Raw genomic sequence first — 144,179 nt, 5'->3', positions numbered from 1 at the left:
CCTCCATATGACAGGGTCATAACTCATAAGACATGGGAAATACAACTGCAAATGGACATTGTACATGAACTGCATTTTTATTTCTCATAATATGTTCACAAATACAAAATGTAACTGCAAATAGTTGGAAAATTGTCAAGGAAACATTTGCTGCAAATCCATCCAGTTAAACCTAAACTTGAGGTTGATGGTGAACCGAACTTTAACGCGAGCTAGAAATAAGTGCTTCACTGGTGTAGAGCTTCCTGCGCTGTACGACTGATCCCGGTTTACTAAAGCGTTCGTCACTCCACTTGAATAGAATTGGGGGAAACTTTGCTTCGTTACTCATCACTTTACCAGCACATCCACAGTTCTGGATGATCCCTGGAAATGATCCCTGCATATTGCTGGTTACTCACCAGCATGCATGAAGAGTGAGAGTCATCTTCATCACGTTGTGGAATGTGAGCAGTTTGTGTAGAAGCCTGATGTGCTCTGGCATTGATCAATGTTGGGTATGTTTGTCCATGCCAGGGCAGGCAATCTGCTCTCCAAACACACACACACACATGTGTATGTACACACACTTCGACACTTCATCAGTCACTTAGATTCCACAGATCAAATTCACTGCAGTTATTCCTCAGTCGTGTTCTCTCGTTCCTTCAGATCCCCACAGAGAGACACATACTTTTACACATGCCTCTACACTTAAGTATTGCGGAGCAGCCCTGCCGCATTGTGGGCTCGGTCAGATCATCGGAAATGTTTTCATTGGCATTTGCCCTGTGTCTCACTTTAGGTTCCTTTCTCATGTATTCTCGCGTATGAGTCTTGCTCAGACGATGTCGATGCAGATAAAATTTTGTCCACATGGACTGGTTTTAGACAGCCATTTTTTCCATGACATAAACATGAACTGGAGTCCAAACCACAGAGAAAACAACAATATTATTATCGATGTTAACAAGGCCTCAGTCTTCCCTTTACAGCATGTTGCTCTGTGTAAAAGGCAATTATTTTAATAAACCGCCTTGCTAATTACCAACAAACATTTCTTTTAATTATCGTGTTTTTATATATGGTAATTTTTCCACAATTTGGTGTAAAGACGAGTGCCAAACAGAGAGAAGGCTCGGACATGCTTCCTCTGAGACACGTCAAGCCAGCGCATTCTGCCTTCTTCTGCATACATGTACTAACAGATGCCCCTGACTGACTAGCGTCTCTGTGATTGACAAGGAAAAGGGGCCTAAAGTCCCTCCCATCCAGAGAGAGTAGTGAAATTTGCTCTCTTGGATCTCGGCTGTGAACGACAGTGGCAGTGTCAGGATTCGCAATTTCCAAAAAATAGAGTTTCTCTGTTGCCTGATAATGTTAATAATCTCTCTCTCTCTCACTCACTCACTCTGTCTCTCTCTCTATCCCTTTTCCCTCATAGTGCTTCACAATATAAAGGAGAATTATGCAGCAGTAATGTGAGGTCAGGAGTTCAGATAAGTTGAACCTCCAGGTGTTGGTGGTGTAGAATAACCAGGTGTGTTGTTATGAGCTGCCTGCTCCACACCCTCAATTCATCTGGATGGAGTTATTATGGCTCTGCTGTTCTCTGCAGTTTTCTGACCAACAAAACAACACAGAGTCATCGTCAAACATCTGCCTGTGTTCCTTTTCCTTTTTTCTTAGCTTTCCTTTCTCTTCTTAGCCTGTATACACCACATTAAAACACTCGACACACACATTAAAGCACTGCTCTCTCTCTCTCTCTCTCTCTCTCTCTCTCCCCTTCATTCTGTCTTTGTTAGTGTGTGTATTGAATTCAGACTCAACAATGTAGAGTTACATGCAATTTTCAAACCTGCCCTTCGTTAATCTCTCTCTCTCTCTCTCTCTCTCTCTCTCTCTCATATAATATATGTATGTGTGTATATATGTATGTATGTGTTTATGTATGTATATTTTATTTACATATGTGTATGTGTGTGTATATATGAATGTGTGTATGTATATATGTATGTATATATATACGTGTATATATATATATATATGTATATATATACATGTATATATGTATATATGTATATATATATATATATATATAATGTATATATATGAATGAAAGGGACAATGTATATACTGTAAGTGTGTGAGTGTATATATACATTTATATATAAATTATATATGCTTATACTGTATATACTTGCTAGTTTGCCAGAGGGATGAGGGTTAGTGTGCACTGGGGGTGTTTGGGCAGGATCCACAGGATTGTGCTTAATGAATAATGGAGTGGCCATTGCGAATACAGGCTACACTTATTGTTCTATCTCTCTCTCTCTCTCTCTCTCTCGCTCGCTCTGTCTCTCGCTCTCTGTCTCTTGCTCTCGCTGCCTCGCTCTCGACTGGAGAAGTCTGCCTGTACAAGCGAGATAAAACCCAAAACAAATAGCCTATATTTTTCTTCTTTTTTTAAGCCTGAGCATCTTGAGTAGGAGGCTGGACGATTTAGACATGAGGTCATAAACGCCTGCTGTTGCGTTAAAATTATTGCTGTTTTAGTGCCATTGAGATGTGTGTGGGTATGTGTATTCTCTCTCTCTCTCTCTCTCTCTCTCACTCATTGCTGGATTACCGGATACTAGCTGATGCTGATTTGCAGATTGATAATGGCTGCTGAGCTATACCTTTCTTTCCACTCATTAAGAAAGTGCTATAAAACTCTATAAAAAAGACAGTGTTTGTCTCTGGTCTGGACGATAAGATCTTAATTTAAAGACGAATGTGTCTCCACATGTCCCAGGCAGCACTGAATGTCCAGCAAACGGATAGCGTCATTGCCCAAGCCGGAAAATATGGAATCGTTCTGAGCCTCTGCCACTAGGCTAATAGATAAAGGCAGTGCTATAAGAGCATAGAAGAAAGCAGATGCCATCCATCCATCATTTTTGTCATCACATTTTAATTTTATTTATATATTTTCACAAAGTTGATTTTCGCTTTTACTTCATGGTATAAATTTGATTCCTAACGAGCAAGCTAGAGGTGGTGTTGGCAGGGAAAAACTCCCTGAGAGAATATTAGCAAGAAACCTTGATAGAAACCAGACTCCAAAGGGACCGGATTGTGTGACTGTAAATCATTTTCTTTTGATAACCGTGTATTGATATGGTCAAAGAGTGCAATTATATAACCAGGAAATTCTATCTAGTTTAAACACGAAGTCTGTTTTAAGTCTGAAGTTATCAACTGTTCACAGATGGAGACTTGAGTTTAAAACAGTGGCCATTGCTGTCCTAAAGCTATCGTAGCAAAAATGCAGCCCAACCCCATCTTCATGATTTCTAAGTGGTCCCAGAAACTGGGTCATGCTTGCAGGACATATACCTGTTCCAGTAAGAAGCGGTCCATGAGGACATGGATGCCAAGGTTGGTATGGGCCCTGACCTCAAACTTCCTGAACACCTGATGAATTGAGATGAATTTAACACAGCGACTGTGTGCCAGACCTTTTCGCCTGACCTCACTAATGTGCTTATGGCTGAATGGGCACAAATCCATATAACCATGCCTCAAATGCCTAATATAAAGAATTCCCTGAAGACTGTTATACTAAGAAAGACAGGACCAACGCTGTATTAATGCCCATAGATACGACAAGCAGATAGGAGCGTAATTGTCAGATGTCCACACAGTTTCAGTCATATAGTGTAGAATCCACTCTGGACAGAGTTAGAAAGTGTGTATTGGGTGAAGATGGACCAAGAGCCGGCAGTGAGTCACGATTCTCCGACATATTTATTTATTTCTGGAAGATATGAGGCTCCAGTGCCTTCTGTCATCATCATGAGAGGAGGATGAGCGGGAGATGGAGGAATGTGAAGGACGCAGGGAAGGACCGTGACTCATCTCAGCAGAGGAGCGAGGTGGACGGAGGTTAGTTTAATAAAAAAGCAAATATTTGCTTGTGTAGGAGTCTGAGAGGATAGATAGATGAGATGATGGTGAGTGAAGGATATTTTTGCTTGGAAAATTATATTATTGTGTCATACACCCTATTTATCTTTGGTTGTTTCATGAGTCCTGAGTATTAGAATTATACCTGGATGAAGAGCCATGTAAAAATGAAAGATTTCAAACCTCTCGCTCAAACCACTTTGGAGGTCTGAGATGCTTTTGAGCATTTCATAAAAAAAAGCTAAAGGCAAGGAACATTGCTTACAGAGTTTATATGTAATGAGCCAGCTTGCATATTATTGTTAACAATCAAGAGAATGCCAAAATCTCCCATAGATGTATGTATTCAAAGAGATTTTAACACATGGTCTAAAACGTTCTAAGGAGTAGTAGAGTTGGCTTTAGCTCCCTGAATCTAGATCGATATTGTAACCAGAGATTGAATTAATTTGATGCAGTTTGGGTTCACCGCAGTAGTTAGGAGACAAAGAGACTGAAACGATCCTCTAATATCCACAGCTGTCACTCTGACAACACTCCTGATGTTACAATCAGGTAGTTTTTATTATCTTCTTCGTCACCTTGTTATAACTGAAGCAAATATTAAGCCAGTGTTTGTTAATGAGCAGAGAACATGATGTCTTTCAGGATGATGGGAGCAGCACCAAGCAACGGGATGAACTAACAGGCATAATGAGTGTTTTGCTGGTTAAATTACATGTCATTTAGATCAAAGCAGCTCCATATGTACTGTACATTGCAGCCCCTGTTCTGCTAAAGATATACCATGATGTCATCAGATAGTCAGGCTAAACACTAAGCTGCTCACCAGCTGTTAGCAATTCAGCGTTGCGGTTACACGAGGTAGAACCGCTGTTTGTATAGCTGCATGTTCACTACACAATGTCCTGTCCACCACGATCTTACCAGGGTGAAGAGTTTTCCTTCGTCAAAGTGTGTAGCATTGTTGTATGTTAAAATACAAACCGTACACTGCTTTAATGCGAAAGCTAATTCGGATCAGCCAGCGAATAGCTACAGTATGTGATGGCTACTCTACTTATGTCTACGTTACACCGGGTATTAGGGTAATTTGATATAGAAATTTATCCTAACTTCAATTTGGCCGAAGCTTAGAACTAAGTTTCTTTTTAATCTGGCTTCTCTGAGAGCTTCTTCCAGTTTTTCCTGTAGTGAAATGGGTTTACTGTACGTTCAGAAGAAGACAGTCACTGATACATCAATGCACTTGGCATTTCTGTGGTGACTTGAGGATGAAAAAGACTACATCTGTCGCCCCACATCCCTTTTCACCAGCATCCCATCATTCCCGGCTGCCTGGCTCATCCCCCCTTACTCTAGGGCCCTTCAAAAACCTCCTGCCATCAAGAGAAAGCACAACCTACTTGTTCCTCTTTCTCCCCTTAGAGATACTCATGTTTCCTAAACCAACACAACACCAGGGGTTCCATGCGCATACACACGCCATGTCTCATAGATTATGCGCGAGTTAGAGATGCATCCCCTCCTTTAGCCATCTGTCCGTCTGCCCAGACCAACAACACTTACAGCACAAGTGATGGACATGGACCTTATTTTAGTAGCTCCTGTTTCAACCTTTGTCTATATTTTTACACCGCCTCCAGGGAGTTGCATGTTTTTGTAGTTCAGACATGACTCCATCTAAAAGAGACCCGTATTCATAAAGATTCTAAGAACGATCTCAAATTTATCTCACAATTCCGACTCAATATATCGATTCTCAAGTTTTGACGAGTAATGATGGCTTTATGCAACGTGTCATTTGTAATATTATCTAATGCAAAGCTTTAGGAAGAGCGTCATATTTTTTGGATAACAAGTCATGCATTCAACATACTATGGCATCATTCGATAATCAAGATTTTGAGAATGTTTGAGAAAATCCAAAATTTGGATTTTTGGTCAAATCTTTGAGGTAGTTAGTTTTTATTTTTTTACATATACTGACCCAAATTACTGACACAATTTTTCATTTCTTTTAGTCAAATTTTGTAACTGAAGTATGATGGGGTTTGAAACAATGACATGCTGCTTTGTTAGAAGCACACTGTAATGCTGTCTTGGGTAGGATGCAGTACATTTTGGGAAGCTGAGAGGAAATATTTCACATTTTTGACACTTAAATTTAGGTGTAAAAAAATAAGTACCAAAAGATACCTGTAAGGTTTGAGCACAAACTTTGGCCTCTTGTTTAGTTTTTTCTACCAGAGTCATAAATAGTCTTTAAATAAAACCCCCTGATTTGCTGTAGTGTGATGGACCTGAGCCGAAATGTTTTCGTACAACGCTATCCTGTGACGGGAAACTAGCTGTCACAGGATGCCGTGTACACACATACAGCTGAACATCTACCATTGACAACAACCTGTACAGACACGGGGAGTACATGAGGACAAAAAAATCACATCTCTCTCTCTCTTTTATACTTTCTCTCTTTCTGTTATAGAACAGAGAATCAAAAATGGGCAATGCTTTAAAGAAAAAACTGACCGTTTCCATCTGCTTTAAAAAGGCAAGTTCCTAGATCTGACTCCATGTTTGTTTTGGAAAGGCCACTTTTCACAAAGCTAAAGAAACAGATAGGAAAAGCCCCAGCTCCACCTGCCGAGCGTGTCCTTTCACTCCGAATGGCATTACGTTGCTGAAGAAAATTGGTATCGTATTTCTCCCAACAATTTTTTTTTTTCTTGCTGTAATTTTTTTTCCATTAAAAGGTTTGTGGAGGATTTCAATAGTTCAGTCATTTTTTTTCAGTCATTTTTTTTTTTGTGTGTGAGTGTGTGTTTGAGCGTGTGCGAGAGTTTGCGTTTCTGTGTGAGCGAGCGTGTGCCAGAGCGTGTGTGAACGAGAGTGTGTGTGTGAGCAAGAGTGTGTGGGTGTGCGTGCGAGAGTGTGTGTGCGTGTGTGCAAGAGTATGTGGGTGTGCGTGAGTGTGCGCACGCGTGAGAGTGTGTATGAACCCTTCTTGACCAGGCTTGGCTGGGTGTGTGATGTCCATCTGGCCTGCTCTGGCTGCAGTGCACTAGTTAGAGATCTCTTTCCGCTGACTCATCCACTCCCAGTCCTGCTGCTAATGTAGCTAGCACTGAAAAATGTTTATTTTTTTTTTGTTAGCATCATCAGCTTCTATCTTGGGAAAGAAAACAGATGATTCCCCCCTTCTCTCTTTCATCTCTTTCTTTCTCTCAGTGTTCTGTGAGTATTTTCTGCTGTACTGATGACTGCTGCTGTTTCTGCTGAACTGTGAGATCACAGTTTACAATATTAGATTAAAATAAAAAGTATTAGTTTAAAGAAACTCTTCACAATTGTGTTCTTTAAATCGTGTGTTTGGAGTGTGTGGGGTCATCAGTACAGCAGAAAACACTCACAGAACACTGAGAGAAAGAAAGAGATGAAAGAGAGAAGGGGGGAATCATCCGTTTTCCTTCCATTTCTCTTTTTGTCTCCCCCCTGTGTCCCTCTCTAGCCCCTCCCCCCTTTTGTCTGTATCTCTCTTCTTTTATGCATTCTTCTTTCAATCTGTCCCTCCATCCCCTCTTCATTCCCCCACTCCCATTTCACTGCATCGTTCCTCTCATCCTTTTTACCCCTCCTAGTTTTCTGCATCTCTTCTTCCATCGATCTTCCATGTCTCCATTTGTGGATGCTGCAAGGTTGCCATTGTATCATTATTAGACCCAAGAGTGGAAGGGAGCATCCGGCACACCCCCACCCAGCATCAGTCGCGCTCTCTCTCTCTCTCTCTCTCTCTCTCTCTCTCTCTCTCTCTCTCTCTCTCTCTCTCTTTCTCTTTCTCTCTCTCACTCATTCTATTTACATGTAAATTGGCAGTGCCTGATTTAGTGCCATCTGCTGTACAGGGGCTATGGGCATGGTGACCACGAGACTCCTGGGACATACACACCCCTAGATACGCACACACACACACTCACCCTGCTGTGGCCGTACTGTATCATAAAAAAGGAAAACGTGTGTGTGTGTGTGCATACTTCCTGGAGATGATTGTTAATAATTCAATAATGATAATACAATAAAAAATGGCTAGGTTCTAGCCAGTATGATAAAGTACTGCGCACTTATTCATTTATTTCTTCATTAAGCAGTAAACAGTAATTGAGCCGCTAGCCTGTGCTCACGCTGGCACCGAATGGGCAAAGTACTGTAGGTTTTTATTTTCAACATGAGTTGGCGAGCTCCAGCGACAGAAAGGAAAGCTATTGTTAGCCCCAAAGTGGGTGAAACCAGCAACACGAAAAAACTTCAAGTGAACTTTGCAAAAAAAAAAAAAAAAAAAAAAAAAAAAGAATGATTACTGCAGCATCGAGAGACTTGGTTATACTTAGCGTGCTGCTGAAGGCTCGAACTGTTGGCTTTTCTTCAAATAGAGTTGCTAAATTGGCTGTGAATAAAAAGAAACAGCAAACCATGTCTTTGCAAAATGGTAAAAATGTCTCGTTTTTAGCTGGAAGATATGATTCATGGTCATCTAGGTGGTCTTTTGTAAATATTGTACAGCTATATTGCATAAACCTGAGACTTACTTAGAAATCATGGCAGCAGTCAACTAAAGATGCTTTGCACTTTGTGATGAATCACGAGTGACACACGCTGGTGGCTGGAGATACAGAATTACAGGTTTTGCTCATGATCTTTACACTGGGTTGCTCTCTGGTAGGCCTGGGAATTTAAACTCATACCTTCTCAATTCAATTTGTGCTATTGAGCTAATAACCAATTAAAATATCTCTTAAACAAAAAGAGAAAGGATTCATCTTTGCTCTGACAAAATCAGTTTCACGATTTCGCACAAATACTTATGTGACAAATTTATTGACACCCCGGAAGAAAAGTATTTGTTGAAATGACAATATTTTATATTTTGCTCTAAGTTTCCAGAAATTCTGTTTTTGCCTTTAACTATGTCCTGTTTCTCTGTTACAATTTCTCTGTTTATTTCCAGTAAGGGCAAATCAAGCTAAATCTAGCTATCTAAATGTACAAACAAACAAAAAAAAAAAACAAAAAAAAACGCCTCAAGGTTTGGTAAGTTTGGGTTGTTTTTCAGCTCACGACACTTCTGAAATGATCAAACCGGCACCAACAACCTTTTTTTTTTTTCTTTTCCCCTCCGCATTCCGATATTTGATGTGAACATCAACCGATGCTCTCGATTTGTACGCACCGCTCTGCTGACACATGATCTGCTGATTGGATAAATGAACACATTGCAGGTGTTCCGAATAAAGTGGGAGGTTTTATAACATTAACCTGGTCTCCAATCGGCTGCTTGTATTATATTACTGCAATATAAATGTAAACTATTCCACTTCACAGTAACACGTCCACATCGGTCAGCTCCCGTTCTCCTGTCCTTTAGGCTCTTTTTCTTTTTCAACTCTCCTTCATTCCCCCTTTCTTTCATCTTTTGCTTCTCTTTTCGTTCTGTCTAGTCCACCCTAATTAACACAGACGGACAAATGTCTAAACACTGGAAAACACATACTGTACATACACACGGAACAGAAGACAGACGGTTGTAGGGAGTCGTTTCCTTCTGAATAATTACAAAGCAGTGTCTCGCTTTTTTCTGTATCACTTTGTTCATTAGACACCAGCGTTACTCCTTTGAACATGAAAAAGGGGAGTGGTTGTTGTGTCTGCAGGACATGTTTATGTCTGCCTGTGTGAGTGTGTGTGTGTGTGTGTGAGTGTGTGTGAGAGAGAGCTCTGAGGAGAAAAGGCTGCCACAAGCTGATTTAGGTTTTTTTTTTCTTTAACAGCAAAAACAGCAAAATACTTCCTCTAATTTCTAATGAAGTCACTCATTTTAAATTTGATTTCAATTTTACTTTGCTCCTCATTATCTGTCAAGCTATTAAATCCTGCATACTGCTCTAAGTGAGTTGGTGTGTGTGTGTGTGTGTGTGTGTCAGGTGACAGTGAAAAGGGGCTTCCCTTCTGAAGTCTCAGCTGCTCTCAAGGTTTCTTCCTCATTCTGCTTTTATAGATCGCCTTTCACTAAAGATGGCAGTGAAAACAGACAGCATTAAATGTCGGGAAATGCGCCGGGGTTAGAGACGAAGCATTTCAGTCGTGCAGGTTGTTTTATGTCTAGTGGCAGCGGGATGAGGAGACTGGGCTGGGTGTCAGTCATCAGTCAGTCATCAGTCAGTCATGCAGGGATGAGAACGGAGGAAGCTCCTCTGATGGAGTTGCATTCATTGTTTCTCTCACATCTGGTGTACAACAGATCTTTTATGGAGATAAAAACAGTGTCGACTATTCTGAAGCTGGGATCACTTTCTTTCTCATCACATCATTTATTCACATCACTATGGGTGTGACCCAAAATCTCAAGGCAGAATTGTTTTTGAGAGGATCTGTGTCTGTCTGTCTGTCTGTCTCTGTTTATCTACCTGTTTCCCTTTCTCTTTTTGTCTCTTTCTCTCCTCTCTCTTTTCATTCTCTTTCTTTCACAGCATCCCTCTGTTTCTCTCCATCTCAACCTCCATCACTTCCCTCTCTGTCTCGCTCTCACTCTCGTTGTGTCTCTCTTCTTTCCAGCTCCCTCTAATTCTCACACACTGTGTCTCTCAACCTTAGTCCTCCCTCTCTCCACACACACACATACACACGCACATTTGCAAGTAGTTCCAGTAACATACTGATGTTTGCTAAACTCTTGCTGATGACTCTTCGAGTAAACCAGTAGAGATCAAGGGTGTGTGTGTATGTGTGTGTTTTCCAATGTTTCATGCATTATTATACCCCTCGTACCCAATTCCATTCCATTACACATCAGATGTGGTGACCCTGTATGGCTAGTCATGACAGCCATAAAACTAACACTGACTCGACAGTGACCGCTTATCGGCTTTTAAACGGCAGCTTTACGACCTTGCGATCTCTCTGCCCTGACCCTCGTTTTCTCCTTCCTGATTTGTTTGCGCTAGCGTGTGTTGGTGTGTGTTTGTGTCTGACTCAGCCATGTGGGAAGAGAAGTCATGCAGAGTGAAAGAACCTCGTCTCAGTGTGGTCAGTTAATGACATCCTGAAACAGCTCCTGTCCTCTTTTGTGCTTAAGTCATGAATAAGAATAGTGTTGAGGAAGCGTTTATCCATCTATCCATCCATCTATCCATCCATTTATACATCCATCCATCCATCCATCCATCCTTGCCTTTCCCTGATTGTTTCGTAACAGAAAGCTGATGAAAGCGATTTCTATTCTTAATATATTCTTTATCATCTTCTAATTTTATTCTCATTTTCTTCTTATTGATTTTATTCTCATGACGCAGACAGTTGAAAAGCATCTCACTATTTGTTGTATATTATATGGTTGTGTATGTGACCAAATAAAAATTGAATTTAATTGTCCATTAGAGATTTGATATAAAGGCGTCCGGCTGCAGCTGGAAGTGACACCATTTTCTAAATATCGAGGATGGACACAGCAAAAAATATTATTCATTCATTCATTTTCTACCGCTTATCCGAACTACCTCGGGTCACGGGGAGCCTGTGCCTATCTCAGGCGTCATCGGGCATCAAGGCAGGATACACTCTGGACGGAGTGCCAACCCATCGCTGGGCACACACACACACTCTTATTCACTCACACAATCACACACTACGGACAATTTTCCAGAGATGCCAATCAACCTACCATGTATGTCTTTGGACCGGGGGAGGAAACTGGAGTACCCTGAGGAAACCCCGAGGCACGGGGAGAACATGCAAACTCCACACACCCAAGACGGAGGCGGGAATCGAACCCCCAACCCTGGAGGTGTGAGGCGAACGTGCTAACCACTAAGCCACCGTGCCCCCTCCAAAAAATAACTGTCAAAAAAATAAAAAGATCGGAGGGGGGTTTGACGTAAGAGTGAACCCTGCTCATCGTGGGGGCGGGGCTTGTGGTATATGGGCGGGGCATGCAGTGTCAGGGCGGGGCCTGCAGAATCAGGAATGAGGGGGTAGAACATGCATGGGATGATTTCAGGGTTAATTCTGCACACATCACAAAGAACATTCAGCAATTTCTTCTCTTTCCCTGTGGTCCTGTGTGTTGTTTGTTTTTGTTTGTTTTGTTGTTTTGCTCTGCTCATGAAAGCGTGAGTCTACAATGAAACACCAGATTAGATAGCGGTTTTGCTCAACGTTTTCCCAGGAGATGACTGGCTTTACAGTAGAAAAACTCCAGCACGGAGTTCACTGTGAGGCAGCTATGAGGGAGACGGAGCATCATTGAGTACATGTTTACTATATAAATGCCCTGCTTTACTATTTATCACAAGCCCATGGTGTCTGTATTCTAACCTTTCTGTGTGAGGATCTGTTTGTGAGCCTCATGAAAGTGAAGCTGTCGAAGGCTTAAGTGAAGAGCGTGAATGAACGAATTCATCAGGTAGCAAACAAGTGCTATCTGTTTATATTATGTAAGAATTTATATGATGTGATGTATGTTTTATTTTTATTATTATTAAAAAGGCCAAGGGGAGCACGGTGGCTTAGTGGTTAGCATGTTCGCCTCACACCTCCAGGGTTGGGGGTTCGATTCCCGCCTCCGCCTTGTGTGTGTGGAGTTTGCATGTTCTCCCCGTGCCTCGGGGGTTTCCTCCGGGTACTCCGGTTTCATCCCCCGGTCCAAAGACATGCATGGTAGGTTGATTGGCATCTCTGGAAAATTGTCCGTAGTGTGTGATTGCGTGAGTGAATGAGAGTGTGTGTGTGTGTGCCCTGCGATGGGTTGGCAGTCCGTCCAGGGTGTATCCTGCCTTGATGCCCAATGACGCCTGAGATAGGCACAGGCTCCCCGTGACCCGAGGTAGTTTGGATAAGCGGTAGAAGATGAATAATGAAAAATGAATAAAAAGATCAAGGCACGAGGCAGTCCACATATATGCAGTGTTGATACAATGATGTTTACAACCTAAAGTTTTATTATGTTTTGATTGACAGCTCAATATTTCAGCTACAAGATATCAATTAAATGTATAGCAGTCTGTTTTCTCCTCGGTAAAATTAGATGATCCATTCGATGATCCATGTAATTAAAAAAAAAAATATATATATATATATGTATATGTGTATATATATATATATATATATATGTGTATATATATATATTATTATTATTATTATTATTATTATTATTATTAAAAAATACTCCCTGAAAGCCTGCTCCTTTCCCCCCTGTTCCTCTGTGCTTTTATTTGTCTTCATAGTATAGGGAGAATGTTTTAGGTTTACTTTGGTTTTTATTATTGTATTATATGTATACAGGTTTTACTATGTACTAACGATAAGGATCAAAATATTGGTGCTTTCTTGCTGATTATCTGAGGATCTCTGGAAGCTCCACCCACTTTTGTCATTGCATTAGATAAAGTTTGTTGTCTGGGGAAAAAAAACACTCGGAAGGTGTGTGTGCGCATGTGTGTGCGTGTGTGTGTGTTGTCAGGATTTGTTCTGCTGTTTACGGGTATATTGCGTGCACCAAATTAATGTTAATGTTTTTTGTTCTTAGGCTTTAATTAAAGGTTCCTGTGCTTTGACCTGGCTGTAACTAGTCTCTGTTGCCTAATGAATGTTTTCCATATTTGCTCTAAGTGCCATATATTACAGCAGGTCTTACAAAGGTCATGAATGTAATGGGTCTGAGCTTGTAGCCGAGCTGCTGTTCCCTGACTCCGATAATGACTTTATTTAGAGAATTTGTTCACTCATTCATCTTGTAGGCAGTTTGTATGCTAGCTAAACGGTGCTACTGTGTTCTAGTTATAAGGGTTTTTTGTGCGTCTGTGGTTTGATATAATAAGTACACAGTGTAACTGTATTGCTGGTGGGATATTCCGGAGCGTGTGTCCATGCCGTGTGTTTTGTTTGAGGTTTAAATTCTCCAGCAGCGAAGCACCATATGCGAATCTTGGCTGTGGACGGCACATCTGAAAAAAGGCAGATGCTCATGCTGAACACATATGAGCCAGGACAGTGTTAATCATACAGTGTCCATGCACTTGTCATTTCCTGTTTTGCTGTATTCTTTTGAAGGCTTATAGGCTTTCCTGATGTATAAAGATATGCAGCATAATGTTTGAGGACTTGAAAAGCTCATTCTGTTGTCACTACAACGTAATATCGTTAGCGTTATCCAGCACAGTCCTTGCACACGAGAAACAGTAGAACATAAGATACAGTAGGAGTGCTATTTTTAGCAGACATCCGTAATGACATCACTTTGTGTGACTCAGGGAAAACCGAACAGACACAAGTGTGACTAAGAGTGACTACCTCGGTCTGCTCTCTTCAAACCGAACCCAGAGATGAGCGTGCTTGTATCAGACTAACACACTGGGTTTGCATTTAGGTTTGTCATTCTGCTGTTTTTTCCTTTGTGCATGACAGTAAATGACACAGAGGCCACACGCCTCCTTCATTGGACCTAACAGGCACAAGCTGTGATCTTGAGTCATCATCCGTCAGTGATGTGCAGATGGGAAAACTCCCTTGATGCCTTGTGATTCAAGAACAAGTCACTCTACAGCACTGTCACAGGCCATGTAGACGATTTGTTTACAGTGATGACTGACGGTTATGAGTTGGGGGTAGAAAAACCAGACTCAAAAGGGAACCCATCCTCATCTGGGTGACACTGGAGGGTGTGATTTACAAATGTACAGTCTGACAATTGTGTATTGATTAGGAGGTTGTTGTCCTCAAAGACCACATGTAGTTGGCATTTCCTCTTAGACACTAAAACAAAGAAAGGAGAAGGAGATCACAAGGCCAGAAACCAAGAGAGCAAAATGTCCATGCTTTTTGCCCACTCTCTTTACTGTCAATTAAAGTGACACTAACCAGTTGTGGGTGTTAGCCTTCACCCTTTGCATTTGGTAGGTAGTGGGTGGAAAAGTGACCAAAATGGGAAAGAAACTGGAAACTTTTTGGTTGTTTTCTACTGAGACTTTTAATAATTAATCACAGTTGATATATTTATTATTATTGGTATTATTGGTGTGTAAACAATAGCTAAAGCATAAAAAAAGTCCTGCTCCATAATTCTAGTTAATTCTGTTGTTCTTTCTACACAGTTAAGATGAACATACTACTTTTGTTGATGTTGGGGACGTCGTGGCCTAATGGTTAGAGAGTTTGACTCCTAACCCTAAGGTTGTGGGTTCGAGTCTCGGGCCGGCAATACCGCGACTGAGGTGCCCTTGAGCAAGGCACCGAATCCCCGAACGGCTCCCCGAGCGCTGCAGGATAATTGGCTGCCCACTGCTCCGGGTGTGTGTTCACTGCTGTGTGTGTGCACTTTGGATGGGTTAAATGTAGAGATCGAATTCTGAGTATGGGTCACCATATGTTACGTCACTAATATGCTTTTACATACACATAAGGACCCAGATCTTGTGGATCTGTTGAGAGAAAATCTGATCACAGCAATCCGATCAAGCAGATCGGATCATCAGCCAATCAGGACACGGCGCATTTACACTTGTCAACATTACGTGGCTTCTGCATCTGGATATCTGATCGGACCTCACTATCCCTGCAGAACATTTAAAAACGGCTCCGCAAAATCGACCTGAAGTGGTGGGATTTCTTCTAAAAACTATTTTCAGTCTTGGGGTTATATTTGCGATCTACTCCGATTCCTCGATCGTATCTCGAAATCACAGCTACATGCAGCGAATAGGGAGAGAGGAGGGGGAAATGATAATGGGTGGGGTTTTGTGTGATGTCAACCTGTAGATGCAGACACGATGAATGAATTGGGTTTACATTATACTAATGTATCGCGCGTCCTCGTCCACGTCAGAACCAGGACACGTTAGTCCGATAACATAGTCCGGTTGCATTTTAATGCCAAGTGTGAATGCAGACGCTGACCCTGAACACTTTTATTGATCCACACACTGCAGCCCTGAGCTGCAGATGCAGGGTGTGTTCTCATCACCACACACTCACCTGCTGTTCGTTAGTGAACAGAGGCCTGTGTTCGTTTTCAAGACGTGTCTCTCTTGAAGGCCGCTGACGTGCGTTAATCTCAGTCAGACACAGTTTTTATGTGTAATAGGGATGTAGCGAGAATAAGAACCTATTCTTTAGTCCGAAGCACCTGACACAGAGGCTCATGTGAAGTATGTGTGGGTGTGTGTGAGGGAGACGAGAAACAAAGCCTACAGTGACTGATACAGTGGTCAAAGGTTTTATTACTTACTTCCTGTTTCACGCTGGCACTTGTTAGAGTACCTTGTACTGTGCTGGAGTTCACACAGTGTCACCTTTTGTGTTTGTGTGTGTGTGTGTGTGTGTGTGTCCCCTCAAATAAGTACAATTGTCCATGAAAAACCTTTGTTTTTGTTGTTTTTTTTTCCTAGGTACCATTTGTGTGTATGAGCATGTGTGTGAGTGTGTTTTAAAATGACCGGAGTGATGACGGGACTCTGCTAAAAGTCTCAGCTGGGTATGAAATGTGAGTCGCTCTCTTTTGTCTCAGGGGTCTATGGGTTTGTTATCAGCGTCAGCAGCCTGATGGTGTGTTTGAGCAGTGCTGTGTGTTTCAGTGTGTGTCTTGTAGGTTGTTAGATTGTGTGTGTGTGTCTGGGGGGGCACTTTGGGGTCAGGTTTTCTCACAGAAGTGTGAGTGTTTTGCTTCTTAAATGCAGAGCCTGCATATATGCTGTCACCAGATGCTGCCAAAGTAAGTGTGTGTGTCATGTGGCGCACCCATGAGTTACCCTTATATATGAAATGATCTAACTTTTTTACAGTAATGTACAGAAGTCTAAGGCACAATAAAACAAAACATTTCTACATGGAAAATGTTAAAAAGAGATGTACATTGTAATAATCAAGAAGTCAATAGTTGGTGTGATAGAAAAAATAAAAGAAAGTAGCCTCATGCAAACTAAACCCAACAGTTTGCATTGTTTTGTCTGTAATTTGTTGCTTTTTGTCAGAAAGCAATTGTTGGTAAATATAAAATGATTCGTTGATGACTTAGTAATGCAGACATTTAGGAAAATTACTAATAAAATAACTATGACTAAAAATATATATATAGGGGAGACGAAGAAGTTTATTATTTATATTCATGTGCTATATTTGCATTGCGTCTCTAGTCATTTGGTCACTAACGGGGAAAATAATTTGCAACAAAAATTAAAATCATTCTGTATCTATTTCTAACAATTCTGAAAACTTGTTAGAAATAGATACAGAATGATTTTAATTTTTGGTTACAGAGCTACTGGATATTTATTATGAAATATATGTATTATGGCTTTTTATGCAATTTAAAGCAAAAATAGTTTTTGGACAAAAAGAAACCATCTCATTACTCAGCCATAAGCAAAAAATAAACCATAACATGCATTTATTTATTTTAAAACCATCTTTACCACATGACTGAAATGGTTAAGAATGCTTTGTTTGTTAAGCTTGTGTCAGGTGACAAAAACGAGACAATGACATCATAATACTGTACATATGAAGGTTCACATATGACAGCCCTTTAAACAGAAGCTGAGTTCAATTGTAATTTCGAATGTGTACAGCATATTCTTCAGTGGTTAAGGTGTTGGACTACAAATCGGAACGTCGTGAGTTCGAATCCCAGGGCTACCAAGCTGACACCCCTGAGCAAGCACACAAGGGCATCTATACAATAATAAAAACGTCTCCTATAATTATATAATATGTCAAAGTTTTCTGTTAGCAGGCGGTTCCTTATCAGGTCTCATGTGTCAGCGTTTTTTAAAGCACAGTAATTTTCCGTTGCAGGAGTCTTCAGGACAGAGGACTTTGTTCATTACGGTTTCTCTGTAACATGATGCGTTTTTTGCTTTATTAACAGCGAGGGAGGAAAACGAGGGTGGTGAACGAGGGATGCTAAACTGTAGTTATGGTTAAAAGCATCAGTCATTAATTAATGAATAAAAGAATTACACACAGTGCTGTGGTACAAAGACTTTAGGACATGCTGTGGAGGGAAATAATAAAGCTGTCTCTTTGTGTTGTCTCTGTTTGTGTATATGTGTCATCACTTTACTCAATTTATGTGAGTCACTGTGCCAGACAGCCACAAACCGAACCCACCTGGTCACTTGTGACATCACACGAAGGAGGGCTCAGATGCCTCAAAAACACACACTCGTGCACTCAACCACACACACACACACACACACACTTGCTCACTCACACTCCCAGGACACTCAGAGACTCAGAGGAGCTTCTTGCACTGTCTCTAATATTTTGGTCTTGAGTTGTTGCTAGAATACATACTTTTGAAGTCCAAGATGTGTTGAGGTAAGGCTTTTACTACTAAAAAAAAACATGAAAGAAGCCATTTTGTTTCATTTAAATTTTTAGTGTTATCTAAAGAAATGGGATGAAAATAGTACACAATGCCACGTGCTTCTGGGTTTCCTGGTTATCAGCAGAACTACACATTGACAGAAGTAAAAGTAGAATCCCTGTAAATACCTGTCTGTTATGTGGATGGATGGATAGAGTAGGTGGATGGCTGGATGAATGGAGAGTGGAAGGAGGGAGGTAGAAATATGAATAAGGTGAATAAATGGAGTAGGTATTATGTAGGTATGGAGTTGAATACATTGGATATGGATTAAACTGAGGAGGTGGCTGGATAGAGAGATGGACGGATAGAGTAGATTGGAGATTGATTAGACCGGCAATGGATGGATGAATAGTTAGAGAAGATGGGTGGATGAACAGAATAGATTGAGGGAAAGTCCGAGAAGGAAGGAAGGAAGATGGATTTGATAGATTTTTAAATTTGTGGAATGGTTTGGTGGATAGCCAGAGAAGGAAGGAAGACGGATTGCATGGATTTAAGGAATGAATGATGGATAGATAGTCAGAGGAGGTAGAAAGATAGATAGATGGATGGACAGGATTGATGAATGGATGGATGGATAGATGGATAGATAGATGGATAGGTAGGTAGATAGATAGTGTCTGTCTGTCTATCTATCTATCTATCTATCTATCTATCTATCTATCTATCTATCATGGAGGGTTAAAGTAGAATGATTGATAATGTATATCTCTATCAAGATGGATAGATAGGTGGATAGATGGATAGATAGAGATCTAAAATCAGCCCTATTGTATTGTACACTAGTGTGTTTGTTTGCTGTAACATAACTAACGTGTAACATGTTTCCTTGTCACATAACTAACAAACACAGATCCAAAAATAAGACAGCGGATTACATAATGTTTTGTTTGAACTCACAGGAGGGGAGTGTGTGGGAGAGGAGATGAGGGAAGGCTCTGCAGGGTGTGCGTGTGTGTGTTTTTCTCTGATGGTTCACAAGCATCACATTCATAGTCAAGACTCCATCGTTTGTTGAGTCAGGCTTGTGTGAAGTGTACATATATGGAATAAAAAAAAAGCATTGTTTACGTTTTATTGTGTTGAGGTTGCAATACATGAAAATGCACACACACTTTCTCGCACACACACGTCAGGCTGGGAGCTCACAGCTATACTGCAAGGTGTTTCTGCTAGCACACACCTTCACAGCCAGTTGCTGTTACCCGGACACTTGTATTGGATCTGTATTGTATAAATGATTAAGTATTAAATTGATCTTCTGTGAGGTGACTTGCTGTTTATTTGATGCTTGCAGGGATTCTTGAACTTGTACATGTTTACTTATTGCCAGACCTCGAACACGTGAACACATTAAGACTTCGTAAAGAATATTCTTCTTATTTACAATCAGCAATGGTTATCTAGCGAAAATGTGATGAGTCTGTAGACGTGTTTATGCAGATTCTCATGTGCTTTCAGACAGAATATTATAACAGTGTGAAGGCAGCCATCTTGTGTAACCAGAAGCTACATTTTCCCACAAGTTTTATGTGATGACAGACGGGATGCTGTAATCTAATGCTGTACAATTTAGGTGTGACAAGGATTTTTACTTGTTGGCTACACAGGCTAGCTACACAGGCTAGCTATACAGGCTGGCTACACAGGCTAGCTACACAGGCTAGCTACACAGGCTAGCTACACAGGCTAGCTACACAGGCTAGCTACACAGGCTAGCTACACACAGGCTAGCAACACAGGCTAGCAACACAGGCTAGCAACACAGGCTAGCAACACAGGCTAGCACAGATCATGGATGATGGACCATACTTGTTTAAATAAACTACCAAATGCATATATTTGTATTTATACAAAACACATTTATATATGTATGTGTATATGTATGTGTGTGTGTGTGTATATATATATATATATATATATATATATATATGTGTATATATATATATATATATATATAATGTATAAATGTGTTTTGTCTTTCATTAACTGTTCATCGATCTACAGAATAAACGAATACCTTCCTGTTCAGCATCAATCTTTTTTCTTCTTACCTTTCTTCTTAATCTTTTTTCTTCTTACCTCACTCCACTTCCTTCCTGCCTAAAATGCTTTAATTTTTGCCCTAACCCTTTATAAACCAAATTTCTATATATTTATTTCTTCTTCTTTTTTTTTCCAGAGCTAGCGGCTCCTGCACTACGTGATGTCCGATAACGGAGAAGTGGAAGACAAGCCACCAGCACCGCCCATGAGGAACACCAGCACCATGATGGGATCCGGGATCAAAGAGCCGAGCGCAATGAACCACACCTCCAAACCACTGCCGCCCAATCCCGAGGACAAGAAGCGCAAGGACCGCTCTATCCGCTCCATCCTCACTGGAGGAGGAGATAAGAGTGAGTTGCCATACATGCCGGAATGTCTCTGGTAGTTATATGGAAGACTGGCAAAGTAGCAGGAGTAATACAATTTTATATTATTTTGCGGTTTCTGGGTTGGTGGAAAATGTCTTTTCTCATTGTGGTTTCATGTAATATTAAATTCCTATTTTTATTAATAACTTAACGTATAAAGTCTTATATTCAGAGCCCTTTGGCAGCCTGAGAGTCATGGGCTAATCAGTGCAAGGTCATTAGCAGAGAATGTCTCGCATTTTAGCACGCCTGCTCTGTTAATTAGCTTCCTGCTAGCAAATAGTTAACATTACATATCCAACCTGACCTCCACACCACAGCCAGCACACAGCAGCTGGCTGGCCAGAGCGAGCGACAGAGAGAGCGAGCGAGCGAGAGAGAGAGAGAGAGATACAGGCAGACAAAACCAGACAGACAGACAAAGACCGAGTGAGTGAGAGAGAGCACGAAAGAGAGAAATACAAAAAGAAGGAAATATACAGGGTGAGACAGAGAGAAAGACTTATAGACAGAGAGACAGAAAAAGTCAGAAAGAGATAGACAAAGTGAGAGAATGAGAGATAATTAGGACAGTTGGTGGTTGAAATGAACAGAATAGCCAACAATGACTCTTCAGTCAGCCAAGACATGTTTGATTCCAGGCTTTTCCAGCTTCACGTTCACATATTACAAATTGCATTTTTTACACATCACCTAAAATACAGCATTTGGCTCGGCGAGGCAATTTTATACACAAACTCCTTTCATAAAGTAGCATTAAGGTCTGTATGAACATGCAAATCAGATCACAGCTCTTCTGAATGATGAATGTTTTGTGCTTTTTCTCTTTATTCTTATGACTTATTAAATATCCTGTCATTCATCTTTATTGCTGCCATAATGACGGGACCCCAGCTCTGTCCCTGTACTTGAGATGAGTACTACTCGCTGCTGGTCGTCTTAACGCATAGCCATCATCAACACTAAGGAAGTAACATTATAAGAAAACACACTAGTAATGAGGACATCAGAGGGACAGCTCAGGTTGGCTGTTTTGAGGACAAGGTCAGAGAGACTAGATTGAGATGGTTTGGACATGTACAGAGGAGGGAGATGGTTATATTGATAGAAGGATGTTGGAGATGGAGCTGCCAGGTAAGAGGTCAAGAGGAAAGACAAAGAGGAGATATACAGTATGGATGTGATAAATGAGGACATGAACTGGTGAGGGGATGTGGTAGCCTAGTGGTCAAGGCATTGGACTAATGGCCAGTAGGTCATGAGTTTGAATCCCAGGTCCACCAATCTGGCACTGCTGGGCCCCTAAGCAAGGCCCTTAACCTTCAATTGCTCAGTTGTATAAACATGTCTGCAGTTGCATGTCTGCTAAATTGCAGAAATGTAAATGTAACTTAATAAACTTGATTTGTGCGAGAGTAGAGGATGCCGAGGTTAGACTTAGGTGGAAACATACGATTCACTGTGGTGACCACTAACGGGAAAAGATGAAATTAGAATAAGAAAAAGAAAAACAGCTGCTTTCTTTATCGCCTGTCATCATCATCTTACAGTCTGCCTCCGAAATGGTTGATCAAACAGCAGGAGTTCCTCTCCCACACAACTCCAGCCACTGCGTTGCCGAGCATAACTGCTAACTGAGCTCACTGTCGTCAACCTGTATTAATCAGCACAACAGATGCAAACGTGTCATTTTCATCAGATGCCGTTTTCATGAAATCATTTCAAAGCTGCTGTCGTTTGCACTGCCCTTCAAAATATTCTTTTTTGTGTGTCTGTCCACAGCTAATAAAAAGAAGGAGCGTCCGGAGATATCTCTGCCGTCAGACTTTGAGCACACCATCCACGTGGGCTTTGATGCCGTCACCGGAGAGTTCACTGTAAGTGCGCACGTTATGTAGGATTTCAGGTTTAATCTCTGTTTACACTTGACTATGTGATTTATAAAAAAAAATATCTTCAGCTCTGCAAGCAAAGCTTCTCTGTTGTGCGCTCGTAGATCGAGGTCATCTAGCTCTAGCTGTCTAGCTTTCAGATCCACGTTTTCCTTTTCAGTCTGATTTATAAGTGTTAGTGACAAATTACTGTACATTTCTCAATGCTTGGGTGGCAAAATGATTCTAAAAATGACTCCGCCTGTTCTGACTCCAGATGAGTCAGCACCATCACTCGATTCACTCAAGGAGTCGAGTCCGATGAATCGTTTTCTGACTTTCACTGAAGTCATAACACATAAGCTGTAAAAAAAATTAAAATCACTGTCAGGTGAATCGAATAACGTTGATTATCTCTTCACGATGGTGTCAAGGAGTAAAAGCAGCTATATTAAGCAGCAAGCGACCAGTTAGTTCTTGGAGTTGACATGATGCTGGTGGAAAGGGTGAAAAAAAGAACTGTGTTTTCTTTTAAATGCCATATTTTCTTTAGTCGTCTTTTTGAGAGAGAGCCTTTTTTGCACAATTGATTTTCATATTAATTTGTGTGTGTGCACGCGTGTGTGTGTGTGTAGGGTATGCCAGAGCAGTGGGCTCGTCTGCTCCAGACCTCAAACATCACCAAGCTGGAGCAGAAGAAAAACCCTCAGGCCGTCCTAGATGTACTGAAGTTCTACGACTCCAAAGAGACGGCCAACAGCCAGAAGTACATGAGCTTCACAGGTGAGAGTTTCAGTGTGTGATGATCATGGCCACACACACACGCACACACACACACACACACACACACACAATCTTTTCAAACAAGGTTACCACTTAATTCCACTCTGTTCTCATAAGGAGTTTCTTTCCCTTCTGGGTCTTTTTTCCTTTGCAGATAAAAGCTTGGACAGTTACAGCTCCTCCAATGTTCCGGTAAGTCTCCAGTTGATGGTCTGTGTGTGTGTGTGTGTGTGTGTGTGTATGGGAAGGAAGAGTTTTATCACAGCTTCATGCTGGCACACGGACAGAACATCAGTCCCAATGGCTGCTCACATTCATGCACGCACCGTTAGCTCACACACTCTCACTATAATTCCAGTCTGACTCTCACACTTCTTTTTTTTATGCAGTGAACCAATAAAGATTTCACCCATATTTAAATTATTTTGAGTATGAAATAAGCTCCCCCAAGAAAATGATGAGTCTCATGTCTCCTTTGATTCCTAATGCTCCTCACCTTAATAACAGCGCTGCGCTTGTGAGGTAAACACTGCAGACTTTATTCTGGTGTTTCAGCTGCTGCTCTGAAAAATCCATTACGTTTTCTGTGGGATTGAAGTCGGGTCATTTTGTCAAACACACCGATTTGAGACACAAAAGATCAGCAAACTGACCTTCATCTTTTACATTTCTCCAAGTGCACATTGAACAAAATGACAATACCCCTCCCCTCCCCCCCCCCACTACTGCCACTAACCCCCCACCCAATTTGAGGTGCAGTGAGGAAGCAATTGCGATTTGATCCGACTGTAGGAAGTGAAGCAGATATGATGTATTTAGAGATGTATTTAAATAATGAACCAAAGGACAGAGCTGTAGAAATGCACAAATGTGTTCTGGATATTTATATTGATGAACAAAAGAAAAGAGAATTGAATTTGATTTGTAATTTTAAATTAGGGTTTTTTTTTGTTTTTGTTATGGTTATTTTGGGGGGGTTTTTTTTTGCCCGATTCAGTGCAAAATTTACCTAAAAACATGACCCAAAAAAAATATATATAAAAAAGTGACCTGAAATTGCAGCCTGTGATTCCAGACATTCTCACACACATACAAACACACACTCTTGCTTAAACCACACAGTCTTTCACAGGCACATGCTCCACACTGTGAATCAGCGTCTTTTTCTTTTCAGACCTTGCTGACTATGCAGTTTGGGTGCCATGTTGCCTGGGTTTAGAGGAAAAGCATGATGACTAAGCTAGCTGTGTTTGCTTCGATTGCTAATATTTAATGCAGATGATGTAGGCTAGTAGTTCTCTGCTCCAACCCTGGCATTTAACAAGCTGCCATTTATCCAAGCCACAACATAAAGCTAGCTTTTAGTGTCTGCCTACTCAGCCTCCGTTTCGCTCCACAGAACTCCAAAGCTGTGTCTGAAACCCCCGCCGTAGCAACCGTATCCGAGGACGATGACGAGGACGAGGCCACGCCGCCACCCGTGATCGCTCCACGACCCGAACACACCAAATCTGTGAGTACAGCTTGCATGCAAGATTCAAATTTCTGGCTTTGTTTGTGTTTTAATCCTCACGGTTTTCCCATCACTCGCATAGCTCTCTCCTTTCTTTTGCCTTCACCTCCCTCCCCCGTTGCTTCAATCTGCCCGCTCTAAGTCTTTTATTTTTTTTTCCCCCCTACTTTTTTCTCTCACTCCTTTGTGGCACAGGTACTGTAGCACCGGTTGGGTACGTTTTGTAACAAGCACTAGGAATCAAACATGTGTCTCTAAGCAGAGGAACAGATTTGATTATTTTTAGCTTTATTTTTATTCTGTGAAAATGCCATTGTGTATATGTTAGCTTCACAATGTCCGGGATACGAGTGTGAAAGAAGGCAGTGAAAGGTGGACAGAAGTGTTAGAGAGTAATGTGGAAAGGAGTTGAAGGTGTAGGTGTGTAGGAGGGCAGTGAGTGAAGGATAGAAGGATGGGACTAAAGGACAGAAACTTGTGGAGTTAAGGCTAAGAAATGGAGGATGGGCAGAAGGAGAGGGGTGGAGGAGGGCAGTGAGTAAAGGATGGGCAAAGGGAGGGGAATGAATGGTGAACTGAAGAACAGGGGGAGGTGGGTGGTGAGAAAGGGGAGTGAAATGAGGGCAGTGAGTGAAGGAAGGATAGAAGGAGGTGAGTGAAGGATGGAGTGAAGGAGAGGACTAAAGGAGGGAGGTGAGAAAAAGTGAGCAGTGAGGGATTGGCAGAACGAGGCGCATATCAGCGTAGGATGGACAGACGGAGGTGAATAAAGAGATTGAAGAACATGAGTGAAAAAGAAGAGAGAATTAAATATCCTCACTTTGCAGAGGAAGGGAGTGAAGCAGGGAGCAAGAGCGAAAGAGTGTGGGAGTGGAAGTGTTAAGAGCCTGAGACAGTAACGGAGATGGAGAAAAGTCTCGTCTTATTCACTTGAGGTCTCTGAGGAAGAATACAAGAAGCCAAATGCGGCTGCTGTGTCTGACAGCGTCGGAGTTCAGCCTCGTTAAACCTGATTCTAAACCACAACACACATGATGGATGGTCTGATGAACTCTGAACACACACACACAGACACACACACACACGCACACATGTGTACACAGATGCCCTGGACTTATTCTCAACACCAATTGGCTAATTATTTGAGAGGGGCTTTATTTATATTGGGTCATGCCAGGTGGTGTCTGAATTTATTATTGATTTCGTTAGCTTACATTTTAATGAGCTTCACCGCTGAGCAGTTCTAGTTCCGTAATCATAGCAATAGTCAAGCTTAGTATTGTGTTGAAATGACTTTTACATGTTTCAGAGACACAGTGCTGTATGTTTTCATATATGATAATGATCGATTTAAATGGAACAGTTTTTTCTTTTGGTTCCTAATTAAGGCCTAAATATGAAAGGTGGACCATCGGTTATCGTCGGTTATAAGTGTGAACACAACCGCTCGGTGTACTCTTACTCCTACAGTTAAGATGCTCAGCTACACTCTATAGCATTTTTGGAGATTCTCGTCACTCTGTGTCCTACAGCACATCAACAAGTCTGTGTTCTTACTGAAGAAGTGGAGGGATATGAGGATATTTTTTTTTTGATGATTAAGCCTTTCCTTAGCATCTAGTGAACAGGACAGAAAAGAACAGCCAGACTGGAAGGCTAGAGTAACTCAAATAAGCATTCTTTACATTCGCGGTGAGCAGAAAAGCATCTCATGAAGCACAATATGCCAATCCTGGAGGAAGATTCCAGGTTTTATCTAGACAGTTGAATATTGGATAATAATTAGCTGATCAGGTGAAGTGCTGCAACATTCAGCTGCATGAATCAATGGACCCAATGTGCTTTGTGCAAATGCAAAATTTCACGCTGAGACCCTTCATACGAGCACCAAACCTAACACGAGTATTGTCGCTCACCATGTCCATCCCTTTTTTGGTCAAAGTTCAGCTCAGCCAGCATGATGATGCCCCATGATACAAAGCACCGCTCTGATTGCTTGCATCATATCCCACTGATTCAGTTTAGCATCATTTACACTGCTGAGTAAAGCTTGAGTTTCTTCAAGTCCCAGGCAGCCACTCTGATTGGATTAAAGACACCAGGCTGCATGTTTTCTCAGCAGTTGGAATAATGAGTATGTTGATGTTCCATTTATCTCCTGCTGGAGTCAGAGATGGAGAACGCCATGTCGGCATTTCGCTTAGACGCAACACACAGGCCTTTGTTCTGAGATTCTGAGAAGGATAAAGTGCGTTACTCAACAACACTTAGACTGGCAAATCCTTCTTCTTAGTGTCTTATTAGTGTGTGGCTAGTAACAAACTTAGTAAGTCTATCCTTCTCTCTCTCTCTCTCTCTCTCTCACTCTCTCTCTCTCTCTCTCACCCTTTCTCTCTCTCTCTCTCTCTCTCTCTCTCTCTCACACTCTCTCTCTCTCTCACCCTTTCTCTCTCTCTCTCTCTCACTCTCTCTCTCTCACCCTTTCTCTCTCTCTCTCTCTCTCTCTCTCTTTCTCTCTCTCTCTCTCTCTCTCTCTCTCTCTCACCCTTTCTCTCTCTCTCTCTCTCTCTCTCTCTCACTCTCTCTCACTCTCACACTCTCTCTCTCTCTCTCTCTCTCTCTCTCTCTCTCACCCTTTCTCTCTCTCTCTCTCTCTCTCTCTCTCTCTCTCTCTCTCTCTCTCTCTCTCTCTCTCTCTCTCTCACCCTTTCTCTCTCTCTCTCTCTCTCTCTCTCTCTCTCTCTCTCTCTCTCTCTCTCTCTCTCACCCTTTCTCTCTCTCTCTCTCTCTCTCTCTCTCTCTCTCTCTCTCTCACCCTTTCTCTCTCTCTCGTTGCCACAGTACATTAACATCTGACTACACCTGACTTTGCCTTTGGAGTTTTTTTTATCTCCTAAGAGAAAGCACATGATATTCCTTTAAAAAAAAAAAAAAAAAAGATCTGGGTCAGTATAAAATGAAAGCCAATATGAACATCTTCTCCAGTAATCTTTGGACATAGGAAACCATTATAACCAAATTATAACCACTCTATATTCATCTAAAGTGCTCAAGTTTGCCACAACAGAAAAACACTGACTTATTGTCTGGTGATTGGAAGTTTGAATCCTGACTTTTCGACAACTATCTGTGGTTTGTGTGTGTTTAGATACAGCATGAGCAATAGTTGTGTAAGGATGCGGTGGCTGGCTTCAGGAGGCTTAGTGACCAAACTGGGACAAAAAATGAGGTTTCACCAGACTAGTCGAGGAACTATAGAGCAACTGTGTCATTATGCGGCCTTTTATTTTGCATCAGGGAACAAATGAGATTCTACAAATGAAGCCTTGTACATAATTAAGTAGTGGCACCACTTGGAGTGCCCTTGTTCTCCTTAGCTGTTGTTTGAAAACCTGTACATTAGTGTTTCAGTAGTATAATGTGCCCCTTTCATATTAGTCATCCAACTCTTTCCCAGAATGCCCAGCCATTTCTCCAGATCCTTCATCTGTGACTTGCTGTATATATTCTAGAATATCTAATTCTCTAATTTCCTGCTACTGGATTTGCCTTTTACTCAGGGCCATTTTATGTCTGGTTGTAAATATTTTCCTTAATGGCTTTCTGTTTCTGTGTCTTTGATTTGTCTTCGTTTTCTTTGTAACTCGACATCGCTGTAAATGAGAGTCTGCCCTCGGTCTCTTTTATCAAGGTTTCAAATGAATAAATAAATGAAACTGAATCTCAGCAGTGTTTCCCCCTGAAGCTTTTCTCTGCCCTTCCACAGATTTATACCCGTTCAGTAATTGAGCCCCTGCCTCCCGCCCCTGTGAAAGATGCACCCCCGTCTCCTGTCTCTCCTCCACCTGCTGAGGGAGGCGGCCCCGCTCCAGCCGCCTCCTCTACCACGCCACGCGCCGCTGACAAGAACCGCAAGAAGAAGATGTCAGACGAGGAGATTCTGGAGAAACTGCGTAAGAGTTCCTCACAATGTTTATGGTCCTCACGCTACTAGAAATGCCTCCAAAGTCCAAAGAGCTGTCTGCTTATAGTGCGCTCACTTCCTGCTTGGATTTGCTTGTAAAAATATGCGTATTTCCGTCTTGATCCTATGCGATATCTACTGCAAGCTATCGCATTCAGCTGTGCTGTCGATGCTGTGAAGGATCTAGAAATATTTAACCAAATGATAGCTAATCGAACGAAACAAGCAAAATCAGTTCAACCTCATTATATTCTTAGTCATTTTCTTACCCTGTTGTTTGACTTTATGGCAAAATGACTGACTAACACTTCCTGAATGAGTAACTTGAATATTATACTCCAGTTTCCACTATTGTCTAAGAGTCTGTGTTTTATCAAACGCTCATGCTACAGACGCACTCAGGTCGCCCTCTGCTGGTAAGAAAGGGATGCTGCTTCAAAACCACTCACTCCTCCAGTGTGTCTTTTTCCTCCAACTTATTTCAGCCAGGACTTTTAAAGTGTCCCCCTCCGTGGTTGCCAGGCTTCTCCACTGACCTTCCTAACACTCCTAGTGTGTGTTTGTGTGAGTGTGTTCCCTGTGTGGCCCCAAGACAACACTCCAGAATCATAAACTATATCTACAGCCTTCACCAAAGCCCTCTATCCCTTAGCTTTTGTCCTTATTGTCTGTACCTTCTCACTGTTTTTTTCTTTTTCGTTTTCTCTTTTGTTAGCTGATGTTTCCTTTGGAATTTTAAGCGTATTTAGTGCCTTGTTTTTCTCACCAATTCAGTGGAAACACCACAGCATGAGTCTGTCTGGCTGCTGTCCTGAGAATGTGAGATGATTTGTTTAGGTTTGAAGAAGAAGTAAACAGAATCCACCATGAGAATAATTGACATAGAAATAGATTTGCTTGTTGCACTCTGATTCTTTTTTCCATATCGATGCACCATGCAGTTTGACTCTAGATCACTCGGTCAGCTTCGGCGTATTTGATTCATCAAAAAAAAAAAAAAAAAAAAATCAAAAATGGATTGGTGTGTGCTTTTTTCCTCTCTTTCTTCCCATCCATTAAGGCTCGTACCATCAGGTGGACCGTGATATAACATCCTTGATGTCCCAGCCAGCTGCAGTTCTCTTCATCAGACAAAAACACACCACAGCCAGATAAATACTAAGCAATAATTCTTACAAAGTATGAATTTGCTTAGTGTTAAGTTTATTGCTTAGTTTTTATAATTCTTATAAATAGTCAGCAATAATTCTGCTCAGCTGAGTTTAATGTAAACGGCATTCGAACTAATGTTCATACACTCAAGCTCCACAAAAAACGTGTCAACGTGTTCAGTGACGTCTGTAACCTAGTGAACCAGAGTTCATGCATTCAGTAATAGAGACTTAAGCACTTCTGTACGTCGCTCTCGATAAGGGCGTCTGGCAAATGCTGTAAATGTAAATGCAGTGAAATTCATTCTTTGCATATCCCAACGTTGGAGGTTGGGGTCGGAGCACAGGTTCAGCCATGATACGGCACCCCTGGAGCAGAGCAGGTTAGGGGGCTTGCTCAAGGGCCCAACAGAGGCAACTTTGCAGTGCTGGGGCTTGAACCCCATCTTCCAATCAACAACTCAGAATTATAAACGCTCAGAATTATAAAGCCACCACTGCCCCAGAATTTGCCCCAAATTCATGCTTTCTTAATGTTAACTCTTAAAGTAACACCTGAAAGTAAATAATTACCAGTTTCAGTAAACATGCCAGACATCTGATGGCTCGATATTTCATATCTGCGAGCTAATCCTAATAAAACCAGAACTGATGAAAAAAATGATTGTGTTGGCAAGAAACTTTACAAGTGAGCAATGTTAAATCTTCAAAAAAACAAACAGCAGAAACACAAATCCAGTCCCGTGCCATGCCAACCACCATGCCATGCCATGCCCAGACATACACCCAGAGAATATTTTGCTTCTTATATTAGTGCACTTCGGCCTAGCAGACATCTTTTGATTTCTTGGTCATTAGAAGAAGGAGAAAAATAAATACACATGTACAAAGATTTAAGGTCTCTCACTAAATGTTTGTGTCTGATGAGGTTTCTCTTCCTCTGTGTTTAGGGAGTATTGTTAGTGTGGGTGATCCTAAGAAGAAATACACACGCTTTGAGAAGATTGGCCAGGGGTGAGTCTTCTTTCACATGCGTCATTAACTGTGGAAAACTTCTTTACAAAAAAAAACCCTTTTAAAACTTCTGAACCATTTTGTTTGTTTGGGATCTCAGGGCGTCTGGAACGGTCTACACGGCAATAGACATCGCTACAGGACAAGAGGTAAAAGGAGAACCTCAAAGATGCTGTAGACGAAGAACAATGTGTCTTTCAGTAGCTATTGTGTGGGATTTCATCAAATGAAAGCAGGTTTTTACTCAAAGGCCACTCTTGGGCTGCAGGAGAGAGGGAGAGAGCAAAAAAAAAAAGAGGTCTAATGGGCTGTATGAATGCTTCTCCTTCCTTCTCCCCCCCCCACACGGCTCTTTAACACGGTGGTAAAGGGTTTTTTTTTTATCTCGCCGGCTCTTAGGTGGCCATCAAGCAGATGAATTTGCAGCAGCAGCCCAAAAAGGAGCTCATCATCAATGAGATTTTGGTCATGAGGGAAAACAAGAATCCCAACATTGTTAATTACCTGGACAGGTAAGATCCTCAAAGACAGAAGTAAAGACTGTGTCCAGGTCTGTGCAGAATTAGTCGTAGTTTACATTTCTCTTTTTTTCTCATTATTATTATTTATTTAAAAAAAACAACATTGCCCGCATTGTGATTTTCGATCTGAGTCACCGCTGTTCAAATACACATTAAATACTAAATAAACTAAATTATAGAAATAAAGAAATAAGATAACATAATAATGAATACATATGATAAATAAAACATTAACAATAACTGAACATTTATTCTGGATTACACTACTATATTAAAAACATTAAATCTTTAGAGAGTTATAGAGCACGTTAGAAATATTTATTCTTTTGAGATTTTATTTTTTATTTATATAGGAAGCATGTTTTTTTGTTTTTTTTTTTTTTTCAAAGCATTAAAGACATTTCATGAAACAAAGGCTTTACAATGATGGATTGGAAATAAGAGAAAAATTCGGAACACAGAGTTTGAAACATAAAATATATAGCGTGGGGATTAGTATTGTGTATCACTTATTTTGGTGTATGTGATTATTTTTCATCACAGCAAGGCCTGACACAATCTCTCCCTCAATTTCCTGTCAGTATAACGCTGTTATGGCAGGTCTATGGGGCTTTAACTGTTTCTGTAGATACCCCCACATCCCTTGTGCTGTAATGTTGCCCATGGGAATAGATGGATGGATTTCTCTGTCTTTATGGATACCATTCCATCTTTGCTCTAATATGTTGCCCCAGGCTACTGTGTGGTTGCCGTAGTTACTCTGTGTAATGCACTGTGTTGCCGTGGTGCTGTCTGGTTTCCATAGTTACCTGGTTGGCGACGAGTTGTGGGTGGTGATGGAGTATCTGGCTGGAGGCTCTCTGACCGACGTGGTGACGGAGACGTGCATGGACGAGGCGCAGATCGCCGCCGTGTGCCGGGAGGTGAGAGAAAACTTTAAAGCGAGTGTAAAGTGTAAATTAGTGAACATAGTAGGATAAAATAGTGCTCATAGTTTTAAAGAGCTAGCGTGTACACAAATGTAAAGCAGTGCTTTAGCCCGAGTGAGTAGTTCTGTATGTGTCAACTACAGAGTGCAGTGTAAATGGACTACTGTAGTAGGTAACAGAGAGAAAGAGAGAGAGAGAGAGAGAGAGAGAGAGAACACTAAAATAGCTTATAAGGGCCTTTGCGTACAGTAGAGAGCATACAGTACAACAGTTACTGGAGTGTAAAAGGAGTTGGAATATAATCCCAGAGGTGAGTAGCAATGAATAATAAAGCCAGTGGAAATGTGTATAAAGTACTATATATGCAGCCTGAGTGGACTAGTGCAAAGGTGGCCATTATAACACTACAGAGCTGATTATAACACTACCATACATTGTTTAAAGCAACAACATAATACGGTGTAGTTCAAGTCTTCTAGTTTAACACATGGGCCCTAGTGTAATGTGGACAGCTCAGAAATGCTACTGAAAAGGTCAGAGGTGTAAAGCTCTCCGCTATAGGTGTCGGACTACTAATCGGAAAGTCAGGAGTTTAAATCCCAGCACCGCCAACATGTCACTGCCGGGCCCTCGAGTAAGGCCCTCAACCCTCAACTGCTCAGTTACATAAATAAGAAATTGGGTAGAGTACTCGTGTAGCCTACTGTAAACTAATGTAATGTAATGTAGACAGCTCGTAAGGACTCAAGGGAGAGTAGAGTAATGGTTAATATAGTCAAATTTATAAAGTCGATGAGGACTAATGTAAATTAATTAAGACAGCCGGAAAAACGATTACTAAGCCAGGCTCACACTGTGCGATTTTTCATAATCATTCTCGATTGTTGCTTGTAAGACATGTCAAGACACGTCAAAAACAATATCGGACGCACACATTGTCCGGTGTTTTACATCACCAATCTGTGACAGGTTCAGACAAATGGCAGGTTGCAGCAAATAAAAACAATCTATAGCGTTTTTAGTTCTTCTTCCCGCTGTACTGTTCACCTGACTGGTTTTGACATCTTCCCTGCGCTTAGTTAGCTAAGTGCGTCATCCGGTTTGGCGCTCCTGTCGGTTCTTGGATTGATGTTCATTGTAGGATATGTCACACTGCAGGTAAGTGTCTGAAATCAGTGTCTGGAGAGACCACGTCAAACCAGCCATCAAAGACTACAGACTTTTAGCCTAGGATTCTATAAATCTTTTAGGATTTTCAAAATTTGTCTCAGACGTCCAAATCGTGGGCAAAATTGCACAGTATGAGCCCGGCTTAGTGTAGACTGAATCTACTAATTTAGCTCAATGGACCTAATGTACATTTCTAAGACAATGAGAAGCTCTTTTGTTGTAACCTATTAATATTAGGACAAAATTAGTAGTTTCTGAATAGTTTGGCAATATGTGACTCATAACAATAATAACCTGTGGATATAGAACTTATTACAGATTTCTGTCTCTAGCTCCTAACCTGTCTTCATGTTTGTTTGTTTTTTTTGTTACTGTTTATTTATGATGTACTTCTGTTTTGTGTGTAGTGTCTTCAAGCCCTGGAGTTCCTGCACTCCAACCAAGTGATCCACAGGGACATCAAGAGCGACAACATCCTGCTGGGAATGGACGGCTCTGTCAAACTCAGTCAGTACCCCTAAACATCTAGAGCAGTGTCTCAACTGTTGTTGTTTTTTTTGTTCTGGAGGCTTTTTCCTTTCTAAGCATTTGAACACTTCTAGTTAAAGACAGTATAAATTTCCTTTGCTGCTAAAACTTACCCAGACATGAGGGTGCTGATCTGCGCTTACACCAGCAGAGGGAACAGTGGTCACGTTTTACTGCCAAAGACTGACAGAAAACGAGTACGGATCCCTCAGGGGTTTGGGGCACTGCAGAGTTTAGCATTTTTCCTGTTTGATGCTGTTAAGCTGAGTAGTTTCCAGTCTGCACTGTCTGTCACCTGCAGGTCTTGTACCATGATACTAGGTGCTACGGTAATACTAGTACTCAAACATGAATGTATGTAACTCGCTTCTGACTGTTATTCTTTTGTGTGTGTGTGTGTGTGTGTGTGTGTGTTTTGTCTGGTAGCTGATTTTGGCTTCTGCGCCCAGATCACCCCTGAACAGAGTAAACGCAGCACCATGGTCGGCACGCCGTACTGGATGGCCCCAGAGGTCGTAACTCGCAAGGCTTATGGACCTAAAGTAGACATTTGGTCCCTGGGCATCATGGCTATCGAGATGATTGAGGGAGAGCCTCCATACCTCAATGAGAATCCTCTGAGGGTAAGACTTACGAAGATTAATTATACAGAAAATAAAGGCACAGCACATTTTTTTGATTCGTTTTCTATATGTTAAAACACTCCTTCTATCTTGTTTGAGCATTAATATAGTAACATTTCAATTGAAAAGATTTGAATTCAACATTTTAAACGGAGTCTCCAGTGTCAGAACTTTGTAACCTGTTCGTTTAGGTTTTCCACCACATGAAAGTCTTCAGGACTTTTTCAGTAACGTTATTAAGTTCGATTCTGATCGAAGGACTGTTTATAGCAGTTGTAATGTAAGTGATATCAGAAACCAGCTTGTTTCTCGGACGTTCTACAGCATTAAAAGCAGCTAAAAAAAAAATAACGCTGGCAAGTTATGTGAGTTTATAGGAAAATAACTAACGTCGGCTTCACTTCAAGCCTCTTCAAAGCACCTCGTTGTTTTACTTTCATGTCACATCACACCCATTTCTTGCTTATCCGTTCCATATTATTCTAGTGAAAGTCATAAAAACACCGTTGCTAGGCAACTGGAAAACGCTAACTCTTAAGATTAAGCCGCCTAATTATCAAGGCTATTGATTTTGTCAGTACAGGAGCAGAAACCGTGAGAACATAACAATATATAAAAATGACAGAACTTAATGAATTGATAAGTTGTCTGAAAATGTCAGATTCCAAATCTATATGATTGATTAGATCTTGAAAAATGATCTTGAGATCTTCTTTGTTTTATATACGTTTTTGCAGGAGTCCTGAAGTGATGCATGATAAACGCTGCACTTAGTTTTCATTTTAATAATCCCCTGCTTTGCTAAGTCAAATGCATTTGTGTTTGATTTTGACAAATGATGAGTGTATTTGATGGTAATGACGAACACTAGTGTGTCTCGGGGCATGCTGGTCACCTTGGTAATGTATTGCGGAAGAAATTATAAACGCTCTGATTTGTATGTATACGTGCTTTTGGCTGCAGCTCGTGTTTATTCGTTTGGACACCGATGATGCCATGATTATGATTTATTTACAGCTGAGTGAAACATTTCCATGTGCTGACTTTTATTTACCCCTTTAGGAATTGATGCAAATGAACACAGTGATGTTTTTGTGTAGGCGCTGTATCTTATTGCCACTAATGGAACTCCGGAGCTGCAGAACCCCGAGAAGCTGTCGTCAGTTTTCCGAGACTTCCTCAATCGCTGTTTAGAGATGGATGTGGAGAAAAGAGGTTCTGCCAAAGAGCTTCTACAGGTATTACTGTGTGTGTATGTATGTGTGTGTGTGTGTGTGTGAGATGAGATCTAGGTTATACCTTTAGTCTTTTGACTATTATATAGTCAACATAGTGTGCATTACTGAAGCCCTGAATCCAACAGCGCCATGGAATTATTATAATTGTATTTTTGGTCAGAATGTTCACGTTATATCCGAAGACGACTATTGTGTAAGTGGCTTCATGTCACTGCATAGAATAAATCAGCTGTTTTATTAGGTTTCTATGTACATCTAGGGCTGAAGTAGTAGGAACATTACAGTATGTCTGGTCAACTTATAGTCTGGGATTTATACCATCAATATTGAAGACACTGAGAAAAGTCATCAGATCTAAAGGAATCTCTTCCTAATAATCACATAAGACTTATAATCAACGAATATCCCAGTAATTCAACTACTTTCTTAATCTCTCATTTGAGAACACAAGATGTTCCAGAAACTTCTACATGCAGCTTGTCTGTGACTTCCTCCGAGAACTGCAGTAGAGCGTTTCTTCCTCCTACCCCTTCTCCTCATCACTCCCACACAGAGCTGATTTAGAATAGTCCGATCTGTTAAAAAAAAAAAAAAAAAAAAAGGCAAGCTGGACGTGTTCCCTGTAGAACACTCGGGAACTGAAAGTACAGCGCATACTCGTAACTTAGAAGCACTATGACTCAAGCATTGCACAGAGAGAAAGCCTCATATGAAAAACTTTTTTTTTTATCTTACTAAGCAATACACCTTCTTTCAGGGAAAGGTTTTTTATTCATTTTTGTTGAATAAGTCAGTTATGATTAAACAGACCATGACGCGCAGACCTCTTTAACAGAAGAGATAGTCATCGTACTGTATGATATCTTTTGTTAATTGTCCTTATTGCTTTAGTGTCCATTCAATTCAAGTTTATTTGTATGGCGCTATTTACAATCGACGTTGTCTCAAAGCAGCTTTAAAGAACATAAACATAGAACAAAAGGTTATTTTAAAGAATAATATAAAGATTAATAGAATAGAAAATTCAAGATTAATATTAGATATATTTAAATGTGTTTGTATTTATCCCCAATGAGCAAGTCTGAGGTGACTCAGGTGACTGTGAGAAGGAAAAACTCCCTTAAATGGTGAAGGAAGAAACCCTGAGAGGAACCAGACTCAAAGGGGAACCTCATCCTCATATGGGTGACACCGGAGTGTGTGATTATAAATATACAGTCTGATAAATGTTGTGTTGATATAAAAGACCACATGGAGTTCACATCTCCTCTTTAGTATAGCAGAGTCTAACTGGAGCTGGTAAATATCTAGATGCCTCAGGATCCTCACAGGGTCAGCCTCACCTCAGTGGAGGTCCAAAATCTTCATGGCACGGAAGACAATCGGAGCTGGTACAATTTCTGGATGCCTCGGGATGGGTCGAAAGAGAGAAGCAGTAGAGAGGGATTAACATAGCTGCTGTAGCTGCTATAGCTGCTGTAACATAGCAAAGTCTAATGTAATAGTGCACAAGATTATGGGATGTATTATGTGTACGCCTGACTAAAGAGACTAAAGTTTTTAATCTACATTTAAACTGGGAAAGTGTGTCTGAGCCCCGAACACTATCAGGAAGACTATTCCAAAGTTTGGGAGCTAAATAAGAAAAGCTCTACCACCTTTAGTAGATTTTGATATTCTGGGAACTACCAGGAGTCCTGAGTTCTTTGATCTCTGTCTCCTACATTTATTTTTACTTTGCATATAAGATGCCCAAAAGCAAAAATACTTTTAAATGTTGGATGAATAAGTATGAATAAGTAAAGGAGTGAAGGGAAAATATGCTAATCATGTGATGTATGACATGTTCCTTGGTTTCCTCTCCTCAGCATCAGTTCCTGAAAGTGGCCAAGCCTCTCTCGAGCCTGACGCCACTGATACTGGCAGCCAAAGAGGCGACCAAGAACAACCGCTAGCTCAGCACGGACGAGCACAGTGCCATCTGTCTTCTCTCTTCTTCTACCCTAAACTCCCACAGCACACCCATTATCCCTACCTGTCTTTTTATTGGGCAAGGATCTGTAGAGTTTCTGATGTCAGGGACATTGTGTGTGTGCGTGTGTGTGCGTGTGTGTGCGTGTGTGTGCGTGCGTGTGCGTGCGTGTGCGTGCGTGTGCGTGCGTGTGCGTGCGTGTGCGTGCGTGTGCGTGCGTGTGCGTGCGTGTGCGTGCGTGTGCGTGCGTGTGTGTGCGTGTGTGTGCGTGTGTGTGCGTGTGTGTGCGTGTGTGTACGTGTGTGTGTCCGCTCACACAGCTCTCTAGAAGGATGGCATCACTGTATATGAAGAATTCACTGGATGCCACAGTGGAGCAACACTGTATATTTAACTAACAGGATCAGATCTGCTTCTGATTCACAGTTACTTTTCATCCGACTTTTCTTTTCACCTTCGTCTCTATGTTTGTGGTACTTTCTGAATGGGATCAAGTGATTTAAATGGACCTTTTTTATTTTTCTTTTTAAAAAAAAAAAAAAAAAAGTTTTGTATTTCCGTGAACGACAGAACTAGATTAGTGGACGTTGCAATACCGCTCTATTGCGTCTCATCGACAGAAAAAAACAGGCGACACTGGTACTGACCCGGAGGAACGGCTGCTGCACGTGCTGGAGCAAACGATGAACGTTAAAACTCGACATGAACGTTAAACACGGATGCTGTGCATGAAGAACGCATCCTCATCCTTTTATAGTCATTTACTTTCACCTCTGTTATTCTGTTCCCCCTGCGCTTTAAAATCAGGATGTACGTTTCTTATTGACAAAATTAAAACACAAACTGTAGCAACATGTGTTGTCATGAACACTGAGTTAATAGTGATGTTTTTTTATTGATATTATACAATAGATTTAATTTTAAAAAAAATTGTACGTAGCGCTGATGTACCCTTTGGCCTTAAACTGTGATGCAAAGGGAAGACGGTACAGCCTGCTTTTGCCTGAACCCTTTTTGTTTTATGCTGATCAATGGAAGAAGTCTTTCTCTTGTGTTTTTGAGCCAGAAACTCTGTTTATAAGGCTTTTTGATGACAGATTCTTATTTGAAGCAGAAGAAATAAACTGTACAAACAAATTGCTGATGTCAAGGTCAGCTTGACTCGCTTACTGCTCTTACTCAATGTTCAGAATGGCTGGTTCTTCTATGGTGGAAGCGTGTGCAGGGTTTTTTTACTAAGAAAAATGTGTGCATTTCCATTTCAGATGATGTACACCGTCGGATCCTGAATTGTATGTGCTTTATACTTCATTTTTCCTCAGATTTGACCCCATCCTTCTAGTAGTTTTGTTGCCAAATCCCGACTCGAATGAACTACTTTTTATCGCACAATGGACAATCTGCGAGAATGATAGCCAGCACATGCTTCTTTAATGAAACATAAATAATCCATCCTTTTTTCTGCTCATAATAAATCACAAGGCAGCTGAACACACCGAAGATTTTACGGAAGCACTAACTGGCTTGTTTTGAATTCACGAGCTCACAGAAGATTCATGATGACTTACTGTTCTTGTGATTGACAGAGGAAAGGGCAGTGATGCTTTTCTCCTTCAGAGCACATGGCTCATCATGCTCCTTTCACTTCTAGCCACAGACTAGAGGTGTGTATCAGGACTGGGATCTTCCAGGTAATTTCTCGGGTGTTATGTTTCCAACGGTTTGTTCTTCGTCATCCGTGAATGCTTTCTTCTGGCATGGAGCCATTTGCAATACTTGAATGGCAGTCAGAAGAAGACACAATGTTATTGGACCTGATGGAGGATAGAGTCAGTACAAAATGCTAGCACTTGCAAATACAATGCAAACATATATAGACTTACTGTATGTCTTTAACTAAAAATCATTTGGCTCATTGGCTTCAGGACACAGATACTGATTCAGACACAAGTGCAGGTTTGGACAGTTTAATGAACTGCAAACAACAATCAGGCGATCAGCAAACAACACGGCCTAGCAAGAGCAACGGAAAATGCTGTCCATAAACCAGGGAGATGATCATTATATATGCCTTAGAAAGTGCTGAGAAGGAAAAGTCTATAATGAAGAGTTAGTAGCGTGGTGAGGTTGATGGCACTCATAACTGTGGGTGTGGCTATGTGTGTGTTGGGGACTGTAGACTATCACGGCCATGTCTGTAGGCTATGGTGATTGCTTAGAAATGGATTTCAGAGATGGTGATGTCATGATGCAATTTATCAGTTTCTGGCCGTGTTGTCTGGAACCTACATGTCCCCCTGACACCCCCATGCCTGTGTCACTGTGGTGCTGAGAACGATCAACCACCCAAATAATATCAGAGCTGATCCCTTTCAGATGGCTTACAGTCCATTCATTTCTGAATCAATAAATGATCGACATGACATCATATGCAAGTCTAATAAAATGAGCAATGAGTGTAAATAGGTATATCTAATAAATTGGCTTAATAACTAAGCCAGTCCAAATGTTAATCCGAACAAGAAGAAATGCAGTTATATTTCTAATCTCTAAACTTTCTTGTGCATCAAAATTCTTTGGAGCTTTTATTTTTTGTTGAATTAATCATATTATCAGCACCCTCCCTCTACTAAGCAGCAAGATTATACTCCTTGAGTTTGGAGGAAAGGATTTATAAGGGTGTGTGTATAGGCAGGAAAGTACAGAACCAGCCTTAATGGGTTCTGTAGAAGCCAATTGTCCATTACATAATGCAGCAGATTGCTTACTTCATCAAGTGTGTGGAATTTAAAGTCGCAGCACTCAAGCTGCCAAGCTTTTGGCCAATGCGCTTCTCTTAATGGCATCTATCCATCCGTGCTCACTGGTGTGGCAGAGTAAAGGTAACCAATCTTTTGTGCATCAGTGAACAGTTGGTTTTATGACTAGTATAGATAGAAGGTTAGTTCTTTAATTAACTGTACATACTGTATCCTTAATCGTGCTTCTTTGTGCACCAGAGCGAATGGAGCACTGGCTCCATCAGTGGTCATGTTGTGTGTAAACTGTGGTGATATGATTAGATTAGATTAGATTAGATTAGATTAGATTCAATTTGTCTGTTGATGTGTCTGTTCTGCATGGTTAGGCACCATACAGTGAAGTTTTTATCCTTTTGCTGTTGTTTTTTTACTTTTTCTGAAATCTCGGTAATTCTCACGGGTACATTTCTTCGATTATTTAAGGATTAGTTTGTTAATTGAAGGATCAGGGTTCAAGCCCCAGCACTGCCAAGCTGCCATTGTTGGGCCCTTGAGCAAGGCCTTAACTCTTGATGCTCCAGGGGCGCTGTATCATAGCTGCCTCTGCACTTCTCCTCAGTTGGGATATGTGACCATATATCTTTTTTGTTTCAGACTAAACTGCCATAGTGAAAGCTCACTTTAAAGGCAATAAAACTAATTTCTTTCATTCATTCATTCATTCATTCATTCATTCATTTTCTACCGCTTATCCGAACTATTCTCAGGTCATGGGGTCACAGAGATAGGCACAGGCTCCCCGTGACCCGTGATAAAACTAATTTAACGTAGCTAATTCTTTCTGCAAAACTTCATCTAGCTAGAAAGGATCATCTGAATTTGCGACTTGAATTTTTCGAAACTTCGGACAAAATTTTAATTCTAGTTGTTCAAGATATCTGCCCCAAAATCTCACAATATCAGCATGTTCAAGATGTTTAGCTAGGCATTTTGTTGTTAAGTTACGGATTATATTAACTCTTATTGTGTCTTAAACTATTACCTCGAAGCTGAATGTGGATTGAGGAAGATATTTAAAGAAAAGATTTCTAATGAGATAGACTTCAAAGCTTCAGTGCAAATTAAAGAAACAAATCTGGAGCTTGGATGATTGACTAGATTTGTTTGTATGGGAAAACTGTGTATGCTTCACTGAAACTTCCCTTAAATTAATTACTCAGGACATGTTCAATCATATGCTTGACCATGAAAGCTTTTCATTTTCAGCACCCCATCTACTCAGAGTTGAACACCAATCCTACAGCTATCCTCACATGATGACATGCTGTGTGTGCCACTGCAGTGATGAGCCCTATTCCTCCTCCTCCTTCCTATTTCTTTCTCTTTCTCTCGTTCGCCGGTTGATTAATTCTGAGCCACTGGAAATCCTGCTGAGTTGAGTGTTAGGGGTTTGCCAGTAGGCTGTAGAGAAGCTAAAGTCACAAACTGACAAGGACAAATGATAGCAGCAAAATGGGGGAGAAAAAGAAGGATGGCAGGTTGGGAACAGAGCCACTCTGCGTGTGTCAGTGCTAAAGCAAGTACAGCAGGCTGATGGGATATAAATATATAAAGTGAGGGAGCAGTAGGCCAATGAAAGACTGCAGTACTGGATATTCATCAAAATGATTGAGTGTGAATCATGTGATCTTGATTTTGCTTCAGTGACTTTAGTGGAATCGGATGCAGTGGCTTTAAAAGGACGTTTTAACAGAAATTAAATGTAGACCCTACATCCTCTCAATTAGTCAAGACCAGGAAGATATTTTGTGAAGTTTTGTTTTTACTCACTTTCTTACTTAAATACTTAACACTTTTTCTATGTATTACAGAAATTACATAATTTTCTTTTAAAAATAGGATTGTTTCTAAAACATTTTCTTCTATTTCTTAAATTTTACTTAAATTTATTTTTCTTTGGAACTCTTTTATGAATATATTGCCCCTAACAGGTTGTCGGAAATACTTCTGTATTTATCTAAAGAGATAAAAACAAAATATTCTTACAGTGTTCACTTTCATATAAACCATGCAGCATAATGAATTTGTGCTTAGCTTTTTAGCTTTTTTCATCAGTTAAAATGTTTACTTCTAACTCTTGAATACTTGAATAATACTTGATTTTTAAAACATTGCCCATACTATTACTGATACTACTATTTATTATTCTCCTCGACCAAATCTGTTCGATGTCTGAATTTTGTTGCCTCAGAGTTTTGTTCAGTAGCTACAAAGCTAATGTGATGAAGCATACTGTACAGTATATGTAGCTTCTGGTTTAGCATCATGCAAAGTACATCTATAAATAATCACAGACTCGCCTCAAACTGCTGTGACCTGTGTGTTACCTCAGACAGATTTGCTTATTTAAATTATAAAACTGATTATCTATAAACAGACAAGAGGGTGTTGCTAAGGTCAAAAACAAAACCTTAGCAGCCATTTTGAGCCTGGATTTAGGTTTTTTCTCATCACATCAGACCCAGGAAGGAGATGCAGCCCAAAGATTTAAGATATTTGAGTCACAAGACTATTTATTTATTTATTAATTAATCGACCACATAGCCAAGCTATATGTGTGATTAAGGTAGGCATGTACGATATTTTAGTCAGTGCTAAGCTGCTAGCTTTAAGCTTTTAGCTTTACTGTAACTCATCATTAATAACTTGTCAATCTTAGCAACCATAAGCTTACTACAAAACTAAAGATGAACACTAAACATAGTTTGAAGTAATCGTGATAATGTAAACTTTATTTTTGGGTCAAACTGTTTCTTTAAATGTGAATCCATTTTTTTGGTGTTTGCAGTTTCTTTTGATACAGAAGCCTTCGCTCTCAGGGTTCAGTGACGTTGGCACTGATGTCAGCGTCGCCCAGGGTTACCTTTAGGAGTTGTTTGATTTCTTGCTTGAATTCACAAAGCAGTGAGATCTGAAAAGCATGAGGGTTGACTCTGCTGAAGAGCGATTTGAGTGTTTAGTTCACAATGAGGATACATAAGGCTCTGCAGCACGAGCACACTAGAGCAAAGCAAGAGATGTCAAATCCTGCACTCAGACTGTTACTGTACTGTCATTTTACTTGCTACTTATCCAACCTAAGCAGCCATGAACAGTTTTTTTAACTTGCTTTATATATTTTTCATTAAAAAAATCTTGTTTCTACCAAGCGGTTTTAGAAATGTAAGAAATCCAGATATAGAATTATATTCCTAATAAGCAAACCAGAGACAGGAGGCCAGGAAAAACTTCATCGAGTACCTGAAGCAGAACTGTCCTCTTCTGGATGAAAGCAGATTGTGGGATTATAAGTCATTGCTGTTCCACATTTATAAATTTGAATATCTTAGACTTTGTGTTTACAGAATCAGTTTCTGAGTCAAGTCTACATTATACAGCTGAGATTCTTCACTCTCACTGACACAAAGGCGAGTTTTGTGCATAAACTGATTTTCAGGACGGAATCCATGTGGGACCATCCACAACATCTGTGTAACTTCACGATTCTTCTTGCTAATATCTGCTTTGGATTACAGTAGTTATCCAGGGTCTGGGAGCAGATTTCCTTTTAGGCTGCTTTGTCACTATGCTTGCTTTGATAGCAATATGGAATGAAGCTAAAATTAAAAATGCCCATTTTTTTTATTATTGTTATTATTATTATTATTATTATTATTATTATTATTATTATTATTATTATTATTATTATTTGTTTCTCTTGTTTGTTACATCAGCAATTCACTTCACACTGCAAAAATGTAATAAGCAATTTTATGAAACCCTTTTCTAGTCATTTACTAATTATTGTAACTAATTTCTGGCTTTCTTATTTTATTGGCAGATAATTTCACTTCTTTTTAGAAATAAATGTTTAAAGTATTCCAAGCCTGAAATTAGTACAAATGAAGAAATTTCTTATTTAATCTTATTTATTTAACAGTTTTTATTGTAATCTTATAATAGGGGAAGCAAATAATTCCGACACTTAAGATATTTTCTTGTTAAGATTTTTATATCTATATATATATATATATATATATATATATATATATATATTGCATTGCAGTAATGTTCTAAAACCTAGAACACCTTTTTAGAACAGTTTTGTAGCAATAATAACGTAAAATATTGGACACCGTGATGTTTGTCTGCAATAATTGTGCAGCTTTGAAGTGTTCTGATCTGATTAAAAACGACAAAGCAGATTAGAAGAGAAAGAGAGGTTGTTAAAGGTCAGGGATGGAATGTGCTGCCAAATCACAAAATGTTCTTATGTCTGCCTGTGATGCAAATTGCTCTGGGTTATTTGCACACGGTTACAGTAAAATCACCCGTCAAGCTGCAGTAGGCTCTCACTGATGTAAGATTCCACTCAAAGATCAGTTAGAAATCTGACAGTACTTTATTTCTGATTATACCACAGCACTGTTCTAAAACATTGGCTTGGAATATAATGCTATCTATAAAGCAAGCGACAGGTTTATATTAAAGGGACATTATAGTTTCTTTACGTTATACAGTACAGTAACTTTCCGTAGTGACTTATAACATTTGTATGATGTATGCTCTGAATATAATTTAAAAACCTATTGGGTTATATATACACACCAAGCACCTATTGCAAAAACAAGACAGTTCATCATATCTATTCAAAGATCAACATACCTACAATGAAGCATGGTGGTGTCAGCATCATGTTAAAGGGCTGCTTATGTTCAGCTCAAACTGGGGCTTTTGTCAATATAAAGGACTCTAGCCACAAAAGCCAAAATATAGCACAATAACGACCCAAAGCGCAAATCCAAGTCAACAAAAGAATGGCTTCAGTATGATGTTGAAGAATGATCAACATATTAGATCCCAGAACCCAGATCAAAATCAAGATGTGTTCAGTAGGTACAGTAGAGGCTAAAGCAGAATCACAAAGTGCTGTATTAAAGCAAAATCTTCTTTACTAAAGTATTAGTGCAAGCGTGTGAACACATACACAACCAGGTACTTGTACGTGTGTTTTCTCTCTCTCTCTTTTCCCCCTTTTTCCATCAGGACCCTGAAGCTGTGAGGCAGTAACCCTGCCTTCTCAAGCTGTCAAAATTCTGCCATTTAATAAGCATTTAGCAACAATAGATCCAAGAAATAATAGATGAATATGGGTCAGTTTTTAGAGAATATGGGTTATATATTTGTAAAATATTTATGATTTTAGGACAATATCTGTAATATGTAGTTAATTTTAAGAAAGTTTGCTGTGTTCATACACTTTTATATAAATAAAAAAATGCTTATGATGACTTCTCTGAGGAGATTTTTTTCCCCTAATTGATTTAATGTTTTTAATGCATGATGTTATGAATAGGTATGCTACAAAAGCTGTGATTGAGGATGAAAGTATTTTGCTTTATAAATTTCAAAGAAAGCTTAGACATGATGGAAATACTGTATTAAGATTTTCCCAATATGTCTGTGTTCACCCTGCATATCCCTATCTGCAGTACATTAATTAATAACGCAATGTTGCCTTCAAAAACAATGAGATTAAATGTTTCTTTCGCAAATAATCTACTTTAAAGAGCAGTAAACTAAACAATGAAGAAATAAGTAGGAAACTTGACGGTCAGTTTTCTAAACATCTTGAAGAACCTACCGCAGTTATTTAGGAGACTTTGTCTGACAAGTCTCTTTTGTCTTAAAGGCAAATCCTTACAGCTTTATGTGAAAAGTGGGTTTTAATATAATCCGATACTTACTTTACTGACAAACCAGACTTTTTCTCTTTTACTTTAACATTTCAGTTTCAACGTTTCAATTTTATGACTTCTGCATCATTGAGTTAATAAGGATGTGGTAGCCTAGTGGTTTAGGTGTTGGGAGTTCTCACACACCACCCCGCTGCTGCGATCCCTCCACTGGCTTCCGGTAGCTGCACGCATCAGATTCAAAACACTGATGCTTGCCAACAAAGCCAAAAATGGACCAGCGCCCTCTTACCTCAAACCCCTCATCACTTCTTGCACTTCACTTCACACCCTCAGAGCTACCAGCAATGCTTAAATAGCTCCACCATCTCTCAGGGTAAGAGGCAAGTATACAACAAGACTCTTTTCTGTTCTGGAACCAAGGTGGTGGAATGAACTTCCTCCAGGGGTCCAGACAGCTGAGTCACTGGATATTTTCAAACGACGGTTGAAAGCCTACTTATTCATGAAACGCCTCAACTAGCACTTCCTTCCCTGTTTGTTGTATATGTGTTTATAAAAAACAAACAAACAGATAAAAAACTTTGAACAGTGTTTTAGACTCATGGTATCTTAAGTATGTAACCTAGTGAACCAGAGTTAATGTATCCAATGATAGAGACTTAAGCACTTCTGTACGTCGCTCTGGATGTAAATGTAAATATGTAAATAGACTACTGATTGGAAGGTCATGAGTTCGAATCCCAGGTCCACCAAGCTGTCACTGCTGGGCCCCTGAGCAAGGCCATTAACCATCAATTGCTCAGGTGTATAAATTGAAATAAAATTGTAAGTCACTCTGGATAAAGGTGTCTGTTAAATGCCAGAAATGTAAATAACATTTGATAAATGTTATTGACTCCAATAATGCAGAAGTCATAAAATCTAACATCTAAGGCAAAATTAGTTTCAAAATGAAGGTGGCTAAAACTTTTGCACAGTTCTGTATAACTACAGGTTAAATCTAATTTACAGCCAGAACGCAAAAATGTGACGCAGTAGGCAGACTAGCTAGGTTAAAGTGTGTGCGTGTGTGTGTGTGTGCGCGCGAGCGCTACCCTGTGCCATTATGCAAATGAACACAGGTAAAATAACAGATAACACTGCCTGGGTCCTTGATAGAGGAAACACCGTGATGTGCAATCGCCTCCGTAAAAATTCTCGTGACGTTTTATTAGAACAACCCTTCCCTTACACCCCTCCATCTCTCTCTCTCTCTCTCTCTCTCTCTCTCTCTCTCTTTGAAACACACACGCACGCGCCGTCACACACATTTATTTCCCTTGTTTGCTCGTGAAGACGCTTCCCATATGCCAGCTATGCAAACACCTCCAAACCAGTGAGAGAAGGAGATTTTCATCAGGACGGTGAGTCTTTCTCAGATGCCAAGTTATTTTATTCACTGCCTACTAAAAAAAGGACCTTGTGCTGTCCATCACATGGCATAAAAAGATGTGTATGTGAGTGTGCATGTCTTAACATGATGAATACAAGTGTGTTAGAGGAAATGTGACAAGAAGGATATTTTAAATCAGAGAGCGAATGAGAGAGAGAGAGAGAGAGAGAGAGAGAGAGAGAGAGAAACTGCAGCAGAGATGGAAACAGCTGCAGAAAAGTAGCAGTGGATGCAATGCTCAGAATGATGTGGACAGATGATGTGGTTTTTACACACAAAAAAATCTTCATTCCTCTTTTTCTCTCCTTTAGCTGTGATTGCATGTTAAAGCTTTTAATTCATTACATCATATGTAATATGATTAGTTCATTACATCATATGCAAAGAATGCAGTGCACTGATAAACTGTTGTAGTCATGCCATTAGTGCATGGGATTTACTTTGCTAATTTGCTTAAATAACCCATGTTGCATTTTGTGTGTGTGTGTGTGTGTGTGTGTGAGTGGTTGTGTTTATATAGTAGTGGGGACAGAGTGTCCCAAAAAGGATAAGAATATCGGACAGAGCTGACCTTGTGGAGATATTTGTCTGGTCCTCGCAAGCAATCATTTCTTTTATTTTTGTTTATTTTATTAAAAAAGCATAACAAAATGATAATATTTTTATTTTAATTACAGAGATTAGCGATATATTTAGGTGTAGGCATTATGATGCATTAATAAATGTCAATAAGAGGTTCTCACAAGGATAGTGTGTTTGAGTGTGTGTGTAAGAGTGAAAGAGAGAGAGAGAGAGAGAGAAAGACCTGTGAAGTAGCACTAGTCTTGAATCTCTGCAAAGTCAGTTGATAAAGGTAACACACTGCAGTAAATGCACACACAATGCAGAAAACTACACTTCCAACATGTCTCATGCATGAACTGTGTTCATGATGCAGTTTCTGCATTTATAGATCCTGCTCTTGAATGCAGCTTGCACAGCTTGAGACTGTTTATTTCCCTATGGAAGTCTAATGTGGCCTATTAGCAGTGATACATGAGTGCCTTTATGATTCTGTCTTATCGATGACTTCTAGCAGCCTGTCTGCTGACTTTTCAGAGTCAGAGCCATGGTTATGCTTAGTCCAAAATCCCAGGGCTGTTTCTGAGCAATCATTTTCCCCTTTTTTTCTGAATGCCAGTACTTTAGTATATTTCCTGTGCTAATGATAAGGTTGTGAGTTCAAATCCCACTGCAATGTCCTCTCCTCAACTCAGCGCTCGTTTGCATTCTGCCTCCATTGTAAGTCACTTTGGAACGAATAAATGAATAATTCAATAAGAAAAAAGAACAGTATGTTATGTCCTGAACACCTATGTCCCTCAAATAGCATTGCTTTGTACGTGCATCTAAGGTTTATTAATAATAATTCAAACTGATAGGCCAGCTTTGCACGTTAATTGTTTAGTTAATGGCCTCTATTTGTTTTTAAACGAATTACGTAAAAGCCCAATGGGAACACTGTATATTAAGGCAATATTAAAAAACAAAACTTTTTCATGCTTTATAATATTATCATTGTTTGTTTAATTAAGCAGCTTTCTGGTTTAAAAAAAAAAGCCTCGGCAGAAGTACATAGCGTCACTTCCTTCCTTACAGTATAAACTATAAATTTGGAACAAACAACAAACTTATCCCTAGAATATATTGCAGCAGAGGTTATTTTGAGAGGAAAATGTGCCCTACATAGTCGATCTCTCGGGTAGCGTCTATAATGTGTCTACTATAACAATTTTGTGTCCTGTTCATTACAGTATGTTGTATAATTTTTGGGTGAGACATGTTCAAAGTGCAAAAAAAATGCAGATAGAAGCTTCTTTGATGCCAATGCTGATTTCATTGTTTTAGCAAACAACTACAAAATAACACCCTGGCGTCACTAGTTGTGAAGCACAAGAGCAGGATGTGTCTCTGAAACCATCGATTTGTCAATGATTGCAATTTTTTAAAACGTTAATCAAGTTTCATATTTCTACAATTTATACTGTAGTTAGATTTAATGCTGTTAAACGTCTCTGAATCAAGGCAACAGGCACAATCATGTATAAACATCGTCATGCATACAATGATACGCACATATCAAGTTTTCCTCTCACACTTTCAGCCTCTCTTTTATTCTGTTTCATGATCTTTCAGCTTATGTTACAGAGAAACTGCAAAGCCCTCTGTTGTAAAGAAAACAGCATTATTTCTAATTATCAGTTACCACCGGCACTGGAGACTCCTTCTATCACAGTTTAATAAACATTTCCAGTCTAAACACTTCACCTGTTAAGTACTAGTTAATTTAAAAACAACAGTGTACTAAGTCTATTTGTCTTTTTATAGAAAATTGTGATGTTATTGTTATCGAAATGTAATCAACACCTTCCGACCAATCAGGTTTGACTAATAACAGGTAATGGCAGTTAACAACAGATAATGACAGGTTTTTACTAATAACTTCCTAATACAATGCAAGACTTTCCAACATGTATGAATTTTGCATCAATTCTAACTGTCTCAGAGAGGTGTCTAAAAATACGTTGTGTCAGACAACGGATCATGGGACACACTGATGTTTAAGGGAACGAGTCTTTCAGTGGCACGTGTAAGAAAAAGGGGTTTAAAATTTATTGAGCTGGTAGCTGCTTTTATCCAAAGTGGGTCACGAAATTCACTCTAATCGTAGAGGTGTTAAATGAGCTGTCGGTGCTGTAAGTGCTCCCAGATCAGAAAACAAATACAAGATACACTCAGTGGTCACTTTATTGCTACACCTACACCTAAGACCATAGTTGATACATATACCTACATATACCACATTGCCACGTCAGGGGGTTACACTGCTGCTGCTGTTCTTATCATTGGCGCGTCCTATATATTGGTGATCCCTTTCCATCGACGGGTGAATCGACAGTGAATGTGAACCAGAAAGTGAACATATGTGTCACCTGATAAAATGGCTAACAATTATAGCTAGGTCAGGGTGACTAATACCAGAGCATCTGTGCTACCACCACCGATGTTCACAGCAGCATCTCCCCTGAGGCAGAACACCCTGCTGCCTCTCGCACTTACCTGGGCTAATTAAAACTTCCACGAGCTACAGTACCATTCTACATCAGATGTTGGTGTTAGTGGACTTTTTTTTACTATTATGATACTCGCATTACAATTATAATGCTTTTATCATGCCTACAACAGTCAAGTACAGCTTGATCACTCCATAGTTTACAGGTAACGGTTCTGTTGAACCGGTAATGCTGTTTTTTTTATCCTGTTTAGCTGACATGTGTTTTTCTGTGTTTTTACTCGGTACTCTGCCACTAGATCATGATGCGTTAAAGCTCTTTATTATTACGTGTCACTCCAATGTAGCTGTAGGAAAATCAGAATCAGAATCAAAGACCAGAGAGATGTGCAGCTGATAGATGATAATGCAGAATGACACACAAAGTGAGTCGATCCACAAATAATTCAATGTTGTCATAATACACAAGGGGAAAACATGGCAATGTAGATTATACCTACACAGATAAAAGGTTAAATCAGAGGCATAGTGCTGTGGTTATTGTGTTTCACGGGAACTCACAGAAGGAATAAGGTCCACGTTTGGGATTTAAGCTTTGGGTATGAGTATTTTAACAGGGAGGAGACAGACAGTGATACTGCTGCAACAAGTAGGAGCGGAATGCGCATGCGCGGCGCTCTGTAACGACAGACGAGAAGAGCTGCTCGAGACACCGCACTGGTGATGTGTAGGTTATTTCCGGTTTTCTGAGCATCCAGGACGAACAACTACGACGGAATTAAAGTTTGTAAGTGAAACTTGTCCGTTTTAATGTAGTTTCAGTGGTTATTTTTGGCTTTGTTTATCGGTACAGTCCGTTATTGTTGTTGACAGTATTGTAGTTAACTAAAGCAGCACTAGTGTGTTTGTGCTGATGGTTTAAAGTGATGTTTCAGACCTATTAGTTATTTATATTAGTTATTTTTTGTTAGTTATTTATATTAGTTATTTATATTAGTTAGAATATATAGTGTATGCTGCTTCAGTGCAGTGTGTGTGTGTGTGTGTGTGAGAGAGAGAGAGAGAGAGAGAGAGAGGGAATGTGTGTGTGTGTGTGTGTGAGGATATTTGGCAGGTCCCCAATGTTTTTCTGGGTGTGTTTCTGTAGGTTATTTTATCTTTGTGAGCTCTGTGATAGAGATTTCTGAGAATTTGTACCTAATGGGGACATTTGGCTGGCATGTAGGCATTGTGTGTGTGTGTGCAATTATGATGTGTAGTTGTAGGTTATTATAACTTAGTGAAGACAGTGTCCCTACTGTTATATGGGCCTTTTTGAGTGCGTGTGTGTGTGTGTGTGTACACAATTATGATGTGTAGTTGTAGGTTATTATAACTTAGTAAAGACAGTGTCCCTACTGTTATATGGGCCTTTTTGAGTGTGTGTGTGTGTTGTGTTAGTAAAGACAGTGTCCCTACTGTTATATGGGCCTTTTTGAGTGTGTATGTGTTGTGTGTGTGTGTGTTGGGGATGATCTTAAAGAGGACACTGAATGTCCCCACAGTGTCAGGGATTTCATAGTTTTGGGCTTAAGGGGACAGTTGACAAATTTACTGTTTAAGTTTGTGTGTGTGTGTGTGTGTGTGTGTGTGTGTGTGTGTGTGTGTGTGTGTGTGTGTGTGTGTGTGTGTGTTTTAGAAAGAGGAATGTATTAGGTGGGTCAAGGCGAGAATGAATAAACTAAAGTGCCTCCTCCACAGTGACTGAATGTCTCTGTTCCTGTGAGCCCAATGTACAGCACAGTTGTTGTTCTAAAATACAGCAGGTTTTGTCTCAGTTAGTAGAGAAGAGAAATCACCCAAAACCTGATTTACAATTGACTTGTAGGAACGTACCTGACTCGCTTTGTCTGAAGCTGTGCAGCATCTCTGTTCATGTCTATACATCCAGACACATTAATATTACATAAGTTAATAAAAGACATCAGTCATAGTGCATATCAGAGGCTACACAAAGTTCTATTTTATTCATAATCTTTCTATTGTATGCTTTTCCATTATAAGATTTATACTCGGGCAGAAATGCACTTCCCTGCATTATATCATTATCATGATCAGGTGTGTCTCAGGTTGTCTCCAGGGCTGTAAGATCAGACCATGCTTCCGAAGTGACTTTTGGTCTGTATATATATGCTTTTATTACAGCAGAACTGTGAAGATTCCCTGCTAGTGTTCTTAAACATCATAAACACCAGCATTAAAGTGTGATCTGATTCTTAACCAGATTTTAAAGTATACTTATAAATGACAATTGCATTTTATCACAGTTCGAGTTATTGTGCCAAAAATTATAACGTTTCATCTTAAACATAAGTGAATTGTTGTGCTTTTGCTTTCTCACTTGACGACTTCTCTTGTCTCTTAGCGGTATTAGTCTTTTAGCGAATTTGTCTGACCTTTGTCCTCAACAAGGATTGAGGTTGTTTGAGCCGAGGACAGTCAGGAGTAAACACAATCAGCCTTGGCTTTTACATGATTTAATGTTCCATTAGATAATGAGGTGTAAAACGTATCTGACTTCATTTTAACCATAAGGTGTTCTTTAAATCTCCTGCTGAGAGAAAGAGAACACACTGCAAAAAAGTGAAAACATCTTAAATTGTAGTCAGTTTGGTCTTATAAGATTATAGTGTACCAAATATAAGATGATTAACCCAAAAGGTTTCTTGCACCATGTGCCTTAAGCTCACCCCTAACGAAGAAAAGAGAGTTTTTCAAGAACTAGCACAGTATTACAAAAAAGGGATCTTCAGTATTTCATAGGTTTTAGTTTGAAATGTTTTCTGAAAAGGGACCAGTGTCTTCTGTGCTTCTATATACATGAGCTATAATGTCAAAAGTATTTGGACACCCATCATCACACCTATATGTTTTTTCTGAACATCCTATTCTACATTTAATCTTCCCCTTTTCTTCTGGAAAGACTTTTCACTCCATTTTATGATAATGGTTCTGGAAATTTGTGCCCATTTAACCATAAGAGCATTAATGAGGTCAGGCCCTGAGGAAAAGTCAGCGCTCCATGCATTTCCTTCCAAAAGTCTTCAGTGGTGTTGAATTCAGGGCTCTATGCAGGCCGCCTGAGTTCTTTCACAGCAACCTTGGCACAATATTTCATCATGGAGCTTGCTTTGCCCACAAGAGCATTATCATGCTGGAACAGGTTTGAGTCCCTTAGTTGCAGTGTAGGGAAATAATAATGCCACTTAACACATAGACATCCTATACTATTAAATGGCAAAAGTTTAAAGACTGACATGAGTGTGATGGTCAGGAGTCCACAGACAGTATAGTGTACAACTTTCATTGTTTTCACACAGTTTCTATGTTTTTCTAATAGTGTAGTCTGTATGGATTAAACTGCTAAACATATTTTCATAAGTTAAGCCTGGATTAAGTTTGTAGTGTGAGTAAGTGTGTAAGTGTGTTGGCAAGATGGCTGCTGCATGGATCTTACCTGTGTACTCGATTGCATGGTGCATTACCAACAGTAATGGTGGGGGAATGGATGTGAAGGCAGGTAGTCAAGATTCACACACACACACACACACACACACACACACACACACACACACACATACACACGTGGCGAATTTGAAGTTTAGTTCCTGATTTTTGATATTTCTGAGTAATGCAGGGTTAAGTACATCACTTTATTATTGTTATTACATAGTTTTTTACACTGTAATATCAGGTAGGGAACGATTTAGGGAACGATTTAATGCTGAGGTACAACTGCTAACTGTATGCTGTGTTTGTTTGAGCCGATACAGAGAGTGATCATTAAGCAGCCCTCACTCTAATGGTTAACGTATCATTAACCATTAACCATGAACGTATCATTATTATTATTGCAGATTCATTATGCAGGAATTATATTTCTCAGGGATTTTGAGCTGTAGGTGGAATAGACATGGTAAGGAGCCATGTTTGTGGTAGATTGTGGCAGACATTTTAAAGCTTCTAATAATGTGGCCTTGAATGACTACGTAGAGGTGAGCATGTGTGTCTCGTACCTTCAGGGTTGGGATTTGATTCTCTTCCCTGTGTGTGATTGTGTCCTGTGATTGATTGGTGACTCTTCTTGGACAAATTGTACAGAAAATGGATGGATTTCATTTTATGTGGAATGGTGGCTAATTATATACCAATATATAACTGGGATGGTAATATTTTTCCATTCCCCCTCTTCCATATAAAAACATTCAGGCGTTAGCCTTTGAAAACAGTGTCACCTAACTTACTGAACAAATCTTTCTATTTTTCTTTCAATCTCTCTTCTATTTTTCTAGGTTTTGTATCTATATATATATATATATATATATATATATATATATATATATATATATATATATATATATATATATATTACTGACTTTTATTATTACTCTACACCTCACTGTTCTCGAGCCCTCTCTGTCCCCTATTAACTACTTGTTCTCTCTCTCTCTCTCTCTCTCTCTCTCTCTCTCTCTCTCTCTCTCTCTCTCTCTCTCTCTCTCTTTTTCTCCCTCTCTCTCCTACTGTAGGTCAGCTGCATGATGGACTGACCCCTGTTCTGTTGGCCTTGTATATCTCCTTTCCACTGTGGTGCGAGTGGGACTGAGTGCGTGAGTGACGTGTGCTCCATGGTGACCCATGGGCCGCTCTCCCATCAGCCTGTCCACACTGAAGCTGGGGAGGTTAAAGGTTATCCGCAGGCAGCTGCTTCAGCGCTACGAGCACCAGCCCTTCGTCTCTTGCCTGGCTGGACTCTATGGCTGCCAATGGAGGCGCTATCAAAGGGCCAGAGCCCAACCTGGGGAGTGCTGCTGTAGCAGGGTAAGAACTCACTCATTCACACATTATTGACATATTTGATGAGATAAGTATAATAATTGTGTATTTATTCCAGTTTGTCAGTTTCAGATAGCTGTGTTAAGCTCTAACTAACACACACACACACACACTGATTTTTTAGAAACAGCTTATTTAGAAGCTTTTCTTGCATTTGCTGACTTCACAAACTTGGCATCGATTAGACACGCTGCATTTTATGAACGCAGTTCCTCGCTTCAGACAAACAATTCCGTTCCACTTCAGCCCAAAAACATCCTTCTAAATGACAGATTACTATTATAGTCGTAACATCTTCTAGGCGATGAGAGTTGCTGTTAGAAACAGAGCAGGACAGGGACAGAGGACTGATTGGTGGATTGTTCCAACCTGCACTCGTTCGGTATGACTCATAGCATAAATTACTCAAAGTTCATGTTCTCAGAAGGACACTTCTCTGAACATCTCCTGCCTCACTCACACACACTGTGAATGATTAGGCTGTCATTACTGAAAGTTGTTTCTCTGTATGTTTTTCCTGATGATTATTTCAGTTGGAGTGCGCTAGTTTTATCCTCCTCATCATCACGTTTTTCCTGACACTGGTGTTCCTGTATTTCTGGAGTGAGGCTCAGAATGACTACGATGACTTTGATTGGTAAGTAAAGCCGTGATATTCGAAACGCCGGACAAATCCAAGGCTTATACGAAACACCAAGCCAATATAGACACAAAATTTAAAATGCAATTTTTGTAAAGCTTTCTGTCAATTTAGCCTTATAGGAAAGAGGAGAAATAAAACACTTTTGAATGTTGCCATTATACGAAAGTAATATACAGGATATTAACTTTTCATCAGCTGCATCTCAAAATCCTATTATTGATTATTTCCACATAACAACATATCCCATCATCTTTTATTCCTTACCATAGCCTTCTCTGACACTCTCACAGATATCATCATATCAAACAGTTTTTTCTGCCTTCTGACCGAAAGCACTCTTTTTTCTAGTTCAGATAGTTGCTTAAGGTCGGCTGAGCAGTACTTTGTGTAAAGTGTAAAGTGTAAAATGATTTATCATGCCATGGAGGACATGCATTTGACATACAGATAGATTTTGATAAGTTGCTGATATTGGGGCTTAGAATATAATTGGCAACATGGTTTCAGATAAGTTAAATTATCTTATATTTAAAGTCTTATTCACCTATAAATAAAAACTGAAAAATCCTATTGTCTGTCACATCAGAACAGAGTCGTCGTATCAGCATCATCTCCCTGGTAATATAAATACAACCTTTGAACAGTAGAAGTGCTAGGAAAGCATGTTGTTTTCACATCACTTATACACGCATAACAAGAATCATGAACATTGTGTTGTATGTTGCCATATTTTGTACACATAAACATTCAGTGCGTCTGTTGTATAGACCATGCAAAATAAGGTAAGAGTGCACTTTGTGGTTTGTGTGCTCTCCTCTGTTACTGTATACACTCCACTGTTACACACCACTGTTACTGTATACACTCCTCTGTTACTTTATACACACCACTGTTACTGTATACACTCCACTGTTACACACCACTGTTACTGTATACACTCCTCTGTTACTTTATACACTCCACTGTTACTGTATAAACTCCACTGTTACACACCACTGTTACTGTACACACTCAACTGTTACTATATACACTCCACTGTTACACACCACTGTTACTGTATACACTCCACTGTTACACACCACTGTTACTGTATAAACCCCACTGTTACACACCACTGTTACTGTACACACTCAACTGTTACTATATACACTCCACTGTTACACACCACTGTTACTGTATACACTCCACTGTTACACACCACTGTTACTGTATAAACTCCACTGTTACACACCACTGTTATTGTATACACTCCACTGTTACACACCACTGTTACTGTATAAACTCCACTGTTACACACCACTGTTATTGTATACACTCCACTGTTACACACCACTGTTACTGTATACACTCCACTGTTACACACCACTGTTATTGTATACACTCCTCTGTTACTTTATACACTCCATTGTTACTGTATAAACTCCACTGTTACACACCACTGTTACTCTACACACTCCACTTTTACACACCACTGTTACTGTATACACTCCGCTGTTACTGTATACACTTCGCTATTACTGTATACACTCCACTGTTACACACCACTGTTATTGTATACACTCCACTGTTACTGTATACACTCCACTGTTACTGTATACACTCCACTGTTACACGCCACTGTTATTGTATACACGCCACTGTTACTGTATACACTAGTGCTGCATGAGTAATCATATCGCAATCGCGATATCAAGCCTGTGCGATTATATGACGCAAAATGCTGCGATTTTATTAAATAAATAAATAATAAATAAATGCATGTGTGGACATGACAACCCATTCTCTCTGAAAGCTGTTTGCCTATTTCATACACTACACCGCTATCCGCTAATAAAAAAAAAAGACCAGTGAGTTTCAGTTTAGGCAGTGGCACGTGTGGCGCTTATGGTCATGTCGTGACTTTTTCCGGTGTGCAGCGCGGAATGGGTGAAGATGGATGCCGAGCAGACGGACACTGAACTGTAGTGTTAATTTCGTCAGACGAGACGAGACGAAATATGTTCGTCAAAAACCTTTTTTTCATGACTAAGACGAGACGATGACAAGACTGCACCACTGTCCAAAAACGCCGACTAAGACTAAATTAACATGCATTATTGTTGACGAAAAAAGACAAGACGTAAATGTTTTGTATAAAATAAAAACTAAGATAAAATCTCTCTTCATTTTCGTCTACAATTGCCTCTGCTTTTTCATCAGCTGTTACGCCTTTAAAATATTCACAACGCATTCGCGGCTTCGCGCTGTTGCTCAAGTTACAGGTCCGCGAAGCGGATCCCGCTTATTATATTGCTACCTACCAAATAAATCGATAATTTGATACAAAATGATGATTTGAAAAGGAGTTTATAGATTTAAAAACTATTGTATTGCTTCCTTTAAAGAAAAAAGTGCGCTCCGTCTCTACGTTTAGAATAATGTGTGTCCATGGCAACGCTCTATTTTTCATGGCAACGTTGTGTTATAGTTAGCAGCGGTCTGTTATCAAGAAATAAAATAGTGTGTGCGTAGAAAGAATTCGTCCACACGCCGCTCAAAAAAATAAATAAATAAATAAATAAATAGAAACTGAGCGCAAGTCCACCCTAGGTCTAGGCAGGCTTTTTGTGTTAAATTAGATTTCCTGTCACTGCGCAGGCTCTTTTATTGTACATGACAGCTTATGTCCCGATGAACGGTCTTTGCATTACGATTAAAAGCAGTATCAATAAAGTAAAAAATGTGATGTGCAGTCAAGTTCGAGTGTATGCACTGTTTAAACGAGTGTTCTCAACTTCTCACTGATACTTTTGTGATTCGCAGAGTTTTGACAAGTTTTATAGCCTTGATATTGTTTCTTATTCAAAAGTGGTGACAGAAAAAACTCAGCAACCCCAACCTGAAACCTCTTCCCTCACATCATAATCAAAATTAATAATTAGGCTTAAAAACAAATGTATATGTAAGGGAATCAAGTTTAACGATTACATGTAATATTGCTCCAAATATCATCAATAATGGTGTGTGCAATACCATGTATAACTTGCATTAAGTTGGTATATATACACCTACAGTTTTGATCTTAGGCTTTTCATTAAGTTATTTATTTCCATTATAACACTTGTGTTCCTGATATTATTGCATTTAATGAGGCCTCGTTGTATTTATTCTTACAATAGATTCCAGATGTGGTCAAGCTACAATTTTTTTACTAAAACTAGACTAAAATTAAAAGACTTTTAGTCGACTAAAACTTGACTAAGATACCTTGAGTTTTTTGTTGACTAAAACTAGACTAAAATGATGGGACTTTTAGTCGACTAAAACTTGACTAACAAAAAAAGATATGTGAATGACTAAATATGACTAAAACTAACAAGGACATTTGGCACAAGACTAAGACTAAATTAAAAATAGGTGATGAAATGAACACTACTGAACTGGTGGCCAGAAAAAATGCTACCTCTGTTATATGGCGATATTTTGGCTATAAGATATCCGACACTGAGCAGAGAGAGGTACTGTGCAGAATTTGTAAAAATAAAGTTGCTACATCACATGGCAACACGACAAGCTTATATCAGCACCTGAAACAGCACAGAGAAAAGTATGATGAATGCATGAAGGTAAAAACCCAGATTAGTAAAGAAACAACTGAACAAAAAGAACAATCTGTAAGACAAAAAAAAACAAACCACAATTACAGATGTGTTTGAGAGTGTTGCGCCATATGAAAGGTCTTCACAGAGATACAGTATAGAGAAATCACCAACTATATAACACACTGCTTGGCAGGAGACATGTTGCCCATATACACCGTTAGCAAGGGCGGATTTCAGAAAATGATCCGCACACTGGACAAGAGGTACCAGCTGCCCTCGCGGAACTATTTCTCACAAGTTGCAATCCCTGAGCTTTATGCTATATGCTTGTTTTTTTTGGCAAAGAACCTCTCAAGTGATAAGTAGAGCTTTTTAGAAAGAGGATTTGGAAGTACCAGTTTGTGGCTTTGTTTTTGTTTTTGTAAATGACCAACAACAGTTTTAGTGGTTTGAACCACACATTTATATCCAAATTCCTTTATAATCCAAAAGTTTATACAAAAATGTTACGTCCAGGTAAAATATCCCTGTTTGGACAGAATGTTCAAAATATCTTATTTTCATGAACATAGAAATTACTTTGTTCTATTTATTATATTTAGCTGTACTATTGAGACAATACCAAGTTTGTTTGCAGTAATGCAAAGATGTTATTTTGTAAAAATATTTTAATTTGAAAACGTTTTGCATTTGTTTGTTGTTGTTGCGTTTGAGTTGAGAAATACAAATTTCAGCATTATCAGTAATCTGTGTGTGCATTTTCCTTGAGAACCAAGCAAGTTGACTCATGATACCATTTGTTTATTACTGTATATTGCAATCGCATATCGCAATCGCAATATTGACCTCAATAATCGCAATATGACATTTTCCCTAAATCGTGCAGCCCTAGTATACACTCCACTGTTACTGTATACACTCCACTGTTATTGTATACACTCCGCTGTTACTGTATACACTTCGCTATTACTGTATACACTCCACTGTTACACACCACTGTTATTGTATACACTCCACTGTTACTGTATACACTCCACTGTTACTGTATACACTCCACTGTTACTGTATACACTCCACTGTTACACTTTGTTGTTGCTTTATGCACTACGCTGTTACTGTATACACTCCAATGTTACTTTATACATTCCATAACGTTATACGTTACTGTATACACTCCACTGTTACTGTGTACACTCCACTGTTACACTTTGTTGTTGCTTTATACACTCCACTGTTACTGTATACACTCCAATGTTACTTTATACATTCCACTGTTACACTCCACTGTTACTGCATACACTCCACTGTTACACTCCACTGTTACTGTATACACTCCTCTGTTACAGTCCACTGTCACTGTTACAGTCCACTGTCACTGTTACAGTCCACTGTTACTGTATTCACTCCACTGTTACACTTTGTTGTTGCTTTATACACCACGCTGTTACTGCATACACTCCAATGTTATGTTATACATTCCACTGTTACACTCCACTGTTACACGCCACTGTTATTGTATACACGCTACTGTTACTGTATACACTCCACTGTTACTGTATACACTCCACTGTTACTGTATACACTCCACTGTTACAGTCCACTGTTACTGTATACACTCCGCTGTTACTGTATACACTTCGCTGTTACTGTATACACTTCGCTATTACTGTATACACTCCACTGTTACATGCCACTGTTATTGTATACACTCCACTGTTATTGTATACACTCCACTGTTACAGTCCACTGTTACTGTACACTTCACTGTTACTGTATACAGTCCACTGTTACTGTATACACTTCACTGTTACTGTATACACTCCACTGTTACTGTATACACTCCACTGTTACTGTATACACTCCACTGTTACAGTCCACTGTTACTGTACACTCCACTGTTACTGTATACACTCCACTGTTACACTTTGTTGTTGCTTTATACACTTCACTGTTACTTTATACATTCCACTGTTACACTCCTCTGTTACTGTATACACTCCACTGTTACACACCACTGTTACTGTATACACTCTGCTGTTACTGTATACACTCTGCTGTTACTGTATACACTCCACTGTTACACACCACTGTTACTGTATACACTCCGCTGTTACTGTATACACTCCACTGTTACACTCCACTTTTACTATATACACTCCGCTGTTACTGTATACACTCCACTGTTACACTCCACTTTTACTATATACACTCCACTGTTACTGTATACACTCCACTGTTACACACCACTGTTACTGTATACACTCCGCTGTTACTGTATACACTCCACTGTTACACTCCACTTTTACTATATACACTCCGCTGTTACTGTATACACTCCACTGTTACACTCCACTTTTACTATATACACTCCACTGTTACTGTATACACTCCACTGTTACACACCACTGTTACTGTATACACTCCGCTGTTACTGTATACACTCCACTGTTACACTCCACTTTTACTATATACACTCCGCTGTTACTGTATACACTCCACTGTTACACTCCACTTTTACTATATACACTCCACTGTTACTGTATACACTCCACTGTTACACTCCACTTTTACTATATATACTCCACTGTTACTGTATACACTCCAGTGTTATACTCCACTGTTACTGTATACACTACGGTGTTACATTCACTGTTACTGTGTACAATACGCTGTTACTGTGTACACTCCACTGTTACACTTTACTGTTACTGTATACACTCCACTGTTACCTTGTATGTGATAAAGAGTAAATAATATGGTGTTATAAAAACAGCTTGCAAGACGTTTTAAAACTAGGTGTAGGTCATGATGATCTCAGTCGCAATGGATCTCAGTCAATCTACTGAGTCACTTTTTTACTTCTTTCACCATTTAAAAACAGGCAAAGTTACTAATTATTACTAAGCCTAAACTATGCCACTAAAATGATGTAAATAAAGTTATAATTTGATTTTCTCTGCCCTCAGGTTTAACTTTGGGAATATGGGCTTCTGGTTTCCCTGGTCAGTGGTGCTGCTGGTGGTGGCTGCAGCACTTTTCACCTACATCGCCCTCCTGCTGGTGAGACTATAGAACTGCAGTATTAAATGGTGTTTTTTTCGGTGTGTATTTCATTTAATGACTGTTCTTCATTTGCAGGTCTTAGCAGTGTGTCTTCTCTCTGAGGGACAGAGGCTTTATCTGCACTGGAGCCACAAAGTAAACACTTTTCCAAAACACATTCAAATATTTATGCAACCTCAGTGTTAAATTGCTCTTATTAATATGTAAACCCTGATTTTTTGGATATCTGTGTTGTTTTCTGCTGTGAAGATTGGTATCCTGGTGACCCTGGCATTCTCGGTCAGTGCCACAGCTGTGCTCTCGGATCTGTGGAGCAAAGAGTGGCAGACCCTCCTCCTGTCCTTTCAGGTTGCTTAGTCTTAACCTGTCATTATTTTAAATGGCATTTGAAACACACATCACCTTGTTTCAAGTGTCAGATTAAAATAGCGGGTCCATTACTATAATGATGGCTTTCGTACATTTTTCTGTAGGTCACAGCACCTTTTCTGCATGTGGGTGGAGTCTCACTCATGGCTCTTCTGTCCTGGCCAATAGCCTTGCACTTCTTTCGAATGAATAAGAAAGGTAAGTGTTGCATTTTGCAATCTATCCATCTATCTATCTATCTATCTATCTATCTATCTATCTATCTGTCTGTCTGTCTGTCTGTCTGTCTGTCTGTCTGTCTGTCTGTCTGTCTATCTATCTATCTATCTATCTATCTGTCTATCTACTGTATCTATCTATCTACTGTATCTATGGATCATGTCACCCAAATGAGTATGTTTTCCTTTTGAGTCTGGTTCCTCTTATGGTTTCTTCCTCATACCATCTAAGCGAGTTTTTCCTAGATACAGTTGCCTCAGGCTTGCTCATTAGAGATAAATTGGAATAAATGCAAATAAATTTACATAAACATTTCATGTTCTGTAAAGCTTCTCTGAGACAATGTTGTTAAAAGCACTGCACTACAAAATAAATTGAATTGAATTGAATTGAACTTTCTATGGCCTTGAGCTTGTTTGGATTAAATTCAAAATCTAATCACTTTCTGTAGTGGGTACAAAGATATTTCAGTATAAATCCTACAAACATTCAACAGATTGTACTTGATAGTTTGGGCTAACTAGAATCATGGACAATAAGACATTATTTTTTAACTCACTTTTTTAAAGCAGTGTGTCATGACACATTAGCTGTCCTTCACAGGAAGAACTTTCTCACTTTTCCCTCTTTTGTATTCCTCTCACTCTTTCTCTCATCCCTCTGTCTCTGGTTGTCATGGGCAACGTGAGGCTGAGTCATGTCTGGGGCTCTTATTGGGGCCTTGATGAAGGGATGATTAACGAGCGAGTGAGAAAAAGCGGGAATCGCACACACCCTTTCGCTCCGGCCGTGTCAGACGCTCATCCCTGGACACACCAGCTCTATTGTTCGTACAACACACTGTCATCTTTCTCTCCCCTCTGCCTTACCCTTACTCTTTCTTTCTCTTTTGCTCTCTTGCAACACAAAGACATCTTCAGACTAACCCTGAGAAATCAAGTCAGCTTTCATTTTAAAAAATGCTTTCAGTTTATTTCACTTGTAGAACAATATGACTCATTTATAATGAGATTTACAACCACGGACATTGCAGGCATTCCAGACACACACATTAAAATACCCATTTTGATGCAGTTATATGCAGAGTTTGATGACGTGTTAACTGGCAGAGGCTTTATAGGCAGCTCGGCTGTTCGAATACAGCAGAGACATAAACTCGGGTAATATCTTATTTCTCTTCATTGTGTAATGGCCAAATTTGTGCCAATTCTGAGACTCCCAATGGATTATACTGCAGCAGTATGAGTATATCGACTTGGGCAGTGGTCCATCTATTATGTTCATGAGCATTTTTCTTTGCACGAGAAAGCTCGAGAAGAGATACTAAGTAAATCAGATTTGGAGCATGCTGCAAATGTTGGTTATGATTACTTAAGTGCATGGTTTGTTCCAATCAGGTTGTTTCTAAGCAGCTTATTTTCTGTTTGTTTCATAAGCCGTCATAACGCTTTTAAACTACTGTGAGTACCATAGAATTATTTTACTGCTACAGTGTTTTATGATGCATTATCGGTGTATAAAGTGGCCAGTCAAACATATAGGTCCCCAATTTAGGATAATAAATAACTTTGGACCTTACACCTCGTTTAATCCTTCTTCCTAAAGAAGAAGACTTCTCATATTCAGGTCTGGATTTCCAAGTTGTAGTCGTATCTATATTGTTCCTCCAAACCATCATTTTCTTTTAATGCTTTTTTTTAACACTAAGATGGCAGAAGTGTTCGTCCTGCTGTGATTGTCTGAGAAGCCACCTGTCTTTGTATTACTTTGCATGTATGGAACATTGGAAGATGTAGGAGAAGATTAATGCTTTTAATTTACATTTATTAAAAATGTTTATACAGCAGGGTTGTTGAAGTCTCATATCTGATGGTGTGGATTTACGTTTTCTATAACCTCAGCACTATTAAAAGATTTTAATAATACACTGTAATTCCCTTAGTAACAGATCATTCACACAGACAGAGTTACATAATCTAAGACTAATAATAAACAGATTATAATCCAAAGGAGTCTCCAGTGGCAGGGCTTTGGAATAGTCAGTAAACTGTCCGCCGTGTGGGATTTTCAGTGGGCTTTCTGCTTTCTCTGTATCATGACTAGTTCTGTTTTTTTTGTTCCTGTCAATCTCAAGAGAGAGTACCACATCACACAACCCTGACACTGATTCATTTCATATAACAGCACACCACATCATCTTTTATTCCTTAATTAAGATGGAATTGTGTTATAATTTTTCTTTTTTGTTTTTTAATAAGCTCTGTAGATTGTTAGACTGGAAAAGCAGTCATCTTGGACGTGCCATGTATCTACAGCATTGGTGAAATCGATTCAAAAGTTTATAAATGTTCTACTAAAAATAAAACACTGAGTATCATGATCATCATCAGAAACTGTATAGAACTACTATGTATGTATGAAATAGTTTTGTGAAATAATGCTTATGCTTTGAATAATGGCTGGGGTATTTAACTTTAAACTTCTTTTCAAAGTCTAGTTATAACATGACTGAATGGTGACAACATTTAACTTTTTAGTGCTTAACTACTGTATATTACTAATTTCAACTGAAGTGGCAAATTCATTCTTCTCTGTGCCATTGTCTTTAAACGGCCATGCTTTCAGCTCTCTAAACAGACCCGAGAGGGTAAATGAAATGAAAACTTAGTGTCTAATGCCTGTAAATACAAATACATGCACAATGAATGTTAATGTGTTCAGTTCTAGTGTCAGATGAGCTGCCTTTAGCTAAATCATTTACATATAGCACACGACTGGATGACCTGAAACTTTGGATCTGCTATTGAAGGCGAGCTGGTTCATGTTTAAAAATTGGCGTAGCTGAACACAAAGGTTTTTTTTTCATACTGATCGGCTCTGCTTTTTCCTTAGCATTTTCCTCCCCTTTTTTCTCAACGGTCACAACACTCTGCCTGTTGACACCCTCTTCATAAAAGTATATAAAATTCAGTACTAGCTGGGTGAATCTACAAAAACAAGCAGCTTATCATGCATTAACACCCCACTCTCTGCACCACATTCCCTCTAAAACTCTATCACTACTCAGTTGGACTCATCATCTCTTTAGGGTACAAGGAACACAAGGCTCTTCTCTGTCCTGGAGCTCAGGTGGTAGAGCTAACATACCCTGGCTGTCTATACGGCTGTGTCACTGGTTGTGGTTATTTGGTCCCTTGACCATGAAAATGTCACATACAGTAATGTGAACACTAACCCAGAGGTATTGGATATTATCCATAAGGGATCACCTTGGCTGCAGGTTTTTATTTACAGCCAAATTGGAGGCACACGTGACTGAAGACTAAATTGACTAAAGTGAAATCAGGTCTCTTTCTGGATTAAAGACCTAACTAATCTGCACTAACTAGTGTGTCTAAATAAGTTATCAGACTTTCTAAACACAGCATTATGAGAAATACACAAGGCATGCACGCTCCCGGGTTTCTCAAAACCATTCAACCTTGTCCCTTTTGTGTTATAGTGAGACAGGTGGCCATCATGGGCTCGTACTTGGCTGTTCTCTTTGCCTTGTACCTGGTTCCTCTGGGCATGTATTCCCCCTGCATTAAAGAGGAGGGCACGCTGGGCCCAGCACCAATTCTCATCGGGCACAGAGGTGCTCCCATGGTAAAGACACCTCCTCAGATCATCATGTGATTCCTGTCAGGGGAAAAGTGTTGAAATGAATCTGTTACTGTGTGTCGATCCTTGCAGCTCGCACCAGAAAATACACAGCTGTCCTTCCAGAAAGCTGTGGAGGCTGGAGGAGAGGGACTAGAGACTGATGTCACTATTAGGTGAGCTGAGTCTGTCGCTAACTTTTCTCTCTGTTTCTCCGACTCTGATATTGTGAGAACAGTCACACTTTGTGACAGACAGTCTTCCTTACAGTATGTCTTTCTGTCTCTCACTTATTAGAGGGCTCAGTCGCTCAGTTGTCTTTATATCTGCATTTCTTCTGTCTGCCAGTCCCCCTTTTTTTTTTTTTGCACTCTTATCCTGTTTGTCTGTCTTTTTTTTTTTTTTTTTTTTGTTCTGTCTTTCTTTCACCCCAGGGAAACTGCTAAATGAACACAGTATGAAATGTTCACTCCGTTCCTCCTTATCTGATGTAACTATTAGATGAACACAATATCTCTCTGTCATGTCACTGTTAAATTAGGATAATCCCTCTCTCCTCTGCAGCAGTTTTTTTTTTCTCTTTCTGTTCTCTTTTCTCTTGTTCTAATGTCTATTAGGTAAAGGCAGTCTCTGCACCTGTTTCTTTGTCTTTCTTTATTTTTTTTTCCATTCTCTCTTTGTGGTGTCACTCTCTCTCTCTCTCTCTCACTCTCTCTCTCTCTCTCTCTGTGTGAGTGAGCCTTATGTTTTCACCTCCTCATTACACCTGATTACGGCTAACTTCCTACTCGCCAGCAACGTCCATTCCATGCAATCCACTCTCTGATCCCTGCCAAGTCAAAGACACCAGTCACAGCCTTTAATGAGATCCTCATTCATCAAATCTTTCCACCGAGCACAGGGTCATGCCATTCAGGTGGCCTCTATAAATAGAGCTCAGACGCAGTTCGCTTCCTGGTGCCACCTCCGTCCTTCCATGACGAGCAAATGAGCTCATTATCTGCTGGCTAATCCTGTTAGAAGGCCCATGGTGCAATAAGGAGCTGTGCGGTGCCCCGGTTAGCAGGGCTGAGAAGTAGGAGGAGTTGGTACACATCACATCAAAGTCAGGGGTGACCCATGATATCTGTGTTGCATGCATTTAAAAAATAACATCAAAGTGGTGTTCTGACACAGATACATAAATACCACCAGACTGCATGCAAGTACTTACTGTATTAGCAAATCAAAAGCTTTCATCTGAGGAGGTTCTGTCACATTCATCTTCGCAGCCTGCCATACTGTTAATCTGGCATATAGTTAAATATATGGTTTTCACTTCTTCTTAACTATTGAAATTGTTAGCAAAAGAAAAAACCCACAAAAACAACAGAGGTTGCAGTCATTTAACTTGACTTCCACCTCCAGTGTGAATCACCATGAAGGATTTTTCCCAATATTCGTACAGGGATTGTCTCTCTCACTGATTACTTCAGCGTCATGTAAGAGTCGAGCAGGCATGTCGATAACAATTTAAATAAAACTTAAATATAGGATTGTGGCCAGAATTTTGGTAAACATTATTAGTAATGTTTTTATTATTAGTAGTATTATTAATAACTGTGGTTGCTTTGCCTTTTTCACACTGTTCACAGCAAACAGAACCGCAATAATCTCAAGTGTTTTATCCTGGCAGCTTCGACGGTGTCCCCTTCCTCATGCATGACAGCACACTGAGGAGAACCACTGATGTACGCAAAGTCTTTCCAAACCGGACAAACACTCCAGCAGCCATGTTCACCTGGGCCGAGCTGGAGATGCTCAATGCTGGAGACTGGTTCCTGCAGGTGACAACATGGACAATTCCACGTTACACAGTGATGATAGTATGGCTAATATAGAACGACTTTCAGCCCAATGATCAGAGCTCACAAATATTAGCACCTAAGTCTACAGCTAATATCAAACCATAACAAAAGTAGTTAAATGCATATGCCCAGTGCTTGTGCAATGACCCTGAGTGATCTTCCCTCTTTACTCAGCTTCTTCCATAGACAGCTCTCTAGTCTTCATGTTGGTTTATCCTTAACAACAAATACAGACTTGACAGGAAAAACCTTGGGTGTCAAACCTACAGTATCATATCAGGTGTTCACTTGAATTTACGGTGTTGTAGAAAATACTTAGACACAACAGACAGTTTGATTTTAGTTATGACTGTTTTTTGTGGTACAGCAGGCGGGAATGTGGTAAACTTTTATCCAGATTGAATCCTAGAACGTGTTTCATAGTAATGATATCCACAATCACAGGATTTCATTTTCTCTTTGTCCAGAGGGATCCCTTTGGAACAGCCTCATTTTTGGACCCAGATGATCGAGCCCAGGTGGAGAACCAGACTGTGCCCACACTAAAAGAGTTTTTAGACTTAGCTGCACATCACAGGAGTTTGGTGATCTTTGACCTCCGTCGACCACCTCCAGGTCACCCGTACCGGAACTCGTGGATCACTCGAACTTTGGAGGTCATCCATAATGAATCCTTCATCAACTCTAGCCAGGTAGTGTGTCTCTTATACGGCATGAAGTGTGCATGTTCTTAAGACTTTGTCTAGGCCTAAAATGAACAAAAGAATGGAGAGATGTTCAAATAGTGTACAAAAAAGAAGGATGGACTAGAAGTAAGACGCATCAGACCTTTGCCATCGGTTATAGAAAGGCAAAGCTTATGCAGAGGGTATGTGACTGTTTTAGACAATGCACTGAAAGAGAAAATGAAAAAGCAGCCCTGGGTATATTTGGTTAAAATAAATCTTTGTCCAATTCATGTTAGACCTTTCTAGAGCAGAGATTGTGAAAATATTATATGTGCTTGATCTTTTGCTTTCTTTTCACACTCACTACATGTTATTTGGCCCCTTAATTCATATCAGGAATTGTTTCTTGATCCCTCCCTCACCCTTGTGTGTGTAGGTGCTGTGGCTTCCAGCAGATCAGAGGGACCTGGTGCAGGAGCTTGATCCGGAGCTGCAGCAGACTTCCGGGAGCCGAGCATCCATCGAGGAGCTGCAGGAGAGCAACATTGTCCGTCTCAACCTACACTACAGCTCTATGTCCCAGGAGCAGATCAGGTATAAACTCCCGCTCTAGGGGTAGAATTGAGAGATCTGTAGACTACTTTGTTCTCACCCAACTAAAAAAAGCCCAGCAGTGGTTGATGTTAGCAGTGAACTTGTGTAAGTTTTTCGAGTTGCATGACAGAAAGATGCTGTAGTACTTCCTCTTGATATTTTCACAGAACACAGGTTGCAGTTTACTTTGCTTAAAATAGCCTCATTCTTTACGAAATACATCCAAATCACTGTCATTTTGTATCAGTGAGACTTAGTTGGTGAGCATGGTTTGGTGAGCATCACTTTGGATGTACAGAAGAGGAGATAGATATAAACTAGAAGTAGAAGTGGAGCTGAATATGTGACAGACTATATAATAATTGATAGAATAGCCAAGAAAGAATAGTGATTCTCATATTTATTTATTTATTTATTTCACATAAACAGTGAGAGGACCTAAACATGGAAATTTGAATCTAATGCTAACACGGTGTAAAAACTGCAACACATTGTTCCCATTCGGCTGAAATGTTACGCGGTGAAAGACACTACAGAGATTCAAATTTCAATATCAGTTTTCTTCATAAATCTGGCCCCTGAACACTATGAGCAATGCTTTGTTCATTTGGCTATGTCTATAACTTGGGGCATTATTAAACACAGACCTCACTAACATTTGCACAGAAAACAGTTTCTTGTTCTTTATAACCATCTGTCTAACTTTATGACATGACTGTATCAACAATTACAACTTCTTCTTTTTTTATTTTTTGTTAATCACTTTGGCATAATATAGAACCTGTAACGTGTAAAGCTTAGTGCATTCATATTAACCTGTGAATTAAACGACAGCTTGCATTACAGTCCGAGCTGATGTTAAATTGATTAATTAACACCTTCTGACTGCTCAAGCATTGAACAGCAATGTGGTATAAAGAACTTTGTAAGCAACAATGCTGTTCTCTTAGCAAGCAGAGATTATTAAATGAAATTAAAATCTGCTAGAGAAACAGCTGTCTAATCTTTAGTGGGTGTTGCAATTTAGAGTGACTTGTAAGTTCATTTCTTTCCCTAAGCCTGGGGTCGGCAAACTTAAACACTGAAAGAGCCACTTTGACCCTTTTCCCACAGGAAAAAAAAACACAGGGAGCCACAAAATCCTTTTGACATCTAAAATGATCGTTTTCTTACCTTTATGGAAAGTATAGAAAAAACTGTAGTGTGTTGCATTTATGAAGTCAATGAACTGCTACCGAGTAAATGAAATTTTATTTCTCCAAGCAAACAAAAATATTTTGAACAGTTTGAACTAACCTTAACAAAAAAGACACTGGGTTGAAGGTTACTTTCAAATAAAATGTACAATGTCTAATTGAGTCCTCTTCGTATTCGTGACATACAAATTTTAACTTGCCGGCTGCAGCAAACCAAAACTGCGTCTGCTTCTGTGTCGGATTTCGCAAGTCGGCAGTTATGACGCATATTTTGAACGACAAAAAAATTAAACACGGTTTATTTTAATGTTACAAGAGCATCATAATTTTAGAATTTAGAATTAAATTGAAAAAAAAACCCCCAAAAAACTAACTAACTAAAATAAAATAAATTTAAATTAAATGTTTATTTTCCAAATCTACATGGAGCTGCAGCAGAGGGATGAAAGAGCCACTTGCGGCTCCGGAGCCACGGGTTGCCGACCCCTGCCCTAAGCAGATACAATATGGAAAAGCAACAAGATTCATTGTGAGGATTAGGATCTCAAGAATTAAACCATCATTTAAACTTAATAAGATGTCTTTTCTTTTCACTTGTGTTTCTCCTCAGTAAATATGCCTCTGTGAACATCAGCACTAACCTGTATGTGATCAGTCAGCCTTGGTTGTTCTCTCTGGCCTGGTGTGCCGGCGCTCATTCAGTCACCACCAACGCACCGCACCTCCTCAAGATCCTCCACAAGCCCATCTTCCTCATGGTGAGAGACGCTGCACATGGTGACCCACTTGCACATCTTGTTCAAAGGATACTTATGAGCACCATGTGAACTTGTGAACTTGTGTGTGAAGCATAGCTAAACATAGTTTAGGGGAAGTCGTGGCCTAATGGTTAGAGAGTCTGACTCCTAACCCTAAGGTTGTGGGTTCGAGTCTCGGGCCGGCCACAACTGAGGTGCCCTTGAGCAAGGCACCGAACTCCCCCAACTGCTCCCCAGGCGCCGCAGCATAAATGGCTGCCCACTGCTCCGGGTGTGTGTTCACGGTGTGTGTGTGTGTGTTCACTGCTGTGTGTGTGCACTTTGGATGGGTTAAATGCAGAGAACAAATTCTGAGTATGGGTCACCGTACTTAGCTGTATGTCACATCACTTCACTTTCACTTATAGTGGCCTTGATCTCTGGGCCAAAATCAACTTTGCTAAACGCACATACACACATTCTTCAGACTTGTGTATGAGGTACAGTCCAAGGCACAATTGTCCTAAAAGTGATTCTGATGATAAAATACAGTATATTTAACTATATATCGTCGCTGTCGGGCGGAATCCTCATATCTCCAAAACCGTTATTTTTCAGGAAATTAAAAAAACGCCGTACCTTATCTGCAGTGCACAGGGTTTAGTCCGTGTTGCAGTGGATTGTCTTTCGCTAAATTCCTGTCCTCAGACGAGCACCAGAACTAGCGGGGGTCAAGATTTTTTTTTTCTTTGAGCCCAGTGTTTTGAAGACATTTACCTCAGAAGACGTGTTGATTCGTTGCGACTCTTATTAAGGAGAAATATGACGCGAAGCTCTCCTGCGGAGTGAGAAAGAGGTGGACAGTTGAAGTGTCCAATGGAGTTACAGTATGAGATTTGCGCTCAAGCTATTTTCAAGACTTTAGATTGGTTAATAACTTGTAAAAATAACAGACCCATGTGGGGACTGACCAATAGCATCGATATGTGAAAAAATATGAAATTGACCAAATTTGGACATACGAGGTTTCCGCCCGACAGCGACGATATGTATGTGTTCAGTACAAACTTACTTTAAGCTTGTAGTTATTCAACTGAGGTACCAAACGTCTTCCACCAATTACTACAGTACATGTGAGGTATTGAGAAAAAAAAGTTAGATTTTATTATTAATGTACTATTTTTTAAAATCAGAGCACCAGTGCAGTGCATGTGTATTTGTTCTTCTTACTGTACATCACATCACTTACTGTAAGCGTCTCTTTCTCATTGTTTACCTTTTTACCTCATGAACAACACTTCCTCTCTGTGTCTAACGCAGACCCCACACGAGTACAGTCTGATGTGGATTCTAACAGACGTCGTGTCCGCCATCCTCATCACAGCTGTTTTCATATTCCACTGGTTAGTATGGATCAATAGTTACTTCCTAGTTATATTCCTTGAACGTTTAATCCAGCTAAAGAAATTATAAAGAAATGATAGAGTACTTTGTTATCAAGCTTTTATTCTCCTCTTTAAGGTGGCGAGAACGAGGCTTACCATTCTGGTCAGACAGCAAACAAGTGCATGAGAAGGGACTGTATAGCAAATTTAGGACAGGTGAGTATCCTGGTGTGTAGGAACAGCATGACTCAGGCTTTACTGAATTCCTTTCTCAGCTCCCATAAGCATGCACCACACATCAGTCAGTGCACAGTTCGGTCGAAATGTTTCATGCTTTTTATTTTTCAAGAAAAACAAGGAGAATAAAATTAGGATTTTTTTTTTTTAATTACTTAATATGATGATTTTTTCCCTTCCTTTTGCAGATAGTGAAACTCAGAAATTGCTTGGAAATTAGTGTTTAAACTAATTAATTTAAAAGGGCAAGAGTCTACTCGGAGTATAGCAGTCAGTCAAGCTTGAGTCAGTGTTCAGAAATCTTGCTTGTGTTTTTAAAATGTCTTAATACTTTTAATGTGCAGTGGTGGCTCATCAGTTAAGGCAAGACCCATAACTGTAACTGCAGTATCCAGGCAGACCCAAGCTTCCTACGAAGCTGGGATATGTGCGCTTTTACTGTATCATTATCAAAGGCTACATTATTATATAATATTTAGAAGGGAGACTGAATGAGCACAAATCCCCACAGGCATCTTCCAAAATCTAGTGTAAACATTTCCCAGAAGAGTAGAAGTTATTATAACAGATAAAGAAGGACCCAAATGAGGATGAGGTTCCCTTTTGAGTCTGGTTCCTCTCAAGGTTCCTCTCAACGTTCCTCTCTTCCATCTAAGGGAGTTTTTCCTCACCACAGTCACCTCAGTAACCTCAGGTTTGATCATTAGGGATAAATACAAACACATTTAAATATAAGTCTAATAGTAATCTTGAACTTTTGTATTATACTAATCTTTGTATAATATTAAACTTTTTGTATTATGTTTTTTTATGTTCTGTAAAGCTGCTTTGAGACCGTGTCCATTGTTAAAAAGGATTTACTTTTGAAATCCAACTTAAACAGGTTAGGGTTAGCAAAAAATGTATGTGGTGTAAGTAGGATTCATGTGGCCTGTATGCACACACCTGCTATGAGCTGCATCACTTTCTGTGTCATAGATTCCCCCGAAGTTCACTGTATTCGCTGGAACCCTCTCTACTCTGAAGATTCGGCATGGAGCGTGTTCTCAGTGGCTCAGGAACTTGCCCCTCCCTTGCATGCTGCTTTGTAATAGTGTGAGCGTTCCCCTCTCCTGTCCTCTGAATAATCCCACTTTGGTTTTTCTCTCCACCCTCCTTCACGCGTCCTGCGCAGAAATGAGTGACGTCTGGTCCATCTCCAGCCTCAGTGTGCGAGTGGAGGGACGGAGCGGGCCGACCACACCGAACCTGCCCACCATCACAGAAGAGCCGCAGGTCTGAGAGAAACAAGCCACGAAAGAAAAAACTGTATCTGCATTTTGACTCCATAAAGCCACCCGTCCATCCTTCCATCCATCACTGAAGCCTGTGAGCTTTATTGCAGGAACCTTTTCTTTTGAGATTTTGACTGAGATTTAAACCAATACTTCATAGAGAACCAGCCGCGTACGAAGCAACCAGCATCTACTCACTAAAAAAATGACCAAAAAACGCCAGCAAGCATGAAATATTTATCATATACTTTTTTTATGATCAGTCTGTGCCATTATGAACTCCTCTGGAAACTCCTCATATTTGAGGAGAAATACTCTCAGTCTTCATCCAGTCATCAGCAAATGGATAAATAATAAGAAAAACTTCATGCACTTTGTGTGATATATAGATAAACATAAAAGCATATAGATATTAAAAGTTTTTGCTACATTAGAATTCTAATGCTAAAGTATTATAGCTTTACGATGAATGTATCTTTAATTATCAACAAGCTGAATATGAGCATGACCGCAAAAACACACCACTGAGCTTCTGTTGCTTCTACAGCAATGACCCAGTGGTCGTGAATTCAATTACAAACTCTGTACAAAATCTGTATTTAATCAACTTTCAGTAGTCCGTACCTAGTGGCTGTCAGTCAGGCAACACTGGAATGCCAGATTAAACCTTCCAGAGTTTTCTAAAGCCTTCAGAGACAATCTACACTAACAGTTACAGACCCACCCAGGATGGATTCACAAGGATATTTTAGTAAAACACACTAACACAAGCCTCTGTAATGTAAAGAATGTTTTAGGTGTTTTTCTTTCTTTCTTTCTTACTTTCTTACTTTCTTTCTTTCAAACTTATTCAAACATAGAAGCTTAAAAATTATAATGCAAACTTTTGCAAGACATGCAACAGAAATGCATAAAAGCATGCTTAAACCCTTTTTACCATTATCCCAGTGTTCCATATCTACTTATCAGATATTTTTAACCAGTATAAACAAATGATTTATTTTGATTCATGAGTCAGGACTCAGGCTTTCAGTGTAAGACCTGTGTTTTTTAATCTGTTGATAACCTTGCACAGAATTTTAGAGTTTGAAGATCATCCAAAGCCATCTTGCATGATTTCTTTAAAAATGTAGTTAAAGTGTATGATTTTTTTCCCACAGAACTGCTGCAGTCAGATTTTTTTTTCCATCAACAGTTTCGTTAATATATAATTTGGTGGTTGTTATATAACATAATGATCCCAAAAATCCTTGTGGATTCAGCCTAATACAAGACAATCTGTGTTTACAGAAGCACTTAGAGAAAAATGAATACACTTTGTCTTGCAAACTGTGTAATTATGGGATGCTTGTGATCTGGAGGTCCAAAGCAAAAAACTACTGCAAGTCATTGTGTAATGAAAGTAAAGTATCTGTAGTGTAGAAGTTATTGTAGCCGTAGGGTAACAGTGTAACGAAACAGTTTACACTAAGCAGTTACACAACACACTGCTATATAAATAAGTAAGAAACCAAATTATTCTGTCGTGCTACATTCAAAACCTTCCTAGTAGACTATAATAAATAATGCTGCCTTTTCACCTATACATGGCTTTCGGTCTAATTCATGTCTAATATGTCTAAATGCATTTGTTTTGCTGTAAATTGAACATTAGATGAGATTATGGTGTACTGATTTAGAAAGGGCTTTTCTGTAGCCGGAGGTTATGCAAAGCCACACGGTTGCTGCGTTCATGTTCAAGAAGTGTGTTTCATGGACGTTTCACAACATTAAATATATCTACACATGGATAAAAAGTGTAATGAGTCGTTCTTTGATACAGTAAATAAAAATGGAATGTTATGTAATGCTGGAGGAGGATTAAAACATCAGGTTATGCTGTTGGAGGAAATGATGTAGAAATTCCTTTATGGCATTTTAACAAAGATAACGCAAAGGAATACAGAGGATTTCCGACCACTGAAGACAAAAACTACACATCGAATGCGGTACAAGACATGACTTAAACACTCCTGCTAACTAACGTGAACGTGAGTCAAGTGCAAAGCAGCATGTGGTGTGTGTCATGAGCATGTGGTGTGCACTGGTCGATGGGTGACGTATTCCTGTGCCGATTCAGCAGAAGCCTGATGCACATGTCTTGTGTTTTATTCTTTAAATATTTAACATGCAAAGTATTCCTTTTGGAAACGTCGTAAAAGTGCTCGTTTGTGCTTGTTGCCATGGTTACATTCTACCATGATAGCATAAAGTAATTGGAGGAGAAATGTGAGAAATTATATGTACTCATAAAACTTATACTTTTACACCAGCTTTTTAAATATATATTTACAAATCAATTAAAAAAAAATAAATTAATGACATACATTTGTTCAATTACAGAGTAAAAAAAATAAATTTAATCCCAGAAGAGTGCTTGTACTTGAACTTGTAGGAATTAAAAGGAGCTTACTAGCTAAAGAACATAGCAAGCTACTGAAAGCTACTGTACTTTAGCTAATTTACTCATACTGTTGTTCGGTGTTGACAATCAAGGTGCTGTTTAATTCAGTTTAACTCACGTGGCTAATCGACACAAAACTGATTAGAAAAGCAACTTGGTCTGAATTATTACTACAATAGCAGTACTTTTACTCAAGTCAGGGCATTTTGTACTCTTTCCACTCACTTGATCTGACATAGAGCTCTGATTCATTTTGACTATTTTGGAAACAATGATCTTATAAAAAAAAATTACATCCAGAGCTGCTTATGCTAACGTCTTCTGTGCACAGTTTCCGTTTAATAAACATACAGCTCAAAGTGTGCTGTAAGAAAGAAAAAAAAAAAGAAGTTTGGTCTTCAGAATGTAGGTCAGCCCTGTCCACACTACAGCCTTCCTACTTCCTTGAAAAGATGCTTATTTTGGAATAAGGCCATGAGCTGAATCAGAACACACTCCTTCTCTGAACCATGTGTATCTTTTCGTTGGTATTTTCCTTAAAAGTAACTGTCATCTCCAAAACGTAGTTTGGGTTGCTTAAAGTATGTTTCAAGCTAGTAAGAAATTTATAAGATAAATTAGAAGCTCTCTGAGATCATTCTTAGAATCTTTATGAATATGGGCCCAAATGTCTAGAATTTATTTTAAGTGTGGCATTTAAAACATCAACTATTTGGTACAAAAAGAAAAGCCTGAAAGAGTACAAACAATAACTGTGGTAGATGGCAGAAGAAATTTGTCTCTGCTAAAGAAAAATGTAAAAAAAAATTGTACAGCAATGAAGATGTCAATCATCAAGGGAAGAAAACTAAATCACAGTAAATGGAGATGTTTTAAATACAGATGGTTCATTAAAATGTCCAAATATTAATGGACCTGGCTGTAGATATGTGTATATATGTACAAGATATTATTAAAATTATTTCATAATGTTGTATTCACACATAGTGAAGAATTAATACAGACGCTGTGTCCATCAGTACTCAAGCATTAAACATGACCATGGATTTTGTCAAAAACAAGTGTTTCTCAGGTGCAATTCTGACTTAAAGTCATTTTTGTTGTGTAATATTGACATAGATGAGGGCAGTACTTACTCTCACCAGTAGTAACATTTTCACTGTAAGCTTCATGCTTTCCAATTCTGCACTGGATATGTGCTATTTTATAAGCTGATGAATAATGAATGATGATTATTAAATGAAACCAAAAAATATGGTATTTAAATTTATGTCAGTGATTAATGTGATAATTATAACTAGTACAGCAATATAATGCAGCAGTATATTGGCAGTATTACATTTAACAGCAAAGAAAAAAAACAACTTCAGGAAGCATTTCCCTTCCCTGATATTTCCAGGCTTAAGGGCAATGCTTGTGTTGAAACACAGAGGTCTAGACATTACTGAAAAAACACTGTCTCTGACATTTTTACTTAACAAAGACTTGCCAACTTTGTGGGCACACGGGGATTTTGTTTTTCATTTAAATGTGCCATAAATTGTGGCATAAATTGTGTAACCTGACTTTGAATATGACCAAATTCCCTTGTGTAAATATTGACATCAGTTTAGATTTTTTTTATAACATCTTTCTGAGCACGACTCTGAACAAGACTGTGAGCACGATTCTGAACACGTCTCTGTACATCACGCTGAGTATCTCTCTGAACATGACTCTGAATATGACTCTAAAGATTACTCTGAACATCTCTCTGAACATGACTCTGAATATGACCCTAAAGATGACTCTGAATATGACTCTAAAGATGACTCTGGACATTCTCTGAACATGACTCTATGACTCTAAAGATGACTCTGAACATCTCTCTGAACATGACTCTGAACATGACTCTGAATATGACTCTAAAGATGACTCTGAACATCTCTCTGAACATGACTCTGAACATGACTCTGAATATGACTCTAAAGATGACTCTGACATCTCTCTGAACATGACTCTAAAGATGACTCTGGACATCTCTTTGAACATGACTCTAAACATGACTCTGAACATGACTCTGAATATGACTCTAAAGATGACTCTGGACATCTCTTTGAACATGACTCTGAACATGACTCTGAATAGGACTCTAAAGATGACTCTGGACATCTCTTTGAACATGACTCTGAACATGACTCTGAATAGGACTCTAAAGATGACTCTAGACATCTCTTTGAACATGACTCTAAACATGACTCTGAATATGACTCTAAAGATGACTCTGGACATCTCTTTGAACATGACTCTGAATAGGACTCTAAAGATGACTCTGGACATCTCTTTGAACATGACTCTAAACATGACTCTGAATAGGACTCTAAAGATGACTCTGGACATCTCTTTGAACATGACTCTAAACATGACTCTGAATATGACTCTAAAGATGACTCTGAACATCTCTTTGAACATGACTCTGAAAATGTTCTCTGAATATAAACATTTAAAAGCATGAAATTCTACAACAAACGAAAATCTACAATGTTAACATTCAAACCAATTAACACATTTTGTACATAGGCAAAAAAAAAAAGGCTTTCAAATTTGGTGATACAAAAATGTTTCCAGAGTCCCAATCAGTTTACGCTGCCAGATTTGAATTCACACTTCAAAATCTTTAGAAAAACAATTATACACTATAATTCTATCTATTCTCCTCAGTTTATATTGAGATTCATTGCAGGAAATATTAATTATATCAGTTTATTTGTTTAATCTGCCTCCAACCTCCATTAATATCCTAAGAACTGCTTTAGATCCTCTTTTGACTTCTTGGGATTACTTTTTTTTTAGATTAAGTATATTTTTCTTTACACAAAAATCATTGTCATTGTCATGAATTCCTCCTCTTCAAAATGACATTTTGTATAAATACTATGTAAAAAAAAAAGTTTAATGTTCCCTGTACATTGTAGATATTTTCTTTTAACATTCAGTAGTGTGTGATTAGTCATTAGTGGATTTCTGAAACATACCGTAACTCTGAGGACTCAGAAGTCACAATTATAGCTTTTTTAAATCTATTTTTTTTTGTGTTTGTTTTTGTTTTTAAAAAGACTATGTTAATATTTGCTGCAATATGATCAGCTCGTCATTATGCCTTATGTAACTTCAGCCAAAAGTAAAAAAAAACTGTTTATATGGGATGAATTTGAGCATCTTGGACAATCTTTACAAATAAATGCATCACTGTAACTAAGATCAGCATGTAAATACATAAACAATTATTATTTATCACTAAATAGTAATAATATTTCAATATACAGGTACTAAAGTCTGTAGCCACCGCAAGTCACTTGTATTCTGCTTTAGTGAATTTACATGCATGCAGAAGAGAACAGCAATTGTGCATTGCCTCAGCATTATAGTTTGTCCTTCTGGGTCAGATTCAGTTGTTGAGAGGCGGGAGGTGAGCAGATTTGACCCAGAGTGTCCAGCCAGATCCAGTCAGAGGTAGTCATCCTCACTGGAGAGGGATGAAACGGCATCATCAGGGTAAACAGAGCCCTGCGAGCTATTAGAGGGAGTGCGGCTCATCCTCCACAGCTGCCACGCGAAGGTCCGGCTCCAGCTGCATGGCTGACCCACACCCCGGAGCACACGCACCAACTCAACCGCCTCCCGCCAGTAAGATGTTCACCTGCTGTGGCCACGTGAGCTCCGCTGCTTGCTCATGCTGGTCAGCATCTGGCTGATATAGGAGGTGAGCAGATCATCCATTTTGTAGCCCTGTTTTAGAAAAGTGGGAACAAGATTCACGACTTAAACATCAAACTATTTATTTGTTATTTGGCAATGTGCACAATGTGCACGTTTATGCAGACAATGGGAGCTTGCTTTCTTTCCAAAATATCAGCATTTATATTCTAAATCGGTTAAGGCTCTGAGTTGTTATTCTGAAAGTCAGGGTTCAAGCCCCAGCACTACCAAACTGCCAGCAAACTTAACCCGCTCTGTTACAGGGGCACCGCCACCAAACTGCCAGTAAACTTAACCCGCTCTGTTACAGGGGCACCGCCACCAAACTGCCAGCAAACTTAACCCGCTCTGTTACAGGGGCACCGCCACCAAACTGCCAGTAAACTTAACCCGCTCTGTTACAGGGGCACCGCCACCAAACTGCCAGCAAACTTAACCCGCTCTGTTACAGGGGCACCGCCACCAAACTGCCAGCAAACTTAACCCGCTCTGTTACAGGGGCACCGCCACCAAACTGCCAGCAAACTTAACCCGCTCTGTTACAGGGGCACCGCCACCAAACTGCCAGCAAACTTAACCCGCTCTGTTACAGGGGCACCGCCACCAAACTGCCAGTAAACATGCCAAATCTTCCAAGTTGCGTAACACGTAGATGTAAATATAAAGAAGCAGAAATACTCATATTGTCTCATATTCATCTTTTGATCTCAAACCCTTATGTACCTAACAAACTTCAGAACCCCCCAAAAAATGTACAAGGCAATTCAGAATAATCTACTGACCAGTGAGGTTTCACAGAGCAGCTTGCTTCCTCGCACCAGGTTACCAATGGTGATGTGGAAGTAGGTGTTTCCACTGCTCCAGTTAGAGATCTTTGTGAATGGGTGAGTGGTTAAAATATCCTGAAAAAGGTAAGACAGGAAGAAATATGCAAATCAACGGTGCATTTGTTTGATTAGGAAGAAAGAAATTCATACAAATCCTGTCACACACCTTGGTTTTGGGGTCAATGAGACTGACTCCATGCTTGTTGATGGCTATTAGCAGGATTTCAGGAAAATTTGGCTCAGTAGTTTGCTACAGTGGAGAAAAATAAAAAGAAATGCAACAGGTTGTAATCAGATCGGAACGTGATGCATATAGCTGTCGACAATGTAGTTTTATTATTACCTTCACTTCAAAAAAAGCTGACCCAAATGTGGTCCACTTGTAAATGACCTTTAGAAAAATCAGCTTGGCTTCTTCCCTCGACTTGCCAGCTTGCTTGTTGAAGTATGCCACAATCGACTGCATCGATCAGAACAAAGTTGAAGGCTTGTGAGTGTGAGGAACATTCCAGATTGAATTAAAAAAATAATTACTGATATATTAAACAATAAATATGACAATCTCACTCTTTTCCAGTCATCAGGTGAAAGTTGGCGAATCAGGTCCTGCGGGATTAGCTCTTTTAGGATTTTGGGGATGCTGGGAAAGTACGATTTATCATCCTCGAATTTGACTCTGTAGATTAGAGCTGCCAGCTGAAACACTTCCTCTCTGGAGCATTTGTGGTAACCGCGAAGATATTTAGGAAGCTCCTGGTCACAGAAGATATAGTGGAGCAAAACACACAGATGTTTAAAATTCTATATCAAGAGTTTTACGGTAAAGAACTGAACAGTGTGATCAGTTCACAGGCTATTATATAGATAAAGACCCAGTTGCAAGGTATTTGTTTATTAGGGCATGTTTGGTCTCATTTATCACAATAATTACATATACAAAACTGAAGGTTTGGATCAGACATGACGATGTGATCATTATGTAAAGAATAACAGCCTTTGGGATGTCAGGAAAGGGGTAATGTAAATCATTCCATCCATCCATCCATTTTCTACCGCTTATCCGGGGCCAGGTTGCGGGGGCAGCAGTCTAAGCAGGGACGCCCAGACTTCCCTGTCCCCAGACACTTCCTCCAGCTCTTCCGGGGGAATACCGAGGCGTTCCCAGGCCAGCCGAGAGACATAGTCCCTCCAGCGTGTCCTAGGTCTTCCCCGGGGCCTCCTCCCGGTTGGACATGCCCGGAACACCTCCCCAGGGAGGTGTCCAGGAGGCATCCGGAACAGATGCCCAAGCCACCTTAGCTGACTCCTCTCGATGTGGAGGACCAGCGGCTCTACTCTGAGCTCCTCCCAAGTGACCGCTCCATCCTTCCCTCACTCGTGAACAAGAAGGGGGCAAGCCCTCCTCGAACCGCCACCTTATTGTGGTGGAGGGGTTTGCGTGCCTGAATGATCCTAGGAGCTATGTTGTCTAGGGCTTTCTGCCCCTGGTAGGGTCTCCCAAGGCAAAAAGGTCCTGGGTGACGGGCCAGACAAAGAGCGGTTCAAATACCCCTTATGAGAGAGTGCATATCAAGGTCCGTGACGTCGCACGGTATGGCGCAACCGGGGCCCCACCCTGGAGCCAGACCCGGGGTTGGGGCTCGCATGCGAGTGACTGGTGGCCGGGTCTTATCCCACGGGGCCCGGCCGGGCTCAGCCCGAAGGAGAGACGTGGGGCCGATCTCCTGTGGGCCCACCACCTGCAGGAGGAACAGTAAGGGGCTGGTGCAATGTGGATTGTGTGGCAGTCGAAGGCGGGGGCCTCAGCGACCCAATCCCCGGACATGTAAATCATTTTAGTAGTAAAAGCATGTTCTGAAGTGTTTTATCCTTTTATACCACAGCAATTTGTCAAAGAATGAAAAGTTAAAGAATGGCACATTGTAAGTTCTCTCCCTTTATTATTTTTGTCGTTGTTGTTGTTCGTTTAACTCACTTGGTAGTAATGAAAAATAGAGTCTGCGAAAGAGTCTTTTCCAGGGATTGTGTTTGTCCATAACTTCTTCATGAAGAACACCTGGTAGGTCAGTGAAGGCACTATACCTGTTAAACAAGCAGAGTTTTAAATAACCAGAGTTTTTAAATAACCAGAACATTTTATAAATGATGACACCAATTTATTTTTAATTCATGCCACCACTGTTTATCTGTTTATCTGTTTATACCCTCTTTAGCAGGTCGGGCTTTCTTGATCCAGTCGGTAAGATGGCGGACAAAATCGAAGAAGAAATCACCCTCTGGAACACTTATCACCTATAAAATGTTAAAAAATTCAGAGCTCAATTGTGATGCTGTTATTCTGTAATGGGTGAAATTTCCTACAAGCTTCACAGTGCAGCATGACAGCTGGAATCCCAATGTCTCTGTAACAGAGCTCTGTTTAGACAGTAGCTGATGTTACGTTACCTTATCTGAGATCTTTACAAACAGACTGAAGCCATCTGCAGTCTTGAGCAACAGCCTGCCAGAGATGTTGAGGCAAAAGTCTTTTGCTTTCGTGCTGGACTCGACCTCAAAAGCCTGGGAGAGAGAGAGAGAGAGAGAGAGAGAAAGAGAGAGAGAGAGAGAGAGAGAGAGAGAGAGAGAGAAAGGGGGTAGATTTTTTTTAGGGCCTGAGCACCGAATGGTGCGAAGCCCTATTGTTTTTCCTCGGGAGTATTATTAGGGCCTGAGCACCGAATGGTGCGAAGCCCTATTGTTTTTCCTCGGGAGTATTATTAGGGCCTGAGCACCGAATGGTGCGAAGCCCTATTGTTTTTCCTCGGGAGTATTTTTTGTTTTTTGTTTTTTTTTTTTTTTTTTTTTTTTTTTTTTTTTTTTTTTTCCCACACATTGGCCAATTGGGGTCCCTTAACATGCTCGAAAACTCTTGAAATTTGGCACACACGTCAGAGTCGCGCGACACTAGGATTGGACAAAGGTTGGAATACGGGCGTGGCAGGGGGGCTCTGTAGCGCCCCCTGTAATGCAAAAACAAACATTGGTGCACAGATCGGGCAATTATGTACGCACATGTACGAGAGTTGGTACGCATATAGATCTCATCGACCCGAACAACTTTCGCGCTCTAAACTATGAGCTCCGCCCAACAGGAAGTCGGCCATTTTGGATTGTTTTATAAGTGCATGCGGTGAACTTTTAAATACTCCTCCTAGGGAATTCATGCGATTGACATCAAACGTTGTGAACATGATGCCGAGACATTGCACTTGCTAAATTGCGAAGGGATTTTTGATATCTCGAACGGTGCTGCCATGGCGAGGCGACAAAGTTATGGCGAATTCAGAGAAACAGGAAGTGTCTAATATCTAAAGCAAAAAATGTCTTATTGGGATGACACGCGGTGTGTATGTTCGGCCAAGGATTCCGATCGCATCGATGTGCTTATTGTGAATCTCGGACATAGCGCCACCAACAGGCGCCAGGAAGTGTGTCAGTCACAACAGTTGCATGTGGTGAACTTTTAAATACTCCTCCTAGGGAATTCATGCGATTGACACCAAAAGTGGTGAACATGATGCCAAGACATTGCACTTGCTAAATTGCGAAGGGATTTTTGATATCTCGAACGGTGCTGCCATGGCGAGGCGACAAAGTTATGGCGAATTCAGAGAAACAGAAAGTGTCTAATATCTAAAGCAAAAAATGTCTTATTGGGAAGACACGCGGTGTTTATGTTCGGCCAAGGATTCCGATCGCATCGATATGCCTGTTGTGAATCTCGGACATAGCGCCACCAACAGGCACCAGGAAGTGTGTCAGTCACAAAGGTGGATTTTTTCACAGTTGCATGCAATGGACTTTTATATACTCCTCCTAGGGAATTCATGCGATTGACATCAAACGTGGTGAACATGATGCCGAGACATTGCACTTGCTAAATTGCGAAGGGATTTTTGATATCTCGAACGGTGCTGCCATGGCGAGGCGACAAAGTTATGGCGAATTCAGAGAAACAGAAAGCGTCTAATATCTAAAGCAAAAAATGTCTTATTGTGATGACACGCGGTGTGTATGTTCGGCCAAGGATTCCGATCGCATCTATGTGCTTATTGTGAGTCCCAGGTATAGCGCCACCAACAGGCCCCAGGAAGTGTGTCAGTCACAAAGGTGGATTTTTTGTCAGCTTCATGCGGTAAACTTTTAAATACTCCTCCTAGGGGATTCATGCAATTGAGACCAGACTTGGCCACCATGACGCAGAGATATTGCAGATGCGAAATTGCGAACGGATTTTTGATATCTCAAACACTGTTGCCATGGCATCGTGTCAAAGTTTACTTTTATTTCAGGCATATTTAAGGCTTTTGGCGTGCTTGTATTAACTTGAAATTTGACACATACATCACATTTGTCGGCTGTTAAGTGTGGACAAAAAGGTCAGACAAAGGTGTGTCTCTTAAGTGGCTCACTAGCGCCCCCATTTCTCTATAATGTGGGGCTTCATTTACCTACAGTCCCCAAATGGGTCAGTAACAACATAAAATAGTCCACTGATATTTACCCACTTGATGCACTTGCCCACCGTGCATTGTTTTCTGGAAGGCAGCGTATAGCGATGAACAAATGTGCGAAGGCCCGTCATCGCTGCTTGTATTATTAGGGCCTGAGCACCGAATGGTGCGAAGCCCTATTGTTTTTCCTCGGGAGTATTATTTTTTTTTTTTTTTTTTTTTTTTTTTTTCCCACACATTGGCCAATTGGGGTCCCTTAACATGCTCGAAAACTTTTGAAATTTGGCACACACGTCAGAGTCGCGCGACACTAGGATTGGACAAAGGTTGGAATACGGGCGTGGCAGGGGGGCTCTGTAGCGCCCCCTGTAATGCAAAAACAAACATTGGTGCACAGATCGGGCAATTATGTACGCACATGTACGAGAGTTGGTACGCATATAGATCTCATCGACCCGAACAACTTTCGCGCTCTAAACTATGAGCTCCGCCCAACAGGAAGTCGGCCATTTTGGATTGTTTTATAAGTGCATGCGGTGAACTTTTAAATACTCCTCCTAGGGAATTCATGCGATTGACATCAAACGTTGTGAACATGATGCCGAGACATTGCACTTGCTAAATTGCGAAGGGATTTTTGATATCTCGAACGGTGCTGCCATGGCGAGGCGACAAAGTTATGGCGAATTCAGAGAAACAGGAAGTGTCTAATATCTAAAGCAAAAAATGTCTTATTGGGATGACACGCGGTGTGTATGTTCGGCCAAGGATTCCGATCGCATCGATGTGCTTATTGTGAATCTCGGACATAGCGCCACCAACAGGCGCCAGGAAGTGTGTCAGTCACAACAGTTGCATGTGGTGAACTTTTAAATACTCCTCCTAGGGAATTCATGCGATTGACACCAAAAGTGGTGAACATGATGCCAAGACATTGCACTTGCTAAATTGCGAAGGGATTTTTGATATCTCGAACGGTGCTGCCATGGCGAGGCGACAAAGTTATGGCGAATTCAGAGAAACAGAAAGTGTCTAATATCTAAAGCAAAAAATGTCTTATTGGGAAGACACGCGGTGTTTATGTTCGGCCAAGGATTCCGATCGCATCGATATGCCTGTTGTGAATCTCGGACATAGCGCCACCAACAGGCACCAGGAAGTGTGTCAGTCACAAAGGTGGATTTTTTCACAGTTGCATGCAATGGACTTTTATATACTCCTCCTAGGGAATTCATGCGATTGACATCAAACGTGGTGAACATGATGCCGAGACATTGCACTTGCTAAATTGCGAAGGGATTTTTGATATCTCGAACGGTGCTGCCATGGCGAGGCGACAAAGTTATGGCGAATTCAGAGAAACAGAAAGCGTCTAATATCTAAAGCAAAAAATGTCTTATTGTGATGACACGCGGTGTGTATGTTCGGCCAAGGATTCCGATCGCATCTATGTGCTTATTGTGAGTCCCAGGTATAGCGCCACCAACAGGCCCCAGGAAGTGTGTCAGTCACAAAGGTGGATTTTTTGTCAGCTTCATGCGGTAAACTTTTAAATACTCCTCCTAGGGGATTCATGCAATTGAGACCAGACTTGGCCACCATGACGCAGAGATATTGCAGATGCGAAATTGCGAACGGATTTTTGATATCTCAAACACTGTTGCCATGGCATCGTGTCAAAGTTTACTTTTATTTCAGGCATATTTAAGGCTTTTGGCGTGCTTGTATTAACTTGAAATTTGACACATACATCACATTTGTCGGCTGTTAAGTGTGGACAAAAAGGTCAGACAAAGGTGTGTCTCTTAAGTGGCTCACTAGCGCCCCCATTTCTCTATAATGTGGGGCTTCATTTACCTACAGTCCCCAAATGGGTCAGTAACAACATAAAATAGTCCACTGATATTTACCCACTTGATGCACTTGCCCACCGTGCATTGTTTTCTGGAAGGCAGCGTATAGCGATGAACAAACGTGCGAAGGCCCGTCATCGCTGCTTGTATTATTAGGGCCTGAGCACCGAATGGTGCGAAGCCCTATTGTTTTTCCTCGGGAGTATTATTTTTATTTTTTTTTTTTTTATTTTTTTTTTTTTCCACACATTGGCCAATTGGGGTCCCTTAACATGCTCGAAAACTCTTGAAATTTGGCACACACGTCAGAGTCGCGCGACACTAGGATTGGACAAAGGTTGGAATACGGGCGTGGCAGGGGGGCTCTGTAGCGCCCCCTGTAATGCAAAAACAAACATTGGTGCACAGATCGGGCAATTATGTACGCACATGTACGAGAGTTGGTACGCATATAGATCTCATCGACCCGAACAACTTTCGCGCTCTAAACTATGAGCTCCGCCCAACAGGAAGTCGGCCATTTTGGATTGTTTTATAAGTGCATGCGGTGAACTTTTAAATACTCCTCCTAGGGAATTCATGCGATTGACATCAAACGTTGTGAACATGATGCCAAGACATTGCACTTGCTAAATTGCGAAGGGATTTTTGATATCTCGAACGGTGCTGCCATGGCGAGGCGACAAAGTTATGGCGAATTCAGAGAAACAGGAAGTGTCTAATATCTAAAGCAAAAAATGTCTTATTGGGATGACACGCGGTGTGTATGTTCGGCCAAGGATTCCGATCGCATCGATGTGCCTATTGTGAATCTCGGACATAGCGCCACCAACAGGCGCCAGGAAGTGTGTCAGTCACAACAGTTGCATGTGGTGAACTTTTAAATACTCCTCCTAGGGAATTCATGCGATTGACACCAAAAGTGGTGAACATGATGCCAAGACATTGCACTTGCTAAATTGCGAAGGGATTTTTGATATCTCGAACGGTGCTGCCATGGCGAGGCGACAAAGTTATGGCGAATTCAGAGAAACAGAAAGTGTCTAATATCTAAAGCAAAAAATGTCTTATTGTGATGACACGCGGTGTGTATGTTCGGCCAAGGATTCCGATCGCATCGATGTGCTTATTGTGAGTCCCGGGTATAGCGCCACCAACAGGCCCCAGGAAGTGTGTCAGTCACAAAGGTGGATTTTTTCACAGTTGCATGCAATGAACTTTTAAATACTCCTCCTAGAGGATTCATGCGATTGACACCAAAAGTGGTGAACATGATGCCGAGACATTGCACTTGCTAAATTGCGAAGTGAGTTTCGATATCTCGAACGGTGCTGCCATGGCGAGGCGACAAAATTATGGCGAATTCAGAGAAACAGAAAGTGTCTAATATCTAAAGCAAAAAATGTCTTATTGGGATGACACGCGGTGTGTATGTTCGGCCAAGGATTCCGATCGCATCGATGTGCCTATTGTGAATCTCGGACATAGCGCCACCAACAGGCGCCAGGAAGTGTGTCAGTCACAACAGTTGCATGTGGTGAACTTTTAAATACTCCTCCTAGGGAATTCATGCGATTGACACCAAAAGTGGTGAACATGATGCCAAGACATTGCACTTGCTAAATTGCGAAGGGATTTTTGATATCTCGAACGGTGCTGCCATGGCGAGGCGACAAAGTTATGGCGAATTCAGAGAAACAGAAAGTGTCTAATATCTAAAGCAAAAAATGTCTTATTGTGATGACACGCGGTGTGTATGTTCGGCCAAGGATTCCGATCGCATCGATGTGCTTATTGTGAGTCCCGGGTATAGCGCCACCAACAGGCCCCAGGAAGTGTGTCAGTCACAAAGGTGGATTTTTTGTCAGCTTCATGCGGTAAACTTTTAAATACTCCTCCTAGGGGATTCATGCAATTGAGACCAGACTTGGCCACCATGACGCAGAGATATTGCAGATGCGAAATTGCGAACGGATTTTTGATATCTCAAACACTGTTGCCATGGCATCGTGTCAAAGTTTACTTTTATTTCAGGCATATTTAAGGCTTTTGGCGTGCTTGTATTAACTTGAAATTTGACACATACATCACATTTGTCGGCTGTTAAGTGTGGACAAAAAGGTCAGACAAAGGTGTGTCTCTTAAGTGGCTCACTAGCGCCCCCATTTCTCTATAATGTGGGGTTTCATTTACCTACAGTCCCCAAATGGGTCAGTAACAACATAAAATAGTCCACTGATATTTACCCACTTGATGCACTTGCCCACCGTGCATTGTTTTCTGGAAGGCACCGTATAGCGATGAACAAACGTGCGAAGGCCCGTCATCGCTGCTTGTATTATTAGGGCCTGAGCACCGAATGGTGCGAAGCCCTATTGTTTTTCCTCGGGAGTATTATTTTTTTTTTTTTTTTTTTTTTTTTTTTTTTTCCCCACACATTGGCCAATTGGGGTCCCTTAACATGCTCGAAAACTCTTGAAATTTGGCACACACGTCAGAGTCGCGCGACACTAGGATTGGACAAAGGTTGGAATACGGGCGTGGCAGGGGGGCTCTGTAGCGCCCCCTGTAATGCAAAAACAAACATTGGTGCACAGATCGGGCAATTATGTACGCACATGTACGAGAGTTGGTACGCATATAGATCTCATCGACCCGAACAACTTTCGCGCTCTAAACTATGAGCTCCGCCCAACAGGAAGTCGGCCATTTTGGATTGTTTTATAAGTGCATGCGGTGAACTTTTAAATACTCCTCCTAGGGAATTCATGCGATTGACATCAAACGTTGTGAACATGATGCCAAGACATTGCACTTGCTAAATTGCGAAGGGATTTTTGATATCTCGAACGGTGCTGCCATGGCGAGGCGACAAAGTTATGGCGAATTCAGAGAAACAGGAAGTGTCTAATATCTAAAGCAAAAAATGTCTTATTGGGATGACACGCGGTGTGTATGTTCGGCCAAGGATTCCGATCGCATCGATGTGCCTATTGTGAATCTCGGACATAGCGCCACCAACAGGCGCCAGGAAGTGTGTCAGTCACAACAGTTGCATGTGGTGAACTTTTAAATACTCCTCCTAGGGAATTCATGCGATTGACACCAAAAGTGGTGAACATGATGCCAAGACATTGCACTTGCTAAATTGCGAAGGGATTTTTGATATCTCGAACGGTGCTGCCATGGCGAGGCGACAAAGTTATGGCGAATTCAGAGAAACAGAAAGTGTCTAATATCTAAAGCAAAAAATGTCTTATTGTGATGACACGCGGTGTGTATGTTCGGCCAAGGATTCCGATCGCATCGATGTGCTTATTGTGAGTCCCGGGTATAGCGCCACCAACAGGCCCCAGGAAGTGTGTCAGTCACAAAGGTGGATTTTTTCACAGTTGCATGCAATGAACTTTTAAATACTCCTCCTAGAGGATTCATGCGATTGACACCAAAAGTGGTGAACATGATGCCGAGACATTGCACTTGCTAAATTGCGAAGTGAGTTTCGATATCTCGAACGGTGCTGCCATGGCGAGGCGACAAAATTATGGCGAATTCAGAGAAACAGAAAGTGTCTAATATCTAAAGCAAAAAATGTCTTATTGTGATGACACGCGGTGTGTATGTTCGGCCAAGGATTCCGATCGCATCTATGTGCTTATTGTGAGTCCCAGGTATAGCGCCACCAACAGGCCCCAGGAAGTGTGTCAGTCACAAAGGTGGATTTTTTGTCAGCTTCATGCAGTAAACTTTTAAATACTCCTCCTAGGGGATTCATGCAATTGAGACCAGACTTGGTCAACATGGTGCAGAGATATTGCAGATGCGAAATTGCGAACGGATTTTTGATATCTCAAACACTGTTCTCATAGTAACGTGTCAAACTTTACTTTCTTTTTCAGGCATATTTAAGTCTTTTGGCGTGCTTAGATTAACTTGAAATTTGACACATACATCACATTTGTCGGCTGTTAAGTGTGGACAAAAAGGTCAGACAAAGGTGTGTCTCTTAAGTGGCTCACTAGCGCCCCCGTTTGTCTAAAATGTGGGGTTTCATTTACCTACAGTCCCCAAATGGGTCAGTAACAACATAAAATAGTCCACTGATATTTACCCACTTGATGCACTTGCCCACCGTGCATTGTTTTCTGGAAGGCACCGTATAGCGATGAACAAACGTGCGAAGGCCCGTCATCGCTGCTTGCAGCTATATTTTTAATTAAAACCTTATATTTGGTTTGCTTTAAACGTCTAATAGGATACACTGTATACTATATCGTAAGATATTTTCACTTATGTGTGTTACATGCACAGAGGAGGTGATCTAGCTAATCGTGATCGTGCATGAAATATTTTTACCAGGTTTGTTAAATGTATGAACTTGAACACATGGTATAAAGGACAAGGAAATGGTCCTTGCATATATGAGCTCATCATTCTTTTTCTGTATTCTCCACAACAAGAGAATGGAAAAGAAGAAAGCACAATCTTAGCTTAATATGTCATTGTGGATTTTTTGTCAGCTTCATGCAGTAAACTTTTAAATACTCCTCCTAGGGGATTCATGCAATTGAGACCAGACTTGGTCAACATGGTGCAGAGATATTGCAGATGCGAAATTGCGAACGGATTTTTGATATCTCAAACACTGTTCTCATAGTAACGTGTCAAACTTTACTTTCTTTTTCAGGCATATTTAAGTCTTTTGGCGTGCTTAGATTAACTTGAAATTTGACACATACATCACATTTGTCGGCTGTTAAGTGTGGACAAAAAGGTCAGACAAAGGTGTGTCTCTTAAGTGGCTCACTAGCGCCCCCGTTTGTCTAAAATGTGGGGTTTCATTTACCTACAGTCCCCAAATGGGTCAGTAACAACATAAAATAGTCCACTGATATTTACCCACTTGATGCACTTGCCCACCGTGCATTGTTTTCTGGAAGGCACCGTATAGCGATGAACAAACGTGCGAAGGCCCGTCATCGCTGCTTGCAGCTATATTTTTAATTAAAACCTTATATTTGGTTTGCTTTAAACGTCTAATAGGATACACTGTATACTATATCGTAAGATATTTTCACTTATGTGTGTTACATGCACAGAGGAGGTGATCTAGCTAATCGTGATCGTGCATGAAATATTTTTACCAGGTTTGTTAAATGTATGAACTTGAACACATGGTATAAAGGACAAGGAAATGGTCCTTGCATATATGAGCTCATCATTCTTTTTCTGTATTCTCCACAACAAGAGAATGGAAAAGAAGAAAGCACAATCTTAGCTTAATATGTCATTGTGTCTAAGGAACAATGGATAGAAAAAGTTTACACACACCCCTCAACTTTTTCTGTCCTCAAAAAAAAAAAAATTATATATATATGTATGTATGTATAGGTGAATAAATAGGGGATAAAGGTTAAAATAACACCTAGTTGCATAAGTTTGCACACCCCTAAACTAATACTTTGTTGAAGCACCTTTTGACTCACTTTTCCTTGTACAAACATTACAGATCCATCAAAGTGTAATACGGTGTTCTTTACATCATAAAAACCTGCCGTTTAAACAGGGGTGTATAGACTTGTAATATCCCTTGTATGTACTGTACAGAAAATAAATCAATTCAATTCTTTAAATGTGTTTGTACTGTATTCATCCCCAATGAACAAGCCTGAGGTGACTGTGGTGAGGAAAAACTCCCTTAGATGGAAGAGGAAGGAACCTTGAGAGGAACCAGACTAAGTCATACTTACAACAAAGTCATAAATAAATAAATAAATAAGTGCTGGCAAATGGACTTTGTATGAAGTACCTCATCTGTGTCATCTGGGAAGTAGACTTTGTGAAAGATCTGTGTAGTCTTGTGCTGGATAGCCTCCACTTCCACCAGGTGAGGAGGATATTTCCTGGAGCCATTCCTGTTACAAACCAAAATATTAATGAGGTGCTGTTTACACAGAGATGTACTTTTCACAACACAACACTTTTATTCAGAAGTTTTTTGGTCTTGTCACATGCAAAGAAGAGAGACACAAAAAGACTCTGGAAAATGATGCTGTCTACAGTTTATCCATTTATAGTCGCATTTAACCAGATTCTGTGAATCATGTTAGTTCCTGTTATCATCTGCACTGTTTGCACATGTTTACTAGTATATCCTGTGTAGGTCTATGAAGTGTACTTAGTTCTGTGTTGATGTAGCTCCATGATCCTGGAGAAACGTTTCATTTCACTGTGTACTGCACCACTTCTACGTAGTTGAAATGACAATAAAACCTCCTTGACTTCATTTGACTTCATTTGTGTGCTTTTTCTCTCTCTTAAAGTTCATAAGACAAAAAGCACACACTGTGATTTTACAAATAAACTGAAAATCTGGTCGGGAAGATTACAACTTTACAGAAGGTGACAGCTTTACCTCTGACTGACGCTCACACTGGAGTCTTCTTCCACAAATGCTAAATAGACATATGTTTTTATACCTAGATGAGGATCAAATAGTCCCCATGTAGAAAAGTGAATTTGTTGTTAAAAGAAATACAGCAAAAAAAGAAAAAAGAAAAAAAGAAAAACTAAAATAGCCTAAACTCTTAAACTCCTAAACTAAAAGTTTGCTTGTGTGTGCATGGGTGAGCATGCAGGCAGGTGTGTGTGTGTATGTGTGTTTGTGTGTGTGCATTCGTGTGTGTGTGTGTGTGTGTATCTGTGAGCATGCAGGTGTGTGTCTGTGCCTGTGTGTATGGGTGAGCATGCAGGCAGGTGTGTCTGTGTGTATGGGTGAGCATGCAGGCAGGTGTGCGTGTGTGTATGTGTGTGTTTGTGTGTGTGCATTCGTGTGTGTGTGTATCTGTGAGCATGCAGGTGTGTGTGTGTGTGTGTCTGTGTCTGTGTGTATGGGTGAGTATGCAGGCAGATGTGTGTGTGTGTGTGTGTGTGTGTGTGTGTGTGTGTGTGTGTGTGTGTGTGTGTGTGTGTGTGTGTGTGTGTGAGTGTGTGTGCGTTCGTGCATGTGTGCATGTGTGTGTGTGTGTGTGTGTGTATGGGTGAGAGTGCGGTGCAGGCAGGTGTGTGTGTTTGTGTGTGTGTGTGAGAGAGAGTGAGTGTGTGTGCGTGCGTGTACTGTATGTGCGTGTGTGTGTGCGTGTGTGTGTGTGCATGTGTGTGTGTGCATGTGTGTGCATGTGTGTGTGTACGTGTGTGCATGTGTGTGTGTTTGTCATACCGCAAGGCTTTCTGCAATCTTTGCATGCAGTCCATAGAGAGTGGATGGTGTTTCTTGGACTGCAGGAACCTCTGGACATGAGGCAGGAGGACATTACTGGGAGGAAAGAGACCAGTGCACAACCAGAGTAGCTCCCAGCCCTTCTCCTCACTGTACCTGCACACACACACAAACACACAAACACACACACTAGTTACTACAGATAAGTTGTAAAATGCAGTGTAAGCACATGCTGGATACTTTACTTACTTCACATGATTCTCAGTGAGTTGTTTGATAATCTGGCAGTAGATCTCATCTTTTAGAGGCTCTGCCTTTAGAGCGGCCTCAAAGATCTGATCGGTGAGCTCGTTCACAGAGCGAGTTCGTTTGGAAGGATAATCACCCATATATTTCATCATGGGTACAGAAGAGCAGGTTAAAGATACATACAGTTCATGTTTTTCTACACAGATATACATTATAGAAACGCAGATATACATTACAGAAATGAAGTTAAAATAATAGCGTGTGGTTTTATGCTGTATGTTCAGATGAGACCTAGAAGAATGAGCATAGTCACAGTTATGAAACTGTTTAATTGGTCACTTGATATAAATAGGTTTAATCCAATCCTTAATAATTGAAAATATAAGTAAAACATAATATCAACTTGTCCTGTGACTGGAAAGTTCAGGAGTAAACAGCATCAATAAATAAGCAGAATTTTATTGTGACTTTTGAATAATAAGTTTGAATAAGTTTTGAAAAGTTCATAAAAAGTTAAAAAAAAAAAAATCTGGGCTGAAGGCATCCATGGGTTTTTTTTTTTGTTTTATTTTTTTACACCTAATGAGGTCCCTGGATGCAAAAAGATTGAGATTATAATTTAGTGTCTTTCTAACTTCCCGAGAGAGAGAGAGAGCAGCTTGAACATTAAACTCTATACCACTGAGCCCCACAAGGACCTGACGGTTCTGGCTCTCCTAAAACTACATCTCTTGGTAAGAGGATATCGATGAAGGCCATGCAGGCGTCCTGTGATAGATCCTCATTAACCAGGACCTTCTTGAGCAGTGGCTGTTTAAGTGGCTCCCGAGTGCAGCACCACAGCTTGTCCTTCCCACGGTTCTTAGTGATCATCACACGACTCAGCGTGTGTTTAGGAGGAGGCCTGAAGTGGGTCAGATTCATACAGAGCGTGAGAAGTAGCCTGCTTTTCGTATTATTAGATTGCAAAAAAAGAAAAGAAAAGAAAAATAATAAACATGTAGAGATATTATGTACTATTATGTGATATTATGTTCCCATCTATGAGAGCATTTGGTCCACTTTAAAAATACATTCATATTTTTATACAATTGAGGGTTAAGAGCCTTGCTCAGGGGCCCAACAGTGGCATCTTGGTGGACCTGGGATTCAAACTCATAGCATTCCAAGCAGTATTCTTAACACCCCATACCACAGTCACATGGTATCATTAACCTTGACCTATTTTACTAGCATAAGGACAAGGATGCACTGAATAAAAGTATCTGCAAAAGCCTGTACATTTTATGGCTGTAATTTTTTCAACCTGAAGTAATCATAGGAGAACTCCTCCAGCGTGTACGGCTTCACCCTCTCCACACTCTCAGGCATAACGACCTGCGACACGCGCAGTGATTCCTGACGTTGGTCGGGCGTCATGGTAACCAGAGCCTGAGTCATTCACACAAAAAAAAACAAGGAAAGAAAAGTGAGAGCAAGGAGAACATCATTATTATGAGAGAATATTGGAATAATAAGAAAGAAACCTATTACGCAGGAGATCTTTATTCTTTGATCCCAGTCATACAGTATATTTTTGTTTTGCAAATGTGTGCTTTATAATAATGCACATAATGAACCTGGACGCAAGAACTGTTTAGTGCACACCCTGTACTTAATACTTTAGAGAGTGAACAAACTCATCCACTAACCACAATGTCTGGCTGAGGTCTGGTGACTGTGGGCAGCACATACACGCAGTCAGCTGGAAAATCCCCTCTTTGCTTGGTCCTGTCGTTGATTCCATGAGCCCAGCCAGAGGTCATGACCTGTTCACCTGTGTCCTGGTCCAGCAGGATGAGGTCGCCGTTAGCAAAGCTCAGAAATGTCGAGTCATCTCCAACTGATGAGGACAGTTTGGAGAAAGACAAACAAAACTGTTTGAAATCTGGGAAATCTTCAGGATGAGAATAACAAGGTGAGTTCCATAAAAAAAAGGACAAAGATCTTACAGCCGGTTTACAGCAAAAGTAAGACTTTTTATAATTTATGTTTCTGTACTGTCATTTTCTTTCTATAATGTATGATCCCTTAAAGAAGTGATTGTATTCTCCAAGTATGTTTACAGTACATGCAGCCAAATAATCCGTACGAATTAAATTTCAATCGGATTGAAAGGGTTGGTATTGATCTGAAATAATCCGGTGTTTATTTTACAGCTTACGCTTTACATCTTAAACATGGCATCTGGTGGAAAGAGCTGGTTGTTAGAGGAGACATAAGATTTGTTAAACAAGGTAAACATTTTGAAATTCCTTGGAGGAAAAATGGCCACAAGCATGATATCGTGAAGCCAACACTGCTTCTCCTGTAATATTTGTAATATGTGTTGATAATTTAAAACTCATTTCACTCATTTTCTACCGCTTATCCGAACTACCTCGGGTCACAGGGAGCCTGTGCCTATCTCAGCCGTCATTGGGCATCAAGGCAGGATACACCCTGGACGGGGTGCCAACCCATTGCATGGCACACACACTCTCATTCACTCACGCAATCACACACTATGGACAATTTTCCAGAGATGCCAATCAACCTACCATGCATGTCTTTGGACTGGGGGAGGAAACCGGAGTACCCGGAGGAAACCCCTGAGGCATGGGGAGAACATGCAAACTCCACACACACAAGGCGGAGGCGGGAATCGAACCCCCAACCCTGGAGGTATGAGGCGAACGTGCTAACCACTAAGCCACCGTGCCCCCCATAATTTAAAACATCTTAGGAAATTTATTGTCAAGTCCATGGCAGCTTGGTAGCTCTCAGTAGCTCTGTTTGGTGTGAACACGATGACAGACACGTGGCACTTGCACAGAAGTTTTGTTAAAAATATATGTAATGCGCATGTAACTGAATATTTGAAATCTGATTGTATTCATACAAACTGATAAACATGGGCACATGTAAACATACCTGATCAAAACCACATCATCATTCCAGTTCACTAAATCACAGAATAAGAGTAGCCAAAATAAGACCTGAGGCCATAAATATTTTGAGGCCATAAAGTAATTTTCTCATGGCCATAAATTATAATTACCAATGATATGGCCATGAATTGTGTGTTCCTGTTAATTATTTTGGAAAAAAAAAAGAATTGTTTTAAGAATGTCACAGACCTGCTCCATTGATGGCATTATGTCATTATGCATCATTCTAAGACTGAAGGTTAATATTATGCTTATGCTATATGCTATATATTTGGTTATTGTGACCAGATTTCTCTATGACTCTTCTTGATGCAACCCTTCTATTTCATCCGGGCTAGGGACCAGGACTGAAAATTAACCCTTCAGTGTCTGGGTTAGCTCCCAGCCTGAGAATCGGACCAGGATGAGATCACGGGATCCTACCGCTGGACCACAAGGAGGCATTTAATAATCATCAATGTAATGTTATTAAATAATAACCATCATGTCAATCAGGTCATGTGGCTCCATATTATTAAAACCGTTACATATTATCTATATTATCCTCCTATGAATGAAAGAGGGGTCTGATGACAAGCATGGGAGATGATATGTTCCAGTAATCGATGGACATTGTAAACAAAATGACATTGAACTGAAGAAGCACCTGAGTTGTACATAATAAGAATGATGTGCAGTGAACAATGACACAGCCTCCATTTAGTCCTCAACTGCTATGTTTATAAAGGCATCCACCATAAATCATCTTCAGTATAAAGACCTCTCTACTGAGGGATCAGTGTCTATAACAGACAAACAAAGCAGACGAAGCCTAGTGCTTCATGTTTTTTTTTCTGATCTGAAATGGAAATCTATTACAAGGACAGAAACAGTTAAACATTTACATTTAAAGCAAAACCCCATTTGAAATACAAAGAGGATAAACAGTAAAATAAAATGTTTGTGCAGGATTTGTCCTGTTTAAGTACTTTAAAGTACTTCCTGGTTTCTGCTTCTCCACAAAACCATAATGAAAAATCAAAAGAATTCAACGAATACAGTGATTTACCTGGATTAGGGTTATCCTGTATCGCTACCACAAACTTCGACCTCTTTCTAAGGCCCTCGAGGAAAGTAACCACAAGGTCCCGGATGTCCTCGGCATTGTTGGAGGTAAAGGTGTATTCATCCCCTTTAATGGTGGACAAGCTGAAGCTCTGACCCTGGAGTTTGCTGCCTCTGCTCAAACAGACAACAGCAACAACTTCCTTTAGGTTGAGTGAGATATGTTCTATATTTCTGAATCTTTCATAGATGTTTAAACATTTCATCGCTTTAAACTCTTTTTTAAATTTAAATGGAAAATTCTGCTAGTTTTTTATGGATCATCCTGTTTAATTGGTCATTTTGTTATTTAACGATTTCTTTGTTTAGAAGGGATACAGCCTACACAAACCCCATGGCAACATAGTCCTTATAGCCATAATAAGAGTCTGGTGACTACTTTCATACCTGCTGCTTGCGACAGCAGTGATCTCTGGGAAGGAGAGCTCTAAAAGAACCTGCTCTTGTTCATCCACAAAGTAAACTCCAGTCCAGTTTACTGCAACAATCACATCATTTTTAGGCAAACTGGGTCCTGTAAGATACAAGGAGAAGATGGAACACATGGCCTGTCAATCATTGCCAATCATTACTCTGTGTGACATGATGACATCATGCTTCATTACTAAATGTTGTTTCTGTTATTAATTTAATTCAATTTAAAAACGAGCATGTGGTTTTATACCTGAAAATTTAAAGGCTTCGTAGAATCTTGAGAATAACAATGGCCATTTATATCGAGCAAAATCTACCACGTCCTCTCTGACCTTCTGTGGGTCCACTCGTTTCTGTGTGTAAATACCCTGCGGAGGAAAACCAGTCCAGTTTTACATACAGTAATTCAAACTAATATGACATAGATAGATAGATAGATAGATAGATAGATAGATAGATAGATACTGTAGATGGATGGATAGTCAGTACATTATACAGTATAAAATATCTATAAATGCATACAGTACACAAAACATTGCGTGTGTGTGTTTGTGTAATATGTATGTGAGTCCCTGTGCATGTGTGTTTAATGTGAACATGCCTTCAAACATGTCAAAATAATTGCTGAGAATCAAAATGACTTTTGTGAGCAGTGAACAGTGGGAAAAAAACAAAAAAACAGGAAAAAATAGCATTTGAATATTATGCCTGTTTTTTGTTTTCTTCTAAGACAATATTTTAATTAGGCATAAAAGAGACATACTGTGTAGAAATATCTTATTTCAATCATATTCATATCATATCATATTTATTTTATTTTATTTTAGCTGTAAATTCCATTTTGAACTAGAATTATTTTAACATTATAACACGGACATAAAAAATTCATAAGAGGAACTTCAGTGCATGTCGTACTGACTGCCTAATTCGACCTAAGAGATTAGATAAAATCTATACAGAAAATGTAGGCTGCCTAAAACCTTTGCACAGTATCGAATATGCAACAAGTTTAATCTTCTGAATGCTCACACACCTTTTTGTGGGCCGCCATGATAAAGTGTGCCCATTTCTCCACTGACTTGGCAGAGCTTATTTCTCTGTCTGGGACGTAGGAAGGAATGAGGCTGAGGAGACGCTCGACCAGGATCTCAGAGCCGTAGTCCACATAGTACTGCTGAGAGGCAAGTTCTGCTAGATCATCCTGGAAAATCAGCAGAGGAAAGAGAGAAGTGAAAGGTGGAGGGGTCGTGAAAGAGGAAGAAAAATGAAGAGAATCAGTCTAAGAAGTAATAATAGTTTATAATGTGAAAATATAGTGTAAAAATACAGGAAAGGAAATATTTGTTTTTGAATATATGGAATGAATATTTGATAATGATTGGGATTTAATTGGATTAAAGTATAAGCACTGATAAAAGTATAACGTGTCCTGGTCTTATTTGTTTTGCCAGTCAGACTACTGTACAATACCAATTTCCTGTCCTTTACCTTCTTGTATGGCTATTTCCACTTTTTCTGTTCAATACTCAATGAGTTTCTGTCATAAATAGAGCACCTTTTGGTTGAAATGTCTTTTAAGACAGTTATTTTTTTCTTTTCCTGTGGCATTTTTTCTTTTTCATTCTCCAACCTTCACATATCTCTCCTCCAGGTAGTTTGAGTTAAGAAGGCATCTATTCATCTGCATACAATAGTTTGGGTGTGTGTCCTTCTTCGATAGCTGTCTGTCCTGTTACTTCCACTATTTCCCTCACTGTCTGTACTTTAACACAGATTTGTATTTGAGACTAAAGGCTGTACCCTGTCACAGCGGTATTCTCCGAACTTGACACCACGTATGATCTGCTGATAGATAAGATTGGTGGCCACTCCGTCTTCACTGGGGTCGTGCCAGGGTGTGAAGATCTCCTTCCTAAAGAACAGCCTCCAGGGGGCGTTTCGCTCCTGAGCTCCTTGCTCTTTAGCGTACTGCTCACACTGAGACACGGCATCCATCACATGGTCATTACCACTGCCTAATGATGAAACCTACAGAAAGAGGGACAATGATCTAAATTTTTGACACTGTTATAAAATTACTTGTTATACTTTTTTGTCTTTAAACTAGCTCTATTAATAGTTAGCGAAACATGAGCATTGAGTTACTTCATGTAGAAAAAGGCTAGGCTATACAAAGGCTATACAATGCACGTAATATACAACATACTACAACATACTACACTAATGTTTATATATTAAAATAAAATATTAAACAAAATAGTGACCATAATCATTTCCAATAAGTAGTTGTGGATGAATGTTAAACCATATTGCTGTTTTGGTTCTAAGATGCGATTGTATTCAAGTCAATAAGCAGAAAGTGAAGATAGGAAACCATTAGGGATTTGACCTAATTATGTAAAAGGGGAAATAATATGAATGATATAAGATGTTATATTAAGCCAAATGTCAAAGCAAAGAAAAAATCATGTGAATAAATACAAAAAACTTTCTGAAACTTTACAGTTAATTTTAGAATTGTTGTATACTATAGTTTTTCTTTCTTCTACGGGCTTTTCCCGTTAGGGGTCACCACAGCGGATGCCCTTCCTGTCATAACCCTATAAAAATATAATATCTATAAAAATATGTGGATCATTATTAAAAAGTTTTAAGAAGTAATTTGTCTTGCAGCCCCTGTAGCTAGATTGTGATATACTCTACTATATTGTGATATAATTTCACCCTCAGTGGGTTACAAATTGTATTCAGCCTGTGGCACTTAAATTAAAGGTCATTACTATTCAAATGTATTGCAACTATGTAAATTAGAAAGGAAGTGTATGGCAGTGCCAGATATTAGATGTGTGATGATACACCAGTGTACAGTACAATACAAACCACATGCAGTTCTGCCATTACAATGACTGCATGATGGTATAAAGAATGACGTCACTAAAACTATTAAATAAAAGAAATATTGAAACAACAAAATGTCTAGATTTTTTAATCTAGAATGAAGACATGTGGACCGTGTCCCTAACCCTAACCATAACCCTAACTACTGATCCTATACTATACTATTAAATAATATTAACAGGTCAGTTTAATATTTTAAATATTAAATATGCCTTGTCTGATAATGGGATGTAGTAAGCAGATTTGTGTTTGTACAAAGCCTTTACTATTAAAAAAAAAAAACTGTGATTACAGGGTTATTGAATTATAATGTGAATTTTCCATAGTGTTCTTCTCCTAAAGTGTAAAAGATGTACCTTGTCAAACAGAGCGATGTACAGAGAGAATCCGAAGCGATCTCGGAGGTTGATTTTGTCCGCCAGTGCGTTACACAGCTCCTTGGCCGTAGTGGCCGAGTCGGTCAGCAGCGTTTTTGTGGTGCCATCCATAAATGTCACAGGCAGCATGACAGGCTTTTTAGATTTAGTGGCCTGACAGAATAAACAATACAAAACAGGTCATAATATTGTAGAAGGTCATTAAAGCTGCAGGACAAACTGTTGGTATGTGATGGAATAAGTTGGATTGGATTGGATTCGATTTGAAGCTGAACCTAAAATTATATCTCTTTCATTTTCAGAAGAGGAGATATTTAAAGATAAACATTTAATCCATGGGGTTTAAAAGAACATTTCTTGAACCTTAAGCTTCATTTCTGCCTTCTTGTTATTAATATGAGGTCCAGAGTTTGGCACCATTGTGCAGGAGGGAACCTTAATTCTAATGGGAAGAAAGTGCATGACACATTTCCCTTATTTTCCTATGTTCAGCTTCTTAGAACTGCATCTTTTGCATGAAACAGTATACAACTCAACTGCACTGACACTATGATACTATGATTTGTCTACGTTTTACCAGTTTGCTCCTTTTTGATAGTCACTGTGACTATTTAGAGATTTGGCCATATTTATGACCAAAAAAAAAACTATACTACCTACACTCGTCCTTGTACACATTCATGCTGAACTTTACGTATATTTGTTGATCCCTACATAAACTTTCCACAGCCGTTCAATGTCTCAGTGTCTCTCAGTGGTTAAAGCTCCATGCAGACAGTAAAAATGTCTGTTCAGTCTGTTCAAGATGAGATCAAAACCATTTCAATACAGTAGGTGTGTACAGTATGTGTTCTGAATTTAGTCCTACGCTGATATATATTTCATGTTTTGCAAAAATGGAGACCTTTGTTGATGGCTTTAAATATTTTTAGTGATAAACACCAGGTTATTATTAAATCTGAACATGCCTTGAATCTTAAATTGAAATAATAAAAGTTATTTTTATTATTATTTATCATTTTGCCAGGGGGGTACGGTGGCTTAGCGGTTAGCACGTTCATCTCACACCTCCAGGGTTGGGGGTTCGATTCCCGCCACCGCATTGTGTGTGTGGAGTTTGCATGTTCTCCCCGTGCCTCAGGGGTTTCCTCCGGGTACTCCGGTTTCCTCCCCCGGTCCAAAGACATGCATGGTAGGTTGATTGGCATCTCTGGAAAATTGTCCGTAGTGTGTGATTGCGTGAGTGAATGAGAGTGTGTGTGTGCCCTGCGATGGGTCGGCACTCCGTCCAGGGTGTATCCTGCCTTGATGCCCGATGACGCCTGATATAGGCACAGGCTCCCCGTGACCCGAGGTAGTTCGGATAAGCGGTAGAAAATGAATGAATGAATGAATGAATGAATGAATGAATCATTTTGCCAGACAAGCATATCTTTGGTATGCCATTTCTGTTCCATATGTACTATAAGTTCCATAACAATATCTGGATCATTATTAAAAAGTTTTAAGAAGTCATTTTAGTTGGGACATTGGGACATTTACATGAGGACATTGTAGATTAGTAGTTAAGGTGTTGGACTATCGATTGGGAGGTTGTGAACTTGAATCCCAGATCCACCAAGCTGCCACTGCTGGGACCACAAGTAAGGCCCTTATCCCTCAGTGGCTAAGTTGTATAAAATGAGATAAAAATGTAAGTTAGCTGTTTTTTTCTTCCAGTAGGGAAAACAAGCTACCGCTAAAGCTGGTAAAATCTTCCTTACAGAGACAAAACGTTTCAGACAGAACCTCTTTATAAATAAACACATAAAGGTTATACAGTATATTGCCACAGGTCTGCTTCTGTTGACTGAGAGATGTAGGAGTCGTACTACCTGCAGCTCGAGCCAGGAGGGCGGCTGTGTTCTCGTGCCGTTCACAAACGTCCTCCTGAGCCTTTCCTCACAGTACGGAGCATATCCTGGAGGCCCTCCACTGATAAAATTCCTCAAGTACTGCATAAATATAAGTCACGTCTAAAAATACATACAGTTCCGTATATATGATATTAACAATTCGAATTCCAACTCATGAAGGTAGTTGGAATTTTCAGCTTTCACCTTGACAAATTTCTCGGTAGGTGAAAAGCAGCCCACACACAGGGACAGGAGAATCCAGCCTCGGGCATGGCTGCTTTTAGATGGGTTCTGGTTCAGCTGCTTACAAATCTGACAGTAGATCTCATCTCTATGGATTTTAAGAACAAGAGGGCCAATATTACAGAAATATGCTCATCCAAACTGTAAGTGAACTGAATAATAACAAATAAAGCAGCTCTGTCATTAACTGTAAGATAAATTACAGGTTCATATAACAAACGCGTGTGTGTATAAATACACATGCTGTAGTATGTTATGGTTTCTATAGTAACAGCTAATTCACTGGGAAGCTACAGCTAATAATAAGCAGATTTTTAAAAACGTGTGTCATTTTGACGTGTTTCAATGCTGTGTAAGAATCTGTGCTCTTTCCCCCATGAAAGCGTCTTCAGGATAAAGCAGTGTCCATTTTCTAGTTTCTCAGTTACATGACAAGCTTTTAAATGGCAAGAGAATGAAATGAGTGGCTGCTGAGGGAAGGACTGTTTATAGCTGCTATAACATCATGTTACTTATTATATAAATAGAATATATAATATAAATATATATTATTTATCTAACTGTAAGAGGATAAAACGCATAATGTGTCATTAATAAATTACTATAAAAACATCTGTAATAATTAGTTAGAGAAATGATATAAGACAATGCTCTTATCTTAGAGAGGGACATTTTAGTGTTTAGCATCAGTTTAATTTATAAAGAAATGAATGTCCATAAAAAATAACAATGATGTGTATATGAATTCATATTGAAGATTTGAAGATTTGAAGCTAAGACATGTTTATGAGAGAGATATTTTTATAAAAATGTTGAGTAGATTTTATTTCAACTGCTTAAGTAAATATTCAAATAATATATTTATAGATATTATTATTTATAAAATAATTGTGTGTACTGTTTATTTTGTACAATCAGTTTGCCCGTGTTGTTCCCCATGTTGTAATTTTGTGGTAATGTTAATGGCTACCACATTCCCTTCATGTGTCCTTTACACTCTTGCCATTGTACTGCATTGGAATAAAATTTAAATTAATAACCTTGCTAAGGCCTGAACACAACATGAGGGATAAAGCATATATTCAGTGAAGAAGTAATTTTTATCTATGAAACTCTTCACTATTTATACAGCATGATCTCTACAAAATGTTGCAGGTGTGACCTGAGTCCAGGTCGGAGGATGCCATTGCCGATGATAAAGTGAAGCTTCTCCAGGTTGGATGTGGGTCGGTCCTCGAGCATGCTGTTCCCATGCACTGTGCACTCGCCGTCATTCAGACGCTTGGTCACCTAGCAGAAATGTTAGCAAATGCAAGATTATTAACTCACGCTAAATAATTTTAGATGTTTGCCTGATCTTATATATCTTCTTATACTCTCAGTGCAATGTAGGATACAGAAGAAGGCAGGCAACGCATAATGAGAACATATTCTGTTTCCCACATGTACGGTAAGTATTGAAAGTATCTGAAAATGTGTCTTTTCCAAAGCAGGGGAAATGTAATTAAGGTAAGAAAGAAATCTATAATGATAGGGATAAAAGAGTGTGTGTGCGTCATACTGAGGTGCCATGAGCATGCTGAGCACGTTGTCCCTCACCTCCTCGGTTATCTTTGACTTCTTCTTAAGGGTGAGGGACACTAGCTTGTGACGCACACTGTTCTTCTTATGACTCTCAATGTGGGCATTCTGCAATAAGAGAGACACACACAGAGAGAAGCTTAGAAATCATGAAGCAGCCAGACCGTAGCTTATTAAACTGGGGCACCGAAAACTCAGTTTAAAATAAACTGAACTTTTTCCTGTGATGATGAGGCTCCAGAGGTAGGCACAGAGAGCTGTCAAGAACACTTACAGTATGTGGTCATGAAGTTAAGCAGTGTTCTGTATCGTCGTGGTAAACATCAAGATTTTGACAAAATTCTAAATGAGTTACATCACTGGCATTAGTTATGTAGATTAAATATAGAGTTTTTTGAACTAGAAGTTGAATAAAGTTGAATAAATGAATTACTCACAAAGCTAAATTTTATTTTCAGCAGTATCTATAACATTTCAACTGAATTGTTATTAGAGATCGGTTACATTACAGCGTTGTTGAATTCACAAATATGTTTAGTCTGAGGTTTTAGTGCTGGCTTTAATTCAAATCATAGTTTTTTATTAATATGCTCGTTCTAATATGTTTTTGCTACTCTGGGAATTGGCAGGTGACCAAAACTGGGGATATTTATATCGAATAAAGTCGTATCATAATAACATCATATTTATATCACCAGTCATTGTATTGTATTCATATACTGCATAACTTTATAGTTTGTCTATTTATATTTCCTTTGTTCTGTACAGCTAATTGAATGTCACTGGATTGAAATACATTTTTTATTCTATTTTTTAATAACACAGACAGTCGTGCTGTATATAATTGAGTTTGAAATTGTAGTTTGAGCATTTTGTATTGGATGACAGTTTGTTAGTGTACAAGTTAAATAGAGGAGGACTCAGGTCAGTTCCACTTGATTGCAGAATTATCCATAAAATATGGATTTTTATGACTTAAAATGTATCTAATTTATAATTGGACATTTTATTGACTCTCTTATTAAGATTGTGGACTTGGTGTGTTTGGATTGATATGAAACTGTCTGCTTACTGATCCTCGTAGTTCTGTCCAACATTCATACAGTGTTTGGAAATGTTTCAAACAATTAATAAGTCTCATAATGATTTATTAAACCCACTTTAATACACACAGCCTCCTGGGGTAAATGAAAACTAAACAATTGAACATGTTTTCCTTCCCCTCACCTCTCCCTCGCCTTGCAGAACCTGCAGTTCCCTCTTGTAGGTCTTCTTGCCCAGTGTTTCATAGATCTTGGTCATCACAGGGATTTTCTCACTGCCATCACTGATGGCTGTATGGTACTTTGGTTCTGGGAGATCGCCCATGAATCGCAGAATTGTGATCCACACCGCTAGGGCAGCCTACAGGATGCAGAAACACAAAGCACAAACCTTATTTAGTACAAGATCAACACCAACGTGAAGCTAAAAAAATGTTCACTACACATTGTCATAAAGCGCAGTTCATATATGTCATAAATGTCACAAAATCACAGTTTTGTGGTTAATGTGTGATAAAAACCAATGTCATTTGACAGAAGGAGATTTGCAAAGCACACACCAGCTGATCTCCCTCATCCTCATGAAACAGTAAGGGTTGCTTGAGTGGCCGGCGCATGTACGTGTGAGTGCTGGTGCCCTGAAAGTAGGTGGCTGAGAATTTGGCAAACTTATATTCAGACAGATCCTCCTCCTCTTCCTCAGGGAGAGGAAGAGCTTCATCCAGATCCTCTTCCTCCACATACCTTTGAGTACGTTCCAGGTCCTAATGCAAACACACACACACACACACACACACACACACACACACAGATAAACAAACACAGTTAGATAAACACATAGATTCACAGATAAATAGCTGACAGTTTGACAAGAAAATACAAATTAACAGACAGACAGAAAAAAAGATAAATAGGCAGACAGATGGAAAGAGACATAGAAATAGACAGATATAAAGACAGATGACAGACAACGAGACAGACAAAAGAATAGATAGATAGATAGATAGATAGATAGATAGATAGATAGATAGATAGATAGATAGATAGATAGATAGATAGATTTTGTAAATGTTTTGCCAATTTATCAAGGAAAAATATCTCATTAAAGCCTATAATAACCAGAAGAGGGTGCTCTTCACCTCAAACCCAGCTGGAGCCTGACCCTCCTGCCCTGGGAAAGAGTTTGTGGTTCCCAGGAAGCCGAACATCTTATCCACCATTTCGGAGTCGTTGACGGGCTCATGACGAGCTCTTTCCATTTGTTCCAGCATCTCCTTCTTCCTGCGTGCCTCCTCCTTTTCCTTCTTCTCCCGCTCTACATCCTCTCGTGCCAGCTTGGCCAGTCGCTCCTGGTGCATGCGCTCGGCCTCGGCTTTGGCCCGCTTCGCACTCATCTGGTACCTGAGCTTCTCCTCCTCAGCCAAGCGCATCTTCTCTGCATCCAGTCGCCGCTTGTACTGAAGGACAGGAGGGATGAAGAGGAGAAGATAAGATAATTATTTCCAGTCAATATTTGCTAAGTAAGTAATTTTCACTACACCGAGAAACCAGATCCCTGTTTCGTATATATTTTAGTGTCTGACTTTGTGCTCTCTGCTTACCTCTCCTTTGAGTCTGTGATATAAACGGCGAGTGATCATGCCCCTAGTATAGGCCTGGATGGTGATGATGGCCCAGAGCCGGTGTCTGAAGGCCCGGCGCACCATGCAGCCTCTACAGCGAGCCTGGAATAGGGTCATCCTCTGCCGTGTTACATGGTACGTCTGATAGAGCTTCCTAGAGCGGTACATGGCCTGGAGCCGTAAGAAACCGGCAAGCATCTGCAACACAAAACGTAGTTAGTATGACAGGTATATCATTGGATCAGGTTGCTGTTAGCAACTAGTAGAAGCACAAATGATGTGACCAAGCAAATAATAGCTGATAAAGCTTCTGTGATTAATGTTGAGACACTGAGATTGGATAATTTAATATTTAGACTGATCTTTTTTCATTCCTACATAGCATGTCATATTTTCTTAATAATTGGGTGCTTATGTTTGTTTTTAGCTAGCATGATTCTATTCATTTAGCTCATTGTAATCTTTTGGTACTGACTGGTAATTCCTAATAGTAACTAGTAAATAGTAAATAGTAAATAGTAAATAGTAATAGTAAATAGCAACTCTAATACAGTGTATCAATACTACTGTAGTAATACTAATCGATTTATCAGCATAGGGTATTTTAGGCCCAGATATTAATTGCTAGATGTTTCAGAATGACATATCTGATTTCCACTTTGAGCTTCAACATCAGTTACCGAATAATTCCTATTAGTCACTGAATAAACAGAAGATAAATTACTGAATACTAATCAGAGAGTTTAGATAGACTTTAAAAGTCACAGAGACTCACCGCCCCATAGTTCTTCCGACAGATGAAACCTCTCCAAGTCTTCTGGATCATAAGAGCTGATTTCTTAATTTTCAGGAAGTTAGACCTATTAAAATAATAACAGTTGTGAAACAGGAAATGATGATCACCAAGGTTGAGGACCTCCTGGGACATTTTGTGTTTCTTTTGGTTAATCTGCTTTACTCAGTTCATAAAGAATTTGATCATTTCCTGATGTGTTAAAGTAGAAAAAGCATGAAATTGGCCGTACGCCTGATCAAGAGCCACTGTTGTGAAATTTGGACAGTTATTTTCTGAACGTACCTGTCTTTGAAACCTCGGACGACTTTCTGAATAAGAATGACTTTGTCAGTGATGGCTTTGTCTCTCTCAATCTCCAAAAGCATATCATGATGATCCTGGTAATAAATAAGACCATGTCATTTTACTGGAAATTCTGAGTACAGTATTCAACCAGAAAAGAAAAAGGATTTCCTATGAAGCACTACCGCTAAACCTAAATAACATTTTAATGCATTTTCCCAGTTGAATTGTATTACATTTTCCTTTATCCTGGTCTAATGGTGTCACTTCCTGGTAGGAAGTATTGGCAATGCCCTCTTTTTACTCCCACAGCAAGGGACTTCCTGTTTCTGGCAGCTGAAAACCTTGATAAAGCACTGAGTGGAAAACTGTTCATGGCACCAGGGAAATGGACAAACGTTCTGTGATCTTTGATCTCTGACTCAAGTTTCTTTCCGGACACCCACAAAAAAGAGCACCACTAGAGAAGAGAACAAAATGACTGTTCGAGGTCACCTGTCTCCAGAGCATCGGTTTTATTTATTGTAGCATTCAGGCATTCGTTGTTATGAAATGCTTCTGCTTGTAATTTCACACAGACTACTGTATATCGATTCTTTTTGTGACTCTAGTACCTTCTAATGCACTGTAGCATTCACATAATGTACCTTCAGAAAGATTTTGGTTTTTCCCATCTGCCAGTCATCATCTCTGCCAAGGACAGCTTCAGCAATTCTCTGGCAGGTCCCTCGCAGGTCCTCCTTAACAAGAACAAACAAAAAGCAGAATGAGATCAGACTGGTGTCCTGTAACTTGTATTCACTGCGAATATTGACTGTTATTTAGCACCAGGAACTTTAATAAAAACTATCAAACTTAAATCAATGCATTTGTCACAAATTAGACTAAATAGTAGTAAATAGTAGCTCCAAGATCAGCAGATTGGAGTCATGTGTATTATTTTTATTTTATATATTCAAATATATCCCCAGTGAGCAAGCCACAGCCAACAATGCCAAGGTAAACCTTCATAAGAAGAGAGGACAAAGAAACCTTGCACATCCTCATCTGTGATTATAAATCCTTTCTCTTTTATAACTGTATGCTATGGAGTCAAATAGTGCTAACTGGATTAAAAGGAATTTAAGCATCCATTAGCAACAAGTTTATCGTATCAATCTGAAGATATCAACTGTTCAATGATGAAGATTACAACCTCCAGGCTTAAGGCTATCCAGGGACATCATCCTAAAGGGCTGTGAATTTCTTCCATAGTGTTAAATGTCCAGTAGTTCTAAGAGATGGACCAACGTTTCACTGGTGTCAAATCAATGCTGTCAGAAGATATCAAATTTAGATTGAATTGTAAATTTGTTTAGATCCAAATCCACTGATGTATTGGTGTTAATTATGTAATAATGTTAATTATTTGATGTTAATTAAGTTTGTATTTAAAATCCCAACAAAGCATAATCCTTTATGGGCAAATACTTGGTTGAAGCTATTTTGGACCAGAGATTTCCAAATCACCAGCAGTCCAAATCACTGGATAATACTTGGTTTTATCGAGACCACTAAAACCTGCTTCCCACATTTCACTGAAAAATAGGCAAATAACTATGCAGTTCTACTTGGAACTTATATTTGTAATTATGAACTAATGAATTAAAAATTTGATCATGGTGTCAGTTTCTGTCAGATTTGCTGTCAGTTGCGTTAGCTATGTAGCTCCTGATAGCTAACAAACTTTACTAGCTTTATTGTGTAATTGGAAGGTAAACCCAAGTAATCAATATCTGAAAATTAACCAATGATAAACAATTCTCTAAACTATTCTGGCACACATGCAAATCTAAACATTCAACAGCGACATGACTGAATATAATTTTTACAGTTTGAGATAAGTCAAACATTGAGAAGTTAGACTTCTGAGATAATAACACAGAATTTCAAGATAATAATTCAGACATTTGAGATAAATAAATGTTTCTAAATAAACAAATATTTTGAGATTCTAAGATTTGAGAGTTCTGTGACAATGAATCAAGCTTTTGAAGTAATATTTTATGACACTGCTGGCAAAATCTTGTGAAATCTTTTGCTTTTCTACTTGGTGATAATGATCTTTCATACTTGTTTAACTGATTACATTTAGGATTAATGTTGTCTGTTCAATTTTAAGCCAAACTACTGCTTTATTCATTAATAGCTTTGCAGCTTTTCAATACCTTGTTAATTGTTTTACTATTATTAAAAGAGTAAATAAAAACAGGATCCCACCAGTGTAGCAGTTCTGCTTTTGCATCAACATTGTGTTGAAAATAAAAACTCAGGATTCCCTTCTACAACACATTCATAATGCCCTGGACTACTGAAAGCTTTTATTCCATGTCAACTCACAGAATGCATGTGTCCTTATTTACCTGTTTGTAGGAAGGCTTCACTCCGGGCATGAGGACACGATACCGATCCACAAACTCCACAAAAGTGTATCGGATGGGGTATCCAGCCCGCCGGATCCGAATAGTTTCCATCATTCCTGAGTAGCGGAGCTGCCTCACACACAGCTCCCTGTCAAAGAGCTGGGAGGAGAGGACAACTTTTCTTTACATGGAGGAGGACGAGCAAAGCAACATCAAATGCACATCCTGTCTTGTTTACCGTCTTCACCACACATTAACTCCCTCATCATTTTCACTGACTCACCATGGGCTTCTTGTACTCGTTGGGTTTGATGCAGCGGACGAAGAAGGGCTGACAGACACTCAGTGTGCGCATCAGCAACTCCAGAGAGCGTTTAAACTGACTGCTCAGAGTTGGGGAACGCTTTCTGGTATCCGCCCCCTGAACGCCAGGAAACACACACACACACACACACACACACACAAAAAGCAAGTCAGGAATAATGGAAAGCACATCAAGAGGATCCTTTTATCCCTTTTCTGACCTCTGACTCTCTCTGGCCTTCTCTCTCTTTTCCTTTACCACAACCCCATCTCTAGTTCTGAAAAGCTTTTTTTCTACTTAAACAGGAAGCTGTTTGACAATCAGAAGATTGTCTGTGACAGATATATTATCAAGCAAAGTTGAGGGTGTATTATTAGTTTACTTTAGGGTCAAAGAGAACAAAAGAGGTCAGGGAGACAACTTCAGCTCTGAGAATGAATAAACCTATAAGTGGAAAAGTAGACAAGTGGGAAAAAAATTAGAGATGGTTAAAGGATTAATCTCCATAGTTTGAATCACTGTATATTTATATGTATCATTTTCATATATCCCAAACTATCGTCATAAAACTATTCATAATATTCAGATAGCTCATGTAGATACGGGGCCATTTAATTATTACGTTAATTATTATTAGTAGTAGCAGTACAGTAGTAGTTGCAGTAGTAGTATTTTCAAAGATAAATTGTTTATTTAAAAAGCATTTATTTGTTATTGTTTTTTTTTTCATTTTCACAAGATTTTATATGAATGTATTTTGGCCCTATATACATTATAGGGACAAAAGTATATAGACACCTGGCCACTGAATGGTGCTTCACTATATAACCTTTCCTATTTGATGTTATAAATTCTCTCACTCTACTGAGAAGGTTTTTTCCATTAGACTTTGGACCATGGCTGTTGTTTTGACAAGAAACCAGGCATTGATGTCTTGCAAGAAGGCATGGTGAGAAGTTCTCCCATACCACTCTCTCACTCATTTTCTACCGCTTATCCGAACTACCTCGGGTCACGGGGAGCCTGTGCCTATCTCAGGTGTCATCGGGCATCAAGGCAGGATACACCCTGGACGGAGTGCCAACCCATCGCAGGGCGCACACACACACACACTCATTCACTCATGCAATCACACACTACGGACAATTTTCCAGAGCTGCCAATCAACCTACCACGCATGTCTTTGGACCGGGGGATTAAACTGGAGTACCCGGAGGAAACCCCAGAGGCACGGGAGAACATGCAAACTCCACTCACACAAGGCGGAGGCGGGAATCGAACCCCAAATTGGGGCTATTTGTTCCATTGATGGGAAATCTTAAAGCTACAGCATACAAATACATTAGAGAAAATTGCAACATGGCAACGTGTAGAACTACCTTTAGGTGTAATGCTCAGGCATCCACATACTTAATGGCGATATAGTGTATTCATTCATTCATCTTCTACCGCTTATCCGAACTACCTCGGGTCACGGGGAGCCTGTGCCTATCTCAGGCGTCATGGGGCATCAAGGCAGGATACACCCTGGACGGAGTGCCAACCTATCGCAGGGCACACACACACTCTCATTCACTCACGCAATCACACACTACAGACAATTTTCCAGAGATGCCAATCAACCTACCATGCATGTCTTTGGACCGGGGGAGGAAACCGGAGTACCCGGAGGAAACCCCCGAGGCACAGGGAGAACATGCAAACTCCACACACACAAGGTGGAGGCGGGAATCGAACCCCCAACCCTGGAGGTGTGAGGCGAACGTGCTAACCACTAAGCCACCATGCCCCCCGATATAGTGTATAAACCCACTAAATCATCTCCGCAATGGGAAGCAGAGCTGTGCCCTGCCTGTGCTGTTCAATTGCTTTTTATGTTGTTATTATGATCGAATATTGCAAGAAGACAAACTAGTCAGAGCAAAGCTGAGTTCTGAATCAATGTAACTGAGTAATTTATTAATTGCTATATAGTGTATTAGTTGAATGGAGTCTAAGACTTCCTTAGGTTTAGTGTATCGTTACCAAGACTTAGTGAGTTAAAAGAAGCATTTTTGAGTATATCTGTATGTAATATTGGTAATATACCAGTGTCCCAGTGGTGCTTTGATGTATTTAGCAAACAGCATAAAACCTATCAGTTTTCATCATAATTCCAGTATTAGCATTCCAGTGAGGAAATGAAGATGTTTATATATGTGAACATAAAGCACAAGTTGAAACTACAGGATGTGAGATGGAGTGAGATTTCTGTACATGATGAGTAAAATCATGTGGTGACACAATGAGGTTAGAGATGGCTGAGATGCTGCAAAACAAAAAAAATAGGACAACTACACAAAATGGCATGTAAAGTGATTAGCTAATGAGGCTAAAATGTTCAGTTCCAGTGTTACCTTGGGAGGAGAAGTGGCACTGTGCACGCAGCTACACAGAAACTGGCACACACATTTAGCAAAGAGAGAGAGAATTTCAGGATAAAGAGTAATCCAAGAAATACAGAACCATTTAAAAATCTGAAATGGTTTGGTCCATTATGAGTACATCTACAGTATGCATGCTTATTGTGTGATGTTTAATATGTTTAAGATGCAGACACATGTCAAGAGATAGATAGATAGATAGATAGATAGATAGATAGATAGATAGATAGATAGATAGATAGATAACCAGGAAGACAGACAGTTACACGGACAGACAGACAGACAAGCAGATAGATAGATAGATAGATAGATAGATAGATAGATAGATAGATAGATAGATAGATAGATAGATAGATAGATAACCAGGAAGACAGACAGTTACACGGACAGACAGACAGACAAGCAGATAGATAGATAGATAGATAGATAGATAGATAGATAGATAGATAGATAGATAGATAGATAGATAACCAGGAAGACAGACAGTTACACGGACAGACAGACAGACAAGCAGATAGATAGATAGATAGATAGATAGATAGATAGATAGATAGATAGATAGATAGATAGATAGATAGATAGATAACCAGGAAGACAGACAGTTAGAAGGACAGACAGACAGACAAGCAGGTAGATAGATAGATAGATAGATAGATAGATAGATAGATAGATAGATAGATAGATAGATAGATAGATAGATAGATAGATAGATAGATAACCAGGAAGACAGACAGTTAGATGGACAGACAGACAGACAGACAAGCAGGTAGATAGATAGATAGATAGATAGATAGATAGATAGATAGATAGATAGATAGATAGATAGATAGATAGATAGATAACCAGGAAGACAGACAGTTAGACGGACAGAAAGTTAGACAGACAGACAGACAGACAGACAGACAGACAGACAGACAGACAGACAGACAGACAGACAGACAGATAGATAGATAGATAGATAGATAGATAGATAGATAGATAGATAGATAGATAGATAGATAGATAGATAGATAACCAGGAAGACAGACAGTTAGACGGACAAAAAGTTAGACAGACAGACAGACAGACAGACAGATAGATAGATAGATAGATAGATAGATAGATAGATAGATAGATAGATAGATAGATAGATAGATAGATAGATAGATGTCATTACCATGGCAACATCAGCGTGAAAGATCTGCTTGATGAACTTGTTCTTGGACGAGTGAACCAGCTGAATGATGTCACCATGAAGGGTGTCTCTGTTCTTTTCTAGAAAACCTGAACACAGCAATATTTATCTTTCACCACAAGTTTTCAACAAGTTAAATGAATCATTGTGGTAGAGAGATCTGAAATAGTTACTGGGACAAACCGATAAAAAAATGAACTTGCACAGGTTTTCTCTAGTAGTTATATGTCTACAGGTGTGTATGGAATTGTACTTGAGTAATGAACTTAATGTTGCTTATGAAGGAGATTAGACCCAGCAGTTCATTCATTCATTCATTCATCTTCTACCGCTTATCCGAACTACCTCGGGTCACGGGGAGCCTGTGCCTATCTCAGGCGTCATCGGGCATCAAGGCAGGATACACCCTGGACGGAGTGCCAACCCATCGCAGGGCACACACACACACTCTCATTCTCTCACGCAATCACACACTAGGGACAATTTTCCAGAGATGCCAATCAACCTACCATGCATGTCTTTGGACCGGGGGAGGAAACCGGAGTACCCGGAGGAAACCCCCGAGGCACGGGGAGAACATGCAAACTCCACACACACAAGGCGGAGGCGGGAATCGAACCCCGACCCTGGAGGTGTGAGGCGAACGTGCTAACCACTAAGCCACCGTGCCCCCCAGACCCAGCAGTTAAACATCATATGACTCAACTATTGTTTCTGTGTAATATTAAATGAATATGCTTGTTTTCGTGTAGGGTGCTGAGCAGTTTGACTCCTCTGTTCCTGACCTCTGGTCTCATAAAAGACGATGCCAGCAAAGTGCTGGATGCCGAACTGCGTTTCGTAGCTGTTCTTGGGTGGGATGTAGTTGGTGTTGAGCTTGTGTTGAGAGTTTAGTTTGTTCAGCATGGTGGTGTCTGTGCCCTGTATATCAATTAAAACAATTTTAAACATTTTTCTCTTTCACTCCATTTAGTTCTTTTGTATTTATTGCCGTTTGTTTCCCTTTTGTGTCTTTTTCTCTGTTTTTCTCACCTTGGGGAACTTGCTCTCCTCGTCGATGAGTGAGATGATGTTCATGGGTTTGATAGCGATCATATCCAGTGCGTCCTGGTTGTCAGTGAACTCGATGTGCTGCCAGTTGATGTTCTCCAGGTTGTATTCCTCCTGCTCCAGTTTGAAGACGTGTTGCACAAAGAACTGTTGTAGGCTTTCATTGGCAAAGTTGATGCAAAGCTGCTCGAAGCTACAGTGGAAACAAATGTCTGTCATATGACCCGCTTTGGTTATCCCTGGCTGCTATAACATTGCTATTGAATTGTTAATACTATTAGAAACGCGGGTTGTGATCCACTAACTACCTGTTTACTGTAAAATTCTCGAAGCCAAAAATGTCCAGCAGGCCAATGGACCTGCGTACCGCTTTAGGCTTGTGAGACGGAGGTTTGTAGATGGCTGCGTTAATCTTTTCAACAATCCATACAAAAAGGCGTCCGTATATTCCCTATAAAAGAGAAAAAGTCAGCATACACACAGGAGAGATCCTTATTTGTCACATACACATTACAGCAGAGTAAAATTCTTTTTGCATGTATCCCAGCTTGTGAAGCAGTGCAGGGTCAGCCATGATACAGCACCACTGGAGCAGATAGGGTTAAGAGCATTACTTAAGGGCAGCTTGGCAGTACAGGGGATTGAACCCCCAACCTTCTGCATAGTAACCCAAAGCCTTAAACACTGAGCCCCCAAATGCCCTCAATTCACCTTCACAAAAGCATCTCGAACATCCAAGGCTTGCTCCATGCTCAGAGGCGTGGACACTGTCTCTCCCCGAGTGATGATGGTGCGACTGGTCAGGCAGTTCATTAAGTCCTTCGAGTCAACCTGTTTGTAAAAGTAAAAGCAAAATACACAAATCACACAAGACAACCACTATATAAAATTTGCTTTTTACTACTTCATTTGAACAAAGTCTAACCAGGTTGAGTGAAGTGTATGATTACTTCGCTGTCAATAAATGGCACTTAAACACACCTCTTGTCCTCATGTTCCAGTCCTTATCCTCATGTTCCTAGTGTTACTTACACAACCTCTCTTAATCCTGCTATTACACTAACAACAGCCTGGCAAACAGCAATCTTTACACACACACACATTGTAGAACTTGTAGAAACCACAGAATAATGAAAAATGTGATAAAATCATTGGATAAAATTGCTTTATCTTTTCATATCTAATGCAATAAATATAACAATTACCTCTAACAGCTTTGCAGCGATGGAAAGCTCAACAGAACGTACCACCTCACATGCATCCAGGTTGTCATATGTGCGGGCTGGGTTTGAAAAAAATGTTACATTTAACATATAAGTTTCTGTTTACAGTAATAATCTCTATAAAAAGTGAGTTTATTAATCATCATATCTGTGTTTAGAATTCTACCCTTGTATCAATGTATTGTAATGAAATATATGAACTTTATAGATTCTTAATTAACCTGCTCTGAATCTCTCTGACAATCCTGTTAAACCATGAATATACGAATAAGTTCAAAGTTCTTAGTGAGCAGTATTCTATTTGGAACACAGCCATGAACACTTACAGTACAATTCATCTTAGAAATTAAATATTTTGCAAGTAGCTGTTTCTAGCAACACAAGCTAAATTCCAAAAATTCTGTCAGTTTTGAAAATAACAGATGTACAATTTATTATAAATCACATTATCATATTATCATATCTGTTTGGATCCTAGATCTTAAGATCTATCATTTTGTCTAAAGATCTTTAGATTTGTTCCTTCCCATAGGTGTGTGTGTGTGTGTGTGTGTGTGTGTGTGTGTGTGTGTGTGTGTGTGTGTGTGTGTGTGGTGTGTGTGTCACCTTCATATCTGAGGTTGCCCATATGAAGAATAGAGGCCAGCAGTTTCGAGATCTCCCAGTTCTCTGTGTCTGTAAACAGTAGTACCTTCATGGCTGAACAGATGTTGGAATACTCCTTCTGGTCATCACGACCATCACACACTGTGCACTTTCCCTGAAGGACAGAGTATAGAAACAGAGAACAAACTGACTTCAAGTGGACAATACTGGCTCAAATAGTTTTTTTTGTCGTCTGTTTTTTTTTTTTTTTTTTTATCAATAGCCTGTTCTTGCTATCATGGGAGGCGGGGCTAACCAAATGCCCACCAAAAATGTGCCACCACATTCAGATTTAACTTTCAGATTTAAGAGTTGATGGGAGATACATCAGATATAAATATTATTAGCTTCTTTTTTCATTTTAAAGTTTATATCACACTAATCAGTGCATTGACTGAAAGGAAAAACATGGAGGATTTCGTGCTATATGCAGTTTTTAGGGCAGAAGAACCCCTGCAACGGATTGCAAATCTTTAAGGACCTTTGGGGCAGATCTGCAATAAAGCCATGTGTTCAGCAGATTGTACGCTTTACTAGAGGAACATGGGAAAAGTCCAGTGGTGTAAGAACATTTGAATTTATTGAATTTGTCCCTAAGGAGCAATCCAGTGACAGTGTCAAGCTAAAACTCTATGAGACAATGTTAGGAAGAAACATTAAGAGGAACCATCCTCATCTGGGTGATTAAATAGTGTGATTAAGACAAGGTTTTTCTTTGTGAGAATGAGGTAAGCAGGAATAATGGATAGCACCATTAATCTTGACTTACAATAGTGAGGTAGGTGTAATCTGTTGCTTTGCCCAGGCCAAGTTTCTTCTTCTGGTCTGGAGTCATGCCTTTTAACATACAATAAAAAATATGGTAGTTCCTCTCATCCTGGGCCTGGTGAAAAGAGAAAAGAAACAATCAGCAACTGAACTGGAATTGATTAAGCAGAAAACAATTAAAACTGTGGACTTTTTTATGCAGAATTCCAGATATCAAGTTTAAACTTGGTCTCAATAAAGAGAGATGCCTTGTCGAAAATTCTGAAAATCTCATGTGACAGTAAACTATGGATGTATCTTTAAATGTAGAATGTCTTTCAACATGGCCATAACATATTTAGATTTTTTAAATGAGTATAATTTATAGGTTTGGAGACTCCAGAAGAGATATATTGCCCTGTGCAGGTTTATGATTGTTTTCTAAGAGGTAACGATTTTCTCATACTCTGTTTAAAGATTCTGGTTAATGCATTTGAAATAACTGGCCAGAAACCACCCCACACCAACCCCACCACACCCCAGCACATCCCCACACACACCCTAACTTTGGTTTTCCTGCTTGAGCACATATGAATTCCATGAGCCATCTACATCCCATGCTTGGCTAAATCTCAGACTTCACTCCGTTTTCTATATATAGATTAAATACGAAATTAAATACACAACTCACATGGAGTATATTAGAGTGAGGACTTTCGTACCTGTCTACACACTCGGGACTTCTCCAGCAGGTATTGCTCAATTTTGGCTCCTTCTATTGCTCCTCTCTTGTTGAAATGGATATCAATGTACTTCCCAAATCGGCTTGAGTTGTCATTACGAATGGTCTTGGCATTCCCAAAAGCTGTTAAAATAAGTTAAAATAAATTAAAAAATTTAAATCATTGAATTCTGCTTGAATGTGCTTCATATACCTATCAGTAACAGCTCTTTAAGTCTGACTTCCAAAGTATTTATTACTTATTCTATATTTTAGTGTGTTTCTTGTTCTAACAGTCCATTGAGGAGTGGATGAAATTAATCAGGTCTGTTTGGGGAGAGAAACACCTCCAAATGTGGCAGACAAAAAATATGCTAACAAAGATTGCAGCATTGAGTTTTTCTCACCCTCAAGGATAGGGTTAGCTTCCAACACCTGCTGTTCGATCCAGGAATGCTGCCCACTGATGGCAGCCAGAAATTGCAAGATCAACTTAGTGCTCTCCGTCTTCCCTGCTCCAGACTCACCACTGCCAAATTAAACGTACAAATTTTAAACAACAAATTTTAAAATCAAAATGTCCAAATATTTTGTTGATCAGTCAAGAGGATTGCATCAATTGCTGTCCAAAGTTTGCTTATTTATTAGCACTGGAGCTAGAAGTCTAACATTCAAACAAGGTTCAGGGTTTCAACAAGGCAATGTCCAGTTCAGTAGGGTTCTTTTGCTGAGAATATATGAATAAAATGACTTAGCCCACATAGCTGCCCTGATAATATTATATATATATATATATATATATATTTATACTACATACGACTGAAGGGTAGGTGTCTATATGAGAAAACATGACACCAAACACCAAACATGTCTTGGCTGATCAACTACTTTTGGAGTAATAAGGGAATTGCAGAACTTTCTTTCCACTATTCTGGATTTTGTTGCACAATCAGGGGTCAGAATGTTCCTGTCACCATTTCAGTTAAAATTTCACTGAGTTGTCAAAACTGGAACTGCAGCAAGCACTAATACATGCACTCTCCTACAGGAACACTCCTAATGATGCCCCATGCTCAGAGAAGAACCAGAGCACAGGAGGATTAATGACAAGGTAGGTAGAATCATGGGCTAGTGAAAAATACGATCAAAGATCTTGTTTAATAACAAACAATTTGTGCAAAGGCAAAGTGTACTGTAAGGGCATATATTATATCCATGATATATAAAACCATGTTGCAAAATAGTAATATGTTGCAAAAATAGAGGAGGAAAAGGTAGCAGATAAAGTTTGTACAGTGTTGTCCAAGGTGTGGACAATCGTGGCCTTGTTTCCTACAAAAAGGCTGTGAAGAAAAAAGTCTCCTTTTTTCAAATGTTTTGGGTTAGTTAGAGGACTTTTGTGTGATGTAGTTGGGATAGAAATTTTGCAGAAACTGTATGCTTGATGAATCTATTTTGCTGATCCTCAAATGCCTTTTACTGGGCTACGCTAAACATTCACTAGATAGTAGCCCATAGCATAATTCATAGTGTACAATGTTATATTATGTTGTTATTTATGTCACAACGAAATCGCAAGCCACAGCTACAGAATCATATCTGACCTGATGATGCAGCATTGGTCCTTGTTATTCCTCTGCATGTTAAAATAACAGTTGTCAGCAATAGCAAAGATGTGAGGAGGCATCTCTCCGATCTTCTTGTTGGTGTAGAGGCGAATCTGGTCAGCTGTATAGATAGGTAGCAGCTGGTATGGGTTTACTGCCACCAGTATAGACCCTGTGTATGTCTAAACAAGAGGAAAGTAGAATGATTCAAATTAATACTAAGAAATTGATGCTTTAATTTGTGTGTAAATCCATACTCTGTTCACTTAAACATTTTAACGTATGATATCTAATTTTATTTCTACTAGTACTGATGTCAAAGCAGAAAGTCAGGTGTCGGTTGCGGCATAGACGAAAAAAAAAGATGATGAGGAAGTGGCAAATTTCAATTAATGAGACTTTTAGACAGACAAAGTGTGGCCCACGACTGTTATATACGCATCGGTGTAGACAACCTCACGAAAGAAGAACCACACTATGTACATCAAAAAGTCTCATTAATTGGCAGACAGTTTCTCTGTCTGTAATAATCCCAGACATTCAACATTTCTGGTGCCAATAATCATGTTGACGTCCTGATGCCTGAAGCTGGTGGTGTATAAAATATGGCACTTCTGCATCATCTGGTTTATTGCGACTATGTCAGTTGTTACAACCGAATCCTCTGTAATGTTCTTTCAAGAGTCCAGAGAAGAATTCCAAGGAAAAAAGTCGCAATTCTGAGATATACAGTCACAATTCTGAAATTTAAAGTCAGAATTTTGAGACATAAAGTCTCAATTCTTAGAAATAAAGTCACAATTCTTATATATAAAGTGGCAATTTTGAGAAATAAAGTCGCAATTCTGAGATATAAAGTCACAATTCTGAGGTATAAATTCGCAATTCTGAGATGTAGTCGCAATTCTGTGAAATTAAATCCGAATTCTGAGATGTAAAGTCACAATTCTGAGAAATAAAGTCAGAATTCTGAGATATAAAGTCACAATTCTGAGAAATAAAGTCGCAATTCTGAGATATAAAGTCACAATTCTGAGATTTAAAGTCAGAATTTTGAGAAATAAAGTTGCAATTCTGAGATTTAAAGTCAGAATTTTGAGATATAAAGTCGCAATTCTGAGAAATAAAGTCGCAATTCTGAGATATAAAGTCGCAATTCTGAGATGTAAAGTCGCAATTCTTAGATGTAAAGTCGCAATTCTGAGATATAAAGTCGCAATACGGAGATTTATTTATTTATTTATTTATTTATTTTTAATATTTTTTTATTATTACTTTTTAAAACAAGGTGGAAACAAGCTTCCATACAGTAGGTTCCATAGGTAACCAGCCATTATATGTATGTGTCTTTCAGGTCTTACAGTATTGTATCAGTATTGTATTTGACTGGTTACTTGATACCAAACCTTAATAACACAAATACAAGTTGGTCTATAGATAATTTTTAACTTAAAATGATGTAATTCTGACATCAGAAACCGTACCCATGAGACATTAAGGCTGTGCAACCTTAATTTGCTTTCTCTATTAAATATGTCATGAAGGTGAAGCATGCATGAAGCATACATGACTGAATATTGCATAATGCTGAGCACATCCATGCTGATGATTACACATGAGGATGAGTAACAGCAGCTAACAGGAGAGAGCAATAGGAGGAGAGTGGATGGCTGTCTCAGTTTTCAGATATCGGCGTGACAGCGTATCAGTGTCTCATTACAGCAGGAAGGCGCAGACGTGTTGAAATGGAGCGTTGTAATGCAAACACACAAACGGAGGGCAGCCATGCGTGAGGCCAGCACTGTACTTACCCTGCCTCCACAGTTAGTCTTCACAGAAAGAGAGAATAGAGAGAAGAAAAAACAGCCACAGGAGCTGATTAAAGAGGACAGACAAAGAACCAGCGATTAAGAAATAAGAATTAGCTCCACTCCATATTTGTGGTTCTGTTGCCTTTTTGGACATCCAAAAATTTGCATATATACTTCTGTACTGTGGACATAAGGCTAACTCACAGGAGTTACTGAAATTTGTAGCTATCAGATTAGCATTATGTAAATATATAATATCTGTATCATCAGAAAAAAAGACATTTTGGCCATTTAGCATTTATCTTGCCCTTGTACCTATGGTATCTTGTACTTCTATCTTTACGGGGTTACACCAGGTGTCTGTGTCTGATGCTGTACACAGTGAAATCAGATTATGTGCTGAGGAAGAAACCAATTCTGGCTCAAAGATCACTGCTACTGTTATATAGATAACAGTGTTACAGTAAACTTCATGAACAGGTCTGTTTGATATTCAATGTGGCTTGAGGTAATTTATAATATATCTGATGATTTAGACAATAATACATGATTATTTAGCTTGTATTACATGCCAACACTGTACATTATTTAGTTAACACATCAGTTAATATGAGCAGACTATATTAGCTCCAGCATTAATACACCACAAGTAACTTTATTAAAGTAACTAAGATTTTGATTGGTGTTTTTTTTTTTCAACATAATAACCCGAAAAATCTAATATTTTCCAAAAACCTTAAATCTAACATGAACATGAACATTGATTTTTTCCTGTTATGTGGAATAAACATCAGCCAATGCAGTTTTTTTGTTAACATTTAAACTAACATCAGTTTTTTGATTAGCATTACTTACAGTATATTAAGGCTAAGTTTAACATTTGTTAATCTGTATAATCAGAGGCCTATTTTTGCGAATCTTGCTTGAAAACTTTATGAATTTAAAATTAGTATATCTCAAAAACTACATGATTTTCTTTGAATAATTCTAGTGCTTAGAATAAGGATTTATTTTAAGAGATGATAAAGCAGCAGAAAAAAAAACAAAAAAAAAATAATTGGTGATTAAAAAAAGTGTTTGTCTGTTCATTTAGCCACTTAGTGTTGGAATTGTGTTTTGTTTAGGTAGAAATGGTGTTTGTAATCTTATAGCTTCTTCCCATACTTCTGCTATGCTGCATGCGTAGATACATTCAGGTTTTGTGTGCTTAAGAAAGCATTTATAATTTCGATCATGGCTCGCCCCAGTACTGAAGGCCTTCAGGTGGATGAGGTTAATGTTAATTACATAACAATAAATAATGTTAGTTACAAGAACCATAACACAAAACATTACCCTTTAAGCTAATCTGATAGCTGGATGTTTTTTTCACTTCTTAGCTATATTAGCTTTGGCCAAGCTGTTCCTTAAAGAAATATGGAATGTCAGGCTTCACAGCAGAACAAAATACATGCAGAATATTGACAAGAACAAAAGAACATCAGTTTACTGAATATTATAATACTCTACAGCGAGTTAAAGAGAGCACGTACATAAATGAGGTGTTCTCGGTAGCGGATGAGCAGGTTGCGCAGAATTCCAGCCTCATTCAGGTCGCCCAGGCGAATCATGTCCTCCACACCATGGATAGACGTGGGGTGCATTGGCTTAATGTTGGTGGCATGTTGGGGGGAGATCCAGTGTTCCTGAAAGAGACGAGATTTAGAGCTTCAGCAGCATTTTATCAGGCATAATGTAGGAGGATAATACCATTATCTTCATTAAGCATTGATTTAGCGTGCTAAAAAATACTCTTTTAAAATATCAGAAGCAATTTATTTCAATTTATATCTTAGACAGTCAGAAACATCATCTATAGACTGTCATGAACCACCAGATCACTGATGTGATCTTTATTTTATTTGACAGTCCAGATCAACATCCCGCAGCAATGTGTCTCAGAACAAAATTTCCTTCATTAGATCATAAGACACATAGGAGTTGAAAATACGTTATGAGTAAAAGTCACTGTCATACTGTGGGTTAATGTTCGATAACTCACATTGCCCTCATCATCCAGAACCTGGATTTGCCCTGAGTCACAGAGCTTCACCACTGCACCGATCGGGACCTCAAACTCTCGACCTGTCTTCAGGTCCAACCACACATAGTCCCCCTAGAACAGGAAGTGTTATTAATGTTTATGACATAATAGTAATTAACAAAGTGCCGTTTTACCGTATAAGAACACAGTGATATTTTCACACAAAGCTGCAAATACACAATGGGGTTCCTGAAAAAAGTGCTTAACAGTGCCCACAAACCAAATGGACATTATGACAATGGACTATTATAATTTCTGTAACTTACTCTGACAATTGAATATTTGAATATGTATAACACAAAGGGCTAAACAACAGAAAAAAACCTTTAGATTGCATTTTACAACAAAAAAGACAGGAGGTATGTTTGAATGGAGAATCTATTTCTGCTTATAACAATGTATAAGGAATAAAAAGCAGGCATGTTGTTATAGTAAAATAATCCATGCTGGGGTTATGTGATATGACCTTGTGTGATGCAGAGACTGGTTAAACTTAACATGTTCACTGACCTGCATATCTTTTTACATCTAGGAGATTGAAAAGAGTCATCCACTCGAATTCACATTAAATTTCCTACTGTGACATGTTTCATGTTTCACATTTGACGCCATCGTCTTGATGGTTGTCAAGAGCTGTTCGAAATTGAAAGCTCTGACTGTAATTGAAAGCATTTACTTAACTAGAAAATCCAGAAGACAAGTAAGCCTTTTTTTAGACAAGTAATTTTTTTAATTAAGTATTGAATAAGTATGCAATTTGGGGCACTGTGCTAGTTTATTAGTGGATTTAGATGGAAGTTTGTCTGTTTCTATTGCTGTATTGTTAGGCTAATACAGCAGGTCAGGATAGTGAAACATCTTAAATATCATGTACACTTTATCTTTAAAAAACGTAGTTAACAAATCCCTTCCTAATAGTTAGAGTGATATTACAAACAATAATTTGTAATATTGATAAATAAAAGAAAAGAGTTTGTGAGATTCTCTCATAACCGCATTTAAAAGCTCTCACTTGGGTCATGACCCTCTAGTTTGGGAACCTCTTGGGTTAATAGCATCAGTGCTGGGATTGGCTCACTGGATTTGCCAGTGTAAGCACCTGATTATGTGACATTTCAATATGGATGTTTCCTGGGTGTGGTGGTTAAGGTGTTAGACTACCAATTGGAAGGTTGTGAGTTTAAATCCCAATCACTGTTGGGCCCCTGAGCAAGGCCCTTAAACCTTAATTGCTCAGTTGTATAAAATGTAACTCACTCTGGATAAGGTTGTCTGCCAAATGCTGTGAATGTAAACATTTCCTAATCCTGTGCCTTCCCTGTAGTAAGTTGAAACCTGTAATGAAACTTTTAGTGTAATAGTTGCTTGACATTAAGTTAAAATGGGTGTAATAGAGTGCATCTCAGTGCAGGGTTTCTAATGGAGTATAAATAATAAATGTTTCATGACTTAATATTTTTATTGTATAAATCTAAAATGGTATATTACTGTCAGTATTAATCTTCAGTCAAATCAATTGCTATATCACTGAGATTTATAATTGGTCCTAACTACAGATGTGTGTAGGACTGGTTTTAAAATCCTGTTCCTGTTCTTTTTTTTGTCCATGCCTGTTATAATGTGTAATGAATTTAGATGTTTTTATTGTCCAAAATATAAAATCACTAGTAGCGTAAGTGGACATAACCTAAACATAACCTAAACAAGGCAGTTACTAAGGATGAATGAACTGAATTAATAAGTTAATGAATTAATGAATGTATGTGGTTTTTGTTTTCCCTGACTTTATTTTTGTTATGACTCAACCAGGTGCACAGTGAAACTTTCTATACAAAATAAATTAATTAAAATATAATGCTGTGCTTTCTAATCATACTTGTATTTGTTTATTTATGAAATGTCCCCATTGTGGGACAAGTAAAGGTATATCTTATCTTATTACCTGCTCATTGTAAATAATGTTTTCTTATTTGTTAACATCCCTATATATAAAACACACACACACACACATATATATATATATATATATATATATATATATATATATATATATACAGGTATTTGAAATTTTAAAGACACACACACACACACACACACACACACACACACACACACACACAGAGTGGTCATACCGGGAGTAGAGTGGTCTGTTTGAAGACTGTGTTGACATTTCTCACCAGTGCCCACTTTGCCTGGTCCTTTTCATAGAGTTCAACATAATCCCGTCGCTTATACATCCTCCACTGTTCAAACACTTATCCATACATGCAGCAAAAAGTCTTGAAGTGTTACGCCTAGTATTCTAATTAACAATCTCTCTCATAAAACACTTCCTTAGCAGGTGTGTGTTGCAAATACAATTTCAATTCAGCAAGCAGCCCAGCTGAAACCTGCCCTAAATCCCAACGTCTTCTTCTTGTATTGGAGTTAAAAGCAAAACAGTTCACAGAAGCTTTCTCGTTGAGTCCCAGTTGTCCTCCTCACTTACACACAGACACACATGCAAACAGTGTGTGTCTAGCAACTGCTCCATAGATCAGAAGAAGCTAAACTTTGTATTCTTCTAAAATAACACAGTTCCTTCCTTTAATTTTTTTTTTTTTTTTTTGTTTACTTTGTTTAACTACTCTATATTTTCTCTGTCCTGTTCTACCATGTAAAATGTGTCCACTAGTCAAAGACTTGGTGCTTCTCCTTCTCTGCCCTACTGGGACATTGGTAAAAAAGTGAGAATGGAGGAGTGGGTGTGGAGGTGGATCCCCTGATAATATACTGCTTTCTAATTAACTAAATCCACTCTAGGCAAATCAATACAGGCATGAGGAGAACCCAACACCACGAGGACACAGCTGTCATGTCCAAGAGGAGCAACGTGGACACAATCCTAGCAACCAGCACCTGAATTATTCATTCAGACAACCTTTGTGTTAGATCACTCCTTCTTCTGTCCCAGGTAAATGTTAAAGACTGCTATTAAAATAAAATAAAAAGCTAAGATTTCTACATTTCGACTAAATATTCTATCTTAAATCCAATTTATGATTTATGTCCAGACTGAGAATAGGCTACACGTAGTGCTAAAGGTCGTGCAGGGATAAAAAAATCCTTTTAAAATGCAAATGAGTTCTTTTATGGCTTTTAACTCTATGTAAATCACATCTTTATCCACTTAAGAGTCAGGAACGCTGCCCTCTGTCATCAAACAGATGAGACTGAGCAGAAAACTATAAATCCACCTATTTACAAGTCAGTTGTTAAAGCCATTTATCAACTTGATGTAAGACTTGATAATAAGGACTGAACTCTGCAGTCAGACGGACACATGGAAATAGATCTCTCAAGCTGCTAAGAAAGCCGTGAGGTTTCAGGAACTCGCAATTCTAGGTAAATTATTCAGGCAGTGCAGTTGATCACTATCACAGACTAAAAGACACAGAATAAAAGACATGGTGTGACTAACACGATGCTGCTCACATCAACTGCCAAATCTACATACATACAGACAAATACTATGTTTTCAGTAGGTATGGAAATAGAAATGTACATTACTAGTCTGACATTAAGACCCCTGCTTAAAGAAGGCTTTTTATTATTTGTACTGCTCTCTACTATTTTATAACAGTAATGAAATCATTACTTCTAGGAAATACCACTAATAGAATTACATAGCGTTATTGTCGCACGTTACTGGCAGTTTAATTTATCCCAGTAGGTTCTGATAGTTCAAGGCTGAGCTCCTGACTGTTTACTATTTCAATTAATATCATTTTAAATAATAACATATAATAAATGATTATAAAATATATTTTATTTGATCAAAAATAATTCAGAAACAAATTCAAACATTTTTCTACAGTGAATGTATGTTTTATGCAACAAACATTGAACAGTCATAACATTAAAACCACTGACTGCTGAAGTACATAAAGATTATAAATAAAGATTATCTTGATCCAGTGACTGGAAGCAGAGCAATTGACAAGTGTAAGGAGCTTAGCAACAAATTGTTGTGGCTAGAGAACTGGGTTGAAGCATCTCCAAAACATCAGATCTTGTACTTTGTATGCAGTGGTTCTTGCCTACAAAAAGTGGTCCAAGGAAGGGCAATCGGTAGACACGAGTATACACGATGTGAAGAAGGCAAGTCAATGGAGGTGGAGTGAAGCTCTGGGCAATGTTCTCCTGGGAAAACTTGGGAAAGCTTTGACACCTTTTTAAACACTGATGGGGACCAAGCATACCAATTCATGGCAGTGATATTCCCTAAAGTCAGTGGCCTCTGATAATACTCCCTGCCACACTGCAAAAAGTGTTCAGAAATGGTTTGAGGAACACGATGTTGACCTGGCCTCCATATTCCCCAAATCTCAAGGATCTGTGACATGTGCAGGTCCGTGCTGGATCCAAAGAGGACCCACCTCACCACTAACATGATTACTGCTAACAGCTTTTAGCCAGACACACAGCATACCTTCAGAGCTTCTGAGGAGTCCATGTCTCACTTGGGGCAGTGGTGGCTCAAGTGGTTAAGGCTCTGGGTTGGTGATTGGAAGAGCAGGGTTTAAGTGATCAGGGTTCACTGCCAAGCTGCCACTGTTGGACAATTAAGCCCTCAACCCTCCCTGCTCCAGGGGTACTGTATCATAGCTGCCTCTGTGCTCCGACACATTCTCCTTGGTTGTGCTGTGTGATATATGACAATAATAAAGGCTTGTATGCCCCAATGTTACAGCTATTTCGATGGCACAATAGGACCTACACAATACTAGGCAGGTGGGTTTAATGTTATGCCTGAACGGTGTACAAGTATACAATAATTACACTATTTTCCACTGCTTATTCATTATAACTGTACCTTAGTACTACTTAGTAGTAATATTCCTATACAAATCATGTGGAATAAATCTACCCATTATATCCAAACTGTGTGATAATATCCATTCACAAAGGTCATATATAAGTTACTGCCATTTATCTGTCATGGGTAAGATAAACAAGTATTGTGGTATTTAATGTATATTGTGAAAAACAACCAGGCTTAGATGAGTGTAAAAGTATATCCTTCTCTGGGGATGTAGTCTGTTAAAGTAAAAGGTTGCCCCCTATTGTTATGTCTTACTTTATTCACTTAGTCCATTTCATTTACCTCATTTTTCATTATTCGTTTCCAGCTCTAATACATTTATTTCACTTCATTACAGGCTTTATAAAAAGATGTATAATGATATGGTTATTAATCTAGAAATCTATTTTAAGTTGGCAAAATACACCGTTAAATATTGTAAATGACTGCTAAAACAATGCAGGAATATTTAGTACTTTAATTAAATTCTGTTTAATACAAATGTATTATCTAAAATTATTTATTAAGAAAACAATCTTTTGTATTCATTTTACTAAAAATATGTAGGTAAAATCTAGTTTGTATTGTTATCAATGTTGGAAGCAGTAAAAATGGGTAAGGGTAAAGATCTGAGAAACTTTGACAAACATAAAATTATTGGTTGCTTTAATGATTGAAACAATTCACATCACACAATTTGAATGAATGATGTATGAAGCATCAAAAAATAAAGTACTAGATGCGTTCTTTGGTAATTGGTTAAATAAATGCTTTTCTTGGTAGCAAACCCAGGCACTCAGACTCCCTCACTCACTCTCACTCATTTTCTACCGCTTATCCGAGCTACCTCGGGTCACAGGGAGCCTGTGCCTATCTCAGGCGTCATCGGGCATCAAGGAAGGATACACCCTGGACAGAGTGCCAACCCATCGCAGGGCACACACACACTCTCATTCACTCACGCAATCACACACTACGAACAATTTTTCCAGAGATGCCAATCAACCTACCATGCATGTCTTTGGACCGGGGGAGGAAACCGGAGTACCCGGAGGAAACCCCCAAGGCACGGAGAGAACATGGAAACTCCACACACACAAGGCGGAGGCGGGAATCGAACCCTGACCCTGGAGGTGTGAGGCGAACGTGCTAACCACTAAGCCACTGTGCCCCCCCACTCAGACTCCATACTGAATGTAATTCTTACCTGTACTAGAGTTGGGTTTCTGTAGCTCAAGCTGTGCACTCCTCTATGACAGCCTTGCAAAAATGAACACTCCATCATCGTACACTTCAGTCTAAGTGTTCCTAGCTGTTTAATCTCCTGGGAGCCTGAACATCTGTCCTGAACATCTCTAGTTCATTCCAGTTTCAGAGAACATGAGAGGTGGACGAATCAGCTGATAGACCAGACCCAACACCCCCCCAGTCACCCCCTGCCCGTAAATGCCCACATTTGGCTGGGACGCCTTGGTGATGAAAAACACAGACGTTGTCTGAAGCTATTAGGGCCACAAAAATGCTGAATGAGATTAAGCTCTGCATTCTGTACAGAAACAATCAAAACCAATGGCCTGGAAAATGTCCTCCACTGTTCATATTACAAGAACAAACCAAAAATTCAGGCAGAGCTACTAAGAGCGTGAAATAATGATTTTATTACATAGTTATAAATATTTAAATATGCATTTCTACATGTATATAGACTTTCAGGAAAGAAACATGGAAATCACTTTATATTAATATTTTAGTATTTTTGCACATGTACTGTAGAATATACAGTATGTACTCTGTCGCCGCTGCTTTTGTGTATTGTCTGTCTGTAATGACTTGTTTTGTTTTGTATCGTTTATTTGCACTGTTTTTTGTCTTGCACTGTTTGCACTAGGTTGCACAGATGCACTTATGTGGCTAGGACTAATTTACTTTCAGTCCTTAGCTCTGTGTTGTTCTATGTAGCTCTGTCTCTGTTCTATGTAGCACCATGGTCCTGGAGAAACGTTGTCTCATCTCATGTACTGTGTCAGATATATATGGTTGAATTAGCAAAATAATAGCTTCTTGACTTGACTTGACTTGAAATCATTTGCATATCAGTAAATAAACAGAATGAAGCATTAGGATGCCACAGGCCTCCTTCTTCTGCCCATACTTACAGACAATTCCTTTCATAATGATACCTTACGTTTGAAACTTGAAAACTCATGTAGAAATGTAGAAAACAAACAAACGCACACACACACACACACACACACTGATTCACTGTATCTCAATTTCTTCACTTCAGGCATATGGCTAAATGTCTATAACCCAGAAATGAGCGCCACCCCCAAGCCAAACCAGGGAAACTAAGCTCTGCCCCTTTTCCTTAAAAAGCAATCCACATGGCATATGTAGTAAACATCTTCAATTCATTCGGCAGACATTAGAGGGCCTTAACAAATTACATATTGCTTCTTTAAATATTATATTCAAATACCTTTATAACACACAGTAGTAGTTGTTGTTGTTTTTTTTTTCAAATCAATTAAACAGACAGGTGAAAATAACAAGTACAACATGCATAATACAAGAAATTACAGCATGACACAAAACACTCAACAAGATTTTGCAACAAAACAGTGAAACAACAGAGATATATCAACAAATTAATGAAAGGCTGAAAGAAGAGGTGCTTACATTTGGAGAGCAAACCACACACACACACACACACACACACACACACACACATACAAACCCAAGGACCTTCTAATTTTACAGGAACTGATCAGCTTAAGTTAATTAGTTAAGAGTGTTGCTTTTCTGAACCTCTATTTCTGGCCTGTGATTTTACACACTATATCTCTGGTCATCAACTCTATTTTAAACCTTGGAACCAACAGGTTGTTTAGATTTGAAAAACATTCACGTATATTCTGTATAGCAGGAAAGATCGTGAAACATCATGTACTACATGACACAGCTCATGAATACTTTAATTAATATGGTATACACAAAACACAACACTATTATCTGGGGTATTTAGGCTGCTGTGCCTTTATAAAGTGGTCTACAAATCAATACTGAAGATCATTAGATACTAATATTTAATCCAGATATCAGTCGATCTGTCGCAATTTTGCTTTGTCTAATGTTTGCGTCTTTTAGCTATCTAACATAATTGTTATATATTTTTTTACTAACATCACACTGCAATGATTTAGTCCTACCAAGCTGATTGAGTACATCTGGAGAAATGTAATCTAAGTGAAAGTTGGTGTTCAAGGTATTTAACGTGGTATATTAAGATATTTCCGTTACCTGCTGCAGAATGACCATGGTTGTACCCTGTGTGTTTATTTCTGGACATCAGACGTTAACATGTGAGGCCCTGTAAGAGAATTGTATAAAACAGAGCAGATTAATGGATGAACAGAACAAAGCATGAACTTTCCCACACTCTTTTATACTGAATATGTACATAATTTCTCACAATATCTGCGTGCACATGTGCACAAGGACACACGTGCGCTCAGTAGGGGGCGTCACAACACTATTGTTGTGTGCAGGTTGTTTGTCATTCGAGCCGATAGGATCAGACATCGTCTCCCAGCATCTTTGTCTGGCTCATTTCCTCTGAGGATCTTCATAAGGTCTAAGCTGTATTCAGTTATTCAGCTGGAAAAACCATTCAGATTGTCACTGCTTTCTCTGAACGATTACAATACATAACGTATACCCCATGACTCTAAAAATGTCATCTTATATTTATGTAAGCATCTATATTTACATCCTCTTTTCTACTTGCTAGATCTCAAATACACTGGACCTGATTCTTCTGTGTAAGACATCAGAGCTGGATTTAGACCCAGCTCTAGGAAACGTCTTGATAATACGACAGCAATATAACATGCAACCAAATATGCTGTAAAATACAGAAACACCCAGAATTACTTCATACGTAAAAATAAATAATGTTACATTAGCCCAAATATCACACTAGCGACTGTGATACTAAGCTAGCTAATAAGTAGCTAGCTGCATAAATATATAATATTAGCAAGAAAATGTGACATAGTCTAGAGTTTAGGTAATTACTTTAGGCCACCAAATAATAATAAACCTGTGTTAGAAAATCTTAAATGAATCATTTAAAAAAAAAAACCTCTTGATTTTCTGCTGAAAAATAAGTCAGATATTTATTATCTTCCTAAGAATAAGATGTATTTTCTTGCTACTTTTATATAGTTATGCAGCTAGCTAGCTAGCTAGATTAGCTAGATTAGACTTTAATATCTCTAGATATAAATAAATGAATTTGAACACAACTTTGGATAACGTCACTCAGTAAATGCACTATATTAAAACTTCTTGGTCAATAAACTATAAATGAACAATAATTAGTAATAAGACCCCTGCTAAAAGATGGAGTCGGCTCTGCCAGACTGATCTGTTCTATCAGTTTCCGTTAGCAGTGAATCTTCCTAAAAATCAGAACTTTAGCAATGAGTTTGAAAGAAAATGGTCCACACTTACGGTACACATTGGGGTTTCAATTGGTCTGCTGTGTTTATTTTAAGGAAAATAAATCAGTCATAAAATCTCTCACTAAAAGAATTGATAGTTCAAGATGACCAATGTATTTATTCTTAGATTTCTGACACAAAACCTACACAACCATCCTACAGTCAGTATACTCTCCACTTTCTCTCAAAGCAGATGTAAAATGAACGTCGTTCCCAATGGGACGACAATGTAACGACCCATCGTCTGGTTTCTAGTAAAGTCCAGGCAGTTAATGTGGCGTGGACACGCAGGGGTGAGCAGGCTAAATGAGGAGCCGTGCTCACCGTCATTAATATTTCAGTGTCTAATTAAGCCAAGAGAGTTGGACATAAAGGCCACAGGGTGCAGACCAGAGTGAAACAGAATGAACTGTACTGAACAACAAGCACATTGTTTAATATGTGTGGTTCATTTGCACTGAATACAAAGACAAAAACATGACAACACATCACACAGCACTAACATCACTGAACATTAGGGTGTATTGATTTGGATTTCAGATTTTAGCAGATCAACATAACGCAAAGCTAATGATATGCATAATACTTTAAGCCTTCACTGGCTTTGTATATGGATTAAAATAACATACTTACTCTTGCCTTGTCTGGCATTGGTCTGTCAACTGAGTGCAGAGAAAAGGAAAAGAAACAGGAGGAGCTTAACAAAATGCTGACAAACTGAAAATGGTAAACAGCTATTTTTAAGTAGTTAATAATTGTGGCAAGAAAGTGGACTTGGTTTAAATGGCAAGAGAAAATCTAAAATCTGTAGACAAATAATAAACAGAAGATACACAACTGTTAACAATGTGTCAAGACACCATTGACAAATGGTGAAATACGCAAAGACCTGTGAGTTTACTGTACATCTGTGCCGTGTATTCATTCATTCATTCATTCATTCATTCACTGATCTTCAGTAACTGCTTTATCTTTGTCAGGATTGTGGAAGATGTAACATAAACACTCTAACACACACACTCATTCACACACTCATTCGCTCATCCTCAGACTGCCATGTTTTTGAGAGGAACCTGGAGAACCCAAAAGAAACCCATATGGACATTGAGAAAGAAGCATCAAGATGTAAAATTGTGAATTACTAGAAAATTAATATATCCCTGTTCCTTTAATTCACAATTTTACATCTTGATTATATATAATATATAGTCTTGATACTTAGTACTGTACTCTACTATACTGTTTGTGTCTTTGTTCATTCTTTCATCTTCAGTAACTGCTTTATCTTGGTCAGGATCATGGACTATTCCAGGAACACTTTGCGTGATTCCTCATGGGGAACAAAACACACAAACATTCATACATTCATTCACTCATAATCAGACTGCCATGTTTTTATAGAGGAACCTGAAATCTTGACTTTCGTAAAATTCACTTTTGTAGTTAAATACTTTTTTCACTTAAGAGTAATGTTTCTAATAAGTAAGTATACAAAAAATGTATATGCCTTAAACCAGATTTACTTCACCAGCAATATCACAAATCTCCCTAATGTGATTTAGGACACAGTACAATGCACAGTCACTACAATCAGCGGTGTTGGAGAAAGACTTTTTTGTTAGTGCAAGGAAATCACTGGACCAAAGCAGCATGCATTGTACTTAAATTTGTAAAAAGAAAAAATCATTTATTTATCGTTCAAAGAGATTAGATAAATTTTGGATATGCATTTAAATAAATAAAATGTTATAAACATTTTTGTTGATTATTATTGATAGATTCGGTTTGTAGTTCTATCACAAAACTAAGACTCTAAACTTGACAAATAGACTGTATTTATGGTTCTAAACATATTTTTAGCCATACTGCTGTACATGTATATGAACTATTAGCTTAAAGTAAGCTTCTACCTGTGTAGGAATACAAATGCAGTCCAACACTACCGTTCTGCCTGACCTGAATCTGTCACTCAAAGCACAATTGAACATATCTACTGTGTCTGAGATCAATGACTAAGTAAAATTTAATCAGACCCACTGCACAAGCACAGGGCATAGTCAATACAGCAAGAACAACAATAGCATATGATGCCGGAAATACTGTGAGAGATGTGAAGAAACCCTAAAAAACTAAATTCGGTAACGTCCCCAACAACTTCCACAGGCAGGGGTGAAGGTATCATTCGAGTCGGATGACCAGTTTCGTACAAAGTACAAAGAAATACAGAGATGAGCCACAAAAGTCCTAGAAGAATGTAGGAAATTAATTTCTATAAATGATGTCCAGAGCCAAAAAAATGGAATTCCCACCATGTTATATTTACATTTCTGCCATTTAGCAGAACCCTTATCCAGAGTGACTTACTTTTTTTTTCACTTCAATTTATACAAATGAGCAATTGAGGATTAAGGCAGCAGCAGCTTGGTGGACCTGGGATTCGAACGTATGACCTTTCGATCAGTAGTCCAACACCTTAACCACCAGGCTTATGTGACGTCACACTCCACAGTGAAGCTTAACAATCAGGGATTTAAGAAATTGTAGTTTTTCGTACATATTTCTGTTTTTACCTAGCATACTAAGGGCAATATATTCATAGGGTTTTTTTTATCTTTAAAGTAAATGGTGATATCAAACCCATTTCTCTTCTCTGTGATGCTTTTTCAGCTTGTTCATGCTTGGAATTTTTCAAGGTGCTATCTTCAGGTTATCCAACAGAGAGAAAAACACAGGTCTCACACTGGAAGCTAAAAGAGCCCTGACTCATTTTATATCAGACTTGCAGCCATATAATAATTCATTTAATTATACTGCATGAAAATATCTGATAAGTTGCCCACCGGTGGCATGGTACGCCAGAGTACTTGTGAAAAGGGTTAAATCCAAGGAGTGTTGCAATGTGAGAAAACCTGCACTCCCACTAGCAGCTCAAAGTCCTTGAGTTGACAGTATAGAATTAAGCCTGCATCAGACACATTCTCTCCTTTCATATAAAACTAAACCTCCTCAGATTTCACGCAGTCAGAGGTTTGAAACATTGCCCACTCTTCATAGATTACCCTGCAAAATCCCAGCTTTTGCTATAAGGGTGTAGTGATTGTTGACTGGAGAATTAGGGAATGAAGGGAAATGGAAACAAGAATCTAAATGGTTTGCAGAGCCTGGATCAAGTGTAAACTCAGATATAAAATTCACTTCTTTTTGAGCAGGATAGCTAGTAGCAGCAAAGACTACTAGTGTTTATGTGTTATGATCTTAAAATCCTCTCAGAAATTCAGTAGATGAAGACATGAGGCAGAGATGGAGGTTGAAGAGATGAGGATGTTGAGGTTCTCTTTAAGAGTGATGAGGATGGACAGGATTAGGAATGAGGACATTGGAGGGACAGCCCAGGATGGCTGTTTTGGGGACAGCCATTGAGATGGTTTGGACATGTACAGAGGAGGGAGATGGTTATTTTGGTAAAAGGATGTTGGAGATGGAGCTGCCAGGTAAGAGGTCAAGAGGAAGGACAAAGAGGAGATATATGGATTTGTTAAATGAGGACATGAAGGTAATTGGTTCGAGAGATGAGTATGTCGAGGATCGAGTTAGGTGGAAACAGATGATCCTCTAACAAGAAAAGCCGAACGTAGAAGAAGATATGAATACATGACTATGACTTAAGGTTCTCAGAAATCCAGACAAGTTAACTAATTTTATCCAGCTCAACAGTGAATATTGCAAAAAAACAAGAAACAATATTTTAAAATGAATATTGCTGAATGAATGTGACCATACCTAGCAGCAGTTAGTATTAATTAGTAAATTATTTTAATAAGGATTAAGATTCTGTCAGAAATGATCTTATATTAGCAAGAAAAAGTCTTAGCAATGAGTTTTGTATGAATATGAATAGGTCTTAAAAATCTTCTCACAAATCCTAACATACTTTATCCAGCTAGCTAGCCACAGCAGTGAATATTATTTTTTTTAAATATTAATTAGAAATTCCAATTAGAAAATCGGTTAGTTTATGTAAAACTAAAGTCTAAATAACCAGAATAACTTTTTCCGTTAGCATGAATATATATTTACATAAATATTTTGCTTCTTCTAAGAATTTTAAGGCAAATGGGGTGAAATTTTATTTTTTTCAATTTTGCTATTAAATAAAAAAAAAAATCAATTTTAATCCTTCCACGCTATCTAAAGTCTAACAGCACCCCAGTCCCCTTTTCGATATGAGTTTCTTTCACATTCCAAGTCATTACTTATTCGTTATAGGGTCATAACAAGGTCTAACAAACTGGATGCGATCATAAACAGGAGGGGGCCATTATTTTTAAACAGTAGATTTAATCCTGAGAAAGCAACATACCTTAGTAAGCTGTTGGTCCAGTCAGGTCCTCTGCTCTTCAGGTTGCCTGATGACAGGTAGACATCCACACAGGTGTGTGAAGACGTAGACGTGGACGTTTATTTTGTTCTATTCCGTCTCTCTATGTCTCTGAACTGATGTTTCCTCTGCCACCCGCTACTGGAATTAGAAGTGATGAAACTGTGCCAATGTTTCATTCTACAACCCTCATCCCTCTTAAGTGAGGGAGGATGCAGGTCAGCCTCTGAGAGGGAGGAGGGACTCAGCAGGGGTTCTGCACAGTGTGGGAGGTAAACTGACCCTCCTGTCTCAGAGCAAGTGCTGATAGATACACACATCACACACACACACACACACGCACACAAAAAAAAAAAAACGGATTTAAAAGCATAAATAAACCAGAGAAATGAAGATGAAATTTTCGGCATGCCGGAGAAGGTCACAGGTTCTATCATGCATCAGATATCCTCACTAACTTCCACATCGCTGACTTTCATTGTGGCCATCGAAACACACACAGGGTCATATTCCTGCATCTCCACTGAAATAAATATGCATGTAATTAGCAGTTCACTCTCTTAATCGTCATGTATATACCAAGCTGTCGTGTAGGTGTGACAATCTGACAAATAAACAACGTGTTCATTGTAAATGTAGTTAAGTTCATTAATAAATCAAGACTTTTAAAAGGACACAAAGGCTGGAGATACAATGGAACGGCTAACAATCGGAGAATGGAGAAAGACACTGAGCTATTCTCGGTTATATATAGATAAGTTGTGTTTTATTATTTTGATTAAGTTTGATGTGGCAGCAGTGCAATGCAAAAAAAAAAATCACCCAGATACATGTTAAGAGCTTTGGGTAATCATCAGGTCTTTGAGCATTGCTCAATTGGTCCTATAATCTCTCAGGTTAAAAAGTAGGTGTGTATCAAGATTCTTCTCATTTCTGGCTCCTAGGTGATAGGATGAAGTTCCCATCGATGTCAGAACAGCCGAGTCTCTGTTGAAGATCTTCGTCTTCCTAAAATACTTAAATTGTTTGTTTGTGTGCTATCCAGGCAGTTGTAGACTCATGGTATACTTATACATGGTCTGTGACCTAGTGAATCGGTATCACTGATAAGAACTTTAAGGCACATCACTCTGGTTAAGGGCATCTTTCAAATGCCATAAATGTTCAATTCAATTCAATTCAATTCAAGTTTATTTGTATAGCGCTTTTTACAATGGACATTGTCATAAAGCAGCTTTACAGAACATAAACATAAAACAAAAGATAAACATAAGGAGAAGTATAAAGAATTAATATAATAAAAATTCAAGATATATACAGTTCACAGTGTGTATGTATGTATGTATGTGTGTATGTGTATTTGTCCCCAATGAGCAAGTCTGAGGGCTCAGGCAACAGTGGCAAGGAAAAACTCCCTTAGATTGGTAAAGGAAGAAACCTTGAGAGGAACCAGACTCAAGGGGAACCCATCCTCATATGGGTGACACTAGATGGTGTGGTTACAAATATACAAGTATCACAGAGTCCAACTGGAGCCGGTAGATCTGTAGATGTCTCAGGGTTCTCACAGAGTCAGCCTTGTCTCAGTGGAGGTCCAGAAATTTCAACGCACGGAAGACGATCTTAGCATGGGTGTCTCAGCATGGGTAGAAAAAGAGAAGAGAAGAGCAGTGCATAGGGATTAACATATCTGCTGTTCATAAGAATGTGCAAGTCTAGTGTGATAGTGCACAATATTTATGGGATGTATTATGTGTACGCCTGACTAAAGAGATGAGTTTTCAATCTACATTTAAACTGTGAAAGTGTGTCTGAGCCCCGAACACTATCAGGAAGACTATTCCAAAGTTTGGGAGCTAAATAGCTAAATGTGAATGTAAAACAGATTAAATGTGATCTCTGTGATTTTGATCATGGCATGGATGCTACCAGATGGGCTGGTTTGAATATTTCAGAAACTGATGTTCTGGGATTTTCACATACAACAGTTTTAAGGGTTAAAAAATAAAATAAAATAAAATGAGAAAAGATTCTTAAATGAGCAACACTTCTGTGGATGGAAACGTCAGAGGAAGATTGAGGAAGAGCCAGATTGATTTGAGCTGCAGGAAATACATGATAACTAGTCCCACTTACACACAGGAAGTCTCCAGTAGCTAAATAATCACTCAATACAGCCGTACTGAGCAGAAAAGTATCATGCACAATAAATACATCAAGCCTTGTGTTGGATGAGCTACAACTGCCTGAATAGCTGTCAGGAGAGAACAGGTAGCTGAGGCTATCATGGGCACAGACTCTGATCATTAACTGTTGAGTTTACGTGAGTCTGTACCTCTGATACTTGACAGAAGTGGGACCTGGTGTGGTCTTCTGCCACCTCGAAGTTTGATGTATTGCGCATTCCAACATGCTTTACTGCTCAAAACAACTAGTCATTATTTGAGTTACTGTAGGCTTTCTGTCAGCTCAAACCAATCTGGTTATTGTCCTCTGATCACTTTCTTCACAAAGGTGTTTCAGCCTGCAGAATCTCCACACACAGGTTAATTTTTTTTGTTACGTTCTGTGTAAACTCTAGAGACTCTAGAGGTTTGTGTGAAAAGCTCAGATTTCTGAAATATTTAAACCAGCCCATGTGAAGTGATGTGACATACAGCTAAGTATGGTGATCCATACTCAGAATTTGTTCTCTGCATTTAACCCATCCAAAGTGCACACACACAGCAGTGAACACACACACACAACGTGAACACTCACCCGGAGCAGTGGGCAGCCATTTATGCTGCAGTGCCCGGGGAGCAGTTGGGGGGGTTCGGTGCCTTGCTCAAGGTCACCTCAGTCGTGGCCGGCCGGAGACTCGAACCCACAACCTTAGGGT

General features: G+C 39.3%; 3 protein-coding genes across 8 annotated transcripts in view; 2 read left to right on the top strand and 1 right to left on the bottom strand.

Annotated features, from left to right (window-relative positions):
• pak1 (p21 protein (Cdc42/Rac)-activated kinase 1) overlaps positions 1-38,163 on the top strand; it is a 57,652-nt gene extending 19,489 nt beyond the window's left edge. Inside the window, exons 1-15 of one of the 4 annotated variants that reach the window (XM_060877557.1) lie at positions 16,299-16,462; positions 20,532-20,748; positions 22,549-22,643; positions 23,273-23,420; positions 23,575-23,612; positions 24,820-24,933; positions 28,700-28,886; positions 30,999-31,062; positions 31,163-31,211; positions 31,462-31,574; positions 32,389-32,506; positions 34,090-34,189; positions 34,637-34,833; positions 35,934-36,071; positions 37,940-38,163. In XM_060877557.1, the coding sequence (XP_060733540.1) occupies positions 20,556-20,748; positions 22,549-22,643; positions 23,273-23,420; positions 23,575-23,612; positions 24,820-24,933; positions 28,700-28,886; positions 30,999-31,062; positions 31,163-31,211; positions 31,462-31,574; positions 32,389-32,506; positions 34,090-34,189; positions 34,637-34,833; positions 35,934-36,071; positions 37,940-38,026 (1,641 nt within the window). In that variant the 5' untranslated portion in view covers positions 16,299-16,462; positions 20,532-20,555 and the 3' untranslated portion in view covers positions 38,027-38,163. Of the gene's footprint in view, positions 1-16,298; positions 16,463-18,189; positions 18,298-20,531; positions 20,749-22,548; positions 22,644-23,272; positions 23,421-23,574; positions 23,613-24,819; positions 24,934-28,699; positions 28,887-30,998; positions 31,063-31,162; positions 31,212-31,461; positions 31,575-32,388; positions 32,507-34,089; positions 34,190-34,636; positions 34,834-35,933; positions 36,072-37,939 lie in introns of those variants that run through there. The other 3 variants (XM_060877559.1, XM_060877556.1, XM_060877558.1) reach the window with 3 other exon arrangements.
• A 9,639-nt stretch (positions 38,164-47,802) lies between these two features.
• On the top strand, positions 47,803-77,132 carry gdpd4a (glycerophosphodiester phosphodiesterase domain containing 4a). Of its 3 annotated transcripts, none has more exons than XM_060877554.1 (16): positions 47,803-47,925; positions 55,575-55,866; positions 56,415-56,518; positions 63,072-63,165; positions 63,244-63,303; positions 63,418-63,516; positions 63,642-63,735; positions 67,259-67,404; positions 67,492-67,574; positions 69,074-69,224; positions 69,713-69,937; positions 70,350-70,507; positions 72,314-72,461; positions 73,761-73,843; positions 73,962-74,041; positions 75,041-77,132. In XM_060877554.1, the coding sequence occupies exons 2-16, from the start codon at positions 55,684-55,686 to the stop codon at positions 75,151-75,153; spliced, it is 1,821 nt and encodes a 606-aa protein (XP_060733537.1). In that variant the 5' UTR covers positions 47,803-47,925; positions 55,575-55,683; the 3' UTR covers positions 75,154-77,132. The 3 variants fall into 3 exon arrangements, with proteins under 3 accessions (XP_060733537.1, XP_060733538.1, XP_060733536.1); XM_060877555.1 differs by lacking the exon at positions 47,803-47,925 and adding an exon at positions 51,678-51,793 and having other exon boundaries at positions 75,237-77,132; XM_060877553.1 differs by lacking the exon at positions 47,803-47,925 and adding an exon at positions 51,678-51,793.
• Positions 77,133-79,032: 1,900 nt separating this feature from the next.
• myo7aa (myosin VIIAa) lies at positions 79,033-135,787 on the bottom strand. The gene is made up of 47 exons (XM_060877552.1): positions 135,716-135,787; positions 127,531-127,644; positions 127,022-127,174; positions 123,676-123,860; positions 122,479-122,600; positions 122,073-122,215; positions 121,373-121,486; positions 120,565-120,718; positions 119,941-120,017; positions 119,447-119,566; positions 119,044-119,186; positions 118,718-118,928; positions 118,471-118,606; positions 117,668-117,774; positions 114,068-114,205; positions 113,785-113,943; positions 112,030-112,122; positions 111,383-111,477; positions 111,080-111,164; positions 110,284-110,502; positions 109,822-110,139; positions 109,243-109,446; positions 108,867-109,043; positions 107,658-107,747; positions 107,221-107,348; positions 106,020-106,146; positions 105,795-105,914; positions 103,900-104,073; positions 102,446-102,673; positions 101,679-101,846; positions 100,896-101,013; positions 100,619-100,745; positions 100,176-100,345; positions 97,850-98,040; positions 97,465-97,589; positions 96,905-97,062; positions 96,159-96,312; positions 95,910-96,065; positions 94,500-94,605; positions 84,790-84,903; positions 84,549-84,636; positions 84,320-84,426; positions 82,912-83,097; positions 82,688-82,804; positions 82,511-82,594; positions 82,300-82,419; positions 79,033-81,547 (listed from the first exon to the last, which is right to left on the bottom strand). Exons 1-47 carry the CDS (start codon positions 135,731-135,733, stop codon positions 81,455-81,457), a joined length of 6,534 nt encoding a protein of 2,177 aa, XP_060733535.1. The 5' UTR covers positions 135,734-135,787; the 3' UTR covers positions 79,033-81,454.
• Between the last annotated feature and the right edge of the window lie 8,392 nt (positions 135,788-144,179).

The sequence above is a fragment of the Tachysurus vachellii genome, chromosome 9 (genome assembly GCF_030014155.1).
Source record: "Tachysurus vachellii isolate PV-2020 chromosome 9, HZAU_Pvac_v1, whole genome shotgun sequence".
In the NCBI taxonomy this organism is placed as follows: domain Eukaryota; kingdom Metazoa; phylum Chordata; class Actinopteri; order Siluriformes; family Bagridae; genus Tachysurus; species Tachysurus vachellii.
The sequence above is the reverse complement of the archived record's forward strand: the minus strand, read 5'-3'. Positions and strand labels throughout refer to the sequence as shown.

What these genes read in the sequence shown, in the direction of transcription:
- gdpd4a (XM_060877554.1), top strand. Translation starts at nt 55,684, where the DNA reads ATGGGCCGCTCTCCCATCAGCCTGTCCACACTGAAGCTGGGGAGGTTA. An exon ending in CTGGAGACTGGTTCCTGCAG is followed by an intron (nt 69,225 to 69,712) that starts GTGACAACATGG and finishes CTCTTTGTCCAG; the next exon opens with AGGGATCCCTTTGGAACAGC. An exon ending in ACAAGCCCATCTTCCTCATG is followed by an intron (nt 72,462 to 73,760) that starts GTGAGAGACGCT and finishes TGTCTAACGCAG; the next exon opens with ACCCCACACGAGTACAGTCT.
- myo7aa (XM_060877552.1), bottom strand. An exon ending in TCATGGCGGCCCACAAAAAG is followed by an intron (nt 101,014 to 101,678) that starts GTGTGTGAGCAT and finishes TTTCCTCCGCAG; the next exon opens with GGTATTTACACACAGAAACG. An exon ending in TCCCAGATGACACAGATGAG is followed by an intron (nt 84,904 to 94,499) that starts GTACTTCATACA and finishes TCTCTCTCCCAG; the next exon opens with GCTTTTGAGGTCGAGTCCAG.